The sequence below is a fragment of the Rhipicephalus microplus genome, chromosome 5 (genome assembly GCF_043290135.1).
Source record: "Rhipicephalus microplus isolate Deutch F79 chromosome 5, USDA_Rmic, whole genome shotgun sequence".
Taxonomy (NCBI): Eukaryota; Metazoa; Arthropoda; class Arachnida; order Ixodida; family Ixodidae; genus Rhipicephalus; species Rhipicephalus microplus.
The window spans coordinates 208234717-208378895 of NC_134704.1; the positions used below are offsets into that span (position 1 = coordinate 208234717).

General features: G+C 45.8%; 1 protein-coding gene across 8 annotated transcripts; it reads left to right on the plus strand.

Moving 5' to 3' along the window:
* The first annotated feature begins 4380 nt into the window (after nt 1–4380).
* Nucleotides 4381–95699, plus strand: LOC142818105 (uncharacterized). Of its 8 annotated transcripts, none has more exons than XM_075896434.1 (9): nt 27404–30239; nt 30662–30767; nt 33412–33490; nt 67163–67228; nt 80671–80744; nt 81451–81578; nt 82727–84335; nt 94815–94883; nt 95000–95699. In XM_075896434.1, exons 2-7 carry the CDS (start codon nt 30756–30758, stop codon nt 82941–82943), a joined length of 576 nt encoding a protein of 191 aa, XP_075752549.1. In that variant the 5' UTR covers nt 27404–30239; nt 30662–30755; the 3' UTR covers nt 82944–84335; nt 94815–94883; nt 95000–95699. The 8 variants fall into 8 exon arrangements, with proteins under 8 accessions (XP_075752552.1, XP_075752554.1, XP_075752551.1 ...); XM_075896433.1 differs by having other exon boundaries at nt 27404–29998; nt 30116–30239; nt 94815–95698; XM_075896437.1 differs by lacking the exon at nt 27404–30239 and adding an exon at nt 4381–4908 and having other exon boundaries at nt 94815–95698.
* The last annotated feature ends 48480 nt before the right edge of the window (nt 95700–144179 follow it).

A 144179-nucleotide genomic window follows, 5' to 3' on the forward strand; every position in this document is an offset into this window, starting at 1 on the left:
ACCAAATGCATCGCGTACCACGAGATTTAAAATATTTATTCCCCATCTGCAGCAGTTAACCTAAACAGCACTGCGCGCGCAATCAAAGCCACACCATGTCAATCTATCTATATAACTCGGTGACAGCTAAGACATCATTTGCAAAGATGGCACGTGGCCAAGTTACTCAAGGACTCATGCAAATTTAACTTGCGATCAACCAGCTACAGTTCCCAAAGTGAGCAATTAAAGTAAAGTAACAGCTATTATCACATCAGGTATTGCCCCTCACTCACATAATAGCCTGCCAAATGTGAGCAGCTCTAATACACCAACAGGTGGGTACGATGAATAAGGCATATATCCTTAGATTGCTGCACATCATTTACTTATAGGCTTTACCGCAATGCTTTCGCAATTCAGTGAAGCTTAATCATCTTTTGGTAATTGTCTTTTTGTCTGTTTGAAAAGGACGTGCCAAGATGCATATTTGGCCTGAGCAGTCGCAAATGCTTATATTTGTTTGATGCACAAGTGGCCTGTGCATGCGTTCATTTCGTATCATGTTCGTATCATGTAATGCTCTTCTGCTCACGCTGGCTTTACCGCAGTGCTTTTGCGATGCAGTGAAGCTTAACTATCTTTTGGTAATTGTCTTTTTGTCTCCCTGAAACGGACGTTCCAAGATGCATATTTGGCCTGAGCAGTCGCAAATGCTTATATTTGTTTGATGCACAAGTGGCCTGTGCATGCGTTCATTTCGTATCATGTAATGCTCTTCTGCTCACGCTGGCTTTACCGCAGTGCTTTTTTGATGCAGTGAAGCTTGATCATATTTTAGTATTTGTCTATTTGTTTGCCTGAAACGGACGTGCCAAGATGCATATCTGGCCTGAGCAGTCGCAAATGCTTATTTTTGTTTGATGCACAAATGGCCTGTGCATGCGTTCATTTCGTATCATGTAATGCTCTTCTGCTCACGCTGGCTTTACCGCAGTGCTTTCGCGATGCAGTGAAGCTTAATCATCTTTTGGTTATTGTTTTTTTGTCTCCCTGAAACGGACGTGCCAAGATGCATATTTGGCCTGAGCAGTCACAAATGCTTATATTTGTTTGATGCACAAGTGGCTTGTGCATGCGTTCATTTCGTATCATGTAATGCTCTTCTGCTCACGCTGGCTTTACCGCAGTGCTTTCGCAAGGCAGTGAAGCTTGACCATACTTGCTTTTATGAGTATTGCGACTTATCAAAGTTTTGTAATAGCTCAAGTGTTGACGGTAGAAGTGATGCATTCTATGTGAAAGTTTTATACTTAACTTCGGGGATTCATGTTTTCTTAAAGTTTTCACAATATATCAGTAAGGTCGAGTTGGAAACTATGCATTCTTGGAAAACAGCCACGAACACGACGGAGACACGAGATGAGAAGACTCAGTACTTCGCCTTTGTCTTGTGCCTCCGTCGTTTTCACGTTCATTTTCAAAGTATCTATCAAAATGCTGACAAAGCTGTTTCACTGCCAGCAACCTTTGGCGTGCAAGGAAGGGAGCTAAATTTTCTCTCAGCCTGTAAACCAAGCAATCGCGGCTACTTGATGTGCGATAAATAAAAGACCAAAATTAAGAATGACCAGCTGATATTGATAACAGGTTCTCATAGCAGCACTTTTTTGCTGTGCACTTGAATTCCTGTCTTATGTAATGTTATGGTCCGTGAATACACAATGACACCACTACAACCAAGCCCCGCCGCGGTGGTCTAGTGGCTAAGGTACTCGGCTGCTGACCCGAAGGTCGCGGGTTCAAATCCCGGTTGTGGCGGCTGCATTTCCGATGGAGGCGGAAATGTTGTAGGCTCGTGTGCTCAGATTTGGGTGCACGTTAAAGAACCCCAGGTGGTCGAAATTTCTAGAGCCCTCCACTACGGCGTCTCTCATAATCATATGGTGGTTTTGCGACGTTAAACCCCACATATCAATCAAACTACTACAACCAAGAAAAATTTTACTAACATTTATTTGTAAAATAACTGCTACAAAATAGAATTCTGATCCCCTTCTTAGTAGTTGTATAATTTAGCTGGAAGAAGACAGCATCGTCCAGCTTCCTGACGACTTGACAGCAGGGTGAGTCCACAATGTACTGGACCTGTACAAGATGAAGAAAACAGACGAAAAAAACAACAGATAAATTAAAGAGTTTAAAAAATGGCACCTGAAACTTTCACCTTGCCCACCACAGCAGTGAAAAGACTCCTGTTGTCATGTGTATTTTCTGCCTGTTGGTCCGCAGGCACAAGTGCCAGTCTTGTTTATTAATAGAAGCTGCTTAGCAACACTCCATTGCAAGACTTTTCTCTATCCGCCACTCGAGAACGCGCTCTATAGCGGTCAGGCTCCGCCTAGAGACTTGTGGCAGTGTGACGTTAATGTGGGCAATATATACACAGACTTTGGTTGCTTAATTTGTAGCAAACTCATTGTGAGCAAATTTCATATTTGAATTCATAAAATATTTGAATATAATATAACACCAAAATGTGAGGCTTTAGAACATTACAAACTCAGCCTGCCTACATTAACAATCCCAGTGCCACAGGCATGCAAGAACTGCTTGCATAATCATGAATCAACTAAACCATTTTGATATATAGACAGGTTTTCAAAAATGACTATTTTTGAAAATTTTATATTCATACTTTTCTCCTAAAGGGCATGTTATTCTTGCTGAAAAGAAAAAAAAGCAAATCATATACAATATCTGATACTTTTTTTTGCAGTTTACAGCTGCACATGGTAAAAGGCTGCATGCATGAGTATTTGTTGTGTGCCATTCATGGTATTATTTCCGAAATCCTTATTCAGTTGACATTTAGCGATCAGCCTATGAATTTTCTTGTTTTTTTATTTTTCATTCCGTGCATTAGATATGAATATATTTTAGTTCAGGAAAATTTGCTCAACGAAGGGAAGTTTTTCTGCTTTTGGCAAAAAAAAAACAAAGCAAGAACTAGTTCTAGAACTTTTATGAAAGAGACAGGTTTGAGGTTTGACGTGATGAGAAGTCAATAAAGAAGGAATGCCACAGAAAGGATTGCCTCAACAAGGGAATTTGGTTTGTCGGGGTAACATACATTTGGCAATGTTTTTATGTACTCCTTGTTAACGCTCTACCACTAGCTTACAACAAGGGAGAAAAATAAGGTGGTGCATGCAGAAAGTTAACTCATCACATAACGTGAAAATTTGACCCAGAATAAGAGAAGGAACAAAAACGAGTGCTCACCTCCAACAAGATTTATCTTGAAGAGCAAACATATATACTCTTGAAATGCAAAAAAACAGACAAATCATTCAAAAAGCCCACAACTGCCATGCACGAAAACCTTACATCCTCAGGAAAGACAATTCGTTTTGAAAAATCCTTAGAGAGAGAGTGAGAGAAAGTACTGATGCAGTTCAGCTCTAGTCTACAAATCTTTTTCGCCCCGACAATTTCTCTTGTAGTTTTTTTTTACAATGATAATGGTGTCACACAAAAGTGGTTTGGAGCCACACCTGCTGCAGTGCAAGGCCAAGGAACGAGTGCGACCATTCTTGAGGTTACAAGCGTGTTCATTGCAGCACGTGTGGCTGCAAAATGATTTTGCACATCATTATTGCTGGAAGAAAAAACAACAAATAAAATGACAAGAGAAATTATCGAGGCAAAGAAGATTTGTAGACTAGAGCTGAACTGCGTCAGCACTCTGTCTCGGGCTTTGTCAAAACAAATTGTCTTTTTTGAAAATGTAAGATATTTGCGCATGGCAGTTGTGGGCGTCTTGAATGATTTGCCTGATTTTCACATTTCAGGAGTATATATGTGTTTGCTCTTCAAGATAAATCTTCTTGGAAGTGAGCACTCGTGTTTGTTCCTTCTCTTGTCCTGGGTCAAATTTTTGTGCTATGTGATCAGTTATGCATTACCAACGTGCCTAACTTCATACTTTCGATCTCTGAAGTCAGTCCTTAAAGGGCCACTCACCAGGTCACATAACAAATTTTAGTTAGACTGTGGAAGTTGTTGTGTATCTAACGGAGAGTATTATACCACAAAAAGTTTTTCAATCGGTTCATTACGAGCTGAGAAAACAGTTTCTTCTTTTTTTAACAGCAGGAAACAAGGATGAAAGGAGGCATACTCAAAACCCTTGCAACTCCCCCGTGTAGCCTTCACAAGCCAAATCTCTTTCTTACCCTCTCCAGCATCCAACCAAGAGGTCACGTGCACATGACGTGCTCAAACAAGCCCAACCCTCGAGCGCGCGAGCAGTGTTGTTTTGTTGACCAGCATTGTTTTGTGTCTACTGCCTGTTTTTGCGACATTGTTTGGAAACGCTGGCTTTGATACGGTTGAAAAAATGAGCATAATGAGTGCTCGAATGCGCAGGACCATTAATTTCTTTTCCAGGACAGGCGTCTGCTTGATGCAGTAACCGCGGAGACACGAACGCATGCGAAACGCCAGCACATTGGCTCGGCATCTTGTTGCAATTCACGGGGAAAAAATTGAAAAAGACAAACACATTCTCCTATTGCGTCTCAATATGTATCCCAAGTTTTATTAATCTCTTCAAGCAACAAATTACATTAACTACGCATGTCACGGTAAATAATTTCCGCCATGTCACGTGCCACTGTTGGCAGCGTCAGAGCACAGTCGTCTACATAGAGGACCAACGTCACTGCACTGCTGTGTATGTAGGGTGATTCATACGTGCACATCATACCCTCCTTTTCTGTGGGCGCGACCCGTAAAGAAAGGGGGAGAGGCGTTCGTCTTGAAATTTGACCCATTTCCGCGGCGCATAGAGCTGCAATGTTTGGCAGACGTGACCATAAACTCCCGATACGCATTGCACTCGTCAGCTCAAGATCGCCAAACCCGGTGAGTGGCCCTTTAAAGAAAAGCAAAAATTAGAGGAGGAGACATGAAGAATGGTTAGAAATTTTGCCATATGTCTACACCAAAATGGAATGCTATTAATTATTAGGAGAATGTATCTTTTCCTTGGCAACCAGCAAACATGATTTAGAACACACGAATACTTTTTTGTCCAAGTTAGCTGCTAAAGAGCCGAGATAAGCTCCGTGAAATCCTCTTGAACAACCTGCACAAGTAATGTCCAATACTACCCCACTATATTGTGGTTGCCGGAAGACACAATGCAACTTGTAAATACTATCTTTTGGCTGTACGCGAGCAGCCATGGAGTTTATGAGGGGAAAGTCTTTGATCATATCATTCCGTATGCATTGCAGTAAATGTTTGCGTAGCATAACTTGGTTAAGGTTCAAAGTTGCTGGTTTTCTGCCTGACGCTATATAATACATGTTAGCAATTGCAAACAAGCCACAGTCAAGTGTGTTGCACTGGTTTTGTGCCTTCATTGTTTGAATGGTTAATGTTGGCGATTGTAATTTTAGAATATGACAGATTTGCCTAACAGCGTCAGGAGGGGTATCTTGATCAATTGAATCATATATGAAGACTGTGTTTTTGTCCGCACCAACATTTGTTACCGTAAGCCAATGATTGGGGTTTTGAACATACAAGATTTGAATGAAAGGGCCTTTAATTTTAGTGAATTGTAAACATCCGCCCAGTAAGACATCTTGAAAGCCGACACAAGTAGGATATTTTTTCTGAATTAAATACTGTGCGACATTGATTACGCTATCTGATATGGAGGTGCCCTGTACCAGAACATTTAAATCTGCATCTGAAAGAGAATACCGTTTGTAGACATTTAGCATGTCTACTTTAACCGTCGCAAGGCCTACCTTTTTACTTGATTTGGGAAAAATTTACGCTTGACAGCTCTCACTTTTTTTGGCCACCCCCTTCTTGCTTTAACCAAAAATACCACAAGTTTTGTACTGTTAGAATGCCCAAGATAACTTGTGGCAGTAGTTTGTGCTAACTGAGTTGGTGCAGCCTTTATGGCTGCTGAAGTTTGATTACGAGAAAATGTGGTTAAATTTCTGAAGAAAGCCTCACAGGACGAAAGTTTTTCCATTAACTCCTTCTCACCACAATTAGATAATATGTTAGCCACGGTTTTTGACATTTCGCAAAGACTCCTATAAGCATAAGTATACTTCTCTTATGCAGTGTCAAGCTTCACACAGGGTGGTGACTGAATGCTGCTTGTTACCACTCGTGTGGCACTAGTGGTTGTGCAGCTGGCACTCAGGAAATGATCCTTGCACTACCTGTCTGGTATGCAAGCCTTGTTGAAAAGATCTTGCTTAGTAAAGTCACGCACTGCTAAAATATGTGCGCAAGGCAGAGTGTACTGGTTATAAAAAGCACATGTGCAAGAAGTAAAGCACAATGAAACACTGTACTGTGATCTTGGTGAAACTACAACATAAGAATTAGGAGTGGAAGTGACTTGATAACTTACATTTTTAAACTTCTCATACTGCTCTAGTACTTTACTTGTAGCCTCAGAACTGCAATTACGGGACAATTCTAGCTGAAATGGGTCATTGAAATCATTTATGTTTAGGTTCAGCTTCATTTCTTTAGCCCTTTGCGGTCCCAAACTTTTACCCACTTTCCGGTCGTTCCGGTCCGAAACTATTTCACTAGTTTGAGGCACCACGAAAGAAAACGACAACTGTGGGAAATTAACTTTGTGGTTATTTATTTTGTCAGTTCCTCTTTGTCCCCAAGTTATTTAGGGATACTTGGGCAGTGTGTGGAAGCGTTCAAAGCACTCTCCTGGGTGCAGTCCGGGATTATTTCTGCAGGTTTTGCAGAGGAAACTGTTTCCCTCCTGCCCCCTTTTGTTTTCCGGCCACTACAAACAGCGCAGTCCTTGCTGCTTCGGCCAGGGAGCTTGTAGATGAAATGGGGCTTTCCATCCAGCCTTTGTTCGCAATCCAATCTTGCAGATGGGCCCCGCTTCCCAGGGCGAGCCCTTACGTCACTAACCAGCTGCTCTATCAGGTTCCTCCGGTACTGGAGGTGTCGCTGCTCTTTCTCTCCCTGCTTCAGGAGCTGCAATCTCATCAAAATGAAGCTGTTCACTATCGAAACTTCCAGAAGCCAAAAAAAAGCTTCCTCCACCATTTCATTGACTTCCGGGAAAATTCATAACTTGCACAGTAATGATCGGCCCTGTCCACTGCACCCATGTTTTCAGTGTAGTCGCATATCACCACAGGCTTCCTCAGTGTCAGTGTTTTTCCTCCAGCTATCTTCCTTGGCACTTCTTTTGTAGACGCATTGTGGGCGGAGCTTAGCATTGTCACTTGACGCTTATCCCGCCAGGCAAGTGCCATGTACGAGTTTCCTCTGCGATAAGCCGTCACTTCACCTTTTTTCATCTTTTTCTTTTGAGCTGCTGCGGCATTTGTTTTCGATTTGTCATTACAGTCCCAGTTAGCAAAATACTGTGCGAAAGTAACTCTTCCGCAAGCATTGGTATAGTGTTCTAGAATAATGGGTAGTGAGCCCACTCTATGGGGAGAGGGTACGTTGCCGTGGCGCAAAACATGTCAACGAGTTTTCGTTTTCTTGAGTGCCCGCGTGGCGGCGCTACCATCGTCAGCAATGGGAGTTTTCACCTTTTCACTCTGCTTCTGTGTTGGCTGTGTGTCGTCGTCGCTGCAGGTTTACGGCCGAGCAGTGCTTTGTCAATACGTTCCATTTTTCAGTTCTTATAGTTTTGAATAATGTAGATTGGTAGTGAACACCTCGCGGTCATCGACACTTAGTGCGGAATGGCACCACGTCGCCAGAACCATTGTTGTGCGCCCGGATGCCAGACGGGCTACGTTCACGTGAAAGGTGCTCCAAAACCGTCACTGTTCGTCGTCCCCAGGGATGAGAGACTCAGAAGACTGTGGGAGAATAATTTACACCGTGCGGACAAGCCACTCGAAGACACAAGTGCGGTTTGTGAACTCCACTTCGAGCCTCGGTACGTAATTCGCGATTATGTACACACCATCGGCGGTAAAGAAGTGCGGATCCCACGCGGGAGGCCTATGTTGAGCAGTGACGCTGTTCCCACTATTTTGCCAAATTTGCCATCGTATCTCACCAAAAAAGCAGTGAAAGAAAAGCCGCCTCGAAAAAGGAAGTCTGAGAGTCATGCTTCGCCAGTGAAGTGCCGGCTGTGCACGATTGGCAACTCGACGGTGTTGCACACAAACGCTGTAAGTACTCCGGATCCAGACGCTGCAGCATCGAGGCCAGAAGACGAAGAGCTAGCCATCGATGTAGAAGTTTCTTCTTCAGAAAATCCGCAGGAAGACCACAAGTCTATGTCGTTATTTAGTTGTCTTGAGATACCATCGCCGCACTGGACTAAGCACATCTTCCCAGATCACAAAGGCATTGTGTACTGCACGTCCGTGTTGACACTGAAGAATGAAGTACGATCGGAAAAAGTGGTCATGTTTTTTAAGTCACGCATTGCGAGCTACTGCAAAGTGTTCATCAGAGGTACCCTGTTGAAAGAAGGCCCCGTGGAAACAGAGGCAGCAGCAAAAGTGCTGAAAACGAGTGATCGTATGTGTATTTTCGTTGGAGCAATATCTCACGAAGACTATGAAGAACGATTTTTTACGAAGAAGCTAAAAGACCATGTGGTTACATGCAACGAAATGTACTTCAGCATTAAGTGTCTTGACCAGGTTGATAAAAAAGGTATTTATAATGTGCATTTTTACTAGTATGACAGCTATAACTCTTGTCGCTACGAAAGATTTCTTGCCAGTTATTGCAACCTAATTCACTGCACCTTTCTTGCAGGTGCGCAATGTGTGTCTTGCCGCTATTTGAAACGAGCACTGCAAGTCTGACGAGCCCGGGTGAAGCGAACAGCAACAAGGAATTGCCAATATGCAGCGCTGAAGTTGCGTGTTTTGGCCAGAAGAAACACTAGATTGTTTTCTCGCTTGAAAAGTGTAAAAAAAAGCTGGAACAAATGCAAATTGGGAATGCTGCTATAAAAATAGAAACTTTAGAAGCACAGATTGCAAGGCTTCTACCAAGACAGCAGGAAGCTGTACGACAGTGCTTTGCAGCTTCAAGAATAAAACCCAATAGGTTGCGCTATACGAAAAGCTGGGTTTTAGATTGTTTAATGATGAAGATGAAGAGCCCTCGCCTGTATGAACACCTTCGTCGCAATAACATCCTAGCCCTACCATGTAAATCAACCCTGAAGCGCTATGTACATGCATACCGCACTGTGTTTGGCTTTAGTGGGAGAGTTCTAAAGCAGCTAAAGGAAAAGACAGCGGAGCTTGATGTTCGGAAGATACACGGTGGATTGGTCATCGACGAACTGAAACTGTCAGAACATTTTTCAGTGAAGAAGTCGGGTGCAATTGAGGGTTTTGTGGATTTGGGTCCATTTACAACTTCCAAGGACAAGGGTGTACCATGTGACCACGGTATGGTTATCCTTTTCGTCCCATTTCAAGGCAAATGGAGTCAAGTTATTGGTTACTTTGCTACTCATGGAAACATGAAAGGTGACACACTCGCCAAAGTTGTCATTGAAGCAACCATACTAGCTGAAAAGAGTGGGCTCTTTGTGGATTTTATTACTTGCGATGGTGCAAGTTGGAATAGAATTATGTGGAAAGTACTTGGGATCCAAGCGACAGCTGACTCTAATACTTCGAAAATTGAACACCCCAGTGATGCATCACGGCACCTATATTTTATATCTGACTTCCCACATCTCATCAAATGCCTACGGAACTCGCTGCTGAAGTCTGGATTCAACACCCCTACAGGTCATGTAAGTCTGATGTTTTTTACGCATATCACACATTGGATTTCATATATGCTTACAATATCTCCAAGCTTAACCAGGTGCATTTTAATATGGTCCACTTCATTTCATTGCAGGTTGATATGCAACATGTAAGGGAAGCTCACAAAATAGACTCCTCCAACGTGACCCTTAAAGTGATGCCGGGCATAACACGGTGCCACCTGGATCCTAATGGATTTGAGAAGATGAGGGTCAGCTATGCCTTCCAGCTTTTCGGGACAAAAGTCCTCCAAGCTTTCCACCTATACAAAGACAAGTTGGAAGCAACACTTGGAAGGATGGATGTAACACAAGAGTTCTTCTGGTGAGTCGTCTCTTGTCATATGCTGGTTAAAATTAGGTAGGGAAATGTCTGATATAACCAACTTGTAAATGAAAATTATATCTTAATAGAACGCATCATTAGCACCGACATTTGGGCGAGTTGGTTTTGGTTCATAGTTATGAACGGCGCAAAACACACGAGACACAAAATGACGTCCTTGTGTTTTTCGTCCTTTTGTGTCTCGTGTGTTTTGCGCCATTCATAACTATGAAGAATGCAGCATGCAATGTAAACTACAAAATTATGAAAACAGCTGTTTTGCGTATTTCAGCAAAATCCAACAGCTCATAAGAGTGATGACATCGTGGTTCCCTGCTGAAGCCCTCAGACCGTGTTCATCAGGAACAGCAGTGCTGCAGGATTTTCTGTCCAACCTCAAAGCATTGGAGCAGCATACGAAAGGTGGAGGAGGCTTTCTGAGCAATTCCACTGCTGCTGGCCTACGTGTGACCATTTCGAGTACACTAGAGTTGCTTGACTATCTCACTGAAAATGTTGGCTTTAAATACGTAATGACTGCAAAAACTAGCCAGGATCTTTTGGAAAACCTTTTCGGTATTATCAGGCAATCTTCTGGCAGTAATGATCATCCAACACCAACTCAGTTTTTGATTACAGTAAACTGCATGTCATTCTATGGTTTAGTCAAAGGTGTCAGTCAAGGAAACTGCGAAGAGGGCATGCTAGGTTCCCTTTTGGAAGTTAGTAGCCCACGAGACACATCGCAAAATTCAGCAGGCATGGATTTGGCATCGCGCTCTTCTCCGAATGCGCAGGCGTTGGTTATACCTTCCCAGGACCACAGCCAGCATTTTGCGAGGAGCGACTTGATAATTATATTTTACATTGCTGGCTACATGGCACGAAAGTGCATTTTGAAAAGCAATTGTAAAGATTGTTTGATACTACTTACCGCGCCTGCCCCAGACGAAAGCTTTCAGCTTGCAAGGTTGACACTATTTCGTGACAACGGTGGACTCCTCTACCCAAGTGCTTGCCTATTTCGGATCATAAAGAAGCTTGAAGACTTATTCACGGGCTGCTTTTCTTGTGAACAACTCCATGCAGACAGCATCTTAGATGTGCTGACCATTGTGAAAGCAAGGCTTTGGCAAGAGGTGGGTGCCCAAGCCATGTCTCAATGGACTCTCAAAAAATAATACAATTCTGTGTTGTTACACGACTTCATTTTTACATTAAGGGCCTAAATACAGACAGAGCAGGCAAACGCCAGAAAGCAAAGCACTTAAAGATAAGCCGCTGCTGTTAAATATTTTATCCTTGCTTTAGAAGATTTTTAAAAAAATTATTATTGTTCCTGTGTGGATTTTACAAGTGTAGGTTAAACTTGATGTATGAATCCTTTCTGAATATTCTTTTTCTGTTTCACTGACTCAAATACAAGAGAATGCCAGATTTGAAAAACAAGCAAAATAGTATGTTGCCACTCGCCACGCATACTATAGCAATAAACCATTGACTAAGTGGCAACTCTGCTTAATTCAATTGTGAATAGTGACTTTGGTCCTTGGCATACCACCAACAGTGCGATTAATATGATCTACAAGAACATCTGTAGATCTCTATAAAAATGCATGTGATTTGAATGGAAATGTGTCTATTATTTGTCATTTTCAATATTTCTTGTGATTTAGTGTCTTTACTTATTGTGTGAACAATATGTGTTGAGTGTTCATGTGTTTTTGTGAACTTTTTTATGCTAAGTGTGCTATTGAAAATATTTAGCATCTCTGTGATTATTTGTAGTTGTGAATGTTTTTATAGCATCTATTGGGCTGTTTTAGGAGACATGCTCTTTGTCGTACACGCTGATAAGTACATAATGGGGCAAGGCCCTCTTCAAGCTATTTCAGCTTTTTCCATCTGCTTTCACTTTGAGAAAAAAAAATGAAAGTGATTGATGTGCATGGCTTTTGTGGAGTACGGTCGTTGTGCTGCCCCACCAAATAAACTTTTAACTTATTCCCGTGAACGATTGTTGTCTATATTTTTTTCCACACCTTCATTGCAAATTCACTTTTATTTCTTGGGCATGATTAGGATAGGTCTTTCCTTCTGTGCACTACCACACATTTTCTTGCACTTTTCAGGAGAATATATCAGCTGAGAGCGCGTAAGGTGCTTAAGTTTGTAGTAATATTGTTTTATTTAGTGAGAGTACGACTTCACTAAAGTTACTATTGAGTACAAACGCTAGCATATTGGTGGAGAAATGTGAGCCGCTTATATGCCACTCTGCGACTTAATAAATTAGTGATCATGAAAACATTAGTCTCTTTTATCTAAAGGAAATCGATGTCAGTGTACGTTAAAATTTCCGGAGTCCTCCACTACGGCGTGCTTCATAAGCAGAAAGTGGTTTCATAAATCAATTATCTAAAGGCAATAAAACTGCGAGAGCGCAATACAAAACTACAGCGTATATTACAGCGTATATTGCATTCCGCTGATGACGCGCTCATGTTTAGCGATACTTCATGAGCCAGAACGACGGCCAAAGCAAGAATATGCTCAGGCAAAAGAAGAAAAGCAACGAAAATGGCTATGAACAGGGGTTGCACAAGAGTAGTTTGTGCTTGAAGCGCTGGCAAACTAACCTTCGCGCTGCGTTGGCCGAGAACAGCAACGCGTCGCTTCCATTGCAGGTGGTGGTGGCGCCATCTACCAGGTGAGACATAAAGTGCCTCAGTGCACGGCCTCCAGTCAGCCCACTAGTTCTTTCTAGAACACTTTAGCCCTATCCTATCCCAATGCATTGCGAGGAGTGTGGCGGAAGTGACGTCAAAAGTCACTAATCTTTTAAAGGGTATCTATAAAGGTAACAAGGTAGTTATAAAGTGAGAATAACAGATATTCAAGCCTGCAGAAGTAAAACGGGGGCTTAGGCAGGGGTGCCTCTGTCACCCTTATTATTCATGATTTACCTACAAGGATTAGAGGCAAAATTAGAAGGAAGTGGGCTGGGCTTCAACCTCTCTTTAGTCAAACAAGGAAAACTTATTGATCAGGCACTACCAGCATTAATGTACGCAGAAGATATAATGCTAATGGCCAACAACAAGGAAGATTTGCAGAGATTGATGGACATCTGCGGTAATGAGGGAGATAGGTTAGATTTTAGATTCAGTAAGGAAAAATCAGCAGTCATAATTTTCAATGATAACGAAGGTAGTGAGTTTAGAATACAGGAGGTCACGCTAGAGATAACAGATAAATACAAATATCTGGGCGTATGGATAAGCAATGGAACAGAGTACCTGTAGGAACACGAAATATACGTGAGGACTAAATGTAACAGGAATGCAGCAGTGATGAAAAATAGGGCACTGTGGAATTACAGTAGGTATGATGTTGTGAGAGGAATATGTAAAGGGGTCATGGTTCCTGGGCTGACGTTCAGCAATGCGGTCTTGTGCATGAGATCAGAAGTTCAAGCAAGATTAGAAATTAAGCAACGTGGAATAGATAGGCTTGCTTTAGGAGCTCACGGGAATACAGCAAATCAGGGAGTACAAGGTGATATGAAATGGACATCATTTGAGGGCAGGGAAGCTAGCAGTAAGATAAAATTTGAGAAGCGATTGAGAGAAATGGGGGAGAAGCGTTGGGCTAGGAAGGTTTTCAGCTACTTGTACATGAAGAATGGCGATACAAAATGGAGGAATCGAACCAGGAATTGACCGGTAAATACTTAGAAAACAGCAGGTGGCCAAACCAAAAAGAACTATCGGTTAAGAAGAAAGTGAAGAAAACTGAGACTGACATGGGGAGAATGGGCATGATTAAGAAGTCCGAACTAGAGACCTATCCAACCTTTAGGCAGGAAATTGCCAAGGAAAGGATCTATGATAATACTCGGGGTAGTTCTCTACTGTTTGAGGCCAGGACGGGAGTACTGCGAACCAAGACATATCGGGCCAAATACGAAGGAGTAGACACATTATGCAGTGCGTGTGGAGAAGAAGAAGAAACTGCCGAACACTTGATAATGTTCTGTAAAGGGCATCACCCTATAGTTCAGGATGATGGCGCAGAGTTTTTCAAAGCACTGGGGTTTAGGGACCGGGAGGGCAAAGTAGACTTTAAGTGGGTAGACTTAATTAGAAGGAGGTTATCTGATTGGTGGCTAAAGTCAAGACAAGAGTGAAAATTAAACTCTTCACTGCAAAGTACGAATCCTCAAACTCACTTCTTAAAGAAAAAAAAATAAATCTAGTTTTTTGTTTATTGAGTATTACGGCTTCGTGGCGCTAGCCACCACCCGATCTAAAGGGTACAGCCTTATCCATCCATCTATCCATTGAACTAAAGTTGCAGAAATTTGTTGAATATGTCGAACGCAAAACAAAGTATTTGGAGCGGATGTTAGGTGAGTGATCATTGCACTTCAGCGGGTCAGTCCCTATCACGACGAATTAGGGCTTCTTCACTTAGGAGGTCGACTTCAGTTCAGTCACCTAAGCGAACGTTCCATTCACCCTATTCTCGACACATTCACAAAATTACTTGTGAATAAATAGCATCAATGGCTTTTACACGCTGGACTGGGTTTACTCATGGCGGAACTAAGAAAAAGGTTCTGGATACTGAGAGTCAGGCAGGTGGTAAAAAAAGTCATTCATGAATGTACAGTATGCCTCATATTTTCCTGTAAGCCATTCTCGAAATCCTTTGCACCTCTAACAGAAGATCGTGTCACCCCCTCTCCATCTTTCGAAGTATGTGTGGTAGATTTCACCGGACAGCTTCTCCAAAAAGATAAGACAGATATTGTGAAAAAAGACTTACACACTGATCTTCACATGTGCAGTCATCAGAGCTGTTCATTTGGAGCTAGTCACCAATCCTAATTACTTCAGATTCCTACTAGGCTCCAAACGATTTGTGTCTCGACTAGGCATTTGCATGATTGTGTACTGCGACAATGCTAAAATCTTTAAAAAGGTCTCAAGGGAGATTCAGCGACTTCATGAGTTGATGAATTCACGAGAAGTACAATTTGGTTTCGCCAGTTACAGGATTGTTTGAAAATTAATCACCGAACAGGCGCACTGGTGGGAAAGGTTATGAGAACGACTAATTAGGTCTGTGAAGTCTGCAGTGAAGAAAACACTGAGAAATCTGTTTTATTTATGAAGAACTTTCTACCACCCTCGTTCAAGTTGAAACAATAATAAACTCGCGACCGATCACTTTTGTGAATGCAGAAACATATGAACCGATCCCACTTACGCCAAGTAATTTTCTCATAGGACAACGACTGACTATGCTTGCTGCAGATTGTGTGAGCACACCATCAGAATAAGCTTCGTCGTCACGCGACATTTTTCAACGAAGATGGAAGCACAAGGAGCAAGTGTTAAACCATATTTGGAACAGGTGAAGACGAAAGTACCTTCAAGAACTTACTTCAGCTCAGGTGACTGAAAATACAAGCGCACAATCAGTTCAAGGAGACGTCACACTCGTGAAAGAATTAAACACGCCGAGTCAACTGTGGAAGGTGGAACAAGTTACAGAATTATCTCAGGGCAAGGACGGTAAAGTTCGGTCATGCAAGGAGCCCACTCCTGGTGGAGTCACGTTAAAGAGACCGATACAGCTGTTGTGTTGTCTCGAATATGCAGGACAAGCTGCAATATTTCGTAAAGAATTCTCCTAAATAAAGAGAGCCCGTGCAAGTTGTTCGGCCGGGAGCTATTGAATATTATTTCGAAAAAGCAATGAAGAGAAACAAGAGGATAGGGCGTCCCTGGATGGCACACCCACATTCCCTTTTGTTTTTAATTTTTAACTCAGCGTCTAATAAACAAGACGTTCTCTACTACGGCGCCGCTTCCTGGTTTTCAACATCTTTTGGGGAACAGTGTGAACAAAGATACGTCTCCCGATCTTACCTTCACTCACAATGCTCCCACAATGGCTTTGACTAACACCCAAACTAATCTTCGCAGCGATCATTACATTGTTAGCATTACTTTACAAATAAAACACAGAATTATTGCACCCAAACCACTGATGCTCACAAAACGAAAAAAGTTTAGAGAGACCCGCAACAGCACCACCCCTTCACGTATTGCAGACTTTCCTGAGTGAACTTAACAGCTTCAAAAAGATGTTGAAATCCACACGAAAACTCTACCCCCCGGCAACCCGACAAATACTCTCGACTCCAAGCTACTCCATATGTGGAAAGCAAAACCGTCACTTCTGCGACGGTGTGAAACACCAGCGGAACAACAGGAATTTCCGCATTTGGATAGCGAACCGGGACCAACAAATCGAGCGATACGCGACTTCATTGGCGGCCCAACAACGGGGTCAGCTTTGTGAAGAAATTCATGACCACCACAGTAATAAACGAACGTGGTAACTTCTTAGACATCTGCTAGACCCCAGTATTTCTCGCACACGACACCGCTACGCTATCACAAAATTGTTACACGAGCACAATGAAACTTTTTGGACAGCTGCTCGATAACCTCGTCACGTTGCATTTACCTCAAATACGTAAGGATTCTATACCATCTTACACAGGGAAACCTAATGAGTCATTGGATGCGCTGATAACGGAGGCGGAAGTTAGGAACGCCCTCGCAACACTCTGTACCACGTCGGCTTGAGGTACCGACCACGTTAACAACAAATTACTTAGAAATATATATTGATACCTAAACCGAACAAATCTCTCCTATTGTAAAATCTGAAGCCCATTTCCTTAACATCGTGTTTCGTGAAGACAATATAGCATGTTGTGTTTGCACGCCTCCAGAAACACGTGGAGGATAATGAACACCTCCAGAAATGATTGGCTTCAGAGCCTCACTTTCCGCGCACGATGCGATGCTTTGTCTTCCACACGGCATCATAACTCCTAACCAGAGCGAGGATACTCAGGTGATCCTTGATCTAGAAATACGTGAAGCATTCAATAGATTAGCCCACTCAGCTATATATGCTGGCCTAAACCGCATTTCTTGTGGCCCTAAAATGTACTCTTGCATCAGAAGCTTCCTAAGACACTACACAGCTACATTACCATTAGGATGAGAACATTCGTCCCCCTATACACTAGGTAGCTTCGAAACGCCTCAAGATTCAGTGCTCTCTCCGATTCTTTTTATCCTAACAGTGCTGCCATACTCAACGCTCTTCCACGTATCCATGACTTGAGCTTCTCCATCCATGCCAATGATGTCACCTTATAGGTGAAAAGAGGCTCAGATGGACTCATTCAGGAAGCCCTACAAACATCTGTAGACATGATAGCAGCACTAACATCTCAGATAAATCTCTATTGTACCCTGAGCAAATCAGAGTTACTCCTTCTACTAACTCATCATCGGAACAAACACGTTCCAAAGATCGAAGTTCACATAAATGGGTGCCTCAACCCTACAGTACCACGCATTCGTGTGCTAGGTTTATTTATACAAAACAACCGACTTAATATGCGCACACTCGGAGTTTTACGCAATACCGTTGAAAACACCCTAAGAATTACCGGAAGAATCCCAGGAAAAAACAGGGGGCTCCGAGTGTCAAAGCTACTTCGTGTAATACAAGCTTTTGTGATTAGTAAAATCACATAAGCGCTCCTCCACAGAGTTTACAAATACGCACTAGACTTTGCAATCAATACCTCTAACGCATGACTCCACCAGACAAGAGTCATAAATACTCTATGTGAAATACAAGAAGCCCATTCAACAGCTCAATGCGTGAGTCTCGCGACCACTAGCGCAGGTCGCCACATTCTATAGTCTACCTGAATTGACTTCACCTCACTCACTAATGCTAAATACAACATTTCCCATAATATACACAAACAATTACTCATGCCGCCACTTCCTAAAAACATGTGCCCAACGTATCATACTAAACGTCGAATCTAAAGAGCAAAAGCTCTTTAGAAAAAATTGCATAGAGCCAATGACGTTCTCCATGTGGTGGTGGTAGTGGTTAGAAAATGAGAAAAGGCACCTAATTTCTGCAACCCGGTCGGGAGCACGGCGCAGTGCCTGTTCTCCATGTCAATGCGGCAGAACACCCATTCTCCTCATGCTATGCCCTCTCTGCCGTCGATTATAACAGCCAGGCGATAACAACGGCATCCATCACTGTCAACTCCTCGGAGGAGGCAGAGAAGGCTGCCATCGTTTGAGGTCTATCCATCTCTAATATCACTATGATTGTAAGTGGCTCCAAAACAGCCGTACGTAACTTCAGTGCAGGTCGCATCTCATCAACTGCCCTTTTAATTTCTAAAAAAAAAAAAAACATCCTCCCACGCAAGACGTTGCTCTCATATGGACGCCCGCGCATGCAGGGTTGAGTGGCAGTGAGGCAGTGAGACGAAGTCTTTTTTCAGCACGAAAGATCGTCTTTTGACCTTTCACGATATAACGAATCACTACCGCTACAGCGCAATATATATCCCCCCCTTACACCATGTAGCTTTGCGCTACCATGAAATACTATAAGGCCAGTTACAGTGTGCGTTTCCTACCCCATCTTTTCGCCATCTTATCCTGCGATATACCCCTCCTGTTTGTGCATTTTTCGTCAACAAAGAGCAAACCTAGACCATATAACGTGGGGGTGTGCTTGGCATTCATCACCTGATTCTCTACACCTTAGTAGTAGGGACCAGTAGGAGGCTGCTATGGGCGCCCGAGGTCCAGGACCAAATATTTGATTAGGCGAAGGGGGTTGCGGAGACTTACGCTGGGTAGGCTCCCCTGACACTCCACCATCACGCCTTTCCCTCTTGGGATAAATAAACATTTTTTTCCTGCTTTGCAGTTGTCGTCTGCTTGATGCGCTGACCGCGGGGACACGGACGCATGCAAAGCTCTGGCACATCAGCCTAAAATGTGTTCGCAATTCACGAAAAAAAAAGAAAAATAAATAAATAATGCTCACATACCCTTATTGCGTCTCATTATTTATCTAGTGGTTTATTAATTTTTTCAATAAACAAGTGCACAATTTACGCATGTCGTGTTAAATAATTTTCGCCATTTCACTTGCTACTGTTGGCAACTGTTGCTACTGTTGGCAACACTCGTCTACGTAAAGGGAAAGAAAGGGGGGTGGAGTAATGTACAAGGGAGTGGGCCTTCTGTATGTTACTCCACACCTTTTTTTTGCTATTTGTTTCAATAAACTTCAATTGTTAGATGCACTTTTCCTGTCCCAGTCCATTTTTTCGTCCTCAGCTTTGCAGCGCTGCCCGCCGCGGTGGCCTAGTGGCTAAGATAATCGGCTGCTGACCCCCTGGTCACGGGATTAAATCCCGACTGCACCGGCTGCATTTTCAATGGTGGCGAAAATGCTGTAGGCCCGTGTGCTCAAATATCGGTGCACGTTAAATAGCCCGAGGTGGACTAAATTTTCGGAGTCCTCTACTACGGCGTCTCTCTTGTAATCATATGGTGGTTCTGGGACGTTATACCCCACATATCGATCAACTTTGCAGCGCACCTTTTTCCTGCGGTGGTCTTATCTACACATTGCGCTTGACAGCCCAAAATTGTCCAATCTGATGAGTGGCCCTTTAAGGGAATAGGCACAGTAGCGTGTGTGCTTTTTGTAGTGGGGTACCGGCTTTCAACCACGGAGCTATTATGATAATTGCATATTTTAATGCCCGTTGGCAATGGACACTTGTACCACGCATTATAACTGCAATGTTTCATCTTACATTTTGAAGCGTGTATACAGGTTGCGTGTGTTTTTGAAGCATGAAAGCTACTTTCACTGCATTTCCAAACAGAGGAAGTTCTTTTCACTGTTTTCACAAGCAGAGGCGTGGCCATGTGGTAGAACATCCACCTACCACGCAAACATTCCGGGTTCGATCTGGACCTAAACAACCATTTTTGGTCCCCATTCTGATCCAGGATTCTTTATCATTTACTTCACTTGCATCTTTCTCGATTTTTCGGCCAGGCATAAGAAGATGATCTTTCGCTCACAACCAACGACGCCGACACCAACACTGGTGACGGAATTTCTGCGAAACGAGCTCTTTAACACTATAGCGTTAAAGTTTGGGTCCAAAACCACAGCGCCAATATTCATTGAATACAACCGGCCCCCTTGAGCCGTAGCCACACCCAAGTGTACAGCTGCGTTACCATCCTTGATCTAAGCCCACTCAAAAAAGATCACATTGCGTCATCTTGTCATTTGGGTCATGTTGAAAAGAAACGCGGAGACGCAAAGGGGCCCAACCATTTAACGCGCGAGATTCGTATTTGATTCTTAAAGAGAAAATAGAAAAAAAGTGAGCCCCGTAACTGTATGCATCAGAGTGTGACATCTCAACAGTAGCTCACGAGGGATGGGGGTAAGGAGGAAATAAAAAGATAGGAATAAAGGTATAGAGATGGTGAGTGGAAAGAAGAGTGCGAGGTGCAGGGACAGTGAACGACAGAAAACGACGGAAGTAAAGAGTAGATAAGAAAGATAGACATGGTCGCAGGAGTCCGAAGACGGGACACCACTCAGCGAAATCTTTTGTTGGCGGCAGGAGATGGCATAGGGCGAGCCAGTCGGCCAGAGCTGCGCTGTCGTCGGAGATCGCGGGTGCACAACCGGTCGGTACGAAATCCAGAGAGCGAGTGGACGCGCAAGATAACAAACCTGGACTGGACTATGTGCTTTCTGTTCCCAAGCGTGTACATCCCGAGTTGCGGTTCCACAATTGTGCGCGACTTGCAACCACTACCAGCAGAATGTCACAGGTAATAACTTAAAGATCTAAATTGATGCACGAGGCGGTGAAACAACCGTTTACGTCGTGCACAAACGACAATTTTTCGATGCACACGGTTTTCATGTTTGTGTTTCTGTAGCTTTTCTTTTGCATGGTACTCTACAAACACAGTGAACGTGTTTTTCGTTCGATTTCTTCACCTGCTCGTTGCATTTCGGATACGCTGGTTCATATACTAGGCATGTAATCACGCAACCACCAGAAAAAAATGTTTCTGAGTGCTACAAAAACTTCACGAGGTTCTCATAAATTCAGGCAGGCGCACCCGCTCCACTACAACTCAGTTACAGCGTCCAACGTTTCCTAAACCTAACCATGGATTACCGTGGGTATAATGTTTTCGAACAGAGAAAGTTTCAGCTGTGCCTCAGTATGTTGCTACGAGTCGACGCATAAGCTACCAAGGTTCACGTCGGTAGTGGACTTTTACCGGTAGGCTCATTTTTGAGCATTTTTCGGACATTTACGCCAATGACAACGCCTCGAGTGCTTGGGCGAACAGCCACAACGCAGATTTGGCGTTTGCCGGACCGGACGCGCCTTTTCTTGGACACACCCTACGTTCCACCTGCTAAGGCCCTATGCTGGACGGCGCGGCTCTTGTTATGGACGGCGATGAGCTCCCTCCAGAAGTGTTTGGAGAAGAACACGGCTGGCACTCCCCCACGGTGAAGAAAAACTCGAGGCGCACGAACGCCAGTGCTACAGAGCGTGCCAGTGCTTGTGGTGGGAACGCCAGGGGTCATTTAAGAGCTACAAATAAGCTATAAACTTGAAGAATAAAGTTATGAAATCATCGAGAATGCCTTGACTGCCGAGCGAGCACTGAAAGATTATCATTCGTCCAAGAGGTGGCTTGGATGTTGACAAGGCGGGTTCAGCTAGACTTGGACAGGGCAATCGCAGAGGTGGCTGGAATTGCACCCATGCTCATCGGTCAGAATATCTTCTGCCCGAATGCAACGCAAAATAATATAGTTATTAGCACGGCGTCCAGGGCGAACGCTGACTCCTACCTCTGGATGAGCTGCCTTACATTGGGAATGAAGCAGTATGACACCAACACTTACGAGGCTGCCCCGCATGAGACATGCAAGGGCGTCATTCATAAGATTAACGCACCGGAGAGCCAGATGGAGCTGGGCAGGAGCATCCTCACTGAAAGAAACCCGCCGACTCTGGAAGTGAGACGCATTAAAAACACTGAAACGGTGCTTATTGTCTTCGATGGTTAGAAAGTTCCCAAGTTAATTTATTTCGGCACGGCGCTGGTCAGATGCTTGCTTTACCATCGGCTGCATGACTGCTGCTACGCCTGTGGCAGACTGGGGCACAGGGCGGACGTCTGTCCGACTCCAGATGTAGCTGTGTGCAAGAGGTGCGAAATCAGCAACCCTGATGAGAACCGTCAATGTTCCCCGACCTGTGGATTCTGTGGAGGCTCACAAGCCACCACTGATAAAAGTTGCCTAGCAAAGGTTTTAGTTTCCTTTTATAGTGCGAAGGCGGCGAAGAGAGTGCCACGCGGAATCTGAGCGTCGTAGTCAGCAAAAGGTACCTGCCAACGCCGAAGGGGGTGTGAGCCAGCCTGCGAACCACAACTCCCCTACAAACAGTCGTTCTGCTGCAACTGGGATGTACAGCTGTGACTCATCACAGCGGGCAAGCAGCTGGCCCAGATCTCGGTCCAGAAGTCACTCCCGAGGCCAGCGAAATAGAACGTCGTCTAACGACCAACCCAAGTCCTGGTCCAGAGATCGCCATCGGTCACTATCTAGAGGCCCATCGCACTCGAGGAGCCGGTCCAGGAACCCGCATAGAACAATTCGTTTCCAAAGCCCACCCCAAACGGAGATGCAGGATGGCACCTGGGTTGACCGGGTGTGCAGTGGAGTAGGTGGAAAGGTAACAGGGAGCAGATCCTGCGCCAGAGCATGGTCTTGCGGAGGTAAATCAGCTTAGGAAGGAGAATGCCGAAACGCGCAGCTATATTGAGTCGCTGAGAGCCAAAATGGCTGAGCTTCTACGTGCCAGTGCATCTCAAACCACACGGGCATCTGCTTCTCAGTTGGTAGGTTCTCCCTCTCCTCAACCCATGGACGTTGCCATGGTCGTGGAGGTGGGCCCTCAGGCAACCCAGCCAAGCGTAAGGCTGCGACTTCAGCCGAGAATGTGCAGGCTAAAGATAAATCTGAGTTAGGGAAACTTCATACTCAATTTGCTTTGAGATTAAAAGACTTAGAGCGTTTCTTGGTGGTAAATCAACGTCTCACAGTTATGGATCAGGAAGTAGATATTCAACATGCAAGATTTCAATGTGTGTAGACTCAATTACAAAACGCCCACCTTGTGTTGCAGAGCCCCAATATCAGGGGAGCCTTTATCATCGCCCATTCGCATGAGTACCCCAATTTGAATAGTACAGCTACTTCTGTACAGAGCCTGACAGTAAGGTAAGGGAGCACCTCTAATAATCAAGATGGCCTCGCATACTGAATTTCGTATATGGCATTGAAACTGCAAGGAGATTCCTAGAAAAAGAGGCATCCTGCAGCAACTTGTATGCTCTCACAGCGAGCAACCGCTAGTGAACCTACTTCAGGTGACGCTGTCTGATAATGTAACCCTCCCGGGGTACAAGGTACATACAGTTAAAGGTGAGGCAGAGGGATTGCCACATTAGTCAGCAACAAGTTCGCATTTGTGACACAAGATCTAGGGGTAATGCCTAAAAAACGGAACTCTCCTTGGTTGAGGTAATTCTGAGGGCTTCCAACCTTTTCAGTATTGTTTTACGGACTATATATAGTAGTCGTAGTGATCATAGGCAGAGTTTTAAGGCAATCATAGCTAAGGCGACCAGATTGGCTGGGCTCTCCCCTCTGGTTGTGGCGGGAGACTTTAACGCACCTTTCCGAGCGTGGAACTACCCGTATGATTCCGCTGAAGGTAGGAGCTTGTGGCAGGAGACGGGAGATGCGGATCTCTCGTTAATAAAGGAGCTGGCGTTTCCTACTAGACGCGGCGCGTCCAACACCAGGGACTTCACCACGGACCAAGTTTTTGTGAAAAATTCTGGCTTGGTAGGTTGAGACAATCTTCTGGCTGATTTAGGAAGCGATCATTATATTACAGGTACTAAATTGGACATGTAGGTAAAATCTGAAAAAAAGTTTAGCTATGTGGATTGGGATAAGTTTCGGGAGTCATGCAGAGCTCGAGCGGAGCAGGGGGAAATCCCAGACTCTATAAAGCAATCAACAGAGATGGTGCTGTAGGACGTTAGGGCAGTTACCAGGACCGGTGAGACAGATGTACGGACAGAAAAAATGGACAGTCTGCTTGCGCATTTACTGAGGGCAGAGCAGTCGCTATCGGCCTGATAGAAGGGCCAGAGGCTTAATTGTAAGCTTCAGGAAAAGATTGCGGAGTGAAATAGACCAACGGAAGGACATTGTCTAAACAAGACAGCTGTTGGATGATATTTGTAACTCTGTCGATCGACAAATGTGAACTAGAGGTAAACGGAATCTTTTAATACACCAGCTTGACGAGTCGGGCACTAAATACAATCAGAGGGGGGTCCTCGCTGGAACACTTCTTCTTGCTCAAAAATCGTCCTCGGGCGCGTTGCTATTGAGGCAGGTAGTTAACATGTGTCTACCGCTAGCAGTCGATTCTAAAATGCAAGCCTATGCGCGGTACATGGGAACACCTTGTGCCCATTTGGATGAGCCTTCCACCATCAGCGACATGCGACATGCCCTGCACGAATTCAATGGCCGATCGGCACCAGTTCCGGATAGGTTGACGAACAAAGCATTTCGGAACTTGGGAGAAGACTGTTGAATTTCTTAATTATGAGATTAATAGGGCTTAGAAGGGAGGTGACATCCCGGAGCAATGGAAGTTGGTCAAGGTGATCCTCCTTCCTAAGCCTTGTAAAGCACCAAGTCTGAATACTCTGCACCCCATCTCTCACGTCGTTCGTGAGAAAGGTGGCGGAACATGTTATCCAGAACCGAATGGCGGATTACTTAGAGCACAATGATCTTTTTCCTCATTACCTATTTGGCTTTAGGCCGGGCCTATCTACACAGGATGCTATAAAAATTATTAAAGCTCAAACTTTAGATAATCGTACCAGAGAGACCAGGGTGATCCTAGGCTTAGATATAAAAAAAGCATTTGATAATGTCCGTCATGGTTCTTATTTGGATGCGAACTCTAGTTTCAACCTAGGTTCCTCATTTCATGCGTTTGTTAAATCATTCCTGAGTGGTTTAAAAGCCATACTTAAAGCTAGGGATCTAGAATCGTATGTGCGAGTGCTGGGAAATAGGGGCACGCCACAGGGATCTGTTCTATCACCTTCACTTTTTACCATCGCCATGACTGGTCTCTCGAGGTAGCTTTCTGGAATTTCAGATGTTGGTCTTACAATTTATGCTGATGACATCATCATTTCGTGTGGTGGATAGTTTTTTGGAGGACACAGGCCTTTGCTGCTCTCTGGAAAAGTCTGAGCTTTTTCTCTATAACCTGGTCAGGAAGGGCCGTCGACCGCGAGCCTTGGTGCCGCCCCTATAAACAGACATCAACCCACGCACCAAAAGTGGTAGATAAACCCCCAAAGTCGCTGCCTTTCGGATCTTAGGTATGAATCTTCAAGCAACGGGCACCAATAACATCACGATTCAAAGGTTAGCAAAAAAGACAGTGTTAGTAGGCTCATAAGGTGGGTGGATGATCAAAGGGCAGGACTATCAGAGGACACCTTAGTCAGGCTTATGAATGCTTTCCTGCTTTGTCATTTTGCATATGTGGCGGCAATGCATGTTTCGAAGAGACCGAAAAGGGACAAGCTCAATGTAATGATAAGGAGAGCGGTAAGGAATGCCCTTGGGCTCCCCAACTACACCCACACAGATTGTCTCCTGCTGTTCAAAATTTATAATACATTGGAAGAGATCACGAAGGCGCAAGAAAGAACATAGGTAAGTAGGCTGTCAGGCTCAAAAGCGGCTCCGCCACGGTGGTCTTGTGGCTAAGGTACTCGTCTGCTGACCCGCAGGCCACGGGATCAAATCCTGGCTGTGGCGGCTGCATTTCCAATGGAGGCGGAAATGTTGTAGGCCCGTGTACTCAGATTTAGGTGCACGTTAAAGAATCCCAGGTGGTCTAAATTTCCGGAGCCCTCCAGTACGGCGTCTCTCATAATCAAATAGTGGTTTTGGGACGTTAAACCCCACAAATCAATCAAATCAGGCTCAAAAGCGGGGAGAATAATTTTCGGGGATATGGGTATTCCACCAGCTCAGATTGAGGCTGTGTAGAAGTGTTGACGAGGGATCAGAAGGAGAAAATTATTGTCTCGCCTGCCCCACGGAACATGTGTTCCCGACGAAATGTTGGAAGGAGAAGAGTGCGTGCTTGGACCCTTCTTCTTCAAGTGGCGGATCTCGATCGGGGTGCCTGTTTTGTAGACGCGGCGCAATATGATGACCAGAGAGACCGATTCGCGGTTGTGGCAATCAACCACAAATGGGTTACTAAATTAATGCAGCGTTGGTATGCACTAAATCTCCCAATGCAGCTGAGCAGGTTGCCATTGCCTTACCTCTATTAGATCCGTGTCATGAACATATAATCAGTGATTATAGAGCTGCCCATTCGTGCCTTGTGTGTTGAAGGTGTGTGGAAAGAGGCCGAAAACATACTTGGTGGGAAGTCGCTTACAACCCATACCCTCACATAGTTGCCGGCTCATATGAGAAACACAGAAAGAGGGACTATCAATCTGAATGAGTTGGCCCACTCCAGGGCGTGAGGGTTAGCTGTGCGTGGCCATGGGGGACCTTTGGGTTGAACCGGAGATTTCGTAAACAGGAACCCGCCAGCTACATGAAATTGTCGAACGTTTCGATATGGATAGGAGAATTTTTCCACCTCCATAGGAAGCTGAATAGAGCGCAGGCCCTTTCATTGCAATTAATTCATACGGATACGTACCTTAACCCACACGTTTTACCCTGAGGTTTATTCAACTAACTCGTGTACAACATTTGGCGGTTTAGCCACTTTACATCATATGCTCTAAGAGGGCCCTTCGGTACGCGGTACTGATACAGCAACGTCCAGAAAGTGGGACTCCGCTCTCCGGATTCCAGGCATAACATCTCAACTTTAGGCTGTCCAGAGGGCCCACGATGCGGCGCTAGGTCTTGGTCGTATTGTCCCATCATCGGGAGCGGCCCGCCGTGTGCTAGGGCGCACGCCTTTGGACTTTCAAAATGAAGTTTTCCCAAAACAAACCAAGGGGAGTTCTCAGAATGGCTCTCGCACCAATGTACAGAAAGTAAAGCCCGACAGGGTCATAAGTCATCGTTACTTGTCATTACTACGCTACGAGCGTCTGTTTGATTTCGACGTCGTGGCAAAGAAGCCTCTGAAGGAAAGCAGGAGGAAACGAATGCTGTCTCGCTGTGAAGGTGATAGTTCGGAGTTCACATGAAACTTAACCGGAAAGTGCTTGTCATCGTGAGAACCAGAAGTTAGTTGGGCGAGTGATAAGCTGGCTGTGCAGTCACCAATTTCCTCGAAGCAAGCGACGACGTACTGCTTGATGCAGTGCTAATATTCAAGACTGAAATTTGTCATTTGAAATTTCGCAGACTTTTTTGTCAGGTTCATGAGGCCATCAGCGACGCATGCTTGACGAGCACAGAGCACAGACAAATTGCTTTCCACAGCTACAAAAACTGTTCGGTTGATGTCACTCACCACGTTAACCAGCACACTAAAACGGGGTGCTGTGGTCACTGAATCGTCCGATGCACGCTACGCCATCATGCGCTCTCCACAATTGTGAGAGTCTGTTACGTGAAAAGACCATCAGCAGCTCCTGAATATTGGTAAAACGCCAATATTCGCAAAGACCTGCTTGGAACATTTTCTCAGTACGACAAAAGTGCCGGTGAAAGTCAAGGCACCCAAAACTCTCCGTTAGTGCACCTACGAACCGTCGTCCCAAACTGACTATGCGTGGTATGGAGCTGAGAACCCTTCCATGGCGTCATCTGTTTTTATAGAGCAACCGCAAAGTCACCACTCATAACGGAGTAATCTGCGCCAGTACCCACAAGTACAGTGGCCGGGTGGATGTCGATGGTTACAGGAATATCGGAGGAATGTATTGCGTCATGAAAAGAAAACTTTCTGACGAAGAAACCGGTGTTGTTAACATGGCGTGGTAAAGAATGTTTGTCAGTTTCGTCAACAGCATCTGTGCCCCCTTAGGTGGCTCATCTTGGTTTTCCTGACATTGAGGAGAACTTCAGGGCCTGTTTCGGCCCCAGAAAACGTGGGGTGACGACTAGGCCAGCTGCAGCGCCGAGGAGAAGGTCAGCGTGGCTGCTGGCTGTGTGCAGGAGAGCACAGCTGCTGAGCTGCCAAGTATTGCCCATGGTATAACTGTGGTTGCCGTACAAGAAGAAACAAAAAGGAACACAGCACACGTGCTTTCTCGCAACTAAAAGATTCGTTGACAAGAAAAAATATATATGAACGCAATGAAGATAAACGCACGCGCGTGAAGTCGAAAAGGACCACCATGGCAATTTGAGAACAGTCAGTAAACAGAAGCAGAACTATTTACCAGAAACTTATTCTAGAAAGCCAAAATACTTATCGTGTAGCAACAGCGAAGGTTGGCCGACGCACTTATCTGCTCTTTTTATATGAAAAGCTGCCATGCACTCAAGTGTCAGTTTATTGTCACAACGAAAAACAACTCAAGTGTCTTGAAGAACCGGATAGCAGCCGCACTCTCTGCAATTACCCGCAACCTGAGGATTTCAGAGATGAATCGTGCTCTCTAAGACGAACATTGATGCACCGTCCCGATTGTCCAGTGTATACTTTGCCACAGCTAAAGGTGTTACAAAAGAGTGCTCAAGAAAGCGTGCGCCTTTGAATTCTCGTGAGGGTGACAATACCAGGCGCCGTTCAAAAGCGCCAGAAGCCAGCGAAAACAAAAAAAAAACAAGCATCAAAGGATGCCGCAGACGCGCCTTCTCTCCCCCTCAAAGGCGCCGCCACCAGCCGATCAACCTCCTCGCATCCATCAACAAACAAAGACCTGAAGCTTCAAGAAGAAAAGCATGAGTGACTGTCTGGTTGCGTCATGGGTCGACGAGAGTTCTCGTAAAGTCTTGTCCCTTCCCCAGCTTTGACTATACAGCGCGCCGACGAACCTTCCGGAACCCAGGCCGAACGTACTAAGCGAGAAGCGGATGGGGTTGATCAGGAGATGAATAAAGTTTCGTGCCAGGGTGCATAGGGCAAGAGATGACGAGAGTTTGCGCCAATGTGCGTTGGAGTGGATATGAAGAGAGCTTGCCACCGCCAGGCGAAGAGCTCGTGCCACGGTGACCAAGCAGGTGAGACGACGAGGTTTTCCACCTGCGGGTGAAGGCTTGTATTGCAAGCAGGAGAACAGTATGTGTTTCCCGCCAGTGGGCGAAGACGCGTTCTGCAGTCGCAGAGCGTGAGTAGCCTACGTGTTAAGGTACGAACACACCGCGCGCCGCTTGCGAGACGCTGCTTTTCGCTCTTTCTCCCGCCGAGCATCGTGGAGTTTCTGTGCCTGACCGAATCAGGCCCAGGAAACTCCCAAGATCAAGTGAACACTTGTAGGGGGCGAAAAAATCAACGGCGGCGCGTTTCTGCTTCAAGTACTCAGAGTGGATCTACTAACCTCTCTCGTGACTCGGTCTATTGCACTTTTTTGTAGGAGTGCCCACATCGGGGCCAAGTTTCAACTTTAAAATGATCAAATACTACATATTTGCGCACACTACACATAAAAAACAACTTGTTCTTATAGCGAGTAGTTTTTTTTTTAAACGTGTGCTGCGTCATTAATTTTTCGTAATAGTTTTTGCTCCGGCTGGCTTGAGGTCAACAGCAGCCTATCGACGTCTTGATACTCATTTCAAAATATACGGCGGCCAACGGTTGCGACGGCAAGTAACGGCTCTTGGTACGTTCGGATGTGTGTTGCACTGTTTCGTTTCGCTGTAAATGTTTCGAGCCTCTGCTGAGTGGCACACTCTTTTTCGTTCGGTTTATTTTGACTCGTTCAAATGCTTTCGCGAAGGGAATTCAAGTGACTTCCGGGGAACGAAGCGACCGTTTAAGCTTTCATCGGATGAACACCTGTTGCAAGCCCGGGCCGGTGAGAAGAAACCACTTCAGTTTTTTAAAGGACGTTTGCTTGCAAGGCAAGTTGGGTTCATTTCAACATATGTAGTTTTTTCGCCAATGACTGCGTAGGCGTCACACGGTGGCAGCGCATCAAAATATTAAATTTTAAAATTGTTTAACGTCTTAATTTGTAACCTGAAAAACGTGCGTTACTTGCGGCGTGGTTTCACGTGGGAACGAGTCGCTAACTGAATTGTTAATTCTAAAATTCTATCCCCAGGTAACACCAACAAGGCCGTTGCGATGAAAGAAGGCAAATACATCACTGTCACTTCGCATGTGCTTTCGTAGCTAGCCCATATATTAGTGCAAAAAACCTACGAGTTAATAGTTTACCACAGTCGCATTTGAGAAACTTTACATATTTATGGGTGTGGTTTTGCTATAGTGTGACAAAAAAGCGTCAAATAAATCAGAAATTTTTCTTTTTCTGCCACAGCCTCTAGGCCCACCTGTCATGGAAGCAGCTGTGTACAATGGGCAAGGAACCTGCTACATGACGTGCCTTGTGAAGAAGCAGCCCTGAGTGATACATGTGTTATGAGGTACAAATACATACCTGTTTTAAATACTGTTGTTTACTAGTTAGCAGAGTTTATTTGTTTACTTTGCAAAATTTGATGCATCGATTATGCATTAATTTCATGCATTGATATCTGGTGATGTTACTTTTTTACCAGACTGCCATACAATGACAGGATGACTACCCCCGAATGTCCATTCTGCAAGCACGTTAAAACATCAGAACGTTAGCTACAACAGCCCATCTCGAACCTCACACATGCAATGCGTTATTTGTGAATTTTTTGCCACGTATATCATGGAGGGGTGCTTTAATTGTCCACAAGCATGGAATCTACAATTCAATAACATTGTAACTGCACCACTATTAGTTAGATTTTGTGGCAGTGCTCAGCTCAACAACACAGGCTTGATGCCAGCCACAGTGGCCATATTTTGACAAAGGTTAAATGCTAAGACGCTTGTGTGCTTAAGGGTTTGTTCAATTCGCCTGCACTACGTGATTCATTTTACCAGGTTGTGCACCTCGCCATTCGATTCAGTGGTGCAGCAATGGCATCTTCTAAACCGTGCCATTCATTTCAAAAAGCGCAGGAGAGGTTTATCCCTAAATATAGTTCACCATTTTTCTGTACCTCCGATTCTGACTGCGCTGGTTTAGTGCAGCCGCACGCACAGCTTAACAAACAATATAGCATTAGACGTAGGGGCCGTACCCACCTCTACAAACGTGGCGTGTTTTGCCAAGATGTTTGCACCTCATTAAATTAAGCTAACAAAAATAAGGATTTCACCTTGTCGGCACCTTGTCATTCACTTGTGACGCCGCACTGCTGTACTAGTGCTGCACAATTTCTGAACTTCTAGTGCACAGCTGTGAACCAGTTCCAATGATGCAGGTGAACTAAGCTGACCGTTAAAAAATGGAAGCTTGAAAATATGAAAAATCCGTGAACGTGAGGTGTCAGAGCAAATGTTTCGACAAACATTCTTGTCTCCTGCGAGGCAATATTGTCATTTGTTTTAACCCCTGCAAGCCAAAGTTAATGTAAATTTGCCCACTAATGCAAGACTCATGATCACTTCATTGTTGGCATGTAAATCGCCAGAAATTAATAATTGCATTACAAAGTGAACACCCCCTCAGTTCGATGCTTTTCAACATTTAGTTGTGCTTTGTGAGACAGTTCACAATCTATACTCAGAATTGTTTTGTTTAAATAATTGTGTTTAGCTCATACAAGTTTACAAAAAAGTTGCGCCAAAGCTTTAGGCTGCACTCAATCACTTTAGCTTTGCACATATGTCCGATAAGCTCCTAAACTAATAAATCATGAAGGTTATGAGCACTTGCAGCACAGCTTCATTAAAGACGTGAATGCGGTCGTGAAGAGCAAGATTGTGTTCATTGAATGTGATACTGTTTTTTTTTTTCATATAGCGGAGAAACGTCCGAGATTTCTTTCAGCACATCTGCTTCTGTTTCAATTAGGATGTCATAGCTATAGTGTTTACCACTACGAAATGAAATCCTGTGCACCCCCGTCGTTGAAAAACATCTAGGAAATTGCACAGGTAGTTGACACATACATTATCTTGACTTATTCACAGCCACACAGCAAGACAGTACGCATTTCAAGTCCTGACCTCTAAAAGAAGCAGGGAGAAAACAACTTCAGCTTTCAAGCACAAGTAAATTGAAAAAGTAAACACAATAACAAGTGTGTAATAAATGTGACCTTTATTGATCCAGTATTTGGACAGATTCACACCATGTACCACTAATTATTTCAGGAGTGCTTGCTTGCAAAAGCATGCTCAAGTTCTATCGACATGTCTATGCAAAACAGAAATTGTGCTCAGGGCTGAGCAGATAGTGAATTTAAAAAATTATTTAAATATTTAGCAAAACACATTGCTCTCACTTTTCGAGCTACCTATCTGCAATATCCAAGTTTCCTTCCCGATTCCACATCATGCATTCAGTTCACTTCAAGATCAACACTACAGGGCAAGCGCCGCATCTGACGGCCGAATCGGACCCTTGTCTTGAAGCCAAGCTATTGAAGTCGAACGCCGCAACACATTGAGAGCGACGCTTATTCAGTGATCATGATGTTTAGTTATATGCATATGCTTTCTTGCTCTCAAGAGTCTTTACACATCGGTTTAAAGCTTTCGATATGTATGAGTGACTTGTTTTGTTCGGACCCGACTGTATACATTGGTTGTACCGGCTTGGACACTTGCAATAAACGATGCCTGCCTTACTTCATTTACGTTCTTTTTGCCAGTCGAGGACAGTTAGGTCACCGGGAAATAATTACAGACGCGAAGCGCAATTTAGCAACGAAAAAAAAAATCCAGAGGAAGCGAGCAGCGCGATCTAGCCGCGAGCCCCCCACCTGCAACAAAAAAAAATGCGTCTGTTTATTGATGGTGATAGTACTACCAGTGCCATTTCGCCTCGCGGTATTGCAGTTTAGTACGCTGCCGCTAGATATTTGCATGTTATTTTGATACAAAAGCCCAAAGATACAGTTTCTTTTCTCTAAACTGGTAGGTGTGCTGTGACGGATTCCTCACTGGGCTATTTTTGCCGCTACCGCCAGCTCTAGCACAAGCGAACCACCAATGAGCGCCTGCTTTTCTTCCCTTCCTCTTCAGATATGCGGCGCCTCCTCACACGTGCCTTTTTTTCTGGGTCTGTCGCAGAGAAGACAAGCCGCGAGCCGGCAGCTAGCAGGTGGGTGCGCGCATCTCAACATGACCATTGTTGTCCCGCTTTTCTCGCGGCGTGGACAGTGGGGCTCTTCGATTTTCAGGCCTCTCGCCGCTCTCTGGCAGCCAGAACTAGCCAGAGGGTCAGTCAGCTAGTTCTGGTCTGGATAGGAAACAGCCTCGTGGTCACGTGTGTGGGGAACCCGAGACAGCGCGAAGCTGCCTGAAGATCGCAAAATCGCACGCTGGGACAGCCAGCGTAATCGTAAACAAACTCGACCGTCATGGCAGCAAACGAAACAATGCGCCGCGTGTATGTTTTTTTTTTCAGCATTGTCCACTTGGAAATACGTAGCTAAGCTCGCGGAAAATCTGAAATAATATCCTCGAGCGTACGCATTTGGGGTACGACTTGAAACGCTCACACGATCAGTCGCCGTGTCCGCGAACGAAACAGCCAGCAGGCGCACGGCCCCTCGAGAACGATGCTAGGTGAGCTGCCGCGACGCTAACAGCTTAACAAGCTCAGGTTTCTTTAGTACATGCATCAGCCACTGCACAACACGACGCGAAGTCACGCGAGAGTGATCGTGTCCCCAAAAGAGCTCGACAATATATACCTGCTCAGCTATCGCGTATTATACGTCACACACACATCTTGACCAACTTACGTTTTTGTCTAAAGTTTATGATATGCGCAGGTATTGATACCACGAGTGTGCGTCGTATATAAAATAAGCATTTGCATGACACGTCCTCGACTTATTTTAGAACTTGCCCTGCCCTGTTTTGCAGTCCTAAGTGGCCGTTAAAAAATGTCGTGTATATCAGCTTTGATTTGACTTACTAGGTCATAGTACATACTGCGGGGCATTATTACGAAGAGGTCAAAAAAGACAAAGCTAGCGATGAAATGGGCCACGAAAGGACGTATACATTTCTGAATCCATTCTCCGTTTTCTTTTCTCGCGCCGTATAATATAATATTATACCACATATGCAGGCTCATAGATAGAAATGGGTTCGCACGCCGTTCGCAACCAGTGAGCATCACCAACAGGAGCGATCTAGGGCCTTCTATCACCACCGAAGTTCAATCGAGTAGTCAGGACAGATGTTCTAAGAGGTTCACGCACGCAAACTTACGACGGAGCGAACTAGTTCGATGACAATCGTCTTCGCTAAGTGCACAGAAGGTAGGCACAGCTCCACAAACGATAACTACAAAAAATTAATTCCGAAATTGTCTCCATGCATGCGTACGAACGTGTAGTACGTACATAACTTTTAAGGCATGTGCACGACACAGTCAACAGTTCACCGCGTGGTTCACAGGAGGAAGCTTCACGGGAAACATAACAAAAGTGATGAACAGTAGCTTAAAACACTCGCCGCCACTCGTAATTGCCTCATCTTACAAGGCGGAACAGGCTTTAGAAGATATCACCACGCGTAATGGCAAGCGAATGCGCTGTCCACAAGCGGCCTATTGCAATCCATCGAGTCCTTACAAAGATGGCACCGAGCGTGCATCGTACCTTTTCGGCGTCTGCTAGCCCGAAACATGCCCAAAACCTTCTAGAAAGCTTCCACGACTAAATTGTCCTGGAAGCGTCTGGCGACCCTCGGGCTCACCGCGGGCCGCCGGAACCATCCAGCCCGAAATAAACGAACGCCAACCGGAAGTACGCCATGGGGGGGGGGGGGGGCGGACAGCCCGAGAGAAAAACGAGCGCGCTCTGGCTGGCTCTGGCAGCCCGCGGGTAGCCAGAAGAGGAACGTTGAAGAGCCCCATCGTGCCGCTGGCTGCCGAGCAGAGGCAGCGATGGGCGGGACGCCGCCACGGCATGCTTACCGCTAATGTGTTCGTACCTTTACCGGCGAAGAAGTATTGTAATTGAAGTGTTAACGTTTGACGTCGCGAGAGTTTCCTGGAAGAGAAACCTCAGTGGGTGGCAGCCAGCGCTGGACTTCGAGTGAGTGTTTTCTTGAAGAGAACCATTCAAGTTTTGTTCCAAGAACTTTGGACTGACTTTGGACATCTTAGCCTATAAATAACTTGGTTGATTAATGCATGAACTTGCATTGTAGCGCGTGTTGTGTGTCCATCGTTTTGAGTGTATCTGGTTGTGTTGTGTAGCCCTTGTTTGATTGAAGACGTATTGTCTTAGATTATTGCCAAGTGTGCAAATTTGTGTGGTGTTTGATCTGCCGTAGTTGAGAATACATTTTTGTTTGCTTGTCAACTTTTTCTACGTCTCGTTCTTTGGACCACAGCCGGCGTTCACAGGCGTTCCAAATAGAACCACTCGTAATTTGTTCGTGCTTTTGTGGAGTTCGGGAGCCGATACTTCAACCGTTGGAACTAGCCCAGTGAATACTTCCCTAATTAGAGGTACTAGTAACAAAGGAGATTATCTAAAGCACACTCATTGCGCAGTCTTCAAAGCTTTTGCTTTGTTTCATACGGCATTGCGGAAATTATCTGCGCATGCGCAAGAAAATAGAATTAAATTTATTTTTTTCAGAGAAAGCTCATTGACTTTGTACCTGTTGCCGAGTTACTTAAGCTCATGTGCTGTTCAAAGAAGATAAGAAAATACGTCTCCCACCACGACATCCTAACTGGTTCCCATCAAATTTTAGTTTCTTGATCATGTTGTCACACGAACGTGCTGGCATGATTAGGATACTCTGACTGTTTTAGTTTACTTACTACATTGTGAAAAATTATTTTCATTCAGTGTACGCAGGACTTTTTTAAAATAATGTTCAAACTCGTATTACCAATACTTTTTTTCACTGGCTTAGAGTGGATCGACCTGTAATTAGGTATAGGCCTTACAGATCAAGAAAAATATCATCAGCAAAAAAGCTGGGGTGCGAAAGCCAAGTTCTTCAGTTGTTTTAGAAACCAGAATTGAATTGAAGGGTTCAGTTTCGTGCCTGTTTTTTATATAATAATAAGTTGTGTTTAACGTCCTAAAAAGCCATATGATTATCAGAGACGCCTTAGTGGAGGGCTCTGAAAATTTCAACCACCTGAGGTTCCTTAATGCGCCCCTGGCGTAGTTTTCGCTGGAGTTCTTGCCAGTTGGTATTAGACGGCTCAGGCTTGTCATATCAAGCGTGAGGGTAGTCCTTAAGGGCAGGTGGTTGAAATTTCCAGAGCCCTCCACTACGGCGTCTCATAATCATATGGTGGTTTTGGGACGTTAAACCCCACAAATCAATCAACCCTTAAGGGCAAAGTAGACGTAGCCCAGTTTCTTGGTTTCATTTCATTTGTTCACTACCGTGACCTGGTAAAAGTGGTCTAGCCAGTTATCCACGCCCTTGAACACATCATCACGCAACGAATTCGTGATCTGTGCTGCGTAGGTGGCGCTTGGGGTGCATGTAAGTCGGTCTATGTCACCCTCTTCCGTCTGACTTGCTGTTGTGATGGTCAATCCTACAGTTTTTAAGGGTTATAATTCAGGAGGCAGCTCTAGCAAGCGGTGGCTGTGACTATGATGATGAACAAACTTTAGTTACTTAGTTGAAAGATCTTCCTCCCCTTCAGGCATGGGGCGGGAATCAAAGCTAGACGGCGGCCATGATCACGTGGGCCTCGGTGGCGTCTTCGGCCTGCTGTATTAATTGGGCTTGTAATTGAGCGCCAGAGCTGAGGAGCGTGGTATACCATCCACTCCCGTCTGGGAATTCGTCCCTTTAGGGGGCCTGCGTGCATGCCCATATAATGTGGTCTGCCCTGTGGTTGCAAAATTTACACTTGTCCGAATGAACTTCCGGCAAGCAGTGATTCATTCTTACCATACTAGGGAACGTACAGGTTTGAGGGCACGTACACCACCGCCTGTTCCTTGCTCAATGACCAGTGTGTGGGAGGATACATTTTGAGGATTATCATGTATTACTGTTCAATATCTTTGGAAGTGGTCGTTCTCTCAAATCTATCATGGTCCTTCCACCTCGACCAAGGCAATCCAGGGGCTCGGTCTGTATATCCGCAAGCTGTCTGGTGTGCAGCCTCATTTCCGGGTAAAGAGGAGTGAGCGAACGCCCGGAGAATACCGATTACACGTTGGTCTTTTGTCCAGCAAATATTCTTAAAGCTATTCGGGATATTCGCTTTCGTGCAAAGTTCTCACAGCTGTCTGCGAGTCGCTAACGATTAGTAAAGTCGAGGTGGATGCTATTGCCGCTGCATTAGCTGCTTCCGCCGCCTCTTCTGCAAAGCTCGTTCTCACCAAGCCTTATGATTTTCTTGTATTTCACTACTGCTATAGTCATGTCATTTCCTTTGTGTTTGGCCGCATGTACATATGTTGTTTCCAGTAAATCTTTTACGTTGTTCATATTATTTTTTGTCTTTCAGCTCTCCTTGCCCGATAATGGTCCGGGTGCATGTTTTAAAAGCGAAGCTTTTTTAGCGAGCTTTGGTGACTCTGAGCGTACCTACCTACCTACCTACCTACCTACCTACCTACCTACCTACCTACCTACCTACCTACCTACCTACCTACCTACCTACCTACCTACCTACCTACCTACCTACCTACCTACCTACCTACCTACCTACCTACCTACCTACCTACCTATCTATCTATCTATCTATCTATCTATCTATCTATCTATCTATCTATCTATCTATCTATCTATCTATCTATCTATCTATCTATCTATCTATCTATCTATCTATCTATGACTTTTCACTCTCGTGGCCGTTTCGATAATGGTATCGATACGAAAATTGGCATGGCATAGCATGACTGTATAACGAGCATGAATGAGTAATCATAACATGAATATCATGACATATCTGTCGTGAGTGTCATGATTTACATTTCATGGTCTTGCAGCTCTCGCGGTGGTTTTGTTCACATGACATGTTCGAAAACTGGAATGGTATGACATGACTGCATGGCGAACACAAGTGACCGACCCTGACGTGGAAATTATGACATGCGTGTCATGTGACCACATAACTACATACCGTGCTCGTGATGCACACGCGGTCATTTCCCTAGCTTCGCATATACCGAACTTGGTGTTACGCGATGTCAATAGATGACAAAGGTATATGACAGGTGCAAACATGATAATGATGATATGCGTGTCATGTAACAGCATGACTACATGCCACGCTCATCATGCGCTCGCGGCCGTTTCGCTAGCTTCACATATACCGAATTCGGTATTAAGAGACGTGAATGGATGACGAAGGCCAATGACATATTCAAACATGATAATCATGGCATGTGTGTCATGTGAAACATGAATATGTTTTACGCTCTTAGCGCGGTCACGGCTGTTTGGTAGCTCCACGTAGACCGAATTTGGTATCACGTGAGGCGATTAGATGACGAAGGTAAATGACGTGTCCAAACATTATAACCATGTTATGCGTGTAATGTAAAACATGACCACATGCTTCACTCAAAGCGCGCTCGCAGCCGTTTCGCTCGCTCAACATGTACGAATTTCGGTATCACGTGACGTGAATAGACGATGAAGGCAAATGACACGTTCAAACATGATAATCGTGACATGAAAGTCCCGTGTAGCATAATTCACGTCCGCCTTGTAACGTTGTGCTTACTTTAAAATGACATATCAACATTCCTCATTCTTGCTTCGCATATCACAGATTCTCACTGTACGTGAGATCTGGAATTTTTTTTTTGGTATCGGTAAGATTACTAAAAATTTTCCTATCTCATACGGGATATCTTCTATGGCACTAAATTGACCTGCGTATTTTATACCCAGTTTCACTAGTATGGCTCTGCCTGTTCTACTACACTGTAAACACAAACTAGCCGAAGCGGGCGTTTCAAGGGCGTGATATTACCTACATCAACAGTTCTACACCCATAGAATGTAATAAAATAAGAAAAATATGGGTCTGTGACTTCGATTTTACTTCCTTGGAAAGTAACGTGGATAAATGAGGAGATAAAGGAGGTGAATTCACGATCTGTCATCTTTCGTCACGAAAGAGACCACCAAAAAACTCCCATTTCGTCTCCTCTCGCATGTTTTCTTTTTACGTTTTTCGAGAGCTCTCTGCAATTTGCCTTCAGTGCGGGCTGCAATGCATTCTGCAGTGCAGGAGGCAGAAGTGCGTTGTCACACGAAAGCACAAATTTATCAGAATACTCAACAAATTCACAACGCGCTAATCAATTAATAATTTCTTCAAATCGTCGAACGATATCCGTTGTACGGAATGCTGCAGAGCGCACAGTTCAGACAGTTGGGCTCGGTTTACACCAGCACTGCGACCACAGAACAACTTTGCTTATACTTTTTTGCCCTCAAATCAATATAATGCTAAAGGAAGGACCTGCAACCTTCGATGTGGCCGATCGGCACCGCATGCACACTCAGTTTACTCTTTTGGACAACGTATCGGGCAGGCGTGGCGTGCATCAACGCACGGAATAAAAGCAGGTGTTGAGGAGACCCACCGAAAAAAATTAAAGAAACAAATGAAGGGAACAAATAAATGTCAAGTGGCCACTACGAAGCGAGAAAATCTGCAATTCGGCCGATCTCTACTTCATTCTTTGAACAGCGACGGCGCCGCGGGACAGGGAAAGCGACACACGCAAAGAAATAAAAAAAAACCGAACAAGCGAGAAAAGAACCGTTCGAGTTCCAAAATGGCAGCTTAGATTAGGAGACGGCCCAGCGACGTGTGTGAGTAATAGCGAAGTGAAGTCGTCACGGGATAACGTACGCCTTCAGAGCGACGCATCTGAGCTGCACGGCTGTGTGTCGCGGTGTTGTGCGGGTGTTTTGTGCGGCAGTTTGAATGTGTTCTGCTCACAACAGTGCAACTTGCTGCAATGCAAATGCGATGGTGCGGCAATGGTCCTGCGACTGAAGCGAGCATGGCAGCATGCTGCTGCGTACAACCAAGTAGCTCATAGGCGCGCCGCATTCGCGGCACAGTCAGGAACACAAATGATAGGTAATACTTATGTTTCCTCTTTTCGCGAATCCTCATCGTCACTTCAGCAGCATTAGGAGGCGATTTGCACTTTGCGTTGGGTGAAAAGAGCTATGAAAAGCAAAAGAAACTAAGTCAGTAAGCTCGCATAACGATGGGTCGTGCCTGTGGGGAAACTATTGTGGGTATCGCAGAAGCTTTGCGCAGCCAGCCAATTCAAGCAAGTGCACCTTAAAAAAGGCAAGTTTGTGCGACATAATTTCCTTGGTTAGGATAAAGCAATAATAAAACAGTGCTTTCAAAGGGTATACACTCAAGCAAAAACAAACAACCGCTGTTATCGTGATGTCATTTGATGAAGTGTGCATTAAGGCCAAATTAGTTTTATATTTATTTTCCTCCTATGCCCAGAATATGAGATATTAAGAAAACTTTACGCTAACAATTTTGCATTGTTCACATAGACTACGTCGTACAGAAAAAATTACAAAACAATCAAGGTACAGCAGCATGATAAGATTGTATTTATTTAGCTTGAAAGATAAATTATGGTAAAGAGACATAATCACGACCATATGATGTTTCAGACATGTGGTTAGTGACACTTTGTTTTTGAGGAAGCATTTGCATTTTGTAGTAATGCCACTTCATTAGTCACATATCAGCACTTGAACTAGCCACGATTACAAGTGAATATTTATAACATTTCGAAGATGTGTCACTAATACCTGGCTAATTTATTTGCATTGATATCAGTCAGTTGAATCTGTTGAGCCTTAATATTTAGTCAGCTTGATCCTTCCTTTTAGTTGTTTTGTTTTACATTTTGTCGCCATAGTGGTTGTCAACAATACAGAATATTCTGACTATTGAGACAACTGCTGGCAAGGTAGAAGCTATTGTGTCTAGCTCTTCTTTAGTCATCATTACAAGTATGTTGTTTATTTTTGCCATGAATAAATAGCAAGTCACCCAATCAGAGACCTTAACAGAATAGCTGGGGTAATTCAATAAGCTAGTGTTCCACGTGTTTTGGTCAAAAGAGTGTAATTGTTGCTGATTGACATTCGAAAACCATAATATGACTATCAGTGACACTGCAGTGGAGAGGTACAGAACTTTGACCCCCTGAAGCTCAATAATGTGCACATAAATCTAAGGACAAGAGCCTCAAGCATATTTTCTTCACCAAGAATGAGTTAATACCAATACGAATCTGACTCAGATTTGCATCCCTTTATACTGAAATGCTAACTACACTGAGATCGAAAACTGTTGAAATGGTAGCGCAAAAGGCAAGAGTTCACTTCAGAAGTTGTTTTGAATTTTTTCGCCATCATGTATTCTTCACCCTCTACTTTAAATGAAAAGTTTACAACCCTATTGAAAGTCCTGGGTTGGTGGATGCTGGAATTGTTGGTGGATATGGTGGAAAGAATAGTGGGTACGGTGGAAACTGTAGTGGGCATAATGGCTGATGACGGCGAGAGTGAGAAAAATGACAACAGATTGTGGCGGGGGGGGGGGGGGGGGGAGGGGTGACGGTGAAAAATGCTGGCTGATGACGACAAGAGTGGAAAAAATAGCGGCAGGTGGTGGTGGCGGTGGCGAGCCAATGGTGGTGACGGTGGAAAATGCCGGCTGATGATGGCGAGGCAAAACGTGTTTGGTGGAAGGCTTGGTAAGCAAAGTGGATTACGGTGGCGTGATGTAAGCTCGGTGGATGATTCTGGCATGATGAATAAGCACATTACAGTACGTGAAATCACTTATTTGTAGTATTTCACTCCTGAATGCGCAGGAATATATGTTTATGGTCAAAAGAAACCAACGCTGCTCTTTACGCTTTCTAGTACGTTTATTTTTTTATTCTAGTGGTGTCAACAACGTTTCAATTTTTGTAGCGTAGAATATGCGGCCGTCATTATGTTTACATTTCGCGCACGTACTTGCACCAGTTTGACATCCGCGAAGTGTTTCTTTGTTGTGACGTTTAGAAGACTGGAGGTGTCACTGTGAACAGTGACAATAAATGTTTTACATCAGCGTGCAGTTGTCTAAAAATATATGAGCTCCAGTTTTGCCTCTTTTAATGTTAGAGCAGAACACAGCGGTCACTTGATGTCGCCACTCTGGCAATTCTTGCACACACTATTGCTTGAGCCTTACTTTTAAGTTAAGAAAGCGCGTGAAAATATGCATAAACTTTCACTTTCGACATGCGTCGAGACGTGCCCCAGTGAATTTGACTTTCATCCTTCTGTTCTACCACCATAATTTCCACTAAACGTTAGTCCTAACGACCGAGCTGGTACAAGTATTATCGGCGCTTATGGGTTTCAGAATACGCGATTTTGACGAGAAAAATGACAATACAGCACAGTTGTGGTATATTTTACGTAAATGGAACCTTTTTTGTTGTGTTTGGTGTCCACACAAGAAGCGACAAACATCGAAGCAACGTGGTTGCAATACTTCTACCAAATGTACGCCTTAATTCCTTCACCGACAGCTGCCGGTCGCGCTCGCCAGCACTTCACTGGCTCTTATGCGAAAACACAGACCCGTTAATTCGTACGCTTACTGAACCATTATGGTATCACAATGTTTCTGGCGCACTGCATTCATTTTGGCCAAGTCGTCATGTAGTTGCTCCTAACGACAGAGCAACAGCGATGTGCTGGCACGATTGCGCTGTGCGTTGCGCGAAAAACGTCACAATTAATTATGTGTGGGCGTATCTACCGAATGTGCAAAGAATCGCCATAAAGCCTGAACAGATATCGCCTTTTGGAGGGAGCGAGAAAAGGATATTAAACTTGGCAGTCACCGCCGATGAACTCTACCTGCACCGTAATCGACTGAGTTGTTTTTTTCTTCTTGCGGTTGTAAATTGTAACAAAAACATAGCGCTGTTCCCAGTCTCTCAGTGGCAATCGTTACACGCAGCAGCTGTTCGTGTTCATGAAATGTACGAATTTTAGTGGCAGGTGCAGATCCCGTCCATGTAGAGTAAGCGACAAACAGAACTGAAGTTAAACAGCGAGTTTTTGAGTCGGCTACTTCTTATTTATTTATTTGTTTATTTATTTACAAATACCTCTCAGGCTTCAAGTAGGAGCATTATGTGAGGTGGACTATATAATAGTTATTTGAAAATAACACAAAACAAACGAAAAATATTCAAAAGCCACGTATTATACAATTGCTAAAATGTTCGGTAACATACACTGTAGTAATATTACACTAATATCTAGTATACATTTTCGAACGTTTCGAGATGTCAATGTAAAATGAATGAACACGAATATAAAATACATGCTTAGGAAACACAGTCATATATAGTTAGTATTTCATTTTTAAACGCCACATAAGTACCACAACACAGTTGCCATCTGTCGGCGCGGAGCAGTGATTAGTGTGTTCAGTTGGGAATTCGAAGGTGGCAGTTTTAATTCCACGCTGTCGCACCTTTTTTTTCACGGGTGCTTTCTACATTGTTTTTATACAATTACTTTTAGTATTTCTTCAGTAACACCTCGTCACGGTGGTTTTGACGCTGCTTCGCGCTCCAGCATTGCCGGCTGGAGCATGTCATCCACCATACGCCACCATACACCATGTGCCACCAACATTTCCACCGCCATAATCCACCAAAAAGGTGGATAGTGGAATCCAACATTCCCATGGTGGACGTTTTTTCAATAGGGAAGCAACTATTTGGCCTAATGAAAAGCTACCTCTGGGCAAGAAAACAATATGCGCAGCTTAATAATTTTAAATCTGACTTGGGTATAATTGAGTATGGGGTTTCACAAGGATCGATACTGGGTCCTTTACTTTTTATATTGTACATACGCAACATCTTCAACATTGCTTTTACACCAAACATACTCATGTACGCCGATGATATCAATGTATTCTTTTCTGGTTTACATCTCTCCGATATTGAGACAACTGCAAAATCCTGGTTGGATGAACTAAAATTATGGCTTGTAGTGAACAAGTTAGAATTAAATACAAAAAAATATAATTTATACACTTCAAGCAGAAAAATAAACCTGAAGATCATACTATTTCTTTAATTTTTAATGGAGAGTATTTCTCAGGTAAACAAAATTCAATTCCTGTGCGTATGTTTTGAAAGCGACCTTAGTCGGTGTGAGCGTGTGGATAACCTTCGATAGAAGATACCAAGGTCTATCGGTTTAAATCGACGATTGCCCTTCTACTTTCAGGGAGAGTGAAATGGCAGTTGTACTTTTCTTTTATCCACTCGCAAATCATGTATTGTATTATAGTCTGGGGTACTTGTAACAAAAAAAAACAGTAAAAGTATTATTCTTCTCCAAAAACTTGCACTGTGTCTGCTTACAACCCGATCCCCCCAAAGACGTCCATTTTTTGTGTGCACAACGTGTTACCATTCCCTGAGTGCTACAAGGTACAACTAGTCATGTTAATCTATAAAAAAAATTAGGAACAACTTTCAAAGTTTTTCTGATACATACTTAAGCAGAGATCTTGCATACAATCTATGTACTTTTGCGTTGGTGGGGCCGATGTGTCGGAGAAACTATAGCATACAGTCCATTGATAACCAAATTGTTTTGCTGTGCTACAAGATTCCTGAAGTAATAGAATAGGCCAAGGAGAAGAAAAACAGTACAAAGTATAAGAAGCAAATTACGAATGTAATAATCCAAACCTACTCATAGGGTGCGTGCGCTGAAGATTGGTTATGTATCAAATATATCTGTTCTAGTTTTTCTATCATTGTTTACCATATACACACAAATTGTATGTATTTCAATATATGTTGATATTGCTGATAACATCTTTGTATTTATCGCTAAGGAACAGCGTTGTTTGAATCTTTACCCATATTTTCTACTCTTGTTGTTATGATGACTGTTTATTTCATAGTTTGTATGTATAATCTTCAATTTTCTATGTAATGTTTGCTGTACTTGCCCGAGGTGCCTCAGAAAGAGTGGGCCTTGCCAGGAGACGCTTTCTCCTTTTGCCCCCTTCGTGGGCATTTTTTGTGAGGAATGCCCAAATGAAATAAATAAATCAAAAATAAAATATACGAAACGAGAATATTTTGCCTTCGATGTCGTCACGGGCGTGGCGGCCGTTGCTAGGCGCAAGTCGGCACGCGTCCCTGCGAGAGTGTAGCCAATAGGTAGCCACTGCAGTTGCTATGCATTTAGCATTTTGCAGATTACTAATATGCTGCCCGTCATCTGGTGTAGTGGATTGGGAGGTCGTGGGTTCGATAACCGTTGACAGAGCTTTTTTTTTTCTTAACGTCTAATTGTGCACATTTTATCTGCGTCATTTCTGTGACGGAAGTACGGCAGTGAATTTTCGTAGGACCCCGACTGGTATTTGAACTTTTGTAGTGATTGTTGTGGTGAATCATGGTCCACATGCAGCTTCACCACGCTGCTGTAAAACTTGAGGAAGTGCGTAGCACACGCACTCACGACTCTAGTTCGTAATGTGAACGAGGCTCCGTCTAATAAACCATCGATGACGTCAATCTGAAGTAGTAAGGATTGTCCCATGGAGCAAGAATATTTCATGAGGACAAACTCCGAGGACGCGCCAGCGGGCGAGGGCGACGACGTAGCGTCACGAAGTAATGCAGTTTTCTTCGATGCTCGCCAGATGACGCTTTCGGCATGTTGCCATCTTCTTCGCATGCGCTTTTATGGAGGCTACGCATAGAAATCGTGGTAGCTCCTCGGTCATTGTGAAGTATTTCAGGTTTGTGTCTGTAAAATCAATCAGTTGGCATGACATATATTTTGGCTGCAGTTACTATTTCATACTGCCAAAGTATGATGCCGTACAGCGCTTGCAAGGAGCTGTTTAATGGGGCCGGAGCAGAAGACTGCTGAGCCTCAACATGAACGCGCCCCTCTCTCCTTGCTCTCATGCAGTTCGCGCGCATGCGTAGGATGCGTAGGCGGCCTTGGGAATGAAAGTTCCCAGCAAGTGGCTGTGTTCCTCTTCGCAATCTTTCATTTGGGGAGGGACAAGTGGTCCTCAGTATTGCAAAAGAAAACTGAACCCCACAACTCTCTGTAGCTAAATGTGACACCTCAGCCGTGGTTCACAGGGGAAGAGGAATGGGGGGTAATAGACTAGAGTGAAGAGAGGAAAGGAGAAGGACAGAGCGAGAGAAAAGACCGATAAGAGGAGGAGCAGAAGAGAGGACGCACAGATCGTCTACCAAAATCACGCGGCACAAATTCTTTAAATTCGCTTATGCAGTCCGCTTCCGTAAAAAAATGGAAGAACCCACGTACAGTGGGAATCGATGATACGCGAAGCACGAATGAGGAAGGGTGATAGGTCACTTTAAAATCAGCACAACTTTACGAGGCGGAGATAAATTGTGCCGTACATGACTTCCAAGTCATTATCATATTTGGATGTGTCATTTACCTTCGTCTTCTACACAGGTCAACTCCTGCTAAGTTTTGTATAAATTGAGCTACCGAAAGCGCCGCGAGCGGCCTATGAGCGTAGCATGTAGTCATGTATTACATGACATGCATATCATGATCCTCAAGTTTGGACCTGTCATTCACTTTCGTCGTCTATTCACGTTACGTGATACCAAATTTTGTATATGTGGAGCTAGCGAAACGGCCACGAGCGCATTATGAGAGTAGTAAAGACACGCGTGTCATGTAAGAACATGACACGCGTGTCTTTATTATCTTGCTTGCACCAGTCATACCTTCGTCATCTATTGACGCCACGTAACACCCAATTTGGTATATGTTGAGCAAGCCAAATAGCCGCGAGAGCATCATGGAGGGCCCAATATACTCCGACATAACGTTGACAGCGCTCAGGCTTGGCGCCGTGACGCTACGCTAGCAAAACGCGAGCGCACTATAGTCCGACGCCAGGCACCACCGGTGCGACCAGCGTCCGTCGGCGCAGCCCAGCGGCAACCGGCACGAAATACAACATGCTGCATTTCGCACCGATGACGCAGCTCTACCCCCACAGCACTGCGTCTGCCTCTCTTGGTGATGGAGGGACACCTGGGGCACTCAGACGCGCAGGCCTCAAAGCAACGCAGCGCGACATGCGCCGGCGAATATATATGGCAGGCAGATTGATGCCTGGCGTGGCATCGCCGGCTTGACGCCTTGAAACGAACACCGGCGCGCACGCGCGCTGGGTCCCGTCGAAGTGTATTGGCGGCGGGTGTGTAGCATGTACTAATGTTCTTACGTGACACGCATCTCAGGATTATCATGTTTGCACCAGTCACATTGATTGATTGATTGATTGATTGATTGATATGTGGGGTTTAACGTCCCAAAACCACTATATGATTATGAGAGACGCCGTAGTGGAGGGCTCCGGAAATTTAGACCTCCTGGGGTTCTTTAATGCGCACCCAAATCTTGCACCAGTCACATACATTCGTCATACATTCACGCCCCGTAATACCAAACTTGGCATGTGTGAAGCTAGCGAAACGGCTAGGAGCGCATCATAAGCGTGGCTTGTAGTAATATTGTTACATGACATGGACCTGATGATTATCATGTTTCCACCAGTCACATACCTTCGTCATGTATTGGCGTCCGGTAATTTGGTAAATGCGAAGCTAGCGAAACGGCCGCGAGCGCATTATGAGCGTGGCATGTAGTGATGTTACTTGACACACATATCATGATTATCATGTTTGCACCAGTCAGATACCTTCATCATTTATTCACGTCCCGTAATCCCAAATTTGGTACATGTGATGCTAGCGAAACGGCCACGAGCGCAGCATAAGCGCGGCATGTTGTCATGTCATGTGGTCACATGACACACATTTCATGATTTTCATGTAAGGGTCTGTCGCTTGTGTTCGCCATGCAGTCATGCCATCCTATACCAGATTTGCAACTTGCCATGTGAACGAAACCTCCGCAAGAGCACGGGTCGCCGAGTAATGAGAGCATGTGACGGACGCGAATCACATCGGTTCCGGCTCAGGTTCATTTTCAAGAAGAATTTCTTCCTGGCGACCTGTTGCAATGATAGTAACTTGTTTCTAGTATCACCACTGTCAAGCCTATGCCGGACTTCAACCTGTGAGTGCGCTTTTAAACATTTCAACGCTTTCGAAAGTTCTTGAAGAGGTCCACCTCGCTAACCCTAACAAGCCGGAGACGCGGCTAGGACAGAACGCCGCCCCGCTCTACAACGGATGGCGAGCGTCTATGGGAGCGTCGCAGCCGACGAGAAGCACTCATTGCCCTCTCGCTCCACGGACCACATGATGGATACGCAGACCAGTCAAGACGCCGATACGCAGGCGAGCAATGAGCACAACGCACATACATGGATCACTGTAACCAAGAGAGCGAACAAACGCCGACAGCTGCAACCCCATACCGTACCGACTCAACAGCTGCCTAGCACGCCGTCTGAGCCCGCTCTACGCCAGAGCCGGCCTAAGACGCGTCTACCAAGACTCCCACCGCTCCCTGCCGAGAACTACAAGCTAGCAATCTGTCCCCATGGTGGATTAAATCTGAGCAAGGTTAGCCCCAAGACGTTACTTCTCGCCGTAGCTCATGCAGCAAATATACGCAGTAAGAAGCCTGATATGCAGCTTCATGTTGATGAAAATCAAATAGTGCTAACCATAAGCGCCTCATCTGAACACATCGCCACTTCACTTGGACAAATCACCAAAATCACAGTGCACGCAGCAACCTACGACATTACCTCTTATAGTATTGCGCCTGATAATTCGTGCAAAGGTGTGGTCAACGGAATAGGCCATGAAATCACACCAGACGACTTCCTGACAGAAGTTGAAGTACCGGGCTATGAAGTCCTTATGTGCAGACGCCTCGGCAACTCCGGAGCAATGGTGCTTACATTTTGTGGCAAGCGAGTCCCTTTTTTCGTCAACGCGTACGGACAGGCTCTTCGCTGCTACCTCTACAAACGGACTATTCCACCCTGTAGAAAGTGCAACAAAACAGGACACCGCGAGGATGTGTGCCCACAGCCTCCTGACACACCGAAATGTCGAGTGTGCGGGGATTCACTATCACCTAACAACCACGAGTGCAGCCCTTCTTGCATGCTTTGTGGTGGCAACCACCCGACGACTGCCAAACCATGCCCAAAGCGGTTTTTGCCACCAGTCAACCGACGCAAACCACCCCGGTCAGCTACTCCCCCCAGGAAGGCCCAGTCACTATCTCCCAGCCCCGGATGGCAGAGCAGTGTGTCTGCGAGTGCAGCCAGGTGAAGGAGCCATTCCAGGGATAAGTCGGGGCCCAAGCGAGGAAACTCGTCATCGCGGAGCGGTTTCGCTGGCCAGCAGGGATCTCAAGGCTTGAACACGGACGGGACAACGCATCATCATGGCAGCAAGGCGGTTCCCACAAGAAAGCACAAATGGTAAGCTGGGCAGGGCAGTTCCCCCTTCTCCCTCCCTCTCCACACCAGTCCCACTCCCTCAGACAAACATCAACGCAGCAAAAAACACCACAGCCAACGCCACCAGGACTACTACAACCCATGTCAGTAGACACTCAGCTTCACCCTGACATGCCGTCAATTACGGCACGATCCGACTATTGCACACAAGAGGCGTTGAACAAAATGGCTACTTCTTTAAGGAATGAATTCGCAGCTATGATGCAGGTAGAAATGCAGAAAATGAAGGATAGTATTATGACTGAACTAACAGCTCCACTCCAACAATTGATCCAGCAGGCCCTGCAACCTGCTGTCCAGAAGATTGTAACGGATGTTAAACAGCAGATATCGGCTGCACTTGGCCAACTTAATATTGCGCCATCTGCACCAAAACGCACCACGTCTCCGACATGTGAAACACAGCGACCGCATCCTTACATACGCCGCTCCCGTTTCCTAACACCGTCCCGAAAAAACGTCCCAACAGCCGCAGCTGCCGCAGTCCCACTTCCCACCACCCTCCACCAAGATTCAGCACAGTCTGAAATGCCTCCGTGTACTACCGAGGCCCCGCTATTGCATGATCATGGCGAGAAACCATAGGTCAACGCGTGACACCCCTCAACTCCTACGTGTGTGGCAGTGGAATTGCAGGGGGTATCGTAGGAAACGCGGAGCTCAAATGCAATTCATTGTGACACAGCGGATTACTCCCGATGTCATAGCGTTACAAGAAGTACATTGTACCCCTACGCTTCCGGGTTACACCACATACATGGACGTAACGAACAATACACCACATCGCACAGCTACATTAGTTTCTAAGCATGTCACTGTCATAGAACACACCCTTCAAAGCACCCCCATCTCACACGTACTTCTCGAATTAGTCCCGTGCTCTCGTTCCAGTAGCAGCCTGTACGTGCTTAACGTTTACAGTGCACCTAACGCCAGGAACGATGACTTCGGTCATCTATTTGCACAACTATGCAAGTTGGGTAAACACATAATTATTGTAGAAGATTTCAATGCCTTCCATCCGGCTTGGGGCTACGCAACAGAAACGCCTAAAGGCCGACGACTCGCACAGGTTCTCGCGATTCATCGCATGACCCTGCTGACAGAACCTGATCAACCCACTCGCCTAGGTAATAGTGTGAGCAGAGACACATGCCCCGACCTCACGATAGTCAAGGGGGTTAGTCACCATTCCTGGTGCAACCTCATGCTGAATCTAGGCAGTGATCACCATATACTAACTACAGAGCTCCAAGTAGCAGCCACGCGTGCCCCAGAGCGCATCATAAAACTAACAAATTGGGATGCATTTAGGCGTAATCGTACAATTATTCATCAGGACTCTCCTTTCCTAGTGGCTTGGATATTACAACTTCAGTCCGATTTTCAAAAAGCTACCAAACTCATCGCTGCGACTACAGAAACGCCGGATGTGGACCGGCATCGGCTGCATTTCTCGGATGCCCACAGAGGCTTGACACGGCGGTGGCGGCGACAGAAAAATAACCGGAAACTTCGTCTCCGAATCGCCCAACTAGCTACTGAGGCACATGACTATGCGAACATCCTCACTAGCAACAATTGGCATAACTTCTGTGATAGACTCAACGGCTCACTAAGTACACCTCGAACGTGGCGTATACTCCGTGCTCCTTTCAATCCCACGCAGACAAAATCACACACTGCTAACGCAATCCGCACCATTCTCCACAAATCAGGGCTTGACGATACCACTCTGCTGCACACCTTGAAGCAACACTATGTATCCACGGGCCCCCGTCCCACCTACCGTGATTATCCACACGTACACGATGCGCCTCTAGATGAGGACATTACAGAAGCAGAGGTTAGGGCAGCTTTGCAAAGCATTAAGCGTAACACAGCACCCGGTACAGACAGGATTACGTACACACATCTGTGCAATTTAGATGACCAGTCCATCGAATGCTTAACCGCTTCTACAACGAACATTGGAGCAACGGCACGCTACCACAGGAGTGGCGACACGCAGAAATCATATTTATTCCAAAGCCTGGCAAGCCGCTATCCCTCCAGAAACTTCGCCCTATATCCTTAACTTCAGTTGTAGCTAAACTCTTAGAACGCGTTGTCCTCTCTCGACTACAACCATTTCTTGAAGACAATCACTTTTTTCCTGATACACTATTCGGCTACCGTCCTGGTATCTCTACACAGAACGTATTATTACAGCTTAAGGAGGACGTGTTGGACAGCCCCACTTCAAACCAGGTCCGAGCTATTCTGGCCCTGGATCTGAAGGGTGCTTTTGACAACGTCTCCCACGACCTTATTCTTGACAATCTCGCTTAATCTCAGTGTGGCTCACGTATCTAGAATTACGTCAGGTCCTTTCTTTCTGACCGCACGACAACTATTTGGATTGGAGACTTCCGTTCGGACGTCATTCGTCTCGCAGGCAGAGGAACACCACAGGGCTCGGTTCTCCCACCCACTTTGTTCAACGTGGCTATGGCTAAACTACCTTCCCTATTACAACAGGTTCCCAACATCCAGCATGCTTCTATGCAGATGACATGACAAGTTGGGCAACCAAAGGATCAGACGGAACCATTCAGGACGCCCTACAGGAAGCTGTGTCTGTGGTACAAGACTATGGTGCTGCCGGCAGCCTTACGTGCTCAGTGGATAAGTCGGAGTTGTTATTGGTATACAAGCGACGCCGCAAAACCACTGATTCTCCTGATATTTCGCTGTTTCTTGATGGCCGTCCCATCCCTCTGGTACCACGAATTCGCATTTTAGGCCTCTACCTTCAGTCCGATGGCAAGGCCTCGCACACTACACACCTTCTGCTCAGCAGATAACTCAAATTACACACATGATCCAACGCATCACCAATCGCAGGAGAGGCCTCTGTGAGAAGGATGCCCTCCGCTTAGTACTTGCACTCATAGTTTGTCGGCTCACCTATCATCTTCCCTTTCACAATCTCACGCTAGCTCAAATAAAAAAGATGGACATCCTTCTACGGACAGCTGTGAAGGCGGCTCTCGGTTTGCCTCCACACGCATCTACACAACGCCTCCTTCAATTAGGAGTCCACAACACCGTAGCCGAACTCATCGAGGCCCAACACAACAGTCACCTCCAACGGCTCAGGCAGACCCGTCAGGGCTGCGCCATCCTGTCTCTTCTTGGCTACCCGATTCCCAAAAAACCCGCACAAGTACCGCGACATAAACTTGCTTCTACTGTCCGCGCCCTCATCAAAGTGCCTCCGATTCCACGCAATATGAATCCCTCCCGCCACGCCGGTCGTCGACGTGCCCGAGTTCAGGCTATGACACGCGTCTTTGGTGATGGTACCTCAGACTTACAAGTACTTTACACTGATGCAGCTCGCTACCCAGAGAAGTCAGCCATGTGTTTAGCCGTGACTGATTACACAGACGCCCTTGTGGCGTCTGCCACACTTTGCACTACAGACAGTGGTCTGGCAGAGGAGGGAGCTCTCGCTCTGGCAATTGTTCACGCTACGACACTGTCAAATGACTCCCGTGTCACTATTGTAACAGATTCACAAGCTGCTTGCCGTGCTCTCGTTCAAGGACTTGTGGCTGCACATACACACAATATCCTCTCTGCTGTCTTACCGTCCACATTACGTCCTGTGCGTATCGTCTGTATTCCTGGACACGCCTCTCTTTATGGAAATGAACGCATTCATGCGGTTGCCCGAGAGCTGACCGGCCGGGCTCCATTGGAAGAGCTGTCCAATCCAGACGACGCATCGACAGAACCACTAAACTACAACGCTACGCTGGAGTACTACCGACAGAGCCGTTACACGTATCCTCCCCCTCATCCTTCACTTAACAGAGCAGATGCTGTCGCTTGGCGGCAACTACAGACCAATTCATTTCCTTGCCTGTATATATGCTGAATCGCTTTCATCCGACTCTCTACCCCTCCTACTGCCCCTTCTGTGGATCCGTACCGACGGTGTACCACTCCACGTGGGAATGCTCGGCCCCACAGGGCGTTCCTCGCATTCCCAATCCCACCCCTTCCTCTTGGGAGTCTGCACTGCTCGGCTTACGCCGGGAGGAACAGCAGCAGCTGGTCCATTGGGCTCGCAGGGTCGCGCAAGGCAATGGAGCCCTGGACTGAGGGCCCCACCCAAAGAAGGCTCAGTGTGCATTTGTTATTAATATATGTTTATTCGCTCTCTCTCTGCAAGAGCAGCAATACCACGAACTGTATATCATAATATTATTGACATACATGTCGTGATTCTCATGTTATGACCAGCCACTTATGTTCGTGATACACTCATGTTGTGACATGGGAGTCATAATAGATAGAAACCTGTCGTGGACTCCACACGTGAACTATGTGAAAAAGCGGCTGATCGCAACATGCCACATGTTCAAATTTCTTGCAGGAAAGAATTGGGGAGTGCCCACACTTTCCATGCTACAACTGTACAGAGTGCTGTTTATCGGATTTTTACGGTACAGCTTACCTGCAATGTCTAACACCGGCAAGACCAACTTGCGCGCAATTCAGAGCATTCAAGCCCAAGCACTTAAGATATGCCTTGGAGTACCCCGCAGTGCTTCAATGGCTGAAACCATTGCCATCGCTCAAGATCACTCGATAAATACGCATATTATTACCGAGACAATGCGCATGCACCTCAGGCATTATGCCAGGACCCCTTCTCACCACCTGGTGAGCCTAGCTGCTGAAAGGCCCCGCACGACATACGGCACTATTGTCTCCAAGCATCGTTCATCGTTTGCTGAGACGTACGCACCTGCATCAAAGCCACTGCTTCCTCCTTGGAGCTTGAGCCGGCCGCGAGTTCACTTAATGATTCCAGGAATGAGGAGAAAATCGGACTTACCGACACATGCCCTGAAACAACTGAGTCTATTCCTACTGAAAGAAAACTACAGTAAGCACGTGCACATTTACACGGATGGCTCTACTACGCCGTCTAGTTCAGGTGGAGAAGTGGTTATACCATCACAAGGGGTAACTCGGTGTTTTTTAAGACTTCACATGCGACAAGTTCTACGACGGCAGAACTCGAGGCTCTGCGCAATGCACTGGAACACATCAATTCAGAAGAAAGACCAGGTAAATGGGTTGTGTTTTCTGACTCAAAACCAGCGTTACAGTGCCTGATATCAGTTCTCCGACGCGGATTTCACGACCAGTTGACCTACCAAACCGTGAAACTTCACCACTTGTTAATACAAAAAGGCCATGACATCGTCTTTCAGTGGTTACCTGGGCATAGTGGTATAGGCGGCAATGATTCTGCAGATCATGCTGCTCGCACGTCACATAAAGAAGCGAACAGCGTTCCGATACCGCTTTCAAGAGCGGATGCGGCGAGGCAGATTCGTCAACTGGCCCGCAGTCTCACACTGACTGAGTGGAACACACCAAGCATACGACGTACACGACTGCACGAGCTCAACCCTTCACTACAACTCCGGCCTCCACCCGGCCTACATCGACGTGAAGCTTCGCTTCTCTATCGCCTTTGGCTGGGAGTTGCTTTCACGAAAGCTTATACCACGTTAATCAGAATTACTGACAGCGCGGCGTGCGATGTTTGCGGCACCGACGAAAATATCGAACACCTGCTGTGTCATTGTCCTCGATTTGCCTCAGAGAGACAAGTACTTGCCAACGCAATGCGGCGACTGGATGATCGGCCTCTTTCTGTGCAGGTGCTATTACAGCAATGTACACATGCCTCGACAGCCCACAAGGCAGTGAAAGCCCTGCTGCGTTTCCTGAGAAAGACAGGCTTGTGTGAATGCCTCTGACATGCGGTAGAGTTCAACACGCTGCAGTGAAATTACTGTCAGTCTCTCCCCCACCCACTTTTTTTCCTCTCTTCCCTCTTTCTCGTCTTTCTTGTCCCCTTCCTTAATCCCCCAGTGTAGGGTAGCCAACCGGATGACTTTCTGGTTAACCTCCCTGCCTTCTCCCTTTTTGTTGCTTCCTCCTCCATGTTGTGACATACCAAGTTTAGTACCGATACCATTATAGAAACGGCCAGGAGAGCTAAAAGTCGTAAGCAACTAGATAGCTAGATAGATAGATAGATAGATAGATAGATAGATAGATAGATAGATAGATAGATAGATAGATAGATAGATAGATAGATACAGACAGACAGACAGACAGTTAGATAGATAGACAGATAGATAGATAGATAGATAGATAGATAGATAGATAGATAGATAGATAGATAGATAGATAGATAGATAGATAGATAGATAGATAGATAGATAGATAGATAGATAGATAGATATGCTCTAACCCAGGCAGCACAGAACGTTGGCCCAATGTTGGGGATAGATCGGCAGTTCATGGCCCAAGAATGGGCCAGAATTGACAATGTACCACCAATAATGGCTGAGCCAGCCAAATAAAACGGCGATGTTGGACCAGCATTGACAGCGTAACGCCAATAATGGTTGTGCCAGCCTAATAGAACGGCGATGTTGGGCCAGTATTGACAATGTTCCGCCAATAATGGCTGTGCCAGCCGAATTGAACGGTGATGTTGGACCAGCATTTAGAACTTTCCGCCATTATTGGCCGTGCCAGCGTATTAGAACGGCCACATTGGACCGAGTTGTACAACCAACAGCCAATGTGGGCGAAGCCATGCAATTAGGCTGGCATTATTGACCCGTCGTTCGAACGTTATTGCCGGCGTTATGAGCTGATATCTGCGTCTGCTGCTTTTGGCGCTGTTCTGGTCCCACTCACGTTCGATTTTTAAAGTTCGAGAAAGTAGTATGCCGGGCGCATGAGTGATATACTTTTTGTCATTAAATCACGCACACCTAGTTGATATGCATGATTGTTGATCGAAGTTGCGCGAGGTAGATTATTTTACTGATAAACTTTTATTGAGTTTGTCGCCTGTCAGACGTCCGATGCGGTGCTTTTGCAGATAAAAATCGTGCAGATCTGTGCGATGAAGCAACCGCGGATGCCGCTGCCGTACGCGACCCACTTCGACGGGACCCGGCGGCGTTCGTTTCGCCGCATCACGCCGGCGATGCCACGCCAAGCGCTTTCGATTTCGTGGATAACGGACGCAAAGCGTATCGTATCGTGTGTCCTGCTATGCTATCATCATGACTGGTTTGGTTTTTTTCGCGTTCACAGCGCTGTACCAGTTAACGGCACACAAGTGCTTCACGTGGGGGAACTGGAGTGATCAGTTGCGTTACGGTGATTGAATCGTGCAACATACGCATTTGCCGTAATCTGACGCACGCACCGACGCTCGCATCCAGTATCGCAACGACCACATTAATTACCTACAACATTGAAGCGAGCGGTTGGTAAAGTGTGGTGGAGTGCGTGGGTGTCGGGCACCTTGTCTCTGTGGGTCGTCGCGAGTTACAATTTTGTTGTGGAAGGTTTTTTGTTGAATATTTTGATGATATATATACATTGCCCTACTGTAGCCAAAACATCAGCTAGCTTACGCAGTACGACGCGCAAAAAAAACGTTTCCGTGAGTTCATACGGGCTGATGCATAGAACACATAACACGTAGGCTAAATCGTTTATAAACAAGAAACACGCACGCTTACGGCATCGTGTTGTTTTGATCAAATACAAAACCACAGACCCCTCTCCGCCCCCTCCTTCCTGCTTTTCTTTTTTAAGTCTGTGAAAAGAAGAAATTGCTCTGCGCAGATATGGCAAGCTGGTTCCTGTACAGTAGAGAGTTTTATTTCACACTCGCTGTCCTTTATTAATTTTCCGTTTAGTGGGGCGGCTAAGGCCAGTTGGCTGTCTTTCGAGAAATAAATGAACGTACACGTTACAAACCAGGAATTGTGCCGAAAATTGCTGTAATCTCCAGAACATGAGGAGGATCAATTGACAACTGGTGTCAGTACCGGTCCATCACAACTGAAAGGCAATATCTATGAATAAATCTTAAGCAATGAGTGAGTGACTGTTTGCAGTACTGAAGACTGTTGCCTGTGTTGTCAGCAGCTGTGCATTTTTTATATTTGGGATGTGAGATCTTGCAATTTATTTCTCACAGTGTTACTCAATCTAGCTCAGTCATATTTTTATAGTTTCCTTTCTCTAGACTCAGTGCAGAATAGCAAACAGGATTGTCGTGATCAGTGAATAACTAGTTCATTTGTCTTAATTATCACGTACTCTGTGTGCAAGTTCATGGTGTACGTGTCTTCAGGACGTACTATAATAAGTGAGACAGTCAAACAGAACTAAAAGCAAGAAATGGTTAAGTTGGCCAGAGTAGCTGGTGCATATCACTCTTCCCATATTTCATATCTTTGTGACTTATACTGCTTTACAATCATGAAGTTCTCATTGGATTTCATATTCATGTGGTATATGAACATGTTTCCTCAAGGCTTTTCAAGCTGAAACCACCCTTTTCCCTTTTAGTTTGACATGCAGATCAAAATATTTAGCTTATCTGTATTATTTACGGCTGAAATAGTCACGTCCACTCGAGAGGCAGTTTCATTGTTGAGTCACTGAAGGCATAAAAGTGCAAGATGGGTGTTACATAGTTAATGCAGTGGTGTAGCCAAAGAATGGGACACTGGGCAAATGGCCCACCCTTGAAATTTTCAGCAATGGGATACCGAGATCCAAATAACTCATACTCGACTTGCCTGCACTGAAGACCAAGGATGTCATCCCCCTATCCCTCCACCACACAAAGTTCCGCCTGTATCACAGGTAATAAGTCCACGGCCCATGTTCAAGCATTTTGTCAAGGTTTACGCGACCTTATGTTTTCAAATGGAAACATTTTTCTAAGAGAAACAAATATAACCTTTCAGCATCAGTGGCGACATTTGTGTATGCAATTTGTTTATGCTAGCTGTGTCAAATTGATGCCAGAATAGAGTAAAATACACAGTTTGTTAGATGAACTGAACCTTCTCCCTAGTCAGTATGCCCTGACTTGACCTCAATCTGCTGCGCACAACCATAACTGATCACTGTAGTGAAGGAACTGTTATCTTTGATGGGTCGTTCATATCGTGTTCTAAAACCAACGTCAAGTGTTGCTTTTCTTCTCCCAAAATAATGTAATCGAAAACTAATTTTACACACATCAGGAGCATACGATTTCATTCTTTTTATATCAAAACTAAATATAACTTACATCAGAATGTTGAAGTACTTAATTTCATAAAAATCGTAATGGCTTGCTGAAGCTCACACAAAAGAACACATTTTCCTCCTTGGAATGTAATATTGAGTGCCTTGCGGTTGTGCTATCTGAATTCGCTACATTTGTTGACAGTGCATAATAATTTACACCTGAAGGGGGTAATTCTTAGCAAGTGTTAATAGTACTCTTCACACGCGATTTGCAGCTAACTAAAAGAAGAGGCTTTGCCTGTCGAGCTAATAATACATACTCAGGACATCAACACTGCAAAGATACACCAGCCGCAACCAAGAAAGAGCACACCTGCAGTGATTAGTCCACATTTTTCATGTTTTCTGCTGTGCCAATAAGGCTGGCTGAGTGAGCACTGCATCCAGTACCAGGAGGCTACAGCGACAAAGTTCTACTTACAAAACACTCACCAGCTGAGAGGAGAAGTACTGACGTGCCAACCATCCAAAACAGAATGCCGGAGATAAGAGCGGCGATTACTTTTACAGTACATAAAAACATGCTAAGAGTTCGAAGTTGTAAGGATGCTGATCTTCCAGCCAAGTAAAATAAGAATAAACTGAGAAAAGATACTAAAGATACGCCATCAGTAAATGACAAAACAAGAACCGACGGAGGTTCGTCTTCATCACATAAACAGTCTTCAACTGATAAGGCGAGTAAGTAACTGACAAACAATGAGTGCGCGAGGGACAGCAGTCACACGAGGTCGTCAGCAGTGAAATGACACAGGCTGTAATCGGGGGTGTTGCCAGGGTAGGCTCAGGTAGGCTGGAATGGAGGCCCAACCCCCTCCCCTAATTTTTGCCTGACCCCTGTTTTGTGTTATGACCATGTGTTACGACTATGTTCCCAAGAGGAAACATAGTCATCACACAATGACCAAGTTCCCCGTCTCTCTGCTCCTCCTGAAGGACCTCGCTTATCGTGGGTGCACCCCCGGTATAGACCAATCCTGGCACCGACCTTGGCTAAAACACAATAAGAATAACAGAAAACTCAAAGCAAATGTTACCACCATACTTTGACTTCTTGCTTTGTGTGCAAATGAATCTAGCGAGAAGTATGTGGAACACCAAACAAAAGCACCACAGTCAACACCTGCTAGTACCTGCTTTCATAATAGTACAAAGTACTGAAGAAGCATGCAAAGAGCATTCCTACGAAGCGAAAAATCATGAAGCAACGGGAGGCTGTGTGGCCCTGAATGAGACAACACGACAACAAAAAGAAAAACATTTCAGGCATGTCAGCAGCTCATGCACAGCACTGAAAAGTCATGAAAACCTACCTTCGATGCCTTTCTTGCACAAGAACATTAAAAGGAATACACACTGATGGAGAAGGAAGCCATTACTCAAATCTGGCTCTTATGCACTGATGGGAGATACTTGGACCTGGATTCCTAACAATGGCTTCAGTACAGCTCTTGAACATACCCTCAAAAGTGCTGACTGCAAGTGGACGAGACATGAAGGCAGACCACAATGCGACACAATGAACACGTCAACCACCAACCATGAATTTATGCTAGAGGGGATGTTGCAAAAAATCTTGAACACTGGGAACACTCAACGTTCGCACTCGACCTCATAAACACAGTAAGAATGTTCCGATGACCTGCTGCCCATCGCCATGATGTGAAACAGGGGCATATATACACACACAACTCATCTTTACGTGATTAAAATACTTTTGCTTCCAGGTTTATAGAAACCGTCTCACCAAATTTTTCTCTAATGAGCTCACCACTTTCATCATTGCTGGGAGTGTGTTCAAATTAAGGGAGACAGAGGGCACTGGTGGGGCTGCATGCAGATGGTGTTCTTCGAATAAATGAGCAATGGCCTGCATAGTCTTCTTTGACCACCTTTCACATCTGAGCCATTGTTATATTCACGTTGACATGTTAGTGTAGTAGTTGTGCCTAATGAAAGGCATGAAAGACATAAATATTAGTAAGAGAGGCATGTGAGCTTTGAGATGTCTTTTAATTATTGCAAATTTGAACTGTGTTAGAAATAGAAAAACTGAATTTCTGCTGTAATGACACTGTGTATATTATAGGGAAATATTTGTACTGTGTTTCTACTATTTTTCTACATCCAATGAGTGGATAAAGCCAGGCTTGCTTAAGCTAAACTGAGGCTTGGAAGCTGATCAGAGAACAACAATCAACGTGCTTTTTGTATAGCCCCTGTCAGATCGGCTCTCATGTTCATTATTATTATTATTATTAATTGTTTATAGATAGGGCTTATATTTTCTTCAATTTATATGGCCTTTCTTAAAATCTGATGCTGTGCCTTGCTCCAAACAACTTTTTCAATATGAAAAATGCCATCACTAGCTGTCCTCTTACTTGATTTGCCTTGAATGTGTGTTTGATTCAGTGAACTGCAGGAAAATGTGCTGCATTGATTTACTGTCAGCGAAAAATTCAGTTCATCGCAATAAAGCTGCCGGGAGTCTGAATAGTAGCATTGTTTCAGTGTGCTAGAGTTGACTAAAAAAATAACTACTCAGGCAGAAGGTACACAACAATTATGGCAACAGTGTAGTCAAAAAGAGCTCGTACTAGTGGATTTTCACATAAACAAGTAATAGAAGAACTACTATAACTAATCTTGAGATCCAGTAAGCTTTCTGGTTTTTAGATTGGCATGACGAAGAAGGAAAAAAGACTTTGGAGTAACGTGCGCGAGCACAGGCTTCCTGATTTGTGCTGTGATATTGTTTTGAAAAAAAAAAGGAACTAATTGAGAAGGTACAGTCAAAATTAAAAACAATCATACATCAGCTTTCTTTCAATTATACTGCAGGGTAAACAAATTGTTAACTTTTGTGTACAACTTGTTTTTTATTTCTTGGTATTGCTGGTCAGTTTCGCGTATTGCCATGTGGATGTATATATCTGTTCTGTAATTTTGAGTAAACTTCAGTCGCAAATCGGCACTTGTGTTGCTGTGGCTCATTTTTTAAATCTTCTTCGATGTACTGTTCCAACATCATGAATCCATACCAACTTAATCTGTCAGTCCTATTCAAGCTTTCTGGCTTCTATAGTTGTATTACTAAGCCATGTCAGAGTTATGACCAAGCATACCTCTCAAAATGTTTGGAGGAGAATTTGATGTACGACAGGGTTCACAGCATTCATCCCATTGGTTACGTGAATATTAATTTTTGCTCTTCAGATGCACATGCACGGCCCTAATCGTTAATTTTTGCAAATGTGGCTTTACAAGCTTCAGTGCTTTTATGATGTGAATAAGTTAGAAAAGACAACTAAGCATGACTTACGACCACGAGCTTGTTGATCTACAAATGAAACAAAGTTCGAGATGCAAGACCACACCGTCTTTTATTCCAACTGATCAAAAATTAAGGTATTTAGAATAGTGCCTACACCTTTTTCAAGTGAGGTCTGGTTGCAGGAGTCCAGCTTACAGGAAACATGAAGTTACACTTTATTTTTCATAGCACTTGAGCATAAGTACCAGGCAATAAAAAATTGAAATTACATTCTCCCTTTTTATTTGTGACACTCGAGAACTAGCACATTTGTAAACCCATGCAAAACATGCATTTACTGAATCATATGATAACATTGCATCTGTTATTCAATAATTTTTGTATCCATCGTAACTCAGGTGTCACAAATTCAATGGGTCATTTTTTGCACATAAATTAATATTCCAGATATAACTAATGCATAAAGCACAGAAAGAATATTTTCGCTTTGCCTGAAGAAATGATGCTGATAAAGGCTTTATTAGCTAGATTGACTTGGCAACCAGTTAACATGCAATTTTAATCATGACATTATGAGGAATGTTTACTGATGTTATGTAGGTGGGATAGGCCACCTACATAATTGCCAGGATTGCTGTTTCAGGCCATTTGTGCACTGATGATGACTTCTGTATAGGAAGTGAATCATCTGTCTTGTTTTCATAAAACTTCAGTAAAAGTTACTTGAGCGAAAGGTTTTTTTTTAAAGTTGGCAGCATGACACCAATGAGGGATGGTTAGCCCATATCATTTCATTATGCATGCGTGTACAAGAGTCTAGTTCACTGCTACCATATGTGCCTTCCAATTCGCTGTCACACAGCTATAGGTAGAAGCTTCTTTATGATGTAACATAGATGAGATGTGTAGTCACTGGCAGGATGTTGGGCTTCGTGTTGATCAGAGTAAAAAAACATGGTCACTGGGTAGACCTACAATCATGCCTAAAGCAAGTTTTACAGTGTTGCAACCAATGTCTGCCTTGAGTGTCAAGCATATACGTTTCATTGATTCCATTGCTCATTGGGAGGTAGGGCTTGGTGAAATACTGTCGGTCCATATTGGCTTTCTCTATTTGTTGGGACCAAGGATGACATGAGTAATGCAGCCAGCAGCTACAAAAGCAGGAGCAATAGTGCGTGACCTAGAAATGTCTAGAGTAAGAATATATTCCACCCAACGCTGAACCATGCAATCAACAAAAGCCTACAAGTTTGTATTTTGCAAGGCAGCATTATAGTCAATGGCACAATAATATTCTCAGAAACGTCGCTGAATCAAGTGGTTGGGCCTGCAAACATATCCAGCAATGTCAAAATGTGATTGAATCTTGAAGTGCTGCAAAGCATTCAACACAATTGATACGTAAACCCACGTGGTGCCATACACCTTACTTTATCTGCCAGGGGAAGCCTTTGGATTTCCCGCGTATTTTGGCATGAAAGACAGTCTAGTAATATGCCTAATTGTGCTTGCAAGTGGGCTTAAATGGTCAGTTCTTGGGTCACAGCATGTGTTGAAGCTAATATGTCTCCTGCTACTGGCCAACGGCCTGCACCACTGAAAGTCTAGCAGCGTCGAAGTTTATATTTCTTGCAGATGGCAGAATTTTTGTCATGTCAACCAGTCGCCACTTTTTTAAGGTGTATATTTCTCTGGGACAGGTCAACATGTTATTTGGGCTATGTGACAGGGCATCAATGACAATGTTGACAGCTCCTATGATATGTTTCGAATATGTTTGACATCTGCTGTAGTTCATGGGAATATGGATGCAACGATTGTAACTGAGGGAGTGTAACATGTACCGATAATAGATGTACTCACGTATTCTATGACAAAGAAATCACGTAATTTCGTTTATGTAATAATGTAAAGACATAAGCACTTACTATTTATGCCCGATTGTAAGCACAATTAGGTATATCACAATTAGAGAGTATTCCACATACACCCAAGTACGCAGGAGATGCAAAGACTTTTCCAGGCAAATAACATAAGGTGTAGTATAGCATCAGGCGGGTGTGCATACCACCTGAGTAGATTGCTTTGCGGCACTTCAAGATTCAGTCGCATTGTCACATTGCTGGATATGATTACAGGGCCAACCACATATTACAGTGACATTTTGAGGATCTGTTGGCTTCAGTCTACACAAAAAAATGCTGTGATGCTGCTCAGATAGTGGGCATAAGTTTTCAGGACATGCCAGGGAACTGATTGGCCGCCATATGTACTCCTTTGACGAGTCGGTGATCTAGCACAAATTGCATTCAAGATGTCGTACAATGATGCATAGTGGAACTCTCATTTGATATTCAGAGAGTAGCGTATACTCTCTCGCAAGCATTTGTTAATCCCCAAAAGTTTTTATGGGAGTTCTTGGTCTAAGGGAGCTCAATATAGTAGCATTTCTGTGTATCAATAGCACGAAGTGGAGGGAATATTTATAATGGCCTGGCACCATGGTACAAAATGTTAGTATAGTACGTAGTTCACAAAAATAAGACGAAGGAGCTTGTAGGTGTTATCAGCATTTAGTATTCGGAGATGGGAAGCTCTCAACACCAATAAATCTGCCTCGGTAGAGCTGAATACTGGATGCGGAGAACACGAGGAAAGGACAGGTGAGCTTTTGGACATCAAATGCACATCTGTTTATGCTGAAAAATGTGCCTTGTTCAGATGTTGGATAACAGAATTCAGATGTGAACTGTGCTCATCTGATGAACTCGCGATGAGTAGGTTGTTGAGGCAAGCATGACAGAATTCAAGGCTGGGGAAAATGCTGAAATGTATGTCGGGAATTTGTCATGCTGCATGGCATATATAGAAGATCAGACACGATGAACGGTGTCACTATCTGTATGTTATTTTAAATCTACACATCTTAAAGGATTTGATGGTTGAACCACATGAGGCCAATTTCGGGGGAAATCGCTGCATCATATATCCGTGACATCATATACGAATGTGAGGTGCTGGGTTGAAACAGCTAGGCTAAGTTGACTGTTGGTGCTATGCCATCAGCATCCTGATTTAGACTTCAGCACTATTCGCAGAACACAGTAACACCAACAGACAGCACACATTGGGCTGAGTGAAGTCGGCAACATGTGTATATATATGCGTAATTTGGTATGGCTGCCTCAAAGGTTCTTTTGAATTGCAGCCCGATTGAGATAGTGCTTCTAATATAATTTATGCAGTGCATGAATTTCATGGTTGAGTTGCCATATGCAGAATTATTTCTCCTTTATTTTTCTTTCATCAGAGCCCTGAGACTAGAGCTCCTACTCAAAGAACCATCCCATACTGTTGTGGTGGCTCCACAGTTTAATATATGAACAATGATAATGTAGTGTGTTATATTATCGTTGCAACGAAAAGCAGCAGGTACAATTGCTGTGCCTTAAAACACGAGTAATCATCTGACCGATCGCTTCGCACCGATGCAAAGCTTTCCTTAGCGGTTAAGCTGTAAAAATGCTGAAAATTAGCGCTCTTTCTGTGCACACTCTTCTATAGTCCTCGTTATTTTTGCGTTGTTTTGCTTATACGCTCACTGGTAGCATAATCAAGTACTTTTCCAGAGTGTATACATGTAATGTTGTTAGGACTAAGTTAATAGTGGACTGGCTTAGGTGGACTGTTATGGCATTGCACATTTCTTATAATGAAGCATGCACGTGTATACGCCTAGTTATTGTATTTTACGAGCTGCCGTATTGTGTTCACGTGGTCTGGCGTATGTCGCAATCAGAGCGAGGTGTATTCGAGATTAGAACTACACACACGTGTGACCATGCTGGGTCACGTACCAAGGGCGTAGCCAGTGTTTATTTCTGGGTGAAGCGTCGAACCCACGGTGTGGCTGAACCGGTATTATTGTATTGAATTGTATAGTTTGAACCCAACCATGTGGCAACACCAGCACCTTAGACTACCACCTAATTTATTTAGGGCGAAAATTGTGCGCTTCTTCGCGTCTTTACGGCCGTCATTCTCTCTTAGTATTTACGCGTTATTCTCGTACGTACAACCGTGGCTTTTCACGCATGTCGAGTTCAAAACTACTGCAGCTGCATACCGTCCGAAACTGCAGCATGGTGAAATGAAATATATGCTGCAATCGGATCAGCTGATGCTGGTTTTCGCGATTTTGCGACGATCGCCTGATTTCTCTTACTGATTCTCTGTAACAGTGTCTTTTGATCGTGATCAGACCCCTCAGGTTGTGTTTGGCGCAGACTCACGCAAACTTTTGGTGAAGACGTTAGCTAAATCACAGCTTGAGAGTCGGAAATTGCGATGCGCTGATCGTGACCGTCTTATTACCTCCGCTATGATAGGTGTCCGTGTGACACGCAACGCAAGCTTAGCACAGTCGTAAGAAGTAGTACGCTTGTTTTGTTGGCTATACAGACAGCTGGTGCTGTATAAAAGCTATCAATTGCATGCTACTCCATTAAAAAATTTCGTTTCACAGTCTTTTGCGCCAACCACGACCTTGGTCGTGATACCAGCTCGCCAAGCGGAGCGACAGTAGATTTTGACATTTGCTGGTTGACAACACCATCGCTGCCTTTCCGAGTGCTAAATATCACTTTTGTTAAGGAGGCTTGAAGTCATATTTAGTTTTGTTGTGAATAAATACTTCCCTGGCCACATTTCGGGTGGTTTTGTCCGATTTCATCGAACCTCTCTTACCAAGACCTGGCAACACTGATTTTCTCTTTCAGGTTCTGGGCTGAAAAAAGAAAATTTCAGCTGCCTCAGCAACGCCAGTGGTGAGCCAGATTACATATGTGAGTACAACCAACGCCTCCTCTAGAAAGATGCCTGAGGAATGGCTCGCGCTCTCAGCAAAGTTAGCCTGCCTTCAGTTTTAAACAAGCTCCGCGCAGTGGCGCTCACGACCGACACTATTAAGCGAGCCTTTCAGGGTGCAGGATAGCTAGTAACGAGGAAAACAACCAGGGAGACTCTTCGACAGGTGTTATGGACAGATACGATTCCAAAGTGGCACCAATGTCTAAGATAGGTAGAGTCCGGGGCATAAATAGACGTAGCCACGAGCGCCGAGCCCATTCAGACATAGGGTATTTTAACATGCAGGGCGGTAGGAACAGGCTCAAGTGGGAAGAGATAGAAGAACAGCTAAGGGAAGAGAGGCCGATGGTATACGGTTTTGTAGAAACACATCTCAGGGACATGGAACAACCTCCGAACGATCCGGACTACGCGTGGGAATATTGTAATAGAACAGAAGGCAGCAGAAAGCGGGGTGGTATTGGCGCATTCATTCATAAAAGTACAGACTGGCAAAGGGTCAAGCAGAAGTGCAAGGAACATTTATGGCTAAAAGGGAAAGTGGCAGGTCAAATGACACTCCTTTGTTTCGTGTACTTGTGGACGGGAGCAAAGGCCAGAGAGGAAAACCAGGCAGTGGTAGAGTGTATATCAAAGGACACTCAGGAGTTAGGAAGAGAGTGCGAGATATTTATACTAGGAGACATGAATGCGCACATAGAAGATATAGATGGGTATACCGACCCGACAGGCAAAATGATCATGGATATGTGTGAAAGGCTTGATTTGATCATTTGCAACAGTACCGAAAAGTGTGAAGGGCAAGTAACATGGGAGTTAGGAAGGCTGCAGTCGACGATAGATTATGCACTGATGTCACATAGGATGTATGATAAGCTCAGGGGAATGCACATAGATGAAGGTGGCTCCAGAAGTCTGGGTAGTGATCACAAACGTATCAAGCTAAGTTTTGGAAGAGCAGTGAAAGTGGGAAGGAGATAAGATGTGCAAATACAAGAAAATTTTTATTCAGAAAGAAAAATTGAAATAGCCACTACTAAACAAATTGAGAAAGTAATCACGGAGGATAATAAGAAAGTGTGGACATAAACGAATCTAGTTAGACTCTTTGAGCTAGAGCTTGCTAAGACGCGTAACAAGTCAGCCCTGAAAAGAAGACACAAACCCAAAAGTTGGTGGGATGAGGAAGTTAAGAGAGCCATAGCAAAACGTCAGAAAGCCTCTATAGAACACAGACATGCTAAGCAGCGGGGTGAACCGACAGATGATGTTGAAAAAAAATGGGAAACCTTTCTAAGCTGTAGGAGAGATGCATCCCTTCTGATCAATGAAAAGATTAGAAGAAAGGGAGCTCAGTAGCTGGCAGAAGTACATAAAAACGATAGAAAGGCAGCTGCAAAATTTTGGAACCATCTAAACTCCCTATGAAATGAGACAGCTTAGAGCAGAGTTTTATAACTACAGCCCAAGGTGCCAGGCTAGAAGGGGACGAAGCTATTGAATATATAAGAACAAAAGTGACAGAAAAATTTCAACAAAGTACTTTATGCACCACAATAGACAAGGATGAATCAAGTGCTGCAATGGCTCCATTTTCAGAACGAGAGTGCGAAAGGGCTGAGAAAAGGGTTCCTAGTAGTACATCAACAGGCCCAGATGGCATTCCAATTAGGCTGACAAAGACATTAGGTCCGAAGTCTAAGCAGGCTTTGAGAGAGGCAGTGAGCAGAACTATAGTCGATGGTGAAGTCCCTGATGCATGGAAACTCAGCAGGATGAGCATGATCTATAAAGAAAAGGTTGACAAAGCTGACATAAACAACTACCATCCTATAACAGTGACATCAGTCGTCTACAGGCTGGCGATGCAGATTATAAAGAACAGACTGCAGGCATGGATAGAAGATGAGGGGGTGCTGGGGGAACTGCAGAATGGGTTTCGGAAACACAGGAGGTTGGAAGACAATCTGTTCTCACTGACGCAGTGCATCGAAATAGCAGAAAAGGAACACAGGCCCCTGTGGCTAGCATTCTTGGATATCAAGGGAGCGTACGATAGCGTGGTTCAAGAGGAATTGTGGGGAATACTGGACACACTAGGCGTGGAACAGGTAGTCACTAATCTTTTAAAGGGTATCTATAAAGGTAACAAGGTAGTTATAAAGTGAGAATAACAGATATTCAAGCCTGCAGAAGTAAAACGGGGGCTTAGGCAGGGGTGCTTCTGTCACCCTTATTATTCATGATTTACCTACAAGGATTAGAGGCAAAATTAGAAGGAAGTGGGCTGGGCTTCAACCTCTCTTTAGTCAAACAAGGAAAACTTATTGATCAGGCACTACCAGCATTAATGTACGCAGATGATATAGTGCTAATGGCCAACAACAAGGAAGATTTGCAGAGATCAATGGACATCTGCGGTAATGAGGGAGATAGGTTAGATTTTAGATTCAGTAAGGAAAAATCAGCAGTCGTGATTTTCAATGACAATGAAGGTAGTGAGCTTAGGATACAGGAGGTCACGCTAGAGATAACAGATAAATACAAATATCTGGGCGTATGGACAAGCAATAGGACCGAGTACCTGAGGGAACACGAAATATACGTGACGACTAAAAGTAACAGGAGTTCAGCAGTGATGAAAAATAGGGCACTGTGGAATTACAATAGGTATGTTGTTGTGAGAGGAATATTGAAAGGGGTCATGGTTCCTGGGCTGACGTTCGGCAATGTGGTCTTGTGCATGAGATCAGAAGTTCAAGCAAGATTAGAAATTAAGTAACGTCGAATAGGTAGGCTTGCTTTAGGAGCTCACGGGAATACACCAAATCAGGGAGTACAAGGTGATATGGGATGGACATCATTTGAGGGCAGGGAAGCTAGCAGCAAGATAAAATTTGAGAAGCGATTGAGAGAAATGAAGGAGGAGCTTTGGGCTAGGAAGGTTTTCAGCTACTTGTACATGAAGAATGTCGATACAAAATGGAGAAAGCGAACCAGGAAGTTTACTGGTAAATACTTAGAAAACAGCAGGTGGCCAAACCAAAAAGAACTATCGGTTAAGAAGAAAGTGAAGGAAACGGAGACTGACATGTGGAAAATGGGCAGGATTAAGAAGTCCGCACTAGAGATATATCGAACTTTTAAGCAGGAAATTGCCAAGGAAAGGATCTATGATAATACTCGGGGTAGTTCTCTACTGTTTGAGGCAAGGACGGGAGTACTGCGAACCAAGACATATCGGGCCAAATACGAAGGGGTAGACACAGTATGCAGTGCATGTGGAGAGGAAGAAGAAACTGCCGAACACTTGATAATGTTCTGTAAAGAGTTCACCCTATAGTTCAGGATGATGGCGCATTGTTTTTCAAAGCACTGGGGTTTAGGGACCGGGAGGGCAAAATAGACTTTAAGCAAGTAGACTTAACTAGAAGGAGGTTATCTGATTGGTGGCTAAAGTCAAGACACGAGTGAAAATTAAACTCTTCACTGCAAAGTACGAATCCTCAAACTCACTTTTTAAGGATAAATAAATAAATATAGTTTTGAATTCATTAAGTATTACGGCTTGTTGGCGCTAGCCACCGCCCGATCTAAATGGTACAGCCACATCCATCCATCCATCCATCCATCCATCCATCCATCCATCCATCCATCCATCCATCCATCCATCCATCCATCCATCCATCCATCCATCCATTATCACAAAGACGGGCGGTACCAGCTAAGCGTTTTTCATCTGCGGCCCATAGGGGCGCGTCAGTCGAGTGTTGTTTGAGACCTGCAACTGTACACCACTGTTTCGGAGGCTATGGAAAGTGTTGCGTTGTTGCACCGTCTGCCACAGGTGACGCTAGCGACTGAGAACATTTCGAAATGAAGGAGGGAAAGAGTGTGACAGCTGTTTGTTTTTTTCTCATGTGGCAGGCATCTTCCTAGAGGTGGCGTTGGTATAACTTACTGTTCTTCTGTACGAGTACCTTGTTATTCATACCTGTCACGTGCATCTTAATCAACCGCTCGCCGTAGTGTGCGAGTATTCAGCGAGTAAGTAGGACGAACAGTCGCGGCTAGTCGTGTACGTGCGACCCGAGTCATCGATCGTTTTTCTTACGATTCGAGAGTACATAGTAGAGTACAGGTAATATTTTAATGTGTAACTTGTGTAAGCTTACCGCAACTTGACGCGAGCCTATGTCGTCTGCCTATGTCTCGGTGATCATTTAAAAGAGTGCCTTCCTGTCACCAATGCTATTTTTATGTGCCTGGGTGTCAAACTTGTGCAGTGTATCGGCAGTGTGAGCTAAATGGTGCATACACGTAGCACATGTCGCACCATTTTGCATAACCGCATCTTTACGATGCACCTAAAACAAGGCCAACTGCGGTCTGCCGTGGGTTCAGCCTGGCCATTATGTGGAGTGCGGCCCTTTGCAACTAGAGGAAGTTCTCTGTGTGGGAGGTTAGTACGCTAGACAAGGCTTGTGTAACTTGCTAGGTACACTAGATATAATGAGCAGCGAAGTTTAAAAGCTTCGTGACACAAATACGAGTAAATAAAAGTGGCATCAACATTTATGTCAGTTACTTCGCAGCAAAGAAAGTTGTGGTGGTGATTATGTTGCTACTAGCGGGTTTAGCTTGGGAGACAACAAAAGGAGGTCTGACTTTTTCGTTTTTTCTTGCTTTGCAAGCCAAACATTACCTTTCAGTTCGTTTTCAAAATTCACTCGTGGCGAGTCAGAAACAAAATATGACATTTCAAGTAATAATTCATCTGAATTCCTATGTTTGCTTTGTCTGTTAGCTTCGTGTTGTTTTAATAATGTAAAAGCCCCTCATTCCCCATCTATTGATGCTGCTTGTGCCCACAAATGTGCCAAACTAAGTTTCCTGCACCATACAAATAAAATCAATGTAGATTATGCCATGCTGCACCAGATTCCCACGTTTGACAGTGTGTATCAGAGGAAATAGCATTGCTGGTCTAAACATTTGCCGCTTGATTTCGAGGCCACCAATCTCACAGCCATGCACCAAATATTATTTTAATACCTGAACAGTGCTGGTGCCGGCACGCAATATGTTGTATACTGCATGCAGCCAGAAACCAGATGCAATATTTAACCACCCAGAGGTGGAAATTCAGTTGTGGTGAAGAAGTGGTGCGCAAGTGCACAGCAACCATAAAGCCGTTAAAAGTTTTTGAAACGGTGCTGTAATAGCGGAGTTAAATGCGTTTGATTATCTAAGCACAGTAATCACTCCTTTCGTTCTTCTTTTCACGACCCTCCGTTGGTACCTCTCCCGAAGCCGCTTTGCCCTCTTGCCAAGCACCTCTCCCAATCTTGCGCGGCATGCATCATCGATGACATATTGCTCCAAACACTGTCTTGTTACGGTTGCCGCCTCTCCGCCCTCTGTCAACTTTGTGCTTGTTGGCGAATCACTGTAGCTGTGCCTGCCGGTTCTTATACGAATAGTGCCGATATTGTCACGATGAGTCACAAGTACTGGGGGGATTTATCGAACCACCGGGTAGCTAGCTCTAGGACGATGCGTCAGTCGTGGCTGGCTCTCGAGCAGAGAAGACGCACGCGATCTTCTTTTTCCTCCAGATTGAGAGCCGCTCTTGCTGTCGACCCACTACGTGCTGGTGGCATTATCCCCCCTTCTGAAAAGAAAAAAAAAACATCCCAAAAAGAGGAATGAAAAGTACATAGCAGCGCCGCCATGCTACTACATATGCACGTGAAAAAAAAGGGAAATGCGGATAAAGTGAAAGTAGAAATTGAAGAGCGTGCCAATATAAGAAACGCCAATGAACGAGAAAGCGAGTTCACAAAAATAAACAAAAACACAAAAACGCTGTACGGTAAAGGAAAAGTTACGAGCAACGCGCAATAAATGGTTTCATGCGCAACACATAAACGACGTCCGGCCTCAGTCGTGTCCTGCTCCGAGCATGGGGTGTTGAGTCCGGAACCACTTCGTAGTTCACGTCACTGACGCGGCGTAACACTTTATATGGGCCAAAGTACCGGCTCAGTAGCTTTTCACTAAGGCCACGGTGGCGGACGGGCGTCCACACCCAAACTTGATCTCCGGGGTTGTAAAACACTTCTCTGTGGCGGGTGTTATAGCGTCGTGCGTCCTCCTGCTTTTGCTGGCCGATGTGCAGTAGCGCGAGCTGCCGGGCTTCCTCAGCACGCTCTGCGAATTCATCGGCGTCAGTTGCCAACTCGTCTTCGTCTTGACACGGTAGCATAGTGTCTAGCATGGTCTGCAGATCGCGGCCGTAGAGAAGCCGAAATGGCGTGAATTGTGTGGTCTCTTGCACGGCGGTATTATACGCGAAGGTCACGTAAGGTTAGATCCGGTCCCATGTTTTGTGCTGTACGTCGATGTACATTGAGATCATGTCTGCGAGAGTCTTATTCAGTCGCTCGGTAAGTCCGTTGGTTTGCAGGTGGTACGCAGTTGACCTTCGGTGTCTGGTGTTGCTCAGTTTGAAAACTTCGTCCGTAAGCTGCGCCGTGAATGCCGTCCCTCTGTCCGTTATTATACTGGAAGGAGCACCGTGCCGTAACGCGATGTGTCGCATGAAAAATTGTGCTACCTCAGAAGCCGTGGCTCGTGGGATCGCCTGCGTCTCAGCGTAGCGTGTCAAATAGTCGGTCGCGACGATCACCCATTTGTTGCTGTCCGCAGACAGGGGAAATGGCCCGAGAATGTCCATGCCGACTTGGTTGAACGGCGTGCAGGGTGTTCCGATGGGTTGAAGCAAACCAGCTGGCTTAACAGATGGTTGCTTTCGACGCTGACATTCCCTACAGCTCTTGACGTACTTCTTGACGCTTGCTGAAAGTCTTGGCCAATAGTATCTCTCGCTCACTCTGGCAAGTGTCCTTGAGTAGCCCAGATGACCAGATGTGGGTTCGTCATGGCAAGCGAAGAGGACGTCTTCTCGCATGTCTCGAGGAACCACCAGGAGGTAAGCACGGTTGTTCAAACGAGCGTTCTTCTTGTACAGCACACCGTCTCGCAGGCAGAACGACGTCGATGAGCGGGATAAATTACGTGGTATGATAGCGCCCTGGCCCTCTTAATGATCAATGATCGGACGAATCTCTGCGTGATCTCGCAGCCGTTTGCTCAAGTCTGATGCGCTAACGGCGCTCAGGAAGCCTTCGTCTTCCTGTGCTTCCTGACTGACAACATGAAGGGGTGCGCGTGACAGTGTGTCAGCGTCTTCATGCTTACAGCCGGGCTTATGGACGATGGTGACATCAAATTCCTGCGGCTGCAAGCTCCACCGTGCTAGCCACCCTAAAGGGTCGCACAGACTTGCCAACCAACAGAGCGCGTGATGGTCTGTCACTATCTTGAAGGGACGACAATAAAGGTACGGGCGAAACTTGGTGATTGCCCACACGACTGCGAGGCACTCTTTCTTCGTAGTGGAATAATTCGCCTCGGCACGGGATAGAGAGCGGCTGGCGTAGGCTATCACTCTTTCGGTGTCCTCTTGACGCTGAACGAGCACTGCACCAAGCCCAATGTTACTAGCGTCAATATGACCTCCGTGTCATCATCATCGTCGAAATAAGCGAGAACGGGCGCTGATTGCATGCGCTGTCGCAGCTCATCAAAAGCTGCTTGTTGCTCCTTTTCAGAGACAAACGGCGTGTCGTCTCTTGTGAGGCGAGTCAGAGGTCCTGCTATCTGTGAAAAGCCATGAATGAACCAGCGATAGTAGGCGCACAAACCAAGGAAGCGCCGGACGGCTTTTTTATCGACAGGAGCTGGTGATTCGGCAACAGCGGCAAGCTTGTCCGGATCGGGCCGAATTCCTTCAGCGCTAACCACATGTCCAATAAATTTTAGTTCTTTATAGCCGAAGTGGCACTTCTGTGGCTTTAGTGTGAGGTCCACCGATCGGATAGCCTCCAGCACGCTGCGCAGGCGGTGAAGGTGCTGCTCGAACGTGGTAGAGAAGACCACCACATCAACAAGGTAGACAAGACAAATCTGCCACTTGAGCCCTGTGAGGACAGTGTCTATCATTCGCTGGAAAGTTGCCGGCGCTGAACACAAGCCAAAAGGGAGCACTCGAAATTGGTATAGGCCATCTGGAGTCAAGGAGGCTGTTTTCTCACGGTCTCGCTGATCTACCTTGATTTGCCAGTACCCGCTTTTGAGATCGAGAGAAGTGAAACAACGGGCACGACGAAGTCTACAGTGAATTGTTGATACGTGGCAGCGGACACACATCTTTTTTGGTCACGTTGTTAAGCTTTCGGTAGTCGACGCAGAAGCGTAGCGACCCGTCCTTTTTTTTTTGACAAGTACGACTGGAGATGACCACGGGCTGTTATATGGTTCAATAACGCCATCACCAAGCATCTCGCAAACCTGCGCACGTATCACTTCACGTTTTTTAGCCGACACGCGGTAGGGGTTCTGGTGTATCGGGCGTGCGTCCTCGTACGTGATGATCCTGTGCTGAGTGATAGGCGCCTGGCAGATCTTAGAGCAACTTGCGAAGCAAGACCTGAACTCGAACAAGAGCGCTCGTAGCGCAGTGTGGTTATCGGTGGACAGATCAGGATTGATGTCAATATTACTCATTGACGTGTCGGCGGTATCCACTTGTTCTGACGTGAGACAGTTGGTGACATTTGCTACTTCGTAGGCAAACGCTATCGAAGTGCCACGAAACAGATGTCGATGCCCGTTGCTAAAGTTGGTTACGAGCAATTCAGATCGGCCATCACGAAGGTGTAGTACACTTCTAGCTACACAAATGCCTTGCTGCAGGAGGTGTTCTAAATTTGTCTCAGCCACCACATCGCCATCGCCCAAACCACAGCATGTTACGTCGACTAGAACACTTGATCGTGGAGGAAGCGTCACGCTCTGTTCAGAAATACGGAGTACGTCGACACGCCCTCCGTCATCCTGCACGTTGATTGCTCGCTGGGCTGAGAACGTGACGCGGCGCTCTTGCAGATCAATAATAGCTCCATTCTCCTGTAGAAAATCAACTTCCTGAATGACGTCACAGGAGCATTCGCGTAGAACAAGGCAGCTTGCTACGAATGTACACCCTTGAATCTGTACTCTAGTTGTGCAGGCACCCAGAGGAGTAACGACGTGATCACCAGCTGTCCGAATCTGCGAGTTATGCCACGGCGTGACTTTCTTCAGCTGCTTTGTCCGTTTCCCGCTCAGTATTGAATAGTCGGCACCGGTGTCCACTAACGCATTAACTGCACAACCATCAATTGTCACTGATATGTCGAGTGAAAGTCGGCCATCCTTTGCAGAAGTATGTGGTGTCAGACCGGTTTCTGTGTGGTTCTGCGTCAATAGGAGGTCTTCAGCGCTTCGACGTTCAGCGACCCCGCTCCCAGAGGTCGCTTGGGCTAGTTTTCCCGGTGGGGGCTGGGAGACCGTGTGGTAGAACACCACTGAGGCGTTGATGAAAATCGCCTCGGTGATGAAGAGCGCGACTGGCGCCCGGCAGATGGTGGTGCATGCTGCTGGGAGAGGTAGTTTTCGATTTCGCGTGGTCTCTGGCCGTAATGGGGTGGCGGTGAGTACGCAGAGAAGCCGCGAAGCCCAAGACGGCGATATGGGCACTGGTGGTACAAGTGATCAGTTTCTCCGCAGTGAAAGCACACAGGCCGGCGATGAGGTGTGCGCCAAACATCAGACATCCGAGGAGACATGGGCCGATCGTCGATGTACTGAACTGGTGGTACCAAACGATGGGTGACAGAAGCGCCAGGGACCAAGGGCAAGGGCGGTGGCGTGTACGTGCCTTTGTAGTACGGTATGTGCTGCGCTGACTGGAGTGAAACAGCAGGAACAGGATGGACCAATAATGGCGGCGATGCAGCAGGACGTTTCAAGGCTTCCGCGTAGGTTGTCTCATAGCGGTATTCAGCAGGAACTGTCGCAGCTGTATGAGAAGACAAGGTTTTCCGGAGGGCCTGGTGCAGCTCATCCTTGATCACAGTTGCAATACAACTAACCGTAGGATGAGGTGTTACACCAGCTTTTTGCAACTCTTCACCTACTATGTCACGGATGAGTTCACGGAGACAGCCGTTGCTGGTTCTAGTGGCGGTGAAAATGTCGGCAGTAGACATGCCACTGACTTGCCTGTCGTATTGGTTGGATCGCTGCTGCAGCATTTTTTTCATTGTCACGCACTCGGACAAGAACTCCGCGACCGTCTTCGGAGGGCTGCGCACGAGGCCGGCAAAAAGCAGGTCCTTGACACCGCGCATCAAGTGACGCAACTTCTTGTCCTCCGTCATTCTTGAATCAGCCCGTCAGAAGAGGCGCGTCATGTCTTCAACGTACGTGGTGACAGTTTCGTTTGGCAACTGGACGTGGGCAAGAATAGCTCGTTCAGCTCGTTCTTGGCAATCAGCACAGGCATAGGTCGGCAGGAGTCTACGAGAGAATTCGGGCCACGTCGTCAGCTGCTCCTCTCGGTTTTCATACCACGTACGTGCTCCGTCTTCGAGATAGAAATAGACACGACCCAGTTTCGCCACGTCGTCCCACTGATTCAAGGTGGCTACACGCTCGAAGTCCGCCAACCAGTCCTCAACGTCCTCGTGCTTCGTGCCATGGAACGTCGCCGGTGCCCGTGGGCTTTCCAACGTACAGCGGTTCGACGTCGTGCTTCCCGTGCCGGTTGACGAGGTTTGCACCGAAGCGCTGGTTATGTTTGTCGACGTGGTGGGAGCAGTTTCATCGGCTTCCGGAGGTAATCCCCTGATTCGGCGGCTGGTCCGATGCACGGGAGTATTGACTGGCACTGGACTCGTATCACGGCTTTCTGGGGGGTTTGCAGCATCCGTGAGACTACCCAGCACTTCCACCAGTTTGTCACGATGAGTCACAAGTACTGGGGGGCTTTATTGAACCACCGGGTAGCTAGCTCTAGGACGATGCGTCAGTCGTGGCTGGCTCTCGAGCAGAGAAGACGCACGCGATCTTTTTTTCCTCCCGATGGAGAGCCGCTCTTGCTGTCGACCCACTACGTGCTGGTGGCAATATGAACCCTGTCCTACGGACCACAGTACCTGATTTACAAGCACGTGCATGCATGCGGGCATAACGACAAACGACGAGTGGCGTGGACAGCTTCTTGCAGGCTAACAGGAAGTCATAGGTGCTTGTTTGACCAATCGCAGCATATTTATTCTGCACGTCAGATTCAACTTCTTGATGTGACGTGCCAGCCCGAAAGGCATGCGGGGATTGTTTCTTGGAATATGTGGAGCACTGGCGGCTTGTTGCGCTGCCACGTGGAGAATCACAGATCATGCAGCATTTTGCATATGAAGCACGTGTTTACTTCGAACGTTTGAAAAATATTATAAGAGGTTGTTTAGGGGCCATTTAAATGGACCGGAGCAGTGGCCGGATTTTAAAATAAGGATTGCTTTAGTTATTTGCTATTCATGAGGAACAATGCAGGATGGCTGAGAAGAGGCTATAGCGAGACACAGCTGGGGGCTAAGGAAGCTCTGTTACACCATTGCAAAGCGTAATTTACTAGAAATGGCCTATGTCGACGTGGGGTTCACTTGTAAGTGTTTTATTTGGAATGGGGGGAGATAAAATGAAAGAACAAGAGGGATCAAAAAGCTTGTAGGCAAGCTAATTTGGAAATGCTTTCAACACAAGTAAAAATATAAAATGAATGCAGCACATCATCAATATTGGCACTTGTTGTTTTTCGAAGCATGAGATTGCAGACTGGGATGACTTCAGCCATTTATTTGTGTCTTGAGTAGAAGCTAGGTGGTGTCGCAATTCGGAGGAGTCATTTTGTTGTGATTTTCGCAGCAGGATTATGATAAGTGAGGTGCAAAACAGGGTAATTACATTTTTTGGGGCTCAAGTGCTTCATTTCAATCAAATCCATGTTGTTCGGATGCTATTTTGGCTCCATTTTATTGACGCAATGCGGCCTCCACCCGTTCTATGCACCTTCCATGGCTATTCTCATGTCTAGACCATGAGAATAGCCTTGATCAATCTAGTGTGGCTTAATTTCATTCTTTTGTTTCAAGTCTGCCCTGTTCTAGATAGAATACTTACAAAATAGCCCCTCCAAGTTATCGCACATCTAACTTGAAATGGAACTTTTTACTCTTTCTTTATATTTCAAGTAAATAATGCTTTGCTGCTGTAGTCATCAACGTACGCTATATTTAACATTAACACACAAGTAAAATTTTTTAATCTTAAAGTCTTCTGTACGTGAAAAAAAAATTGAAAGGCGTATTCAATAAGTAGATGCTGATTAGCTGGTATTTCATTGAATACCCTTTTTTGGGGGGGGGGCGGGGGGGCATGTGCTTGTAAACAGCACAGTAGGTGTAAATAATTTGCGTTCACGTCATTACTTTCGGGGCTTATTTGCACATTAACGTTTCACACCGTTTGCAGCAGGGTAGTTGTGTATCGCCTACTGAACATTTGCGAAACCACCTTTGTGCCTAAACAGTGGGAGCACACCCACAGTTAAAGGACACAGATTTGCCAGAACAGCATTTTTCAGTTTTGAACAGTGTCGACACACTTGAGACATCTATTAACATTTTGCGGCACACAAAGGTGGATACAAGATTTTTTATGAAGAAGGATCACCATTTGGAATAACATATTTACTCTTCTTGGGGTATAAAAAATAATTATAATAGGCGGAGGGTTACAGCATTCTGTTTGCCCTTATCAAATTGGCCGCCCCACCTGAAAGAGCACATGGAATGCTTGAAAAAGCACACATAGTGAAGCAATACGTGTGCAAGCCACACCACCAAATGTTACCTTATTAAACTCCACAATGAACAAGTAACTATAAGCAACATGTTCGAGCACAACCATTCCATTAGACTAGAATCTAATGGAATGGTTGTGCGAATCTACATGCAGAAGCTACATGGCTAATATGTTTTTGTTATCGCACTGTAATCGACAAAGTAATGCTGTAAACAGCAGCAGAGGCAAGCATGAGTAGCGGTGGTGCAACTTTGAAGTTCGTGCACAAGGCTGGTTTGTCTGTGCCTGCATTCACACGGTGCCAAAACCGTTTCATTCTGGCATGGCATGAAAGAGCGTGCTGTGATGAGTGCCTATGCTGTTCCACATCTGGATAGAATGAAGAACATGAACAGGCATTTAATTGTAAGCAGCAAAATGAGCAACAGATCTGGCCCTTCGCGTCAGCCACGAGGAAGTCGAATAACATAGAGGTTAATCTCCTGCAAATATCTTTTAGCATCCCAGTTTCCTCAGTCTGAGCAACATGGCACACAAAAATTTGTTGGCATTGCCGCCCCTATATGCTGCCACACGTTAATATGGACATTCCGTGCCTGCACAGGTGGAGCGCACCGAGCCTTCAACATTGCAGAGATGCCCTCGGTGTCTGCTAGATGGCAGCAAATTCTACACAAGGTCTGTACAACGCTGTCGGGTGTTTCAAAACACATCAGTTTTCCAATTATTTCTTTTTTTAGCCTACCAAGTGTTGTTGTCCTGCCATAATAACAAAGAATTCATTTTTTCTCATGCTGTTGACATTTGGTTTGCATTCCAAGGCTTGTTTAGGGCAGTGTGTTGGCTATCGCTTGGGCACCAGTGCTAGTAAAGAGTGGCAAGTTTCAAAATGTCTCGTAAGTGCTTTCTATTCATAGAAACCAGAAAAGCTGAAGTCTCAAAGTGACGCTTTCCTTAAGGGCTGAGCTCCTGGTAGTCACTTGCTCTTTAAAGTAGGGCATTTTTAGCGAACTAAAAGCACCTTTAGACGAACTAAAAGCGAGTCTGGTTTAATAAAATTTTGGTGGGTTAGAATGAGCCTCAGACGCGAAGTATGTATAAGTGAGTTTGAGTGAGCTCTAATTTTTTGCCAACTAATGTTTGACATGAACCAAAACTTGCATGACAGGAAAGAGTATGTTATAAAAGAGTATGATTCAGCAATTCACTGACATTTGGTTTCTATTATATACAAGATATTTATTTACACTACTTACAAATGCGTTAGAGAGCCAAGAATCTATGCTTGACTGTTTTCGAAAAGTCTCTTGTCACTGTTTTTTCGACCACTGATTCACCCTGCACCGACCACTTGTCTTCCTCTATTGCTTGCTGCACCGTTCAGTGTACCAAGAGTCGGACATGCAGTTTCCCTATCATATTGGGCGTGAGGCCCACCGCCGGAGGCGCGAATGCTGCAATCGCTGTGACGTGCAGTGTTTGGTCACGTGATCTCGCCTCGTACTGGCAATGGTAAGCTAGCAGTTGCATGTGTGATTTTACCGTGACTTTGCAGTGTCTTCATTTTCGAACAGCGTTGTTTTGCTTTTGCTTCTTGTGCGCGGACTTCTGCAGACTACACAATCCGAAAAGACCGCAAAAGTTACCGGCGGCATGCTACAGTGCGCTACATACGTGAGGGTAATCTCACGGTGGCTTGCAGTGCCATTGTCTCCTCTCTCTCTTTGTGTTGTGGTTGTTATTCATCTATGGGGTTAACATGAGCACCGACCATGAATGCTCGCATAAAAGCGGAACATTTAAGTTTCCACCCGCGAGCCCTGTCACAACTAATAATGAATGTGCGAACAGTCCAATTATATATATTTCTAAATAGGATGTAGGTGCGTATATCTGGGGGAAGTTGCTGTCATTGTCATTACTTTCAGGAATGTGCCCCGTTGTCCGAATTGTCAGAGAATCTAGATATAGCCCGGAAGTCCTATTCTTTTCCCTTTATTTTGGTAATTTCACCTTATTCCATCTATTTTCTTGCCAGTTGCTTCGGTGTGTTCGGCCAGCACGTTGGACGCAACCTTCTTTCTTACATAATACATGTGCCACTCCAGTTAGAGCTACTTTTCTCGCCAAGGTAACCTAACTGTAGCCTGTGCCACTCTCACCCTCCTCCCTGGCTCTACTTCTCTATGTGTGTGCTCGACCACACTGGTTTCTATCCACCATTAGCGTAGCCAGCGGGTGGCACATCAGGCCCGTGCCTCTGCCCTCCCAATATTTTCCTACGGTATATAGGGGAGCAAAAAATAAGAGTCTACCACATCTACTTGCCTAGCTGGGACCCATTCTAATCAAGGTGGCGCCCCTTTGAAAAAAATTTCTGGCAAGGCTTCTGCCATCTACGACCTCAGCTCACAGGGTTCTTTGCTTATAGATTACGTCTGTAGGATGGGCCCATATTCACTGTCACTTACTCTCAATGCTGTTTTGATCTACAGGCGCAAACTTGGTAAGCTTCGAAAACTGATTCATCTTATAAGAGCTGCCGTGAAATATCGCACAGTTCGTGAATAAAGCTTAAAAGAAAAAAAAACTGGACACTCCCTATTTCATTGAAAGCTCTGAGCCCCCCCCCCCACCCCCCATTCTTTTTTGTCTTCAAGTTGCGTCGTCCTGACCACGGTCCTGGCGATGGACATCTGCGGTACTGTCGCTAGGTCGACGGGTGCACGCCGTTGTTACTTTACCTGGTTGAACGCGCCTTCGAGGGAGAGCCGAAGCGATGGATACCTAACCCCACGGTGGAAAAAAAAAAACAAGGTGGGAAGTTGGGGAAGGTTAGTTGTAGTGATTCGAAAATTTCTTGGCTTGGAATTCTAACCCGTGCAGGGAATCCTCACTAGGCCACCTTTGCTATTTTACACCGGCGCTTTATGGAAAAGCGTATTGATATTTGGAAGGGGCTGTTATCCCTAGTCACGAGACACTGCACATAATGTTCACTTACTCATGCGTTTGTACGCTCCCTAATGATCAGTATCAGTGTAATCACTGATGTCTAAATATGCTACTGGAAATATTTTGGAGCAGTGTATGACATTTCTGCTTACCTAAAAAAACTAAATTGTGCACCAGTTTTTTTTTTCACCACCTCTGCTCTTCAGTTTCAGGAAACTCCAGAATTTCATGGTCGCAAGCTTGGCAGATCCATATTTAAATTCGCAGAGTCTGTCAAATGATTTTACAGGCACAGCAAATGCTAATATGGACTTTATCATTGTTGGCTCAGTGGGGTGGTTCAAAATACCACTTTCGTTGAAATAGCAGTGCTCATGTTTACACTGCACAATTTAGGTGATGTCGAATGCTTTTTACATATTTTGTTTCTATATGTAAGCTTTCTTTTTATACAGCTCAAAATTTGGTATCTAGTGATGAAAATTGCACATCTTTTTCTCTGTAACCTGCTCAAAATTTATATTTTTGTGCTTTGAAAAGTAATATTTTGCTGCTCCAAAATTGCTCCAAGTTGTATTTCGGCTGTTGCACCCCTGATCTTGTTAAACAGTAGCTTTCAGTGACGCTGTGTTCAACAAGCAAACAAGTTTGATATTCGGACATTCTTTCACATTTCTTCTGGTGCCCCCGTAATCTAACATGTACCTACCAGTCTGACCAGTGTAACTGTTGGCGCAAGACTGAGGAATCTTGTACACTACTCCTGTAACACAAGGAATGGAGGAGCTTTGGTGTTTGTGACCACATTCACCTTTATTTTTGGTTTTGCCTTTGGCCTCGAGCTTACCAAGTGTGCAAGTGCTGCCCAGCTTCTTAAGAGCCGTACATACCACTGCCACATCATATCTGGATGCGACACTCTTAATTTTACGCCACCTTGTCAACAACTCTAACAAGTGTTGTATATTTTCATGTACTAATAAGAGCTTGTATCAATAATGAACTTGAACGTAGGGCAGCAGGCTAAAGTGGCTTTCATGATTTTTCTCACAGACTTCGCATTTGTTGAAATGTTTGATCCATCTCACCACCTTTTCGCAGGGTCTAGGGACTGCATAATCTGGAAACCCTGCTGTTAGAAACCTCTGGATCTGAGCATTAACACTGCTCAATAGCTTGTGCACACATGACTTGCACACAGCCTCCTGTACTGAAGATGCAGCCAATTCATCTTTGATCACTTTGGAATAAGCTAATGTGTAAGGCAAAAGAGGCTGTTGCGACCTGGGCTGTACTGCCAACACAAATAAATTGGTAAGGAGTGAGACAGCTGCTCACATTGCGCATTTTTGATACATTTCTATTTTTTTGCACCAAGCTGCTCTAAAAGCTGCTCTTAAATCAAGAAAATTGCACCGAACTGCTCCGAAACAGCCTCGAAAGCTAGAATTTTGATGCCGACGTCAGCTTCAGTGGGGAAAAAAATGGCGAGTTTGACTAACAAGATGCACCCAATTGTGTTTTTTTTTTTCACTTTCCACATTTCTGGTGACAAAGGCTCCCATAGTGCCGCCATAATCTTTAAACTTTAGCAAATATGCGTGACTCACAAAAATGTGCTGCCGTGCATCGAGCTAGCTGCTTCTACTAGCTAGGTTGTGTGTTCTAGCGCCACTTTAGGCTAGCGAAAACCACCGAGTTTGGGGGCAAGCATAGCGGAGTTGACTCTTCGGTTCTCTGTCGTGCATAACGCATTCCCCCAGGCACTGTGACTTTGATGTTGACACTGCTGCATGTGGTCACCTACGAGTACGTGTTTGGTGTGAGTGAGTAACTGTAAACGTGGAGTCATTTTTTCCCTGCATCCGACGCGTCTCCCGGATGCTCTGGCACGTGCACATGGGTTTTCAATATGGGTTCCGTGAGCGGCAGAATGTGTGCAACCTATTCCCAGTTTACACCCATTAGCTACTAATTTATTTAGACAGGCGAGAGTTCTCATTGCATTTTATATTTAAAAAAGCTATCGCAAGTGAAATTCGCACATCAGTGTCTGCAGGTAGAGAGAAACACTTGGCTACATGCGAAGCCACGGTGACAAAGCGAGTGTTCAAACCATTGTAAACAATATAAACGGGCACCTTGGTGCTTTATTCGTGTCTCCTTACACATCGGCAATCACTTGACACAGTTTTCATTAATGGCGATTCGACACTACGTCTTTTTGTAATCGAAACTCGCAACAAGTGCTTAAAGAGGTGTCGCTGCATGCGTGCCGGCCCTAGGCTACACGAACTTTTGGCTTATCTCAATCAGTGTTTCGGTCGGCGGCAGTGTGACTTAGTTTTATTTCTTTTCTTCTTTTTTTTTGCAATAAAAGCTGTCTCTCTACGATCAGCGTTTTGTTTGCGTGGACAGGGATTTTTTCACCCGTGGTGCGCGAGCACTTTACGCGAGTCACGGAGGGGCGCGAGCAGCAATCGCAAGCCAATGTATTATTGGGAGTTCTTCATCGACGGTGATGACCTATAGATATTGAAAAAATGTCAACACTGGCCAACTTGTGCTATAATAATACCGCGTGGTTGCTCATGTGGAGAGGCGTTATCAGTATCACTTGCTTATCACTTAGTGCCATATGCACACGCTTTACGAGAAAGTATATGTGGCGAGATTTCTTTGATCTCGCGCTGCACTCTTGGAGTTGGTCCTGCATGAGGTGACCGCGAACGGCAGTGCAGCACGCTTTTGTTTGTTAGAAGCTCTTAACGCTATCATGTCGCGCTTTTTTTAAAGTGAACGACCACTCTTACGTCAGTAAGATTCTTGTGCAATCACAATTATTTAATTTCTTTTTGAGTGTGATGGGTTCTTTTTTATTGTCTTTGCGAAACCTAGCTTTCAACAAAACTTTTTTTAGATATTGTTTTACGTGTTACGAGGGCTATATAGGTCACGTGTGTGGTATGTAAAAAAGTAGTGCAGTTCATACCTAGCGATCATCTGTTCAAAAACTTCCTTCAAAATCTGTTTCAGTGTAATGAGTATTATAAGCCAATTAAAGTATGCACTGGTGCCCCCAGGTTGCTAAACATAGATTTTTTAAGCTCTCAGGACCACTTAGTAAAGGCTGCTAACTGCTCCAAAATTGAAATTTTGCTGCTCCAGAAACTGCTTCCAATTTAGTTTCAGCTGTCTCACCCCAGTTTGAGTAAAGCGTTAGCCTTATGTATAAAAACTGAAGGTTTAATTCCTGCGGCAGTTTTGTCGTAAAGTGAAGTACGCTTCCATTCTCTAAAGAGACCCTAAAGAGCAAAACATTTTTTTGCATATTAGTACTTCTAATTTCACTATCCGACAAACACTTCTCTTGCGGCGACATGATGCTCGGCGACGGAAAAAACATGGAAGAAGAAAATTTGGGTGGAGGTTACACTGACATTGCCGTGCCAAACACAGTGACGTACGAAATAATGAAGGCGTCTACTGGGGGGGGGGGGGTCCCACATAGCTTCTACTCATTAAAAATGAAGTACATTGTGTTCAGTGAGTGCTAGACCTAGCATACGATGGTTGGAAAGTTTCATTGAGCGAATGTCATGAAAATACGAAAAAGACATTTTGAAATTTGCTACGTGATGCTCAAATACAGGTGTGCAACAGCTGCGCTGATTGCGTCAATTTGATAAAATTCCTCATTTGTGCGCTGAGCTGTGCCAAAACCATAAAGTTTGCCGAAATTGCGCCACGTGCGCCAAAGTGCCCGACCAGCCTCAAAATTTTCTCGTTTGCGCTAATTTGAGCGAGAAATGGAGACCACTTTAGCCACTTGTAGTTTGCATCATCAATCTATGCGGGCAGACCCTAACCATAAACCGCAGTGTAAGACAGCTGTTCATTAGGTCAAGACACTCGCGAAACTTTACCAACCAGATGAAGTCACAACGCCTCGTGCCTGTCGGTCTGCTGACCGCAACAGATATATTTACCTGCGGGACGACGCAACTACAACATTGCCGTAGCCAGCAACACTTCGTTGGAAATATTTTCTAGTAAGCAAGTGCTGCCATGGCATGTTAGGAACCATTAGGAACTAAAGCTGGAAATGTAAAAACTCTCAGCACATCGAGCTTGTACACTACAAGCTTTAGTTCATGCCGTGACGTCAGTTGCCATAGCAACACCACATGCTATAGATATCTGGTGCCATTGCGAGGCCAACTGGCGGGTTGGTCTCGCAATGGTTTGACCAGATTACTTTATCTGGTCAAACGCGCCTTGCAAGCAAGCCAAAAAGTTGTGCTCTAAACCTAACTCCTTCATGAAAAAAAAATGAAGAGAGGGGGGGGGGGAGTTGTTGTTTGAAAATTTCTTGGTCTTGTTCTAACCTGTGCAGAAACACCGCTTCAGCCACCTTCGCCATAGTAAATGGGTGGCCTGCGGAAAAGCGTTATAATATTTAGAAGGGGCTTATAGTTCTAGTCTCTAGACACTGCACAGTTTGTTGAATGACAGATGTATGTATATGCCACATATTTGTGACTAGGAAAAGTTACTGGCAAAAATATTTGGAGTTCAATATAACATCTCTGCAGCTGTAAAAAATCAGTTTTTTTTTCAGTTTTAGTAATCTCATGGTCATCATCTTGGGAAATCCACATTCGAATTCTCAAACAATTTGACAGGCCTGGTGACTTCTAATGTGGACTTCATGATTGTTTGCTGAGTGGGTTGATTAAAGAAAATACTACTTTGGTGAAATAGCAGTGCTCATATTCACTGTGCATGATTTATTAGGGAATGTTAAATGGCTTGCATACATATATATATATATATATATATATATATATATATATATATATATATATATATATATATATATATATATATATATATATATATATATATATATATATATATATATATATATATATTTAAATTAATCTAAGCCTTCAGATTTGGGTGCACGTTAAAGAACCCCAGGTGGTCTAAATTTCCGGAGCCCTCCACTACGGCGTCTCTCATAATCATATGGTGGTTTTGGGACGTTAAACCCCACATATCAATCAATCAATCTAAGCCTTCTTTCTCAAGCTGCTCGAAATTCGGTCTTTCGTGGTAAAAAAATGAATGTTTTTTCGCTTGTAACCTGCTTCAAATTTGAGTTTTAGTGCTCCAAAAGTAACAATTTGCTGCTTTGAAAATTGCTCCAAATTCTAGTTCAGCTGTCGCACCCTGGCAAATGTTTAAGCATCAAATTTAACATTGAATTTTTTACCTTGATTTTTATTTATTAATAATGAAACGATGACAGTGAAACTTGTAGCATTAGAGTTCTCAGACCACAGTTTCTTCATCTAAGTCAAGTAATTGTTTCTCTTCATTGTCCCGACCATATCTACCTGCGGTCGGTCTGAAGGCGCACGTTTGCTTCCTTTGCGGCCTGTGTACAGGAAGAAGGTCGTGCTTCTACCTATTACCGCAATCTTGTTCCAAACTAACTCACCACCGTCCATTGGAAAAAAAGGCTAGCGCACTCAAATAATGCTCAGGTTCATTTCTACTCTTGCACTTCCTGGTGGTACCAACGCAATGAAAACATGGTAGGAAGCATACATGACACCTCTTTCTGATACTTCATGACAGGAGTAAATTGATCAATATTCCATTCTGCATGCATGTACCATTGCGCGTCGGGTTCAGAAGGCTCGGCCACAAGATCCGTCACAAACTGGCAGAGGAAATGACAGACAACATAATCTTTTTTTTCTGAGAAAAATAGTGTTGGAAACGTTTACTTCGAATTCACATGCCGGCAGCTAGTGCCCATGAAAATGATAAATTTCGCACATTCTTGTTCAAGGTACCACATTTCGTGCTTATTGAAATAAGTACTTCAAAAAGGTGAAAGTAAAAGCATAAGAGGGATGGTCACTTTTTTTCACAAGTAGGAGTGAATAGCACTCGCAAGAGCAAGAGTAATAGCAGTAGTAATAAGAATGTCAATAAAAATAATAATTGTTCAAAATGAAAACACAAAATTTAGAGACATAAAAGAGCATGTAGTGATGCAGTTCTGGAAAGTCGTTTTAGTAAAGAAAAAAAACCCAAGCCCGCAAAATCCCAGATGCAATCTTCAGTGCCGAAAAAAAATGTGAAACATTTTCATATGCAATAAGGCTCGCCAGAGACGCACGGGAACAATGTAAATTTAGAAAATCAGAAAATGTCCTCATTAGTACTAATATATTTTCATTGCGCCTGAAGAAAAAAAAAGCCCTGTTCGCAAAAGTTTGTTGTGATGCTTTTAGCTGAAGTAGCGACATTGCTTCTAACCATAAATGCTTTTGTGTGGGCTTGTAAACAAAGCGACACGGCATGTCGTTTCGATCCGTTGACATTTTTATGCAGTTAACTAGAATCTGGAGAAACTTTTCAGAAGTAATTAGCGCCGACGTTTTTGCGTGACTCTTGTCCACACTTTCCGAACAGGCCAGCAGCAGTGAATCTTCAATGTATTGCTCTAGAATCAACTGTGATTGTCAAGGATTTTTATTCGAGGAAGTTAATTCACTGATATGTTTATGAAGGACGCCATAGTGGTAGGCTCTGGGAATTTTGACCATGTGGAGTTCTTTAACGTGCACCTAAATGATAAATCCAACCACACGAGCCTCAAGCATTTTCGTATTCAGTGAATATAATGTGTTCGAGCCTTAAAAAATATTTTGTGTCGTTGCGTGTGCGTATTCATTACCCAATGCATGTGTGCCAAAAAATGCAGGCTGTGCCAACACACACCTCTACTACTCGCACTGCTTCCTACTAATTGAAAAGTAATTGGCGCGAGAAAGTGGCCGAAGACAGCTGATTTACAAGGCAGTGCGTATGCGGCTAAATGCGTTTTGAAGAGTTGGCTCTCGACGCCCTCATGCGGAGTGCGCTGACATTGTATAAAAAAAACTATATTTTACTCGCGGTGGCTGCTTAGGCCATAAAAGCACGGAGCGAGCGAGCACCTATAGACCGGCTGTGATCTACCACCCATTCGTTATATTGTTCCCTTCACAATTGATCAGGTAATCGTGCATGTACCGAAATACATACTGCCAAACCATATGATATTGCTGTCCTGATTCATCTTGTTGGCATCACTTGAAGGAGTACTGAGACGAATTTTCAATATTTAGGAATTGTTGTTCTATAGAAGACGATTGGTTTCAACAAGAGAGTTTGTGTTCCGTGGGAAAGCATCGCATATGTTTTTAATACCTCTACCTTTAAAGGACACTATCAATTTCGATATCAAGTGGGTGGCTTCTCTGTGATATGACAAGGCAGTGTGACGTTGCAGGAACTTGGCGATTCACTACGTACTAATGGCAGAAAAGCGATCTGCTCGTGGTACATATAAACCATGAGTGCATTGTCCCTATTGACCATGACAGTGATTTCTGTGATTCAGGCTGCATGGAAACTCCGTTTGCAAACTCGGAGGAACCTTGTTGACTCGTAACGATAATGTCCACTCCATTGTTTGCCAATACTCTGGAACGAAAACCTAAAAATCAAAGTAACTATATCATGCACGCTGGCCGACTATTATGTGGTAAGTGGAAATACTACTTGCATACCGAGGAAACTAAAGATGTCCCTTTTGCGATGTCTCAAAGTTGTCTCGGTACACCTTTTAAAGACACTAAAACCAAAAACATCTTTAGCGTATTAGTCAAGTACGATTTCTCAATCCAGGAAATACCACCCTTACCGCGAAACGACGCTTGGTAAGTGAAATAACGCGCGAAAAGAAAATGTGAGTGGAGATGCTGACTTGATCTTCTCGCACGAAACCAGTTGACATCATAAAATTCAATACGTGTAGTGGGTCTTATGTAAATAATAATTCATCAAAATTAAGTACACTGTTATCTGTCGGTGTGATGGAGCTAAGATACGAAGTTTCAGAAATATTCATCAAGCCAATGTTGCGAAAATACAATTCATTTTCGAAATTTGAGCATCACGAAATAGAAAATAATCTTCATCCCTAATTTTTTCCGCTGATAATGAACTTGTGGCATGAGAGGTCTCGGTGTGCAACGTGTCAGTCTAAACTGAGACATTGGTTCTCTTTAGTGTACCCTTGAAAAAATATTGCCAGCTGCTGGTGCAACACGAGTCACTGCAAACACTGCTTTGAAGCAATATTTGAATTTATTCAAGTAAAACATGAGAGGTTCACTGACATTTTAGTCCTATCACTTCATTGAACTCGGCCTTGTCATTGACCTCGTGTTCTAGTGACTTAACAGCAGTCATGAGTTCTTTTTGGGGCATGGCATAGCATTATTATGATCCCTTTCTCGGGCCCGATTCAGGGGATATCATGATATTTCTGCGGCAGTAAGATCCCAAGACATGCAGTGAATTTAGCTTGGATGTCGAAGACCTGTACTACCGTGAAATTGGGTTACATTGTGACAGATTTTTCATGTTTTTTTTTCCTTGCTGGAGAATCGTCAATATAAAGGCAAATGAAGAATGGCAGAACGTTTATAAAACAGTCTCTCGCACTACAGAGTGTTCTACTGATCCCAATTTTCAATACAAATGGTTCTATTGAGGTGGGGAGGGGAGGTGGAGTAAATGACTCTACATTGTGTGGGCAGTTTTGTGACAATATTGTTTTTGGTTGAATATGATTGAGAAAAAAAGGCAAGCACAAAGTTACACAATGAAAAGTTCATTTCAGTTATCTACAACTGTTTTCTGTTCTAGCAACCTCACAGTTGTATGAAACTGTATTCATACATGTACCTCCTCAATCAGGATGTTTTACCTCAAAGATACCTTGTTGGCCTAGCGGATTCAATTCAGTACGAAATTGCGTCTTCACAGTCCGGTCATCTCCAGTTCTTTAGTGTCCTCCCCATAGTGCTGATGACGTTCCTATCAGGTTTGACTTCTGTCGCTCATCCCAGGAAAAGGGGTCGTTCAAAGTTTGCCAAGTCGAAGTTATCCTTCTCGAAGGTTTTTTCTCCGCAACCCGCACTATCGAATCCTAAACGTCGCTAGTATAGGGAACCAGCGCTGGAGTTTCCACGGCCACACTGGCGGTGAGAGCGCGCACTACTCAGCTGCTCCCGCAGAGGAGAGTGGCGGCTGGCAGAGATGGTGCGTGCGCGCATCGCCGTAACAAAACCAAAGGATTAGCTACTTGGGCTGGTTGGTATTGCATTTTTTGGGAGAAATATACTTCCTTAGTGCGCAGAGAATGTTTCAGAGGGAAGATATAGCAGAGAGATAGGACAGAGCGCACGCTTACAGCCAATTTTATTGCACAGATGGCGGGAATATATATACGGTCAAAAGGGCTAGGAGATCACACACAGAAGAAAGGACAAATAATGGCGCATGCGCCAGACCACCTTATTCCAATTCTAAAATGACAACTTAACTGAAAAGATAACTGTCGATCTGTCGAATAGTGAATACAGGTATGTTTTCAGTGGAAGCCAGGGCCAGTGTAAGCCAGGACCAAACAGTCGAGTTTAAACGGTGTTTTGCTGGAAAAGAAACGAGCATATCATGCGAAAAACGGCATTTTAAACTTTTTTTTTCTGGCCCGCTGAGTGTTGAGTCGTGAACTTCAAAACTAACAAAGTTTCCATGCGTCCGTTCATTTGACCATCACCATCAAACTTTATCCGGTGCCACTGCGTGTAGTGACTGAAACGATAGGCAGGTAGTCTTTCTTTTTTGTAAACGGTCGCGTGTAAAGGAAAAGTGCATTGCCCACAACACTTGTGCACGGTCACGTTCATACGCCTCTGGGCCGTTCAAAAGATACTCTTGCAGTGAAAACTCGATGCCGAAGTGTCTCTGCTTATCTTAATTTGTGCAAAAGACAGGGTTTTTGTTATACACAAAGGAGCACATTACTCAAAGCTTAGCTTTATGGAGCCAGCCAATTCAGTAAGCGTTTTTCTCACTTGCTGCCGTGGCTAAGTAACATCGGAATTTGTGCATTGCTATAGAAGTATCAAATGTCTTCGATGTTTACTTGTTGTTTAGTTCACCTAGCACGCAGTTTCAGTTTTTTCCGCTTGCCTGTGTCGGCCTAAAATGAACATGTCTGTTCAACATCGATAAATGATTGATTTGTAGGGTTTAACGTCCCAAAACCACCATATGATTATAAAGAGACGCCGTAGTGGAGGGCTCCGGAAATTTCGACCACCTGGGGTTCTTTAGCGTGCACCCAAATCTGAGCACACGGGCCTACGACATTTCCGCCTCTATCGGAAATCCAGCCGCCGCTGCCGGGATTTGAACCCGCGACCTGCGGGTCAGCAGCCGAGTACCTTAGCCACTAGACCACTGCGGCGGGGCAACATCGATAATTGGTAGGCTTTAATGTGCCAACAAGATATTATTCTGAGGTATGTTGTAATGTGCGTACGAAGATTGTGACCGCTTCGGGTTCTCCAGTGCGCACATATCTTTTGGTTCACAAGTGTTCTTTTTATATTTCGTCCCCATCTAAATGCAGCCATTATTGTCGGAAATCCATCTCATGCTATCAAGCATAAGACCGCGACCCCACCCGTGCTATGCTGTCACAGTTGTTTGCCTGATCAACGTCAACGTACACACATACCGCAGACAGGGTGTAAATTTGCCGCAAAAAAAAAAGTGTTGCCTCAGCCACTGCTTATTCGTTTTTTTTACTACAGAAGTGCGCAGTGAAGTATCGTGGCCGCACGGGCATATAAGCCAGTACTACCATAGCACAAAATCCCAACCAGAAAATGATCACGAGGAAGTTGCCTTCACTGCAAAACACTGTCTCTTCGATGCCACATGCATAGATGCAGTCCGCTTTGCAGAGATTCTCTCTGTTTTCAAATGCCACTTATGTGTGAGTAGCCTTCAGACAGTTTTTTTAAACCACAGTACAGTATTACTGGCACAATGTATTTTAGAGCTGTTCATTCCAAAATGAAGCACGGCAGCGCCAAAAGTACGTGCTCTCCCTGCAGCCGGTCCGCAAATGGCTGAATTGTGTCACGAGTTTCTGTCAAGTACTGCTTTTTGGTGAGATACCTATCCAGTCCTGGTCTCCTATGATACCAAGACTTTGGATCAATGCAAGTCTCCAAAAGCACGTGAGATTTCGGAGGTTTATTTATTGCGAAAAGAAGAACAACATAGGAAACCACATCGGCACATCTTTCATAGCCTTTGGAGATATCATTTTAAGGTTGATACAGGAGCCTTGCAATAATCCACAAGTGTCAGTGCTGAAATTGGGTTAGCATAGATTCTTTCATCTTGTGTTGTCTATCTGGTGGTCTGTCTGGTAGCTGACGTGTGCCGAAGAATAATCCAGAGTTGAAAGTTCATGCGGTCGTGTGTCTTGTTGTCCTGTTATAAATTTATACAGCCATAGGCTTTAGCTGCACACTAGTTCACCTGGCTTGCAACCCTGTAAGTCATGTGTAGAAATTATGAAAGAGCTGGTGTTTATTTGTAAATTAGTCAAACAAGCTTGTTTTAATCAACTTTAATTGAAACCTATTCCTAAATATTTTGGTCTGTGGCAGATTTTTTTCGCACAATGACTGTTGAAGTATTTGTTCATTTCTTTTCATGATGGCCTCATGGCATTTGATCTGGATAGTACATTATAACGTCTGCTGTCATTGTTTTTCATTGTTTTCGCTTGCATATATGTTATACTGCAGTGATTAGAACTTATTTTGAGTTGTTTATTTCTATTTACGTATGCAGGTGTCTGAAAAAACTCAGCGTTTCATCAAGACGTGGCTGTTCAAGTCTGTTGGCCTCGATAGAGGTTAGGTAAGGCACTTCACAGATGTGTTCATAGATTTGCAGCCCGGTCGCTGCTGCCCCTCGGAGGAGGGATCTGCGACAGCCTGTGATGGTTGATTTCTTGCCCAATCGCTGCTTGCAAGACCCTGGGCAGCCCACTGTCATTGCCTCATCTCCTGCTGCAGCCTCTGAATCATCACCCAACTTCTGCTGCCCTGGCCAGCCCTATGGCCATAGAGCCTTGCTGAACTCGCCTCCTAGTTTGGGCTGCATTACTGAACTGCAGTAACTTAAGAAGCAAAACTGAAAAATAAATGATTTGGCTTGGTATACTTAGAAATAAAGTTACGAAAATTGTGTTCAAGTATTCTTATTTATAGATTGCTTGTGTGCTGAATATTTGCACGGAACAGTTACTTTAGTTAATGTTTTTTTAGCTAATACTTCATAGAACAGCCTATGTTACAATTTCTCGCAAAACTGAGGAAAAATGTATAGAGAAAATTAGACAGTAATTAGACTTGTGCAGTCTTATGCTCTACATGTAGTGAGGGTAATTGGCTATGCAAGAAAAAAAGGCAAAAATGGACAATTTAGTAGAATCGTGTAGTGCTTCTACACTAGTCATCCAGTGTTCAGTCGCCTTGAAGTATATTACACCGCAAAGCTCGTACGGGGCTGCTATAAGCTGCTAGAGGAAGTTCTGGGGACGTAATATAAAGTGCACCGGCTAAGAAATGCCAGTAGTAAAAAGCCAATAATAATAACGGTGGGAAATTGGCAAGCCAATGGTAGCCAATATTCGTCATAAAGCGAATGCTGGCGTAATAGCGGCATTTCATTGGTTACAAAGTGGCCCGAGAATGGTCATATGCTGGATGTATGTTGGCAACTACGTCGGTGAAAGGACGGGCCTTCATTGGCATGGGTAGAGTGGGCCGACGTCAGCTGGATATCGGCAAATGCAACAGCAGAACGTTGGCCCCAGTTTGGCTTGAACAACGGACCTACATTGTAAGAAGTTGCACTTAGCCGATTTGCCGACCTTGGGCCAATATTGCAGCCGACGTTAGCCAATACCGGTCCAAGATCGGTCCAACGCCGGTGCGCTGCCTGGGAAGTCACCGAATTTCACTAAGAATAGCTTCGCATTCAAAAGTCACAGTTTTGTCGCAAAGGTGAAGCAATGAACGCGATAGCAACAAAGTGGAAGCTCACGCGCAGAATTCCAGCAGATGAAAACGTGCCCCGCGTTCATCACGCATTAATGACGCACGAAACGTTCTTTCAGGTACAGATTAAGACGAATAAGTGTCAGTTGTTACTTCGCTGTGTCTTAAAAGCACGCTCATTTCACAAACGTACACTCTGCAGCAATTGCAGTGACCTTTGTGCACCCGGTAACGCAAACAGAATCATTCCGGTAAAAGCCGACCACCACCCAAGAGGTACGAACCTCCCTACCACGAGATAAAAGTGCGCGAGTGAGCGCCGACCCGCTGCTCTTCACGAAGCAGAATGCGCGTGGGATATGACAGCGCGGCCGCCGCGTCGTGACGGTGTCGCTACGCGCGCTCACTGCGCCATCTTGCTAGTAATGCTGAAACTGGACAGATGCCCGTCAGCTGCGGTAAGTGGTAAATATGGATAGGTAGCCGTAGGAACGCTGAAGGACGTGCTTTCAGGTGGCTCAGTGGTTCCGGAAACAACTGAACCCGTGTTTATACATTGCTGGAGCGCGGTCTTTTTCTGGGACGTGTTGCAAAGAACCTTGAAAAAAGAATTACGCTTAAGTCCACACTGCATCCGTTTTCTTTCGGTTAAAAACGAGGCAGGCATACCTTATAATCGAATCATGCTTCTGTGCCTCTGTACAGTATATGGAAAACCCGATGTGCCTTTGAAAACACGGATGTCGAAGTGCTATCTATGCGCGAATATTTTTGCGAATCTGTGTGCCATTTTCTTGAAGTGCTTAAAGAAGCACTTACATCAAATTTCAAGATCAAGATGTGCCCATCATTCGATCGCTTGGTAGGCATAGGTCTTCTTGGCCAAATCAAAACGGCATCTGTCACGTGGAAGTTATTTTAATTCCATGTCAAACATCGTAAAAAATCCAAAGAGAAAAACACAAAAAATAGACTGCCCTGCAACATCGACACTAGTGCTACGTGTTCGATGTGATACACGGAGGAAGGAAAGGTAAGGAGAGGGCATGCCCAGTCGGCGCAAGGCGCAAAAATTATGGCGGAAATTACGTCACGCGCTGCCATGTTCACTGGGCACAAGGGCGGCATTTTGTTATTATTGATGTAGTACGCTGCGGCACCGTTCAGGCGGTCCAGCGGTGGTGTGCGCGTTTTCATGGGCCTCGCACCTAACCGTAGCGTGCTGCAGGCGTTCGACAGCATCCCTTCTTTGTGCCGCATTGTTAGCTACGCGATTATCCTCCTGTGGTGGTTGTAACCAGGTGTCTGAATTAGAAACCACGGAACGAGCGCGCGTATACGTACTCCGAATTTGCAGCGTCCGTCAAAATTATGCTGAAAAGCCATCATAGAAGATAACGACTGTGCTCAAGAATTCGTTCTATGAATGCCTTGAAAGTTTACGACAGTTATGCGGTGTTGCTTCTTATGACAATGAACGATGCATTTGCGATCCACAGGCCCTTATTGACTGTAATCTAATCTTGCTTTTCATGTTCCTATACAATTACTGGTTGGCGTAGAGCTGTGTTCCAGATAAGGAAGACAGAAACAAGCGCCTTCACTTTAATTTCCTCCAATAACTAGCCATTTATCCCGGAGACATCTTCCCTTGCATTTGGCTGGCTTTCTCTGCCGTCCTTGGCAGCTGTGTCGACGTGTGAAGCTTCCCGCAAACCTATTCTCACGCATTCCTTCGGCTAACTTTCCCACCTTTCGCCCTAACGCGATCCTGGTCTCCGTAGCTACTAGTGCGCGTGAATCACACTGGAGACGTGTTCCCACGCACTTTCGGGTGGTCTTCGCTGCTTTTGTCCTTTCGGCCTTTGGGATATACATACGAACCAGTGTGCGTCGGACAAAAGAGGGGCGAAAACAAAGAGGTCGGCGCAAACTCAACGGGCTGCCACGCACACAAGTTCCGCGGACGCCGACTTTACTGGCATAGTTACGGACCTCCGGGTTCACTGCAGAGAAGACATTTTTTTTCTTTTTTTATCGTTGTGTCTAGCCCACAGCCTGACCAAAAATTTCATAAAGCCTAAAGAGAAGAGCAAAAGGGGGAAAAGTGATCTCAACGAAGCTGTACAAATTTCGGTGCCTGGTTCGTCACGCGGCAATGTCCAAAATATCATCTTTATTTTCAGAAAGAACACATCAAATAAAAAAAGCTTGAAGTGTAACTTGCCGTGTTTATTGTAAACGTCGGCAGTGCAAGAGTAACACAGTCATACGCAGAAATTTCGTCAACCGTATCGCGGCAAGACAGCGTGTTGAAATACGTTCCTTTGGTTTAAGATAGCACCGACGCACGTGGCGCGCAGGCCACGTGCTTTTTGAGACAGAGAGGGCGTCGCGCCTTCTGCTTCGCATTCATATGTAAACAAGAGAGGACAATTCGCCCAGTCAATATGGCCGACTTCCGGCTTCATCGCGGCTTCAGAACGAGTGACGTCAGGGCCTCTTCTTACCTTTCCTTCCTCCGTGGTGTGATACATTCCAAAAATACCATCCTGAGTGACGATGCCCTAGTAGCGATGACGTATCCGATTCGAGTGTTATCATGGTGCTGGCTGGCGCCGAAGCGCAGAAACGCACTCGCTCGTCGCGTCTGATCTTCGTCGGGTTAGTTCGAATGATTTCGTAAAATTATCAAGACAAAAACTATTTTTAAAGAATGGCGTAAGAAAAGAGCATGCTTAAACTTGTGCTTGTCGGTCAGCATGTCGGGGAATCGCGAGTTGCAGGTGAGTTGCAGGTGTCTAGTTCAACAAGAGTGGCGATATGGGCTTGTTGGTGAAACATTTGAAAGAACTATATGTAGCGCGAGGCGAAAAAACGAACACAGGAAAGAATAGACTGAGAAGACAGAGCGCTACTATTGTTACGTGAAGGAGACTGACTCAGAGGGGTAGTCACCGATGTATTTACAGACAGTTAGGCGAGCAGCGCCAGCCACACAGATTAGCTCGTGCCAGTCTATCTGCTTGCCCCGCCGCGGTGGTCTAGTGGCTAAGGTACTCGGCTGCTGACCCGCAGGGCGCGGGTTCGAATCCCGGCTGCGGCGGCTGCATTTCCGATGGAGGCGGAAATGTTGTAGGCCCGTGTGCTCAGATTTGGGTGCACGTTAAAGAACCCCAGGTGGTCAAAATTTCCGGAGCCCTCCACTACGGCGTCTCTCATAATCATATCGTGGTTTTGGGACGTTAAACCCTACAAATCAATCAGTCTATCTGCTTCGTCTTCTTCAGCTCCATGCACTGGCACGTAGCATGACCCCCGGCGGCGGAGGCACCGTCCCGGTGCTTTAAAGGTCGTTATCTGACGCATTATTGTAGGGCTTGATCCGCGAGACGTGTACGATATCACTGGGCCGCATAGTAGATGATGATGGGCAGATGGGGCTGATCTCGTAGGTGACAGGTGTTACTTGACGCAATATACGATAGGGTCCCGTGTAATGAGACAGAAGTTTTTCGGATAGGCCCAGCCGACGATGAGGGGACCAGAGTAAAACGAGGGTACCGGGAGCGAAATGTACGTCTCTATGTTCCGCATCGTACCGACGGCATTGGTTGGTTTGCGACGCCATCAGCCGAGCGCGAGCGAGCTGACGGGCATGATCGGCTCGCGCAATCGCGTCGCGGGCATACTCGCTGGTGGACGAGGTGTGAGCTGAGATGACTGTGTCTAGTGGTAAAGTCGGCTCTCTTCCGTACAATAAGTAGAACGGCGAAAAGCCCGCTGTGTCGTGACGGGATGAATTATACGCGAAAGTTGCGTAGGGTAAGGCAAGGTCCCAGTCTCGGTGGTCGGGCGACACGTACATAGCGAGCATATTTGTTAAAGTGCGGTTAAATCGTTGCGTAAGGCCGTTTGTTTGAGGGTGGTAAGCGGTTGTCAGTGTGTGTTGCGTCGAACAAGAACGCAGAATGTCGTCGATGACTTGGGATAAAAATGTACGGCCACGGTCTGTGAGAAGCTGTCTCGGCGCACCGTGAATCAATATAACGTCCCGTAACAAGAAGTCAGCGACGTCGGTTGCACAGCTGGTCGGTAGAGCTCGCGTAATAGCGTAGCGTGTAGCGTAGTCTGTGATAACGGCTATCCATTTGTTTCCCAATGTTGATGTGGGAAAAGGACCAAGCAGGTCTAACCCAACACGGTAAAATGGTTCCGCGGGTATGTCAATTGGTTGAAGATGGCCAGCGGGTAGCAGCGATGGTGTCTTACGACGTTGGCATAGGTCACATGTGGCGACGTATCGGCGTACCGAACGAGCAAGGCCTGGCCAGAAAAAACGGCGCCGGACGCGCTCGTACGTGCGGGATACGCCAAGGTGTCCAGCCGTGGGAGCGTCGTGAAGTTCGGTGAGAACACAGCGGCGCAAATGCTTAGGCACAACAATGAGAAGGTCGGGCCCGTCTAGTCGGAAATTGCGACGGTATAGCACACCTTTTTGAATGACAAAGTAGCGGACGGAAGCATCATTTGTGGAGGATTCCATACGGCTGATAATGTCAAGCAGCTCTGGATCACGCTTCTGTTCTTCCCCAATATTAAGGAAGTCGGACACTGACAAGATAGAGTTCTCCGTGGGCTCGTCAGTGTCCTCAGGATCGTCGACAGGGTACCGGGAGAGGCAATCGGCATCACGGTGTAGGTGGCCAGATTTGTAGACCACCGAATAGGAAAACTCTTGCAGGCGCAAAGCCCAGCGACCAAGGCGGCCTGATGGATCTTTCAGAGAGTTCAGCCAGCAGAGTGCGTGGTGGTCGGTAACTACCGAAAATGGGCGTCCGTATAGATAAGGTCGAAATTTCGCTACCGCCCATACAAGAGCCAAGCACTCACGCTCTGTTATCGAATAGTTACGTTCAGGGGCGGATAGGAGGCGGCTGGCATATGCAATAACGCAATCATGGCCATGTTGTTTCTGAGCCAGCACTGCACCAATGCCATGCCCACTTGCATCTGTACGGATTTCCGTAGGGGCAGCAGGGTTGAAGTGTGCCAGAATCGGAGGGGTAGTGAGAAGAGCGACGAGAGTCGAGAACGCAGAAGCCTCTTCGGAGCCCCATGAAAACGGGACTTCTTTCTTGAGGAGCTGCGTAAGCGGCCTCGCTATGTGCGCAAAATTTTTCACGAAGCGTCGGAAGTAGGAGCATAGTCCGATAAAGCTGCGTACATCCTTCGCAGATCGTGGTACAGGAAAGTTTTTGACGGCGCTGATTTTTGCCGGGTCTGGTTGTACACCGTTGGCGTCTACTAAATGGCCAAGCACTGTGATTTGATGGCGTCCAAAGTGACATTTGGACGAGTTGAGCTGCAGGCCAGCGCGACGGAAGATTCCCAGGATGGCTGAGAGGCGCTCTATGTGAGTTTCAAACGTTGGTGAAAAGACGATGACGTCGTCCAAGTAGCACAAACATGTGGACCATTTGAATCCTCTGAGCAGGGAGTCCATCATTCGTTCGAAGGTGGCTGGAGCGTTACAAAGGCCGAAGGGCATGACCTTGAACTGATATAGGCCATCGGGGGTGATGAATGCCGTCTTTTCACGGTCCATTTCATCTACCTCTATCCGCCAGTAGCCGGAACGAAGGTCTATGGAGGAAAAATAGTGGGACCCATAGAGGCAATCAAGCGCATCATCTATTCGTGGCAGAGGGTAGACGTCTTTTTTGGTAATTTTGTTTAGGTGTCGATAATCCACACAGAAATGCCATGCACCGTCTTTCTTGCGGACTAGCACTACAGGAGAAGCCCAAGGACTGCAAGATGGCTCAATGATGTCCTTGGCGAGCATTTTGTCGACCTCACTTTGGATGATGTGACGCTCGGCCGCCGACACCCGATATGGGCGCCTATGAATAGGATGCTCATTACCAGTGTTTATGCGGTGGCTCATACCGGTAGCTTTCCCCAACGGACGGCCGCTGATGTCAAATACGTCGATGTAGGACAGCAGAACCCGGTGGAGCTCATCAGTCTGCTGCGGTGTTAAGTTGGAAGCGATCATCGAAGTAATAGCGCTGTCGGAGCAAGTGGCAGACTGATGTTGAGCGTGGGGTTCAGAAGGGGCGGCCATCGCGAAAACATCTACCGCATTGTCTTCTAAGGTGCAGAGCAACGCTAAAGACATCCCTTGCGGCAAAACTTGAGGTGTCAAGCTAAAGTTGACAACTGGGAGGCACGTAGAATTTCCTGCGACGGACAGAATGGTGTGCGGTAATGTAATGCCACGGCTTATGAGAACATCGGTAATAGGGGTCAGAACATAGTCACCGTCGGGAACTGGTGGTATTGAGACGAGCTCTATGTAGGTCAGTGTCTGTGGAGGGAGGCGCGCGTGTCCCGTTGTGCAGAGGCGACTCGGCCGTTGTGTAAGAGGTTATGTTGCGGGCAAGTGTAGACGGAGCGTACTGGTTGAACAGTCTATGAGGGCAGAATGCGCGGATAGGAAGTCGAGGCCTAAGATTACGTCGTGGGGGCATTTATCAAGGACGGTGAAGAGAACAACTGTGTGTCGATCCGCAATGCTCACACGAGCGGAGCACATTCCAACGATCGATGCTATGCCACCATCCGCAACACGAACGAACTGGGTGGTCGCAGGTGTGAGAACCTTCTTGAGCTTGCGGCGAAAATCACTCGTCATCACGGAAAGTTGGGCGCCGGTGTCGACAAGAGCAGTGACATGTAGGCCGTCTACTTGTACGTCTATGAGGTTCCGTTTTGTCGGTATCGTCAAAAGAGGATTTTCGGTCAGTCCGAGCGATGCAGCGCCACCTCCGGGGGCTGCAACGCTTAGTTTTCCGTCGGAGAACCTCGTGGGAAGGCGGGGGAAGATGGTCGGTGGGGCTGTGGAGAACGAGACTGGCGACGTTGGGGGGATGGAGAGCGGGAGTAGCGGCGTTCAGAAGCAGGTTCCTGGGCAAAATGGTCGCGGTTGGTCTCATGGCGATAGGCAGGACGTGCATATAAGGGACGAGAGGACGGTTGTACAGGAGGACCCCAGCGACTTCTGCAATGGCGAGAAATGTGCCCGATTCTGTGACACGAGAAGCATATTGGCTTGTCATCGTGTGTTCGCCATGCGGACGGATTACGGAACGTTGAGGGAGAGCCGGTCCGGAAGGGACGTGCAGGCGTGTATCGGGGCTGGTAGTCGGTGCGGGTAGGCGGTGAGATAGAGTGAATTCCCAAGCTGGCGATTTCCTGCCGGACGACTGCTTGAATGAGAGGCAACGTAATTGGCGGAGAGGGGTCAGGGGACGTTGTTCCCACCTTAGCTGGAGCAGCCGCTTCAAGCTCCCGCCTGACGATTCGCGTCAAGTTGTCACAGTTGTCTGGTGGATGATATGTGTCGAGACATGAGGACGTCGCAGTGGTGTTCGGGAGGCGCTGGAACTGATGGGAGATGCGTCTGCTTTTAGCTTGTTGGAACCGGCGGCATTCTTGAATGATGGCATCAACAGACGACACATTGTTGAATGCCAACAAGTTGAACGCATCGTCGGCGATACCCTTTAGGATATGGGCAACTTTTTCAGGTTCAGACATATTTTCGTCAGCTTGGCGGCATAGTGAAAGGACAGCCTGAATATAACCGATGTAGGGCTCCGTGGAAGATTGTGCGCGAGTCGACAACTCATTTTTCGCAGCTTCACGACGACCAGAGATGTTGCCAAAAAGCTCACGGATCTTTGCCTTGAAGCTGTCCCAGCTTGTTATGTCATGCTCGTGGTTATCAAACCAAACACGAGGTGTTCCGTCGAGATAAAAGATGACGTTTGCCAGCTTAAGAGTGGGATCCCACCTGTAAGTGGCGCTGACGCGTTCGTAGAGGCGTAGCCACTGGTCGACGTCGGAACCCTCGCTGCCCGAGAACACGCCGGGGTCTTTGAGCGCGGGAAGCGTCACGAATGTTGTTGCGGGCGCTGGGTTGACAGGTCGGGCAGAAGGGGGAGCGACCGGAGAGGATGTAGCCGAGTCTTGGGTGGTCATGTTGTAAGCCGCGAGTGAGCGTCCGCTTCGGAGTTCCGTGGCGAGGACGGGGATCGCACAACTCCACCAAATATGTTACGTGAAGGAGACTGACTCAGAGGGGTAGTCACCGATGTATTTACAGACAGTTAGGCGAGCAGCGCCAGCCACACAGATTAGCTCGTGCCAGTCTATCTGCTTCGTCTTCTTCAGCTCCATGCACTGGCACGTAGCACTATCAACAACATGTTTATTTTCGACCTCCAAGCTGCTTTTAAGCCATAATCGTCAGGCGACCAAGCAGATAAGCACGTGTAATTCAGATACATGCACGACAATGCCATCTACCTACAAGAAAAAACGATAAATAGGACAACAAAAAACCTCACAGATAAAATCACGTATCAGTGCGTACGCACGAACGCCAGATTCTTGGGTGACAAGGCAATTGAAGGCTTGCTAATACATACATCTCCAAGAGCATCAATAGGTTCGGCTTCTATGATCAACCGAGTCATCTCATCCTTATACCGACAAACAATGATTGTACTCTGGAACAAAGGCCAGCAGCCACACGCGTGAATGTGAAGAGCGAGAAAACCTTCTGGCGGCAGTTTATTTGCCTTGTAATTGTGTTCTTTCAATCGCTCATTCACAGACCTACTGGTTTGGCCGACATATTTTTTCCCACATGTGAACAGAATAAGATAAATGATGAACGAAATGCACTCCACAAATTTGTGTGTATGCCTTTTTGTGCACAACACTCTTTCCTCACGTGACGGATTCGTCAGCACACACAATTTCCCAAGTTTATCACGTACTGAAAATAGCACCCTAATATTGTCCCGAAGTGCCACTTTCTTAAGATTATGTGAGAGCTGGTGAACATGTGGAATTACGGCCGTGCGTCTATATAGATTTTGCCGGTGAATCGACATGAACATTAGATTGGCCTGACCTTGCACGAATCCTTTTCAACTCTTTTTCCGCAACTGAAACTAAAACATGATCCGGATACCCCGATCCTTGCAAACGTGTGATGTGATTATGGAAACTCTGCTTCATAAGGTGCGCACATGACTTGTTCAATGCGTTTTTGAGGCAAGACGTCGCAATGGCTCTCTTGGTTAGTTTGGAATGACCGGAATGAAAAGGGAGTAAAGCTTTCTGAGCACGCGGATCATAGCACCAGCATAGCAGGTTGTCAGAACACTGAACACTTAAATCTAAAAACCATATTCGTCCGTCGCTAGGCCATTCTACTGTCACTTCAAGGGGCTCAAGACCTTCACGAAACACATTCAACACACTAGTACTCTCACTTTGGAAATTTTTCCCCGAGCTGTCAATGAAAATAATAAAATCATCTACATATCGGAACACTTTCTTGGCCGTCGTATCTGCGAGACGATATGCCACAATTCTATCAAGTTCTGCCAGAAACTGATTGCTCAAGACAGGCGCGATGCAAGAGCCGGGACATATATCCTGCTTTTGCAAAAGAATATCATTGTTCCATTTAATGAACGTCGAAGTAAGATAAAACTCCAACAAGGTAAGAAAATTATCAGCGGATATACCTGACTCAGACGAAAACTTAACAGCACCAAATTCATCAATGCTACTTCCAACACATTTTAGCATTTGTGGATGGGGGAGGGAATAGTACAGGTGTGTCACGTCAATTGAGAAGGCTCTTAGCCCTTCAGTTTCATGAGCTTCCATGAACCTAATATACTATCAGAACTCTTGACTAAAAACAGATCTCGGACTTCGAGAAGATTGAGTTTGTCTAACAAAAAAGCAGCAAGTTTTTTCGGCCAAGTACCTATTTCCGAGACTATTACTCGAAAAGGATTGTTATCTTTGTGAGTTTTTGCATTGAAAATACATGGAGGCTATTCTTCTTACTTTTTGAATACATTTTAGAGTTCAACTACGCTCATGTTTTTGCACAATTGGATAGCCTTTGCTTTTACTTTGTTCAACGATACGCAATCTTTTACATGGAACACCCTAGAAATAGCATGATTCGCTTTTTCAAAGAAGCATGAACGCGGAAAAACCACGAAGTCATCTTCCTTATCTCCCTTGGAGATGCTCTTGGAGATGTATGTATTACCAAGCCTTCAATTGCCTTGTCACCCAAGGAACTGGCGTTCCTGCGTACGCAGTGATACGATTTTATCTGTGAGGTTTTTTCTTGTCCTATGTATCGTTTTTTTTTGTAGGCAGATGGCATTGTCGTGCATGTATCTGAATTACACGTGCTTATGTGCTTGGTCGCCTGACAATTATGGCTTAAAAGCAGCTTGGAGGTCGAAAATAAACTTGTTGTTGATAGTAGCGCTCTGTCTTCTCAGTCTATTCTTTCCTTTGTTCGTTTTTTCGCCTCGCGCTACATAAACTTCTTTCAAATGTTTCACCAACAAGCCGATATCACCACTCTTGTCGACTACATTTCTGGCACAACGGGCCACTTTTTATTTGGTCATCAAGACCCAAGCTGTATTGTAGGCTTCATCGTCAACGCGACATGCAGGGTGCGTACGCTCAGTTTATGCATCCGCAAAGGTATTATTCCGGATGAAGTCCTCGCGCTTTGCGGGGGCTTTTTGTCTTCCTTTGGCCATACAAGGAGGATTCTCAAGATTTTACGCGCCGAATTGTATCGCCATGTTCGCTTGCACAAGATTCGTCTTCGTGCATATCTTCATACTATCTTTGATTCATCTGTCGCTGGATCTCTGCTGAAAAGGTACCTGCACTAGGCTGGGCAAGCTACCGAAGCTCTTTGAATGCCTCAGCTGCACTATCTCCGTGAGCGGGTCACCAGTGCTCGACGGATGGCCAAGGGAAAGGTTCATGTTCCTGAAGACCTCCAGCTTCCTGATGGCGTCATTCAAGTCCTAGAGTTGCGGCCGAAGTTCGGGCTTCAAAGTGAGAGGACAAATCCTGAACTCCTGACTGTCGTTCGTCAGGTGGCACGTCGTGCGACTGAAGGTGAGGAGGAAAGGATTACCTCTGAAGGAGTAGACGCCATTTCGCGTTGTAAACCGTTGTGTTCTCACATTCCTGTTAAGCGTGTTTTGTCGTACCTGGACAATAATTCGCTGTGTGTTTTGCAGGGAGATAAGGAAGATGGCTTCGTGGTTTTTCCGCGTTCATGCTTCTTTGAAAAAGCTAATGATGCTATTTCTAGGGTGTTCAATGTAAAAATGGCATATCGTTGAACAAAGTAAAAGCAAAGGCTATCAAATTGTGCAAAAACATGAATGTAGTTGGAACTCTAAAATGTATTCAAAAAGTAAGAAGAATAGCCTCGATGTATTTTCAAAGCAAAAACTCACAAAGTTAACACTCCTTTTCGAGTAATAGTTTCGGAAATAAATACTTGGCCAAAAAAACTTGCTGGTTTTTTGTTAGACGAACTCAATCATCTCGAAGTCCGAGATCTGTTTTTGGTCAAGAGTTCTGATAGTAAGGTTCATGGATTCATGGTGATTAAGGTTCATGGAAGCTCATGAAACTGAAGGGCTAAGAGCCTTCTCAATTGACGTGACAGACCTGTACTATTCCCTCCCCCATCTACAAATGCTAAAATGTGTTGGAAAAAGCATTGATGAATTTGGTGCTGTTAAGTTTTCGTCTGAGTCAGGTATACCCGCTGATAATTTTCTTACCTTGTTGGAATTTTATCTTACTTTGACGTTCATTAAATGGAACAATGATATTCTTTTGCAAAAGCAGGGTATATGTATCGGCTCTTGCATCGCGCCTGTCTTGAGCAATCTGTTTCTGGCAGAACATGATAGAATTGTGGCATATCGTCTCGCAGATACGACGGCCAAGAAAGTGTTCCGATATGTAGATGATCCCACATGCATACGTCAAATAACTCGCGGCCCTCAGTTCCCAGCAGCTGCGAAGCAACTGACCACGGCGGCGGTCAGATCTGCAACTCAGCAGAGGGTGCTAAGAATCTCGGGATCCGGACAGGCCGCCATTGGAACCTGAACTTGGCAACGTTTAATGCTAGAACCTTATCTAGTGAGGGAAGTCTAGCTGTACTATTTGAGGAGCTAGAGGGTGTTAAATGGGATATAATAGGGCTCAGTGAGGTTAGGAGGACAGATGAGGCCTATACTGAGCTACAGAATGGGCACGTCCTTTGCTATCGGGGCTTGGCAGCCAGAAGAGAACTGGGAGCGTGGTTCCTAATTCACAGAAACATAGCTGGCAACATAGGGGAGTACTATAGCATTAATGAAAGGGTGGTAGGTATTGTAATTAAACTGAATGCAAAATACAAGATGAAGGTAGTACAGGCTTACGCGCCTACATCCAGCCATGATGACATTTCAGTTGAAAGATTCTATGAAGACGTGGAATCGGCAATGAGTAAAGTAAAAACACAGTATACTATAGTGATGGGCGACTTTAAAGCAAAGGTAGAGAAGAAGCAGGCTGGAGACCAGGCAGTAGGAGATTATGGCATCGGCACTAGAAACGCCAGAGGAGAGCTACTAGTAGAATTCGCAGAACGCAATAATTTGCGGATTTTGAATACTTTCTACCGGAAACGAGAAAACCGCAAGTGGACATGGAGGAGCCCTAATGGCGAAAATAAGAACGAAATAGACTTTATAATGACTGCACACCCAGGAATCGTGCAGGATGTGGAAGAGGTTGGCAAGGTACGATGCAGTGACCATAGATTGGTACTGTCTCGAATTCGCCGAGACTTGAAGAAGGAACGACAGAAACTGATACGCAAGAAGCCAATCAATGAGCTATCACTGAGAGGGAAAGTACAGGAATTTAGAGTGTCGCTGCAGAACAGGTACTCGGCTCTTAGTGGGGAAACCAACCTTAGCGTAGATACAATGAATGATAATCTAACGAGTATCATTACGGAGTGTGCAGTGGAAGTTGGAGGCCGGGTAGTTAGACAGGACACTGGCAAGCTTTCCCAGGAAACGAAGAACCTAATTAAGAAGCATCAAAGCATGAAAGTGTCAAGTACAGCAGACAAAATAGAACTGGCAGAGCTTTCGAAGTTGATTAATAGGCGTAAAGTATGCGATGTAAGAAGGTATAACATGGAGAGAATTGAACACGCTCTGAAAAATGGAGGTAGCGTCAAAACAGGGGAGAGGAAACTTGGGATAGGCAAAAGTCGGACATATGCACTAAGGGACAAAGAAGGCAAAATAACTACCAATATGGATACGATAGTTAAAATAGCGGAGGAGTTTTACAGAGATCTGTACAGTAGCCGAGACAACCACGACCTTAATACTATAAAACTAGCAGTAACCCAGATGACACCCCACCAGTAATGATAGAAGAAGTCAGAAAAGTTTTGGAGAGCATGCAAAGAGGCAAAGCTGCTGGTGAGGATCAGGTAACATCAGATCTGCCTAAAGATGGAGGACAGATTGTGTTAGAAAACTAGCCACCCTGTTTACGAGGTGTCTCCTGACGGGAAGGGTACCAGAGTCTTGGAAGAACGCTAATATCATCTTAATACCTAAGAAAGGAGATGACAAGGACTTGAAGAATTACAGGCCGATCAGCTTGCTCTGTAGTATACAAGCTATTTACAAAGGTAATTGCTATCAGAGAAAGGAAAACATTAGAATTCAATCAACCAAAGGAACAAGCAGGATTTCGAACAGGCTACTCAACAATTGACCACATTCATACTATCAATCAGGTAATAGAGAAATGCTCAGAGTATAACCAACCACTATACATAGTCTTCATAGATTACGAGAAGGTGTTTGATTCAGTAGAAATATCAGCCGTCATGCAGACACTGCGGAATCAGGGCGTAGATGAGGTATATATAAACATTCTGGAGGAAATCTACAAGGGATCAACTGCTACCATAGTGCTTCATAAAGAAAGCAACAGAATACCAATCAAGGTGGGTGTAAGGCGGGGGGACACAATCTCCCCAATGCTATTTACCGCGTGCTTACAGGAGGTTTTCAGAAGCCTAGAATGGGAACAGTTTGGGATAAGAGTTAATGGAGAATACCTTAGTAACCTGCGCTTCGCCGATGACATTACATTGCTGAGTAACTCAGGGGACGAATTGCAACTCATAATTACAGAGTTAGACAAAGAGAGCAGAAAGGTGGGTCTTAAAATTAATCTGCAGAAAACGAAAGTAATGTACAACAACCTCGGAAAGGAGCAGCGCTTCGAGATAGGTAATAGTGCACTTGAAGTTGTAAAAGACTATGTCTACTTAGGGCAGGTAATAACCGCAGAGCCTAACCACGAGATTGAAGTAACTAGAAGAATAAGAATGGGGTGGAGTACATTCGGCAAGCACTCTCAAATTATGACAGGTAGATTGCCACTATCCCTCAAGAGGAAGGTATATAACAGCTGTATCTTGCCGGTACTTAGCTACGGAGCAGAAACCTGGAGACTTACAAAGAGGGCTCAGCTTAAATTGAGGACGACGCAGCGAGCAATGGAAAAAAAATGGTAGGTGTAACCTTAAGAGACAAGAAGAGAGCAGAGTGGATTAGGGGACAAACGGGGGTTAAGGATATCATAGTTAAAATAAAGAAGAGGAAATGGACATGGGCCGGGCATGTAGCGCGCAGACAGGACAACCGCTGGTTATTAAGGGTAACTAACTGGATTCCCAGAGAAGGGAAGCGGGTTAGGGGGAGACAGAAGGTTAGGTGGGCAGACGAGATTAAGAAGTTTGCGGGTATAAATTGGCAGCAGCAAGCACAGGACCGAGTTAACTGGTGGAACATGGGAGAGGCCTTTGTCCTGCAGTAGACGTAGACAGGCTGATGATGATGTAGATGATTTTATTATTTTCATTGTCAGCTCGGGGGAAAATTTCCAAAGTGAGAGTACTAGTGTGTTGAATGTGTTTCGTGATGGTCTTAAGCTCCTTGAAGTGACAGTAAAATGGCCTAGCGACGGACGAATAAGGTTTTTAGATTTAAGTGTTCAGTGCTCTGACAACCTGCTATGCTGGTGCTATGATCCGCGTGTTCAGAAAGCTTTACTCCCATTTCATTCCGGTCATTCCAAACTAACCGTTTTGTTCGTCATTTATCTTATTATGTTCACATGTGGGAAAAAATATGTCGGCCATACCAGTAAGTGTGTGAATGAGCGATTGAAAGAACACAATTACAAGGCAAATAAACTGCCGCCAGAAGGTTTTCTCGCTCTTCAAATTCACGCGTGTGGCTGCCGGCCTTTGTTCCAGAGTACAATCATTGTTGGTTGGTATAAAAATGAGATGACTCGGTTGATAATAGAAGCCAAACTTATTGATGCTCTTGAAGATGTATGTATTAGCAAGCCTTCAATTGCCTTGTCACCCAAGGAACTGGCATTCCTGCGTACGCACTGATACGTGATTTCATCTGTGAGGTTGTTTGTTGTCCTATTTATCGTTTTTTCTTGTAGGCAGATGGCATTGTCGTGCATGTATCTGAATTTCACGTGCTTATCTGCTTGGTCGCCTGACGATTGTCGCTTAAAAGCAGCTTGGAGGTCAAAAATAAACATGTTGTTGATAGTAGCGTTCTGTCTTCTCAGTCTATTTATTCCTGTGTTCGTTTTTTCACCTCGCGCTACATAAATTTCTTTTAAATGTTTCACCAACAAGCCGATATCACCACTCTTGTCGACTACATTTCTCGTACAACGGGCCACTTTTTATTTGGTCATCAAGACCCAAGCTGTATTGTAGGCGTCATCGTCAACGCGACATGCAGGGTGCGTACGCTCAGTTTCTGCATCCGCAAAGGTATTATTCCGGATGAAGTCCTCGCGCTTTGCGGGGGCTTTTCGCCTTCCTTTGGCCATACAAGGAGGATTCTCAAGATTTTACGTGCCGAATCGTATCGCCTTGTTCACTTGCACAAGATTCGTCTTCGTGCATATCTTCATACTATCTTTGATTCATCTGTCGCTGGATCTCTGCTGAAAAGGTACCTGCACTAGGCTGGGCAAGCTACCGAAGCTCTTTGGATGCCTCAGCTGCACTATCTCCGTAAGCGGGTCACCAGTGCTCGACGGATGGCCACGGGAAAGGTTCATGTTCCTGAAGACCTCCAGCTTCCTGATGACGTCATTCAAGTCCTAGAGTTGCGGCCGAAGTTCGGGCTTCAAAGTGAGAGGACAAATCCGGAACTCCTGACTGTCGTTCGTCAGGTGGCACGTCGTGCCACTGAAGGTGAGGAGGAAAGGATTACCTCTGAAGGAGTAGACGCCATTTCACGTTCTAAACCTGTGTGTTCTCACATTCCTCTTGAGCGTGTTTTGTAGTACCTGGACAATAATTCGCTGTGTGTTTTGCAGGGAGATAAGGAAGATGGGTTCGCGGTTTTTCCGCGTTCATGCTTCTTTGAAAAAGCTAATGATGCTATTTCTAGGGTGTTCCATGTAAAAGATGGCGTATCGTAAACAATGTAAAAGCAAAGGCTATCCAATTGTGCAAAAACATGAACGTAGTTGGAACTCTAAAATGTATTCAAAAAAGTAAGAAGAATAGCCTCGATGTATTTTCAATGCAAAAACTCACAAAGTTAACACTCCTTTTTGAGTAATGGTCTCGGAAATAAGTACTTGGAAGAAAAAACTCGCTGCATTTTTGTTAGAAAAACTCAATCTTCTCGAAGTCCGAGATCTGTTTTTAGTCAAGAGTTCTGATAGTATATTAAGGTTCATGGAAGCTCATGAAACTGAAGGGCTCAGAGCCTTCTCAATTGACGTGACAGACCTGTACTATTCCCTCCCCCATCCACAAATGCTAAAATGTGTTGGAAGTAGCATTGATGAATTTGGTGCTGTTAAGTTTTCGTCTTAGTCAAGTATATCCGCTGATAATTTTCTTACCTTGTTGGAATTTCATCTTACTTCGACGTTCATTAAATGGAACAATGATATACTTTTGTAAACGCAGGGTATATGTACCGGCTCTTGCATCGCGCCTGTCTTGAGCAATCAGTTTCTGGCAGAACTTGATAGAATTGTGGCATATCGTCTCGCAGATACGACGGCCAAGAAAGTGTTCCGATATGTAGATGATTTTATTATTTTCATTGACAGCTCGGGGAAAAATTTCCAAAGTGAGAGTACTAGTGTGTTGAATGTGTTTCGTGAAGGTCTTGAGCCCCTTGAAGTGACAGTAGAATGGCCTAGCGACGGACGAATATGGTTTTTAGATTTAAGTGTTCAGTGTTCTGACAACCTGCTATGCTGGTGCTATGATCCGCGTGCTCTGAAAGCTTTACTCCCTTTTCATTCCGGTCATTCCAAACTAACCAAGAGAGCCATTGCGACGTCTTGCCTCAAAAACGCATTGAACAAGTCATGTGCGCACCTTATGAAGCAGAGTTTCCATAATCACATCACACGTTTGCAAGGATCGGGGTATCCGGATCATTTTTTAGTTTCAGTTGCGGAAAAAGAGTTGAAAAGGATTCGTGCTAGGTCAAGCCAATCTAATGTTCATGTCGATTCACCGGCAAAATCAAGACGCACGGCCGTAATTCCACATGTTCACCAGCTCTCACATAATCTTAAGAAAGTGGCACTTCGGGACAATATTAGGGTGCTATTTTCAGTACGTGATAAAGTTGGGAAATTGTGTGTGCTGACGAATCCGTCACGTGAGGAAACGGTGTTGTGCACAAAAAGGCATACACACAAATTTGTGGAGTGCATTTCGTTCGTCATTTATCTTATTCTGTTCACATGTGGGAAAAATATGTCGGCCGAACCAGTGGGTGTGTGAATGAGCGATTGATAGAACACAATTACAAGGCAAATAAACTGCCGCCGGCCCCGCCGCGGTGGTCTAGTGGCTCAGGTACTCGGCTGCTGACCCGCAGGGCGCGGGTTCGAATCCCGGCGTCGGCGGCTGCATTTCCGATGGAGGCGGAAATGTTGTAGGCCCGTGTGCTCAGATTTGGGTGCACGTTAAAGAACCCCAGGTGGTCTAAATATCCGGAGCCCTCCACTACGGCGTCTCTCATAGTCATATAGTGGTTTTGGGACGTTAAACCCCACATATCAATCAATTAAACTGCGGCCAGAAGGTTTTCTTGCTCTTCACATTCACGCGTGTGGCTGCCGGCCTTTGTTCCAGAGTACAATCATTGTTGGTCGGTATAAAGATGAGATGACTCGGTTGATCATAGAAGCCGAACTTATTGATGCTCTTGGAGATGTATGTATTAGCAAGCCTTCAATTGCCTTGTCACCTAAGGAACTGGCGTTCCTGCATACGCACTGATACGTGAATTTATCTGTGAGGTTTTTTGTTGTCGAATTTATCGTTTTTTCTTGTAGGCAGATGGCATTGTCGTGCAGGTATCGGAATTGCACGTGCTTATCTGCTTGGTCGCCTGACGATTATCGCTTAAATGCAGCTTGGAGGTCGAAAATAAACATGTTGTTGATAGTAGCGCTCTGTCTTCTCAGTCTATTCTTTCTTGTGTTCGTTTTTTGCCTCGCGCTACATAAATTTCTTTCAAAGTCTATTTCAAAGCAAGGAAAAGCGCAATGAGGGTGTCTTTTCATATCACGTATGTGTTACACATCAACACGACCACAAGCTATCAAAAGTAGAAGAGCGTGTAGTCAGATATCATCGCCAACAAGTAACACGCAGGTATCGTTTAATTTTAGTTCATCTGTAGACTTTGCGTCCACGTAAAAGTGGTAATACCATGTTAACCTCGAGAGGCTGGATAGGTGGAGCCTTCTGGAGGCAAAAAAAGAACCTGACAAGCAGAAAACGTATTCTATATCTCCGCCGATGCTCATTCGCGATAGCTATATTGCATTGACCCCTCTGCGTATACCTGAATGCTTTGCACGCCAAAGCACACCAAAGTAGCTAACTGGGTCTCATGGGCGAACAAGGCTGAAGCGTGCATCCTCGGGCACCTCTGCAGTGCTGCTTGGAACAGCGTCCATTTCGAAATCACTGTTCTGCAAAAGGTCGATCGAAGCAAAAATAATTCGCGATGCCGCGTATCGCGAAGATTCCAAGCTCCAGACTATCGTATTGAACCAGAGTCGAAACTTTGTACGGCGAAGACACCAATGCAGGGGACAAGGCATGACTGAATGTGTCTGCTTAGCAGACGAAATGTTTGTGGAGCAGCTGAGCCTGACGTCACTCTTTTCTGCTGAGAAGTGGTCAGCTGTGGCGTGATCTGAAGGCGACTGCGAGGTAGCGCCGCTGCTGGTGCTCCTAGCACTAAAAATGGCAGGATGGCCGGCCGTTTTTGAATAGTGCTAGATCCCAGTAATAAAAATAAATAAAAGAGAGAGTTATTCATCCCTGAGTTGCGTTTTAGGCCGCGAATTGTTGCTACGGGGTCTATTGGTACTAGCTGACGGAAAAATTTTGGCATGAGTAAATTTGATGTCAGTGTTTTTTTAAGGGCCAAGAGGATGTACCAGGCTGTATTGAGCGCATCGAGCCGTTGTTACGAATGCCGAAGTATTGATCTATAGTCAGCAAAAAGCTGACTGTACGTTAGTGAATTCGGTGGGTGTATTTTGTGACGTATTTGAATTTCGGCGAATATGTAAATATGTGAAATGTGAATAGTATTGATATGAGGCAATAAAGAGTAAAATAGGTGGCTCAATGGTTAACGCCTCACGCTCACGATTCAGAGAAACCAAGTTCGATTCCGCGTGCCAGAGTCTTATCCCGGATATTTTTTTCTTTCTTGTATTTTCATATATATTTTGACGTGCTACGTGACGCCACACAGGCTCATAAAAGGGTGTTCTCCACTCGCCGCTTGGCTACAGATGGCGCTGACTGACACTCCTATGTTTCAATTCACATATAACCCCCCAAAAGGGAATGGGTGGATGGCCGCCGCGATAGCACAGTGGTTAGAGCATCGAACGCGTTATTCGAAGGTCCTAGGTTCGATTCCTGATCACGACAGGTTGTTTTTTCACCCACTTTTCTTTGCTCTTATATACATTACATTTGTTGTAATAACTTCTTATGTACAATATTTGGCATTATTGTCTGTTAGATCTCACTAATATTGTGTTAAAACACGAAAAAACGAGCCCTTAGGTACACAATTCTTTCCCATGTATATATATATATATATATATATATATATATATATATATATATATATATATATATATATATATATATATATATATATATATATATATTGTCACGCAGCAAAGGACGACGCAGTTGTCTATAAGGAAAACAAGTTTATTGGAGCGAGCTTGTGCTCCCCTAACAACTGAAAGAATACACAGGCGGCGAAGCAGCGGTCGGTAAAACGACGTGCACGCTAGTGAGCGTCGGCGATGGAATGTCGCGGCATCGGCTGTGCGGGAATTTATATCTCTCGGCGCGAGCGTTTCTCGAATAGTCGAATTGTATCGAGAACGCTGTGATAGCGTTTGTTTGAAACGCTGTTTGTTCGGAACGCTCGAAACGCTGTTCGTTAGCGTTTGTCGAAACGCTGTGAAAGCGTTTGTTCGAAACGCTGTGAAAACAGTGATAGCACAGGCCGGCGCAGCCAGGCCGAAAAAGCAAAACACAAATAAACAAACCCAATGCATGGTTCGCGGCATTACCCCCCCCCCCTCTTAGAGTGCATCGACCCGATGCTAACATAAGGGACAGTCCAAACAAATTAAAATAAAAGTTCGTCATCGTCCGTAGAAAGGTTTTAAGCGAACCACATGGACGACTTCGGGCCGCGTGCGTCGTCGTAATGTACGGGAGTCACCATCGGGGATCACTTGGTACGTTAGTTCGCCAACACGTCGTAGAATCCGGTAGGGTCTGAAATAGCGTCGTAGAAGTTCCTCACTGAGTCCACGTCGTCGAATGGGAGTCCAAACCCACACACGTTCTCCAGGATGGTACTCGGCGTCTCGGCGTCGGAGATTGTAGCGTCCGGCATCCACCAGTTGCTGGTCCGTTATACGAACTCGAGCGAGCTGGCGGGCCTCCTCCGCACTTTGGAGGTATCCTTGGACGTCGGAGTTGAGGTCGTCGTCTTATACGTGAAGAAGCATGGTGTCGAGCATCGTAGTCGGCCGTCTTCCGTAGACGAGCTCGAACGGTGTCATCTGCGTGGTTTCTTGAATAGCCGTGTTGTACGCAAACGTGACGTACGGGAGGACTTCGTCCCACGTCTCATGTTCAACGTCGACTACATAGACAGCATATCCGCGATTGTCTTATTCAGCCGGTCCGTTAGTCCGTTCGTTTGGGGGTGGTACGCCGTCGTTCTTCGGTGATCCGTGTTGCTGTAGCGTAAGATTCCTTGCATGAGCTCCGCAGTGAAGGTCGTTCCGCGGTCTGTCATTAGGACCTCAGGGGCTCCACGTCGCAGCACAACTTGGTTAATAAAGAACTTTGCAACTTCTTGTGAAGTTCCCCTTGGAAGAGCGGTGGTCTCTGCGGAGCGCGTCATGTAGTCTGTCGCTACGACAATCCATTTGTTCGCGGATCGGGATGTAGGGAACGGGCCCAGAAGGTCCATTCCGATCTGTTGGAAAAGCCTCGTTGGGACGGCGATCGGCTGCAGAAGTCCGGCGGGTCTCGTCGGTGGTGTTTTTCGTCGCTGGCAGTCACGGCAGCTCCGGACGTAGTAGGTGACATCAGATGTAAGGCAGGGCCAGAAGTATTTCGCCTTGATTTTTGCAATCGTGCGAGCTGTTCCGAGATGTCCGGAAGACGGGTCGTCGTGGCACGCTTCCAAAATTTCGTCACGAAGGTCTGCGGGGATGACAAGCTGATAATTCGTTCTCGTTCCGGGGTTGAAATTCTTCTTCATTAGGATTGAGTTTTTGAGGCTGAACGCTGGTAAGTTGCGCTTGAACGCCCTGGGCACGTCGACGTTGGGTCCTTCGAGGTAGTCGATCATGGCGCGGAGGTCAGGGTCGGCACGCTGCTGGGCGGCTAGGTCGCTCTCTGTCACGACTCCGAAGAACGCGCTGTCTTCATCGGAGTCCTGTGGTGGTGGGTCGACGGGGGTGCGGGACAGGCAGTCGGCGTCGGAGTGTTTCCTGCCGGATTTGTAGAATATTGTAACGTCGAACTCTTGCAGGCGGAAGCTCCACCGCCCAAGACGGCCAGAGGGGTCCTTCAAATTGGCGAGCCAACACTGCGCATGATGGTCTGTCACAACCTCAAACGGTCTACTATAGACGTATGGGCGAAATTTTGAAATGGCCCATATCATAGTCAGGCACTCTTTCTCGGAGGCAGAGTAGTTTCTCTCCTCCTTCGACAGACCACGGCTTGCATAGGCGATTACCTTTTCGTAACCGCTTTGCTTTTGGACGAGGACAGCACCCAAACCGATATCACTGGCGTCCGTGTGCATTTCCGTTTCGGCGTTTTCGTCGAATTGAGCGAGCACGGGCGGGTTTTGCAGGCGTTGTTGCAGCTCGCAGAATGCCTTTTTTTGGTCGTTTTTCCAGCTGAAAGGGATGTTTTCTTTCGTCAGGCGCGTGAGTGGCTCTGCAATGCGTGCGAAGTTTGCGACGAAGCGCCGGTAGTATGCGCACAGTCCGAGAAACCTTCGCACACCCTTTTTATCTTTCGGCCTTGGGAAGTTCGCAATGGCTGATGCTTTTGCCGGGTCAGGTAGGACTCCCGCGGCGTTCACGACGTGACCCAAGAACTTGAGCTCCTCGTACGCGAAACGGCACTTCTCAGGCTTCAGCGTTAACCCCGACGTACGAATGGCCTCGAGTACAGATTCCAACCTTGTGAGGTGTTCGTCGAAAGTCCGGGCGAATACGAAAACGTCGTCGACGTACACGAGGCAAGTGTGCCACTTCAGGCCTTCTAGCACAGTGTCCACGACTCTCTGAAACGTTGCGGGCGCCGTGCACAGCCCAAACGGCATCACCTTGAACTCGTATAGACCGTCCGGGGTTATAAATGCAGTCTTCTCTTGGTCTCTTTCATCTACTTCAATTTGCCAGTAGCCGGTCTTCAGATCCATGGATGAGAAATACTTAGCATGGCAGAGGTGGTCGAGGGCGTCGTCGAATTGTGTCAGGGGGTACACGTCCTTTTTGGTGATTTTGTTTAGTCTCCGGTAGTCAACGCAGAATCTTAAAGTGTCATCTTTTTTCTTCACGAGTACAACCGGCGCTGCCCACGGACATTTCGATGGCTATATTATGTCGTCGCTGAGCATGTCGTCTACTTGAGTCCGGATGGCTTCGTGCTCGTGTGAAGAAACGCGGTACGGTGACTGTCTGGTAGGTCGGGCTCCATCTTCGGTTATTATCCGGTGCTTCGCCAAAGGTGTCTGCCGTAACTTCGAGTTCGAAGAAAAACACTCGCTGTAGCGACGGAGCAACACCAGTAATCTGTCCCGATTTTCTTGCGACAGCGCCGGGTTGACGTCGAAAGGATGTGGCAGCCTGGAATTATCTGCGCGTGCGCGTTCAAAGGTGGCGACCGCGATCACTTGACTCGCTTCTTGCGTTTCTTCGAGGAACGCAATTGCAGCGCCCTTGTTTAGATGCTGGTACTCCTCAGTGAAATTGGTGACCAAAACGTGGGATCTGCGTTGTTTAAACCGCGCCATGCCTCTTGTGACAGACACACCGCGGTCTATAAGCAACCTTTGGTCAGTCTCCACGATAGCGTCGACGTCAGGAGCAGCACCTTCACAATTGACGGCGATCATCAAGCTTGCGCGGGGTGGCAGGGTGACGTGATCGTCGGCGATTCTTACAGCAGCACGGTGTCCGAGGTTCGGCTGCGGCGTCGTGGAGTGATCGGAAGAAAACGTTATCGACCTGGTCTGCAGATCAATTATTGCGCCATTGTCCGTCAAAAAGTCCATTCCGAGAATTACGTCGCGGGAGCAGTTAGGCAAAATGACGAACTCCTCAGGGTACGTAGTGCCGTCTATGGTGACGCGCGATGTGCACATTCCACTTGGGGTCACGAGGCGGCCTCCTGCTGTGCGTATGTGCGGACCGTCCCATCTGGTCGCAACTTTCTTTAGCTTGGACGCGAATGACCCACTCATGACCGAGTAGTCAGCTCCCGTGTCGATGAGGGCGACTACGTCGAGGCCTTCGATGGACAACTGAACGTCGGATGCCGCTTTCCTCGAATTTCGGGTGCGTCGGGGCGTCGTATCGCGGCTTGCGTGTGTTGATGGTCGGGCACTACGCGTCGTCATCGTCGTCTTCTCAGCGGCAAGCTTCGTCATTTCGGGTACGCGTCGCGCAGCGTAGCTGTCGTCGTTTTCGGGGGTCTCGTCAGGGTGTCGTCGAGTAGTCGGGATGAGGGCATGTCGTGAACCACGGTCTTGCGTCGTTGGAGGGTTTTCATTTTCTCGCCGTTGTGCAACCTAACCTCCAGAAGTTGCTGCTTTTAGTTTCCCCCTCGTGGGCTGGGGGACCTTCCACGGGCGAAGTCAGCATTGCTGTGACGGTTGGCGGATTGGTACGGGTAGGGCGACGGCGAACGGTTGAAACGGGATGGTCCACGGCTGGTGTTCGACAGGTATTCTTCGATCTCAAATGGGCGCTGGCCGGCTCACGGTCGGGGTGCGTCGATGGAGAACCCACGCCAACCCAGCCTCTTGAACGGGCTGCGGCGGTAGACGTGGTCGGCCTCTCCGCAGTGGTAGCACAGCGGAAGATTATCTGGCGTTCGCCACACCTCGGTCTTCCTGGGCGCCTGGTTTCGGGTTACAGGGGGTCGGGCGGGCGACATTGGGCAGCGGTACGGCGGGGCCTCTTGATAACGGGTTGGGACGGGTCGGGGTTGACGAGCAGCAGTGGAGTAGGTCATCGCTTGTGGTTCATAAGATGCTTCCGACGGCGTAGAATTCCCCAGTGCTTGCTGAACCTCCTCGCGGACGACGTCAGTGAGGGAGGCGACTTAGGGCTGCGGCGTTGCTGGGAACAATTTCCTCAGTTCCTCGCGAGCGACGGCGCGGATGGTTTCCCGCAAGTCTTCCGTCGCCAATCCGGGGGCGTTTACCGGGTTCACCGAAAGGGTGTTGAGTGGTCTATCGTATTGCCGCGAACGCATATCCAAGGTCCTCTCGATCATCGAAGCCTCGGTGACGAACTCAGCGATGGTCTTAGGGGGGTTGCGGGTGAGTCCAGTGAAGAGCTCTTGTTTAACTCCCCGCATCAGAAATCGCACCTCCTTCTCTTCTGCCATTTCGGGGTCAGCTCTCCGGAACAGCATCTTCATCTCCTCGGCGAACAGTACAACACCTTCGTTAGGTTGTCGCATTCGCGTCTCCAACAAAAGGGCGGCTCGTTCTTTCCGCACAACCATAGCGAATGTTTTGAGGAATTCGCTCTTAAAGACAGTCCAGTCGGTTAGGGAGCCTTCATGGTTCTCAAACCACGTTCGAGCTGCACCCTCCAAATAGAAGACATGACGAAACGTTTCTTCGTCATTCCACCTGTTAAAGATGCGGATGCGCTCCAGCTTCCTCAGCCACTCTTCCGGGTCTTCACAAGGAGATCCTCGGAATGATGGGGGCTCACGAGGTTGTTGCAGAACGACGCGAGGGTTGGTAGCGCTGGTCATGGTGCCTGCGTTGATCATCGTGGTTTTTACGTCTTCTTTCCTCTTTTTATCCGGGAGCAGTCGAAACTCTGGCTGAAGGCCTTGCTGTCGGCGGCTGACATGAGTTGGGCGTGCTTGTCGTGTTGGGCTTGCTTGTCGGCTTGGCAATGGCTTAGGGTTCATGTACCCCGCACCTCCACCAGATGTCACGCAGCAAAGGACGACACAGTTGTCTATAAGGAAAACAAGTTTATAGGAGCTAGCTTGTGCTCCCCTAACAACTGAAAGAATACACAGGTGGCAAAGCAGCGGTCGGCAAAACGACGTGCACGCTAGTGAGCGTCGGCGATGAAATGTCGCGTCATCGGCTGTGCGGGAATTCATATCTCTCGACGGGAGCGTTTCTCTGTTATAGTCGAACAATTTCCTCAGTTCTTCGCGAACGACGGCGCGGATGGTCTCCCGCAAGTCTTCCGTCGCCAATCCAGGGGCGTTTACCGGGTTCACCGAAAGGGTGTTGAGTGGTCTATTGTATTGCCGCGAATGCATATCCAAGGTCCTCTCGATCATCGAAGCCTCGGTGACGAACTCAGCGACGGTCTTAGGGGGGTTGCGGATGAGTCCAGTGAAGAGCTCTTGTTTAACTCCCCGCATCAGAAAGCGCACCTTCTTCTCTTCTGCCATTCCGGGGTCAGCTCTCCGGAACAGCATCTTCATCTCCTCGGCGAACAGTACAACACCTTCGTTAGGGGGTTGCATTCGCGTCTCCAACAAAAGGGCGGCTCGTTCTTTCCGCACAACCGTAGCGAATGTTTTGAGGAATTCGCTCTTAAGGACAGTCCAGTCGGTTAGGGAGCCTTCATGGTTCTCAAACCACGTTCGAGCTGCATCCTCCAAATAGAAGAAGACATGACGAAACGTTTCTTCGTCATCCCACCTGTTAAAGATGCGGATGCGCTCCAGCTTCTCCAGCCACTCTTCCGGGTCTTCACCAGGAGATCCTCGGAATGATGGGGGGCTCACGAGGTTGTTGCAGAACGACGGGATGGTTGGTAGCGCTGGTCATGGTGCCTGCGTTGATCATCGTGGTTTTTACGTCTTCTTTCCTCTTTTTATCCGGGAACAGTCCAAACTGGCTGAAGGCCTTGCTGTCGGCGGCTGACACGAGTTGGGCGTGCTTGTCGTGTTGGGCTTGCTTGTCGGCTTGGCAATGGCTTAGGGTTCATGTACCCCGCACCTCCACCAGATGTCACGCAGCAAACGACGACGCAGTTGTCTATAAGGAAAACAAGTTTATTGGAGCGAGCTTGTGCTCCCCTAACAACTGAAAGAATACACAGGCGGCAAAGCAGCGGTCGGCAAAACGACGTGCACGCTAGTGAGCGTCGGCGATGGAATGTCACGGCATCGGCTGTGCGGAAATTTATATCTCTCGGCGCGAGCGTTTCTCGAATAGTCGAATTGTATCGAGAACGCTGTGATAGCGTTTGTTTGAAACGCTGTTTGTTCGGAACGCTCGAAACGCTGTTCGATAGCGTTTGTTCGAAACGCTGTGATAGCGTTTGTTCGAAACGCTGTGAAAACAGTGATAGCACAGGCCGGTGCAGCCAGGCCGAAAAAGCAAAACACAAATAAACAAACCCAATGCATGGTTTGCGGCAATATATATATTTATTTATCAATACATAGACGGTGAGTGACGGCGATGCTCACGTGGATGCTTACGTCGGCGGCAAAATCCAGCCTAGAGTGTCCATGTAACTGCTATCGCAATAAAAGGCCAGCAGCGCTGAAAGGGCAGGCTTGATATGCACGTGGATTCTGTTCGGGAACAGGTGGTCCGAGGCAGGCCGAGATTTTCGTGTGCTGCGAGCATCACTTGTCTGTTTGTGTCCCCAACCGGATAATAAAGCAAGTGGTGGTCCAGGATCTCCACGCCACCGCAGTCCATGCAGTATGGGCTGCCACGCCTGGAGTGCCCAAGTTTTCGCTCCGTCGTATAGTTGTCTCCAGTGCGGAGACGGAGAAAAAACCGTGGTCCCGTCTTGGTTATCCCTTGAGAGGGAGCCGCCGCGGCGGCTTGACGGCTGCTACGCGAGAGTTGGGATGGCGCTCGCGCACGTAGCGGGCAATGAGGAGACGGCCGGCATCCGCGGAACACACGAAATTGGTGGCGCCGGTGCCGGGGTCATGCGCATTCTTCACGGCACATTCAACCGCCTCGTTGCCGGATATTCCAATGTGCAGCGATAAAAGTCGCAGCCCCATTTCTGCACGGCAGGTAGCTTCCGGGCGAAGTTCTGCGCAAGGAGGCTGGCGTCCCGCTCACGCGAGATCGTGGCCAAGGCTGCCCGGTAGTCGCAGATGATGGCTGCCGCTGATAGGTGCCCGCTGGCTCAGTAAATCGGATGCAAAGTTTATCGCGGCTAGTTCCACCAGAGTGGAGGAAGCGAAAGAAGAGAGGCGGCACTTGAGAACCGCGCTGACTTATTGCACAACGCACGCGGGCGCCGCGGAGCTATCGGGAAGTACCGACGCGTCGATGTAAAGAAGCAGCCGGCCATTCGGCTTTTAGTGATGGAGGGCGGCGCATTCCTGCTGCATCACTGCCAGTTGGGTGCGCACTTTCGCGTTGATGCGGCCAATGGTCGTAGTGATCAGCAGATAGATGTGGCGGTAAGCTGGGATTGCCAGCCAGATGGGGTACTACATGTGAGGCATAACCGTCAAGAGTTCACTCACCCGCTGCCCCGAGAATGAGTGAGGTAGAGCATATAGCCTGTTCAGATGTAGCTGACCCTGCGTTGTGGTTTTCAGCCACCGCACATGATTCAGTGTCCGCTCTTTCACCCGCAGGGAGATGGGAGTTTCCCTTGCCTCGGTGAGCGTGTGTCCCACCTGGCATTTTCGGGCAAGTCTGTAGTAGTCCCGTAGGGCGTTGCGTTGGTCCGCGTCTGATGCAGAAAGCTGGCAAGCACTCAGCGAAGCCACTGCTGCCGTGTAGATCACGCGTGCCGATATGACTGCGTTGTAGAATCACAAGGCAAGGGCAAAGGTGCAGCTGTGTTCTCACGCGAGAAGACTGCGTGCGGCACCGAGTACGAGCACGGCGGCCGCGTACCTTGCGGTTGATCGTCCACAGATCGTTGACGGCTGGTCGGCAGCAAAGCCGGTGGTCTATGGTCACCCCCAAATAGGGTACCTTCGTGCTCCATTCGGCCCCGGAGTGAGAGCCGAGTCGCAGAGTGGCGCGTCGACACTCGCGGGTGAACGAACAGTGCCTCCGCCTTGGAGGCGGCGAGCGCCAGTCCAATCCCGCTAAGGAATGCGTCAACCGCAGCGATGACCACCTGGAGAGACTCGAGAAGGGCTGCCCCGTGGGGACAGGGGTCACAAGCAAACAGCGCAATGTCATCGACGTAAATTGCCACACCCACTTCACACACCGTGTTACACGGCGTATAGTTGGGCAGCTTGGCGAGAGCCAGATTGAACAGAAAAGGGTTCGACGTGCTGCGCTAAGGACACCCACGGTGACGGGGTGGGGACCTCTACACGAACGCGAAGAGTGTGGTCGCCCAAGAAGCTTTCGAGGTATTCTAACATCGGCCCACACACACCGAGGTGACGAAGTGCGTCCAGAATCAATGCGTCGGGCGCACGGTCAAACGCACTCTTCTCGTAGAGCAGCACAAGAATACCGTAATCGCCGCGGTAGTTGGCCTCCTCAAAGGTGGTGATCACGTCAGCCAGTGAGTCAAATGTAGAGCGCCTTGGGCGAAATTCGCTCTGTTTGGGAGAAAATTTCTTGGTTGCGCTGGCAATTCAGCGAAGGTGTCGCAATCCTATGGCTTTCATGGCTTTTTCAGCGGCCCAGGAGAGTCATACTGGCCGGTAGGATGAAAGCACTGTGGCCGGCTTTTGTGACTTCAGGATGGGCACCACAAGCGCTTTCTTCTGGAAAGCACCTGATTCGTGCGCCACACTTCGTTGAACTCTTCCAGCAATCGAGGCCGCATGAAGGGGTCAACATTGCGCAGCATATGACAGGTGAGACCGTCCGCTCCCGGGGCACACCATTCCGTGCAATTGTTGTGCAGTACAGTCAGTTGCTGAGAGTAAGCTCCTCCGTGCACAAAGCGCGGATCTCCAGCATAATGCCCTTGGTGGGGAAGTACCGCTAGGGCCTGTTGAGTGCGGGCACAGGTGTAGCTTCTGCGGTGGCTGAGGGCAAGCAGGAAGAGCAAACTTGTCTGCCAGCAGCTCGGCCATTTCGTGCGTGCTGATCTTCATCGCAACAGCAACAGAGATAACCGGGAAGTGAGGCTCTATGGTGCGAAGAACGGCAGTGAAGATGCGCCAGGCACGGGCGTGGTTCTGAGGGTCTTCTAGTGACGAGCACTGGCTTCCCTGAGTCTGGTCGTGATGGCGTCTGACGTGCCTGCAGGAAACCGCGTCCATTCAGTTACAGACACGTGCGCCGCCAGAATTTGCAACCTGCAACGTGAGGCGCTAAGGTTTAGGAGGCAGATATCAGGCTTGGGTGTGCCCGCGGGTACACTGCATCGAGTGGTGGCTGCGTGATGGCACTCGGCTAGTGGTGTGAAGAAGTCTGTAGAGTACAGCACTAAAGCACATAGTTCTTTAAAGCGCGGCTACTTCACTACACTGTAGATACGAGTGTGCCTGGTGTTACCTTAGGGGCGGGTGACCATGATGGGTAATGGTCAGAGCCCTCGGAGTTCAGTACACGATGTCACTCATAAGTACATGTACCACCTAACAGTGTCAAGTCGATAGCACTGTCGGACACACCACGACGCACCAGAGTGCAATTGCTCGAATTTAAGATGAGCCGACCGGCTCTGTGCACCGCTGTGAGGAGCTCATACCCACGTAGGTCAGTCCAACCATAGCCCCACGAAGTGTGGTACAGTTTGAATTCACCACCGATGACCGCGTCGCGGTTGAGGAGGTGGGCGAGGCGGTAGACAAAGGTGGTGTCCCAGCACGCTAAGAAATTTTGTGCACGTATACACCCGTGACACTGGTAAGCGTACCCCCGACACGCACAGTCGAGGCAACGGCTTCGACAGCATTACAAAAAATGACCTCTACATCCACGGCAGTGTGGACGAGGTTGGCGCGCACAAAAACCGAAGCTCACGACTTGCCGGGAGGATGCAAGACATCGCTGCACCGAATTGCTTTACACCCATTGTGTTCGAATTGCGTGTTGCTGTGGTATCCCACAAAACCTCGCATATTGATTGCAGCAGATATGAAGTGATTACTTGGTGTCTGCGCGTGCTTTTCACGCCATGGCCAAGGCAAGTGCTTCGAACATTCCGGCCAGTGGGTTTGCGGGTTGCGGCAGAAGTGTGTTGTGCGCAATTGCCACAGCGGATAGGCATACCTCGCAAGGAGCAGGTCATTGCCCTTAAATTTCTAGTGACCCAGTGAGGTTTGAGGCGTTGGCTTGTAGTATACCAAGGGAAGTTCAATAGCACACTGGGCCATATAAGGCTGTGTTATGGGGGTGAGCTTGGTGGTCGCTAAGTTCAAGACAACGTGAAATGTCTGTTTTACATGCGGAGCATGTTGTACTGTTGTATCATGCACCTTTGCCGTCCGCAGCCTCCCCTTCTCCTCCGCCAGCCATCTGTGCATCTCTTCCTCCTCTGAACACAGCACGCGCTGCGCTCGCTTCTCTCCTTCGCGCGTACGCGACCTTTAAGTGCCAACCACTGAAACGCGTATACAAGCGCCTACGCGTCAAAAGCGTCTTTATTATTTATTTATTTATTTATTTATTTATTTTCAGAATACTGCTGTCGAAAGACCAAGCAGGGAGATAATAAAAAGGGATTCACAATGTAACCTAAATAAAAGTTCAAGCAATAAAAACTTGTTAAGGCAGTAGAACACAAAATAGCATTTGAACAAAGTTAAATGGCAGCAAGAAATTGCAAATTGCAACCGGAGAATACAAATAAAATACAACGTGAGACAGTCTGAGATCTTGAGTTGTACGGTTAAAAACGGAAAGATACAAAGTTATCGAAGTCAGGATTTTCATTATCACAGGATGCTTCAAAAGGTAACGCGTTCCACTCATTGATCGTCCGAGGAAAGAATGAGTTCTTGAAAAGATTAGTACGTGAAAAGTAAGGTTCAAGAGTGTAGCTGTGAGTATGCCGAGTTTGTCTTGAGATTCGATTTCTTATATATATTTCTGGACAAATGTTAAATTTACGGAAATAAAGTGAGTGTAGAAATTGCAGCCGGGCAACAGCTCTTCGGTATTGTAAAGTGGGGATATTATTAATAGCCATGATCGTTGTTGGCGAGTCATTTCTGCGGTAGGCTTTAAAGATAAAGCGAACCGCCTTTCGCTGCACCATCTCAAGCTTCTTAATATCTTTCTTTATATGTGGGTCCCAAACGACACTAGCATAATCTAACTTTGGTCTTATAAAAGCGTTGTAGGCCAACATTTTGATTTCTGAGGGCGCTGTTTTTAATTTGTGTCTCAAAAAATCGAGCTTTCTAGAAGAAGATGAGCATGTTTTATTAATGTGGCTTGACCATGTTAGGTGGCTTGTAATTGTGACGCCCAAATATTTATATTCGTTAACCTCAGTCAATGGACAGTTGTTGAGAGAATATGTATAATTAAAACGGTGTTTCTTATTTGTTATATGCATGACAACTGATTTATCGCTATTTAATTTCATTGTCCAATCTTCACACCACTTGGAAATGACACAAAGGTTGGATTGCAGGCACTTCTGGTCATTCGGAGCAGTAATCGTTTTATAAAGTATGCAGTCATCTGCAAAAAGCTTTATGTGGACTTGTGATGTGTCTATTGATTCAACAATGTCATTTATATACACTAGAAAGATAATAAGTCCCAAAACACTACCTTGAGGAACTCCTGATGATACTGGTAGAATACCAGACAAGCAGCCATTTACTTTAACATACTGCTTGCGATTGTGAAGGTAAGAACGGATCCAGTCAATGAGGTTAACAGGTAGACCTAGGACATATAATTTAGAAATGAGTTTGCTTTGCGTGACAAGATCAAAAGCTTTACTAAAATCTAAAAAAATAGCATCAGTTTGATTCCCCGTATCCAGAGACGACGTAAACTCATGAATTGTTGTAACTAGCTGCGTTGTGGTTGATAATTTTTTTTCTAAATCTGTGCTGTAATGGCGACAGCAGGCGGTTTTCTTCAAGAAATGTTGTGATGTAATGTGCGACTATGTGTTCTAATAGCTTACATGACGTACACGTTAAGGAAATAGGCCTGTAGTTTGCAATGTTTAAACGATCCCCTTTCTTAAACACCGGTACTACACGTGCCATGCGCCAGTCATCAGGAATGAATTTTCGAAGGAGAGGCGAAAAACGCTTGTTAAAATGTGCGCAACGGGTTCGGCATATTTACGCAAGAATGTGTTTGGGATATTATCTTCACCAGCTGAAGATTTATTTTTCAGGTTAAGCAGCAAAGAAAATATGCCCTCATAGGTTATGAACTCGGAAGACATTACTGGAAAAAGATTGTCATGTGGTGATTTATGTTGGGGAGCAGAAAATACGGAGCAGAAGTATCTGTTAAACTGATCAGCGACAACCGACGCAACATTTACAATGGAACCACCAACAGTTATTTCACTGGGCGTAGCATCTGTTTGTTCTAAATATCGCCAAAATTTTTCAGGGCTTTTTGTCAAAAATTCAGGTAATGAATGAGTGAAATACTTAGCTTTTGCGTCGGAGAGTTTAGAAGCAAGGCTGACTTTCAATTTAGATATCTCACTAACTGGTTTTTTATGTTTTTTGGCTCGTTTTAGCCTACGATGTAAATAAATGATTTCTCTTGTCATCCACGGGTTATTTTTGTTAGTGCGAACATATCTGGAGGGGACAAATTTTTCAATGCAATAATGAATAGTTTCTTTCAGAGCATCCCAGAGAGTTGTGACGCAGCCCGGCATGTTATCACGAAATTCCCACAAACAGTCAAGTATTGCATGGTCAATGGCTTTAGCAAAATCTTTTATTAACTTTTTTCGTTGTTTTTTGTGCAACTTCGCATCACCAAGCGGAAAGGAAAGGTACACCGCCTTGTGGTCCGACACACCATCAACCACATCCACAGAGTATTTAGAAATATCATTAATAATAAAAACTAAATCTATTACCGAACAGGCACTTCCATCTTCTCTGGTGTACTCTGTAACAGTTTGTTTTAGATCACACATAATCATGATATCCACAAGAGGGTTTATGTCCACATCGAAAAAAGAAACGGGGTCACGCCAATCAATGCACAGAATATTAAATTCACTGGCGAGTATCACCCTGTTGTTCGAAAACTGACCATATGATCGCACAGTTTAGAAATGTATTCAGGGGAAGCCGATGGAGGCCTATACACCGCACACACGATAAAGACATGGCCCCAGCAGTTTACTCTGAGGAACAAACTTTCATGACCATCAATTTGGTTTATAACAACACCTGTCAATGGATGCCGTAAAACAATGGCTACGCCACCGCCCCTACTTGGCCGATCACAACGAAAATGCTATAGTTTGGCGGTATTAAAACGGAATCACAAACTTTGTCATTTAACCAGGTTTCCGTGATTGCTGTTATGTGTGGATCATGTTCAAGAAGCAACAGTTCAAGTTCGCCAATTTTATCTACACGGCTCCGAGGATTAAAATTTAGTATCCTTATATATTTTGCCTCTGCACGCGTTGTACGTCAACGAGTGGCGTCCCGCTGCTTTGGAAGTGCTACACTTTAATTTCTGGTATCGTCCCATACAAAGATGATGTCATCAATTTTCAACTTATCATGCAAAAGAGATACGCGCTTCTTATTCACCCGGTCAACTTTGGCGCTATCCCAAAGAAGCTTGCGCACGCGTAGTGTTTCATGACTGTAGTCATTTTGAATGAAAATGTTGGTCCCTTTAAGTTTGTTTGTATTTTGAATGACAGCCTGCTTTTCATTAAAATCTTGAAAATAGGCTATTACTGGGCATCGGCTGGCGCGGCGGCCAAGGCGGCGAATACGGGCTATAGACTCGCATTCAACTCCAAGTTTTTTCTCAAAAATGTCTCCAACAACACTTTTTCTTAATGGTGCCTCGTTTTCCCCGCTATTTTCCAAAATGCCATAAACGATTATGTTTGACCTTCGACTGCGATCTTCAAGGTCAACAAGTTTTCTGCTTTGCAAGGCCACTGAATTTTGAAGGGATAAAGACGATGATTGAAGCGCTGTAATTCGCCGCAAGCTTTCCTTTGATTCTTTCATAAGTTGCTCTAGTAATTTTAAACGTGAGTCAAGATCACGAATGAGCTGTACACACTCGCTAAACCTATTTTTCATTTCAGTAACATCGGCTTGAATATCGGCCTGTCCCTTCAGTACATTCTGTAAAATATCAGCTGTGGAGGGACCCGGGTTGCTTTCAACATCACCACAAATCAAAATTCCAAGAGCTACGTAACAGTCATAGGCAATACTCAAACAAGCGCCTGGGCACGGCAAAACCAATAAAAACAACTCATCTCCACTCCTAATTGTAGAGAATGAACAACTAACCTGCACAGCGAGAACAAACTTCTTGGTTAGTGGCATGGTCGCAGCCGTTTCGCCGTGCCCACTGGTGAAGTAGTTCTGTGGCAGTGCTGTTCTGTAGTTCTGTGGTAGTTCTCTGGTAGTGCTTTTATACTGTCCATGGTGCATGACGTCACTGACATGTGCAGATCCTTAAGAGGGGTGGGCAACATGCCTGGCGTGAGTGTTGATCTTGATTGCTGCCGTGTGTCTGAGCTTGCGTTGGTCGCACTGGGTCCAAGGCACACGTTGCACGAAGTTGGTACGCCGGCGATCGCTAACAGGAAAACCTGCACAGCGAGAACAAACTTCTTGGTTAGCGGCATGGTCGCAGCCGTTTCGCCGTGTCTTGTCGCGCCTGTGGTGGAAAAGGGCACACAACCACTGGCACGCGTCAACCGCGTTGACGCCCGCGCGTCCAAGGCCAATGCACAATGTTGCTTCATCTTTTTGCTTGGAACTGTCCAAGTTCAGCACAGAACGGCATGTTCTTAACAGAAGTGGGTTTGTATGTTCTAGAGGATATGAGAACACGTTAAAAAACTGATAGTGCTTCACCCTCCACGATTTAGACTATTTTAGAATTAATTGACTTTCCAGTGCCCAAAGTAACCACAGCGATATGCACCAGAAATCAACATCGATGCGTGCTCCGCTCCCGCGAATGAACATTCGCGTCTAGGATACTGTACGTCTATCATAGGCGTGTGCAGGGTTCTCCTTAGGGGGGAGGGGGGAGGGACAACAGTTCGTCGCAGTGCCCCTCCCCCTTCCTATTAGGTTCATGTACGGGCTGGTTTAGTGGCCCCCTCCCTATTATGTTAATATATAAAGTAGACATTGAGTCCCCTTCACTCACCTCTTCAGTGAATGAGGCGGCGGCTGCCCTCCAAATTATGTTACAAACCACCGGGTTTCTATAGCTGCTCTACCAAATTTGTTAAAAACATCGTGAATACGCTGGTACGTTCAGTACATTTACACTTCATATTTTATAGCACTTAACCTAATAATCATGCCTGAAACTTCATAATGTGACAGATTCAATTCACAAGACTACAATTGAGGCCAGAGTAGCACGCTTTCGGCTGATATGTGTGTTAGAAATATCGTCTAATGCAACAAAGCACACCTGGTTCCTATTGATACAACAGATACTGGTCATAAGATGGGAACCAAATACTGCTTATAATGCCTTTAGGCATTTTCTATAGTCTAAATGTGCTCTAATGCAAATAACTGTGCCTGACACTTCATGATGTGACAGATATCGGTCATAATATTGCAAATGAACCCTGTATGGAAGACTTCTGGACGTTGTCTTTAGTCAAAATATTCTATAAAGTGACAAACCGCATCCAACTGCTCGTAAAGTCACAGATACCGGTCATAATATTGGAACTGAACCCTGTATGGAAGACTTCCGGACGTTGTTTGTAGTTAATATATTCTCTAAAACGACAAACCGCACCCAACTCTTCATGAAGTCACAGATATCAGTCATAATACTGGTACTGAACCCTGTATGGAAAGCAGCCAAAATGTTCTCAGATGCAATAAAACACACCCAACATTTCAGGATACAACAGATATTAGTGATCAGATTGGAACCGAGCACTGCATGGAACACTTTCGGATGGTATATTCATTTTCAAATACGGCAGCCCAATGTGAGGCTATTGCAGGAGTGGTGTACATATATGCAAAATGAAAGCATTTAAACAGTAATATCGCAGTAAGTGTGCCAACGTAAACAAATCTCACTACCCCCTGAGTGCACCCCTGTAAGAAATGAGAGAAATAGAACATTATTCTGATACAAGTGCCTCTAAAAAGTCAGACCCACTGGTATCACGAACCCAACCAAGTAGATCATTCCAGTGTTCGATAACTTTATTTGAACATGGTAGAGAGCACTACAAATGGCTTCTAAGCTGGATTGTGATTGCAGATCAGTGCTGTGTTGAAGGTTTCTTCACTTTGCTGCTAGTTTAAATATCATTTAACATCTACAAAATGCATCTGACGCTTCTTGATGAGACAGACATTGATTTTGAGATTGCAGACAAGGACTGTGTAGAAGGCTTTCACATTTGATAAATAGTCAAAATACCCTATAATGCAATAGAGCATACGCAAAATTTTTGATGGGGCAGATACCGGTCATAGGATTGCACTAGAGCACCGTACAGATGTTTTGGCAAGTTTTCTAACATAGCTGTACTGAATATCTTGATATTTTTAATATGCTTAAGTTTAAGTGCATGCATATATAGTCTAAGTTAATGTGTGTACTAAAAAACTGAACAGCAATGAAGCAGTTCTTGGAAACACATACAAAGATTCAATGTTCGAAACCATTAAATAATATCTTCAGCTCATTACAGTCTGGAGGAGCAGATAAATACATGCAGAGTTCTGAAAGATCTGATAAGTCACATGAGATAGTTTTTGCATTTATTCTATACAAAGTGCAGTACAGTACAAGTGCATTTTCATTCATTCTGTGCATACATGATTGATTGATTGATTTGTGGGGTTTAACGTCCCAAAACCACCATATGATTTTGAGAGACGCCGTAGTGAAGGGCTCCGGAAATTTCGACCACCTGGGGTTCTTTAACGTGCACCCAAATCTGAGCACACGGGCCTACAACATTTCCGCCTCCAATGGAAATGCAGCCGCCGCAGCCAGGACTCGAACTTGTGACCTGCGGGTCAGCAGCCGAGTACCTTAGCCACTAGACCACCGCGGCGGGGCTCTGTGCATACATGCGGTGACCTTCTCATCCTTCTATCGTGTCATCGTGCAGCTGATTTCAAATCAGGTGCTTCTCACAAAGTTTTCAGTTATCTGCCCAGCTGTAAACAAAACGCGTGTTATACTATAGTAAACTGTAAAACGACGGATAAGCGTTATTGTATGCCTATAGCTATGAGTATCAGAATGAACTATAAATTAAGAATGTGTGTGCCTCCAAAGAACGTATGTGCTACTGAGCGTGGCAGAGAAGTAGAACAAGCGAGAAGTGAAATAGCAGGCAATAGCAGTAGCACTTAATCATGCAACTTTCATTTTCGAACACCACAGCAATGCACGCTCGAGTTTCTATCTTGTACATGAATTGACATGAGACCGCTGACAGCTGAATGTGTCAGCGTCATTGGTACCCGACACGCAATCACATCACACTGCTACCGACCGGCGCACTCTTGTTATTAGCTTGGGAACACACGAAAAAGATTTGCACTGAAGCCAACAAATGTTTCAGCGTCATATAATTCGCGAATACATCTATACAAGTACGTATGGTTTCACATCACCGAAATGTGCTGGCTAGTGCGAGGTTCGCTTTCAGCGATGATGAATACCAATGTTAAAAAACACACAGTGCAGATAACAACTCCTCCGTGTGCACTACGCGATGTTTCGGGCGACGTATATGGTGTCTGGTTGCAACAGAAACTACCATAGATTTTTTTCAGCCGATGTTTCTAGCATGTGCTGCTTCATACGAACTAGACGGTAGAGGCCTACGCTGGATGCAGATGACACCGCTCTGAATTGCCTCAGCGGTAGGCGAGGGCTGACGCTCAAAGCTTCAAGCCTCTGAAGTCTGTTTACACTCGTTTTTAGCAGAGAAAATCATAGATCAAAGCACAAGAACACCGACATGCTCTAGTAGTCTGTTCGATGTTTTCGCTCGGTGACAATCGTACTCGGGACCGGCGCAAGCATAGCCGGCCGGCATTCGCTGGACTTGTCGGCGTTGCTCAATCGATTGATTGATTAGTGGGGTTTAACGTCCCAAAACCACCATATGGTTATGAAAGACGCCGTAGTGGAGGGCTCCGGAAATTTCGACCACCTGGGGTTCTTTAACGTGCACCCAAATCTGAGCACACGGGCCTCCAACATTTCCGCCTCCATCGGAAACGCAGCCGCCGCAGCCGGGATTTGATCACGCGACCTGCGGGTCAGCAGCCGAGTACCTTAGCCACTAGACCACCGCGGCGGGGCAAAAAAATGCCGCCTTTGCCCCGGGTGAGGCGTCGCTCGAACTCGGCACGAAACCGCGTCACGTTGATAGCACTCGCAGTCGTTCGTCGTGTCGTTGTCATTCTAGATTACGAAGCGGTCATTCAGGAACATTTGGAGTAGTTTCCGTGCTTGCTTCCAGCACTCGGCCGTGCCTTCGAAGCGGTGGCCATTATACATAACATTCAGAGGCATCGCGGCCTCTAGTCGGTTGGCACGCGGCCCCTGTTTGGTTGGCGCCGCTGTAGGCGTGGGGACGTAGCGTACGCGTGGCAAAAATATCAAGCTGAGCTGCGAGTTTACAAAGGCGAGCGGATAGAGCTCCCCACAATGCACCGCGGCTCAGCGCGCTTGGAGGCTATGCATTTCCGCCGGCCTAACTGTGTCATAGCGCTGTCGCTCCCCGCACTTTCGCATAGTGTTGCCGGAGGCTGCTGCTGCAGCTAGCGTGGGGTCGCGCTCGCGGGAAGGAAGCCCTGGCCAGGCATATGGCCCTGCAATCGGATGCTCGCGAAGTAATCGTGTGCGGCTCGTCTGACCGAACGCGCTGCGCTAAGTTAGATACTCGTGAATAAAGCGTGTGCCCCCATCTCTCACCGCCGAAAAGCCTCGCCAGTCAGGACGCAATGAAGCCGAGTCGCCACGACGCCTATTGCCAAGTGCTCGGAAGGAAGCCCTGCGCCGAGTAGGATACTCGCGAAAGAAGCGTGTGCGCGCACCTCCCACTGAACGAACGCCCTACGCCGAGTTGGATACTCATGAAGAAAGCGTGTGCCCCACCTTTCACTGCCGAGTCCCAAAGCCGCGCCGTTCAGAATGCATTGAAGCGGAGTCGACTGACTACGCTCAGTGCCTCCTGTATAAAAGTCTGCTACGCCTGATACACCTAGGCCTGCTGCGAAAAACGCCACACCGGAGATTACTGCACTCCACTTGGTGAGTTTTTGTTGATTCTCAGCATGCGGTCATTGAAAGCGCGTTTCTGATACTGTCGTTTTAAATAAGGCTACGAACTGTGCTCGGGCAGCAAGGACAGAAATGTAGTGGTGATACATGCGTGCGATCGTAAAATCCTTAAAAGCCTGCGCGCAAACTTTGTCGTGCGTCACTACCACACTGTCGAAGCTGAAAGGAAAGCATGCAGCCTCAAGACATTGTCTTTAGTCGAACTAATTTAAGACAAGAGAATTAAACTTATTGCAGAGCTCTTCGCGGATGTTTTTTTTTTCATGGCTTCACTGCAATACGGACCCGTGTTCAGGTGAAGGCAAGTTAGACTTGCAGTTATCCTCGCCCGTTTGTGGTTGTCGCTTTTTTTTTCGCCCCTGTGTATTATGTGATCTGAAAATAATCTGCCACCCTTTTCTATGAAACTGTCGAGTGCACTCCATGCGGCTCTACTCTGCATGATGTCTCCTTTGAGAGGCTTCTTCAATAAAAGAATGTATTAGGGCGAAGCTTATTAAAATCACAACTGCCAACTGTTGTAACCACTATACCCATGCAAAAATAGATATGCAATACATGAGATAACAATTTATTAACATAAAAACTGTCCCATGAGAGAACACCGAAGGTATATACAGGAGAATGGTACAACAAAGATAACACTTTATGCGTCAAGCACAGACGTACGTGGATGTATACATTGGTGAGTTCATCTATGAACAGACATGGTAATAACTTTGAAAAGCAAAATGAACTCGGCTTGCAGTGCAAGCTGAAGGAAAAATGAGAAAGGAGAAAGGAAAGAGCGTACTCTTTCCTGTCCCCCTTCTCGTTTTTTCTTCAGCTTGCACTGCAAGCAGAGTTTTCAAGTATGAAACCAACTAGTCTGCAAAAAAGTATTGATTCAAAAAGCACAAAGTCTTCGTTAGAATTTTAGTGGAAGTGGCATGGCAGGCACGTATATTAAATGGACACTGTCGACACGATGCTGTCATGCCAATATGTGTAAAGTACACAGATGCAGCATGGTGCACACACAGGCAATATCAATTTGACTTTCTGTTGACCAGAAAGCACTATACTGCACTTAGGCTCAGCCATCTTGAGACTAGAGTAGGGTGCTGTTGTTTTGAGCTAAAATTGCAAATGCAAGTGGCACATCGGTACTAAAAATGTGGGCTCGGTAGTTGGCCATCATATAATGGTGCACTGGATGATGTGGTGTTCACAGAAGGGCATACTATTGCTGACAGCACAGGTAGTTTGCCGGGTTAACGCATAAGTGTGCATTGCAGGGAACTTGGTGGTGACAAGTGGTGTTCTGGTACCGTTTTATACATTGAGTGATGTGGGCCGACAGCACTGAGGGCCAACCCACCACACCTAGTGGCGACCTGCAGGTTGCGTCATTGAAATCCCGGCCGCGGTGGCAGTCTCGATGCAGCACATTGGAATGAAAGAAATATGATGAGTGCACTATACAATGGGACGGCGTGTCATAACACAAAATAGCTCAATCGGCCGCTATCAAGCAAGGTATCAAATAAGAATAAACAGCAAACAACAAAATGGAGAGGGTGAAATAAAACAAACAATGCTAAGTTGTCAATACAATGTAATGTTGCTAATTAGACGAGTCGGAGCAAGAAAAGTACGGTTAAAGTCTACAAACGCACGCGACTACACTTTCTGGAAGCTGATAGCAGTTTCTTGAGGTGTCTTCTGGGAGAACCTCATAGGGTACTTCAGTGATTCGCTGTAAAACCTTGTAAGGCCAGAAATAGAATCATAGCCCAAAACCTTCTCCGAAAATATGTATGATCCCCAACGCGTGTTTCATAAATGATATTGTTACTGGTAGATGACAGAAAACAGGTATATTTACAATATTTACAGTCACAGTAATGCGGGTAAAAACAACTAAGATAGCAAGAGCAGGCACCACCTATTCCTTCACTTTTTCGTCCTCTCTATGTGAGCGGCACATAACGTTACCCTCCGGCGGTGAAGGCACTGACTCGGTGCAGTCAGAGAAAGACGGTATAGTGGTGGTTATTATACATGTGCGTTGCGGCAGCCCGGTGTATGACATGGCTTCAGACGTACAACGTAAACGATGTTGGTACGGGGTTGAGTCGAGGAGGACAAAGACAATTCAATTTCTTATCTCACGTTGGTCACTTGGCGGTGCACAGTGTATGGTTCGGAGGGCGGGAACAGTAGCTTTGTAAAAAAGCCCAATACAGCGTGCTGGAGACCGCAGCACAGGAATTCTGGAGAAAAGTGGGTGTTTGTATGACTGCTCTCGTAACGAAATTGTTGGTCCGTTTGCGAGTCGGGGGTTAGCCGAACGCACACAAAGTGACGTGTATGGTCGGCATGGGCTTTAGCTTATTGAGCATATTCAGTGGGTGGGCATGTTGAAGGAGGCATCATTGGTGTCCATAGGCAACATTGGATTTCAGCCAAATAAAATAAAGGCGAACAGCCAGCTGCCTCGTGTTACGACGTATATGTTGCACAAGACTAAGACATCTTGTGTGTAAACCATGTACGGCTCCGTTGAAGTTCGGGAACGGCACGAGAGTTCTTTATGTTGGCGTGCAAAGGGCTTTCCGAAAAGGTGTTTCATTTTTTTGTTTACATACGTCTTTTTTTGTTACGTACGTTTACATTCCCCTCGTGTGTGTCGAACCACACACTGGCCCTAGCCCTGACGTTTGCAAGCATCAAAGTCGAATCCCAGCGATTGGTCTTGCTGCTGCACTCTTAGTTGGCCAGCCACTTCTCCGCGTGACCGTTATCAGTCCCACAGAAGGGGCCTGGGTCTCGAAGGTGGGTCACGACAACGTGACTGGGTGCATTCGGCATAGCGAGGGCTGGATCAACAGAATTGTCTGCCGGAATGATGGACTGTCCAAGAATACGCCCACTGCGAAGTTCCGTTGTGTGCTCCTGATGTGCCCAGCACCTCCACCAAAGATGTTACGGAGAGATGACAGAAAACGAGTGTATTTACAATATTCACAGTAACAGTACTGCGGGTAAAAACAACCACGATGACCAGGACAGGCACCACCTAGTCTTCTCACTTCTTCGTTTTTTAGGTAAGCGGTACATAACAATACTGTCAGTGTCGTGGTTTGAGGACATTAACCCGCCCGCCCCTAAAAAACACAATTGAAGACCTCATAACTCCTGACGGTAAGGCGAAACAAAAGTCACTCATGGTGGAATAGCACAATGTTACTGCACAACATTGATGAGTATCCGATTGTGACTTGTAAGGGCCACACCTGGTGGATCCAAGGGACTAGTGGGATTAGTGGGCACCATTCTTTATCATCAGCTTTGACAAGGCTGCATGCATGATACTGAGGTAGTAGTGCAGAGCCAAATGCATATGCCTGTGGCTAAGGTGACCAATTCTAAGGTTATGATATTACAGCAAATGCGAGGAGTCGTTCTTGCTTTGGTTCAATGAAAGATGAAGCCTCAAGTGCAGCGGTGGCGGTGAGCTGCTCCTTCGCTTAGATTTAGATGCACTTTAAAGATTCCCACATGGCCTAATTTGATCCCAAGTTACCCACTGTGGGCCCCGTCGCGGTGGTCTAGTGGCTAAAATACTTGGCTGCTGACCCGCAGGCCGTGGGATTGAGTCCCGGCTGCGGTGACTACATTTCCGATGGAGGCGGAAATAATGTAGGCCAGTGTGCCCAGATTTGGGAGCCCGTTAAAGAACCCCAGGTGGTCGAAATTTTCGGAGCCCTCCACTACGGCGTCTCTCATAATCATATGGTGGTTTTGCGACGTTAAACCCCACATATCATCAGTTGCCCACTGTGGTGTGCTTCACAATCATATCATCGTTTCGCCACATAAAACGCTAGAAATTATGTTTGAAACTAAGTTGTCTCTGTGCCTAGAACTGTCGTGCGCCCAGTTGGTGGGATGCAGCTGCCATTCAGTGCAGCCTTGCACCAGGCACATTTTTCTCTATGTTGTGGCTCAAAGAATGGGGCCTCTTCTTTGCTTTCTTGGCAGCTGGCTCAACTGCTGGGCGCCCTGTAGGGACCCTCTTGGACCCCCTTGTAAGCCCTGGCTTATGCCTAGCAGTGCTGGTCGGTTTCACCCTTATGCGACGGGCCCGGCGACGTCTTGCTGCAGCGGTAGCCTTGAGTGCCAGCATCCATCCTGTCCGATCGCTGCTGTTCTGAACTCGAGCAAGCTCCTCTCCAAGGGCCTTCACGATATCAAGGTAAGCTGGATTGTGTGCATTCATAGAATGCACACGCCACAACTGGACCTCGAGGAACTCATATGCATGTTTTTGGGCCTGAAAAAAAAGTGGTGAAAGAAATATACTTCACGTGTACAGCACACCAACAAGAACTGCGCAATTATTTTGCTCCTCTCTAACTGCAGACAACTGCTCGGGAATAAAGTTCAAGCTGAGGAGTCAGTTTAAGTTAAGTTTTTCCTGTCACCTGTTTTGACTATTCTGCTAGTGGAAGTGCTGCTAATACCAACAATTGGTGAACTGTAGTTCCAAACATGGAACAATACGACACCGGTAGTGTTGAAATCTTAAAATCGCCCTCAGAATGATGACATCCACCAATATGAAATTGTAAATTCGTTAGTGCAGTGGAGCACAATAATAAGCTTACAAGAATAAAAGAAGCCTTGACTACTGTTCAGTACCCCGCAGGGGCGCCTGCGCAAGTAGGCGTTTAATGTGTAGCGACACCACGGACCCGAGCTAACGGGGGAGTTTCGGCTCCCTCCCACGCCTAGCCGTGCGTGGCTTTGCCGTGTCCGGGGAAAGGGGGATCCTGGGAGTTGAGCTGACGCTGGGTGATCGGACCTCTAAGGCCCCCCGGCAGAGGCAACACACCCCTTTGGCCTCGGCTTCACGTAGACGGCACCCCTGGGCTGACCCACCCAGGGGAAATCGGCAGTCGCCTCTTCCTATCTCTCTCTCCCTACATCTTCGTCTTTTGTTCTCACTTTACATCTTTCCTGTATTCTCCTCACTTCAATTCACTTCCAATTTTTCCTGGCGGCAAGGGTTAACCTAGTGTAAATATCCAACCTTGGGTAGATATATTAGGTTATAGCGGCCATGTACAGCTGGCGCATGCGCCTCCTTCGTGTCTCGCAGCGTCCTATTGTTGAGCTCGGTGGTGGGTGGCTGGCATGACCGCCGCTGGCATGACTCCGTCTGTCACGACGAAGCCTACAACGAAAACAACATTATCTGTCGTCTCTCCTGAGGCGATGAACACATCAACTGCACCGGCGCAGACTGCGTAAAGGAGCGACGGGGTTCCCTCGACCGCTCTAAAAAAGACAAAACGGTAATTACAGGGCATTCTAAAGGCTCTGTAAGATAAGTCACTTCTCTCTTTCGACACCAGCCACACTCATTTCGTACACACAGCACTTCTTTACTCCCATAATGGAGACACAAATTATACAATGGAACGTCAGAGGACTACTTCGAAACCTCGACGATGTCCAAGAACTTCTACACAAACGTTCTCCAAAAGTGTTGTGTGTACAGGAAACACACTTAAAATCCAAGAATACAAATTTTTTGCGTCAATATGTTGTCTTACGAAAGGACAGAGATGATGCTGAGGCGTCATCTGGTAATGTAGCCATTATAGTTATTCGAGGAGTAGCATGCAGTCATCTACCACTACTAACATCCCTAGAGGCAGTGGCTGTTCGAGCAGTTCTATTGAATAAGCTCGTCACCATCTGCTCTCTATACATACCGCCGCAACACCGCCTGGAAAAACATGATTTCCAGTCTTTAATAGATGAGTTACCAGAACCTTATTTAGTTCTAGGGGACCTGAATGCGCACAGCGGTTTATGCGGTGACTGTCGATGTGATGGACGAGGTCATCTCATTGAACAGTTCCTCTTTTCATCAGGTGCTTGTCTGTTGAATAGAAAAGAGGCAACATATTATAACCTTGCAAACAATACTTCCTCCTCCATAGACCTCAGTATCGCATCTTCTTCACTTGTACCATTACTTCAGCGGCAAGTCATAAATAATCCATACGGAAGTGACCATTTTTCTTTAGTTTTGAGTACACCAATAACATATGAATGTCCTCCACATGTTCCCAAATGGCTGGTGAACAAAGCCGACTGGGAACAATTTCAAAAGATTACACACCTAAGTTGGACCAACATATGCGGATTAGGCATAGATGAAGCTGTGCAGTACTTCACGGCTTTTCTTACTGACGCAGCAGCCAAGTGCATTCCACAAACATCTGGACTGCCCGGCAAACGACACGTCCCGTGGTGGAACACTGAGTGTCATAATGCGCGAAAGGAACAGAACAGGGCATGGAGGTTGCTGCGCAACTCGCTGACAGCGGAAAATCTTGAGAGCTTTAAGAAAATAAAATCTCGAGGCAGGAGAACGCGTCGGCAGGCCAGAAGAAAAAGCTGGTACAAGTTTTTATCAGGGATAAATTCATATACAGAAGAGGCTAAAGTCTGGGACATGGTTCGTAGGGTAGCAGGAAGACAAGTACACTCACCCCCACTCGTAAACACACAGGGTGACAGCCTGGAAGATCAGGCGAACTTCCTTGGTGCACACTACGAGCAAGTGTCTAGCTCGGCACACTATACTGAAGTTTTCCAAAGATATAAAGCAAGGATAGAAAAACAGAAACTAGAATATAAGTGCACAAAACACGAGGCATACAACCAACCTTTCAACTTAGCTGAGCTACAAACATCACTAAACTCTAGCAGTAATTCTGCACCAGGCTACGACCGTGTCACGTATGAAATGTTGAAAAACCTGCCGCCTAAAACGCGAAAAACTTTACTCTCTCTATACAATGCTATCTGGCTTTCTGGCACCATCCCTGCTTTCTGGAAAGAGGCTATTGTCGTCCCTATTTTGAAACAGGGCAAGGACCCTTCCTCAGTTTCAAGTTATAGGCACATTGCACTAACCAGCTGCCTTTGTAAACTTTTTGAAAAAATGATAAACCACCGACTTTTACATTTCCTTGAAACACACAATCTGCTCGACCAGTTCCAGTGTGGGTTTCGAGAGGGTAGATCCACCACCGACCATTTGGTGCGTATCGAGGCACAGATCCAAGACGCTTTTGTCCACAAACAATACTTCCTCTAAGTGTTTCTCGATATCGAGAAGGCTTACGACACAACATGGCGTTTTGGGATATTAAGAGACTTGTCTCACCTGGGTGTGCGGGCTAGAATGCTTTCCATAATTGAGAGTTACTTGTCCAATCAGAAATTCCGCGTCCGTGTGGGCAGTACTCTCTCCCAAACATTTGTGCAAGAAACGGGAGTACCGCAAGGTGGTGTACTTAGTTGTACACTTTTTACTATTAAAATGAATTCCTTGCACCTGTCCATTCCCCGCAACTTGTTCTATTCCACATATGTTGATGACGTCCAGCTTGGCTTTAAGTCATGCAACCTAGCAATGTGTGAGCGGCAGGTTCAGTTAGGTTTAAACAAGCTCTCCAAATGGGCAGAGGAAAACAGATTCCGGCTGAACCCAGAAAAAAGCACGTGTGTCTTGTTCTCCCGAAAGAGAGGCGTGCACTCAGAACCTGACATTAAACTGAACGGTCAACGTCTGTCTGTCAATGCGGAGCATAAATTCTTAGGCTTAATCTTGGAAAACAAGTTGACATTCGTACCACACATCAAGTATTTAAAAACAAAATGTTTAAAAGCCATGAATGTTATAAAAGTGTTGTCACGTACTACGTGGAGTAGTGACAGGTAATGCCTCATGAATCTGTATAGAAGCCTCATTCGCACCCGCTTAGATTATGGGGCCGTTGTCTATCAGTCTGCTACTCAAAGTGCCTTGAAGATGCTGGACC

Bases quoted from the DNA above. Each gene is read 5' to 3' on its own strand.
- LOC142818105 (XM_075896437.1), top strand. The intron at 33,491-67,162 runs GTGGGTGCGCGC...TTTCTCTTTCAG, and splicing joins CGCGAGCCGGCAGCTAGCAG to GTTCTGGGCTGAAAAAAGAA. The intron at 80,745-81,450 runs GTCTGTACAACG...TGCACCGTTCAG, and splicing joins GGCAGCAAATTCTACACAAG to TGTACCAAGAGTCGGACATG.